The sequence below is a fragment of the Serinus canaria genome, chromosome 2, assembly GCF_022539315.1.
Source record: "Serinus canaria isolate serCan28SL12 chromosome 2, serCan2020, whole genome shotgun sequence".
Taxonomy (NCBI): Eukaryota; Metazoa; Chordata; class Aves; order Passeriformes; family Fringillidae; genus Serinus; species Serinus canaria.
The window spans coordinates 16500219-16603853 of record NC_066315.1 but is presented as its reverse complement, the minus strand read 5'-3'; the positions used below and the strand labels follow the sequence as shown (position 1 = coordinate 16603853).

Genomic DNA, 103635 nt, shown 5'->3' with positions numbered 1-103635 from the left:
TGTTTCCAGTACTGACTTCTTGTTTCCAGCTGTATATTAATACAAGACAAAATTGATTTCTCTATTCACTTTGGCTGCAAATTGCTTAACACCCATTGGCTTGAATGAGTAATTGCCTACAGATCACAGACTGGCTTCATGGAAGCTGTTAACATCCTCAAATGTAGCACAATTGTTGTTGGCTCTTCTTAAAATGTTACAGCTGCCCCCCTAAAAGAAGTGACAGATGTGTGGGGCCTTGCCCATCCACTTTTTTCAGTACGAGAAGAATGAGTGGCGCGTGTTTTGCTAAATGTATTGTGCTTCACTTCGGTGAGCAGGCTTGTCCTGCAAGGCCATGGCAGGAGCACTGGGGGCTCCCAGGGGATGCATCCACCTCGCCCAGTGGAGCAGTGGCTCCAGGAGGGCTTGCAGCCTCGTGCCCTGCTGCAACCTGAAAGGCCTTGCACAAACCCCGCCAAGTGTACTTCAAAATGTTCTCACAACTCAAGAAGTCCTTGGAGGAGCACATCAAAGGTCGCCACCTTGTGACAGCTGCGTTGAGGCTCTTCTGCAGCTGCCGTGGCACGGCCGGGCATTGTCCACATGCCCGCGGGTTAGACCTGGGGTAGATAACCAAACCAGGGTCACTCCTGCAGGACCTCTCATCTGGGGGCTATACAACCATGACAGTGCTGCTGTGAGGGCCACACAGTGTGAGATGTAGTGGGAACTGTGGTGTGGTTATGCCCAACTGATAAATCAACAGTCCTTACTAGCTTTTGCCCCATGCTAGCCTTCCTTCTTTCTAAAGAACTCTCTGCAGGGTCCCTTGAGTGTCTTTGCAGGGTGTTCCTTGTGTCTGAGGCTCCTGGATGGTGCATTGACTCAGGTACAGTAGATCGAAGCTGGCTCCATGAGTCTGCATGCTCTGTAGACCGAGTGATTCTAAAGCACCTGAAAGAGTGCAAGTCTAGCAGAACCAGTGCTGAGCCACAATCAATAAACCTTGGGCTTGAGCTGACATTTGCTGAAGATCCTAGTGTGTATCTAAACTGCATTCACTGGGGTTTCTTTTTAGAAACTGTTTTATTTTGTTGTTCTTTTCATTTTGGTTTATTTTGTTGGGTTTGGGCTTTTTTGCTCTGTCACACTTTCTCATTGCACCAGGCAATAAACTGCTGATTAGAAAAAAAAAAAAAATTACCTAACTTACACAAGATACTTCAAGTGTGCAAAATAGCTGGGAATTAAAATTTTCCTGGCTTGGGCTGCTGGACTGGCAGAGGAAAACATGTAATTATGTCCATCAATCTCCACCTAAACAATCACCCAAATGAGATCCTATCCAGAGTAAAATGTGCTTATATATCTCTCAATGTCTCAACTTTACATCTGAGATTTTCTCCTCAGTGGGGCATGAGAACTCCAGGGGCAATCCTGTCTTTCTGGGACAATAGGCCATTTTTGGCTGGGAAAGAAAAATGTGACTATATTCTAAGTGCTGTTTAGAGCAGCAGCAAAGTAGCAGTATCACAGCAACTTCTCCTGCACTGTAATTTGTGTAGCTCTGTAACTGTCTGTTCCCTTTCCTTGGCCATAGATTGGCATGTGTCTTTGTTTTTCCCTTGGGAACGAACAGTACTTGCTTCAGTAGTGTTGATTGGAAAATAACCTTTTATTTTTTGTTGGACCATTTCTCAGCTGGATTGATTCCTGTTTCGGTTGTTTAGCTGCACAAGCACTTCTGACAGTGCCATGGAAAGGGAGATGAGGGATCTGAGGGGGCAGCTGGAAGCACAGAGGACACAGGGCTGTTCAGATCAGCCACATCAGCTCTGCTGCCAAATGCCAAGTCTCATTTTCTTGTAAGAAAATTTTTGTTGATTGTAATGATATGTACACAAGTATGGCTGTACTATGATGAGCCTTTGTGAATACTTAATACTCCTAACAGGTTTTTTTCAGTATTTTCTCCACCTGTTTAGTAGCTGCCCAAGAAGGTGCATAGCAGCATTGGGTTGCTTTCCTTTGCTTTAGCACAGAGCCTTATTTAAGAACCAGAATAATAACCCATATTGATATTTCGGTTGTCCTCACAGATTGTTTGAGTATTGCAGAGATGAATGGGGCTGTTCCTGCCTTTTGGAGACAATTTGTCATGCACTCTGCACTTTTGTGGTCACCTCCATATGCCCTTTTTCCCAATTAATATTTTTAAGGTTTTCATCAAAGCTGTTAACAGCTGGAGATGCTGCTCCTGGCTTGCCAGGGTAGCAGGGGTGTTTGGGGCAGGACTGCATCCCTGAGCTGGTCAGAGACCCCAGCACAGCCCCCTGGCAGTTGCTAGGCAGCCACGAGCTCTGTGCAGCACAGCCAGGCATTGCTAGGCAGCCTGAGCTGCTGGGGAGCACAGAAGTAATAAGATTCAAAATTGCAGCTTCAAGAATGCACAAGATAAGAGTGGCAAAAAATAAATAGTTTTACTGTATTTTGACATGACCTTTCTCCTCTAATATATTTTCACTTGCAGGATTTGCCTTCTGTCTCGACTTCATTTTTCATAAAACTCTCTCCTCTTCATCCCTCCTGCATGCTTATCTTTGCTCCTCAGCAGTACTCTGCTGTCAGCAATTCTCCTTTTCCATCACCTCCGCTACCCTTTTCTCCATCCGTCATCTCAATTGTTCTCCTCCTGTGTTCCACTGGATCCCCTGTTCCTTTGGCCTCTTTAATTTTGTTTTTCATTCTTGCATATTTGTCAGCTCAGCCTTTGGCCACCAGGTTGTCTCCTGATGTTTCCTTTCCCCTTTCACTGCATCAAGGAATTCCTCTCCTATTTTCCATTCCCAACTCCCAATCTAGGTCCCTTCTGCTTCTGTCATTTCCAGCTGCCCAAGGTAGGCTTATCTTCTTAATCCCTCAAAATACTAAGGCATCCACTGCCTTAAGAACATGGGGAAAATGGGGGACCTAGACCCTAGGAGTGCAGCCAGAAACGTGCAGAATCTCAGACAGCCCATTTCCTTCGACCTACCTGGGAACATGGCTAATGTGTGACAAATGCTAAGATGACTTGTGTCTTCCACAAATGGAGCTAAACTGTTTTGTTATAAGAGCATTTTGAGTAAGGGCTGACTTTAGAGCAGCCACTTAAAGCAGGAGGTGGGCTTCTGGCAGTAATCCTTTTTATTAGCATTTTTTTTCATTCTTTTATTTTATGGCTTTGGAAAGGTAATTTGAATATGAAAAGAACCATCTTATTGCAAGGGGTAGGCATGGAGTGAAAGTCAGCTTTTTGAATAGACCCATGCAGGTTTGGCATACTCATTAGAGGGTATGTTGGGATTTCCTGAGTTAATAGGTGTTTGCTGGAGGATGGCAATCCTTTAAAATGGAAGAATTTCTTTGATATGTACATATGAAATAAAAATTTTCCTGGGAAAGGTTTTTCACCCTACATGGAGCTTCTGGTCAAAAGCAGACAGACACCTTGCCCAGGAAAAAGTAATATTTGCATAATTAGCAGAGAAAGGGAATATAACATACCCAAAGACAAGTTTCCTGTGACTCTAAATTGAAAGCTGGCACTGAAAGGGTAGATGGCCCATATCATCATTCCTACTTGCTCAGCTCTTTGGAGTGAGCATCCCTGAGAGGAAGAAAAACACTGCTTAAGGTCTTGGAAAATGTTTTGAAGTCTGAGAACACCTTTAGCACCATTTTTGTTCTGTTTTGCACTGCTTGATAAAGGCTATGAAAATAGCACAACCAAGAATGTTCCTGGGAGAATGCATATAGAGCCAACCCAGACTTAATGAGACTCACAGGCTCAGACATGGTTTGCAGAGCTGTAACTGCTTCCTTGACAAGTAGAGCCTAGGATGGCTTTGCAAATTCATGCAACACTGCAAACAATGCCTTGAGACCACTGCCTAGTGCTGAACACAGAGTTAATAAGCTCTTCTGGACTACATTACCATACACAGAACTGAAGTGTCTCTGGTGTTCCTTGGCGCAGCTCCACTACCTGTGTTTTTCTCTTCTCCATCAGCTCCCAGTCTCCTATGATCCCAGATAACTGAGGTGATTGTACTATGCTTTCATCTAGTTTATCTACACCTCAGAATTGATTACTTCACACTCCTGGCTATACCTAACTTACCCTATATATTCCCAGACTAATTTATTTCTTATCCTCAGTACTTAGTTTCTGTGTTTGATACAGTGGATGAATAAAAACCAGAAAACAGTAAACATTTGTGTTTCAGAGCCAACATTTGAGCTATCTCTGTGGATTTTTTCTTAACAATTAAAATTATAAAATAAATAAATTAAAGGCTTATCAAAACGTGCTTAGCATAATGCAAAACTTTAAAAGAATTTATTATTGTGAAGATAATCTAATTGCACAATTGCAATTTTTCATTGAATTTGAGGAAATCTGAGCATGGATAGGAATTACTTTTATGTTCCTTCTATTTAAAAGATTGGTGATTTTCTAAGCGCCACCGTTTTTTTGATGCAGATTAAAAGCATTCGTATTCTGTACTGATTAATTGGTGTGCCTCTTTTGCATTTAAATATATACTTCATTGAATTGCAGTTTTCCATCACAAAGCAGAAAAGAAAAAATAATTAAATGATAACATCATGCTACTACAGAAGAAGCACTATTTCCCCAATAAAAATAAATATTTGACAGCAATTTTGCAGTGATAGTATTACCAAGCACAGTATTTGGATGGCAAAATAAGGGACAACATAATAGGGTTTTTTTCAGCAAGTGAAAACACATTACAGTTCTTGGGTCTGTTCCAGCTCCCAGTGAAACAGTAAAGCTTCAACTAGAAGCAATGCTGAGTCTTTAGGGTTGAGTGGTGTTTGAAAAAGACCATCTTCAATAGCACTGAAGGCAAAAGGGATTCTACTGGATGCACAGCAACCTTCAGGTGCAGTTGTATACTAGAAAATCACTTCCACACTAAGATAACATTGACATTCTCCTTGGTATTGTCTCAGTCAGAGCTCAAACACAGACTGTGCAGAAATGAGGGTAAAAAGTCATTACACATAGACTGAGGCTATTCTCTATTGGGAACATTTAAAAAGAAATCAGGCCACCTAGTGCATTCCAACAAAATTTAAAGGATAAGCTTTGGGTATTCAAAAACAAAAAACAAATGGGGGGGGGTTCCTGCTACTTTTCATTACATAACAGGAATAATCTCTTATGCCTCTGAGACTGATTGCATCTCAAACTTAGTTTAGATATTAATCAATCTCAGCAACCACTTCTTGTTTCCTGTAGAATAATGTGGTAAAAATTGTCCTTTAATTGCCAGTGATGAAAGTTACCTGCAGTGAAAATGAATATATGCCACTGGAAAATGACTTGGTTCAGAGGACAGCGAATGCAAATACGCACAATCTTAATGATGCATAAGCACAATTAGAAGTGAATATGTAAATTACTGATGACAGCGTCCTGCTGTGCTCAACTATTTGCTGTCACCATTAGCTATGAATGTTTTAATTTATTTGGTCATAACCATAATAACTCCACAGTATTTTTCTGGCCGGTGTGTTTCCTAAAGGGTTGGGGACTTTTTAAACGGTGTCATTTAATAAATACATACTTACTCAGTATTAAAAATGTTTCTAACATTCTTTAAAAAAATTCTGAATGTGAGGTGGATAATTATGTGTGCCATCACTTCCCTTTAAATGTCTGACTCTTCATTCTGTATCTGACATGTTTGTACTTCTCAAAATTTCTTCAAAATGAAAGTTAGAGCCTATCTGTGTTTTTACATCAATTGAAAGATGTCTCACAACTAAATATCTTTTCTTACATACTAAGAAAAAAAAAAAAAGACTCATGCTGTTCTGACTGAAAAGGAGACCAAGATGTTTTTTTACATGGAAGATGTATTATAGAGTCCTCAGTATATTGTGTGTGAAAGTTGCAGTTGTTTTCCCTTGTAATGCTTTGCTTTGAGTTGCTCAAACCTTTTTCAGTTTTAATTTATCCCAAGTAGCACATATTTTTATTTCAGACTTTATTTTTCCCTTCCAAGGAATTTGTGAGACAGGAAAAAAAGAAAAGCTTTCTGTAGCACCATTACAAAGATTTCAGCCAAGAGGTTTCACCCCCAGGAGCTCTGTTTTGAATGAGGAAGGTAGTTAGCAGAACGTAGTTTCAGGGCCATACCTCCTGCTCTTCCTGAAAAACCTGACAACATTTGGTGAATTCCTGAAGTTTTAGAACTAATATATTTGCATTCTCTCAATAGAGTTTATAAGAGCTAGAATTTATCCACAGAGGAACTTGGCTGTGCTGATAATGTTCCACTGGGCACTGCAAGGGTCAAGGGATTTTCTCTGCACTTTTTTTGGTTTTTCATACAATATCACTGTGATGGATAATGACACAGAGGGATTGTATTCCCTGGCATCTGGAATGTAACAGTATGATGAATTCTGAGAGAAGAAATAGTGGAGGCACTTGCAAGGGCCAGATAGAAGGGGCATGTACAGGTGTGAAAGGGGAGAAGAGGAAGAAAAGGTAAAGAGGAAATATGGTGAGATTGAAGATTATTTAGATATGTGGCGTCTGATCATAGCACAGAACAGATGGGCTGTGGAAAGCTCTAAAAAGCTACAAACACTTCCCACACAGGATATAGGCTTGGACTCAGGACCTTATATTCTCTTGTTTTCTCACAATAGCCAAAAAAATGCACAGGAATCTATGGACTACAGTCTACAATCATTGTCAATTACTCCCGCTGTGTAAAGGCCATTTGCCGTATATCTGAAAAATCAAATCTTGTAGTTGGTACTTACCTTGGCCACACACCAAACTCTTAACAAGTTAAAACAATGTATCAGTCAATCACCTAGGAGTGCCATCATCTCTTACAATCTAATGGATGTCATACTTGGATGGGTATTATCATAAAGACTACTAAAGGGGGCAGGTCCTTTTTATCCTAAAAGCTTGTTGAAACAGGCTCTCTCTTTCCAGTGAAAGAAAAAATAATGTTTTTTAAAAAAAGTTGGGCTAAATATCTCTTCTCAAGTGGCTAATACATATAATTTTAAATTATTTTTATTGTGTGGCCAAAAGGTTCCTTATCTCATTTCAGAGAATCGAATTCAGTATTCAAATCCTTTCTTGTTCTGCATTAGGAAAAGAGCAGCAAATATGACATACAGTGCCTTATTCAAAGATATTATACCTTTATAACTGAAAAAGCCTCACTTCAGTAACCTCTTTAAGTATTATTTACAATAGCATACTGCTATAACAGTCTATTAGAACAATAAAATTGCTATAAAGTGATTTCCCATTGCCGTTCTGTGGTGGATAGAAACTGCATGAACCTGTAACCCAAGCCTGCCACTGACGCTGTTCCATTGCTGCGGTTCAGCTGAAAGCCAGGAGGTGTTGGCTCCAGCAGCAGCGAGCCAGTCCCAACCCTGCCACCTTCCAGCAGGGTCAGCACTGGCCCTCACACTCCAGGGTTAGGCTGGAGGCTGGCAGCTGCCAGCCATTCCCTTGGTCCATGGCAGAGCTGTATTTTCTGGATCGGAGGATCACTTGTTTTTCTACTCAAGCAATATTAGTAAGAGCTAGCAAAGGACCATGTGAATATTGTGTATTATCAGTGCATAACTAGGATACTAATAGGAGGTTATCCAGTACATATGTTGAATATGGCAAAATTGTCCTCTGTACTTTATAGCCAGCTTTTTATACTCTCTAGTTTTAAATGTACCTACTGAAAACAGCCTCGAGCTTCCAATCCATCAGCTGTCAGGCTGTTCCACAGTCTGCTATGGTACCAGACAACTTGTGCCATGCCGTATAACACTGTCATATAACTTTTCACAGATTTGCATAGAAATGTACTTTTCAAAGGTTTAGTGAAGCCACAGGGGAATATATTTATTTATAAGTGCCTAGGAATAAGGGTCACAGCAACAATCTAACAATTTATGTATAATCCATTGCTAGTGCTTATTCATAAAATAGACTGTATAAATTATGCTATCTAATGCATAACCATTTTTGTATAAAAGGTTTTAATCAAATAAAAGAAAATGCCCAGAGAAGGTTAACAAAGCTGGTGAAAGGGCTGGAGAACAAGTCTTACAAGGAGCAGCTGAGGGAGCTGGGGGGTTGTTTAGCCTGGAGAAAAGGAGGCTCAGGGGAGACCTTGCAGCTCTCTACAATTGCCTGAAAGGAGGTTGTAGCCAAGCGGGAATTGGTCTCTTCTTCCACGTAAAAAGATGAGAAAAGATGGCCTCAGGTTGCACCAGGAGATGTTTAGATTGGATATTAGGAAAAAAATATCTTCACTGAAAGGGTGGTTAAGCACTGAAAAAGGCTGCCCAGGGAACTGGTGGAATCACTGTCATTAGAAGTGTTGAAAAAACATGTGGATGGGGCACTTCAGTGGGGAACATGGTAGTTTTGGTTTATTGGTTGGACTTGATGATATTAGAAGTCTTTTGCAACCTTGACAGTTCTAGGATTCTAAGTAATTTTTATTCATATGCAGAGTAATACCAAAACTATTATATCAGTTTCAAATTCTTGCCTTAATTTATGTCCAAAATCTCACAATAGCAGGCTGGATTTTGTGTGTTCCTCCCCCTCCTTCCCTTGCCAAGCAGATTTCTCCTATCATTTATTTTCTGAATTTGAGTAAGAAACTTCAAAGTAATGATGGGATATGTTTTGCCCTCAGCTGGCATGTATTGTTATATATTAAAGCAATATACCACTATTTGACATATATCATATTTCTTATCCTTCTCTGTTGGTTAGTAGGAAGAGATTTAGTCACAAGAGGGTTTATTTTCATATGGATCAGTAATCTGAAAGCTAAAATCAGGACACAGAAGCAATAAGTCTCTGATTTTAGCTGGAGGGTTGGTATTAATTTCTTCCTTCTCACTATTCCTGACATTTTGATTTTCTGGTTTGATATTTGATTATATTACTCAATAATTAATCCAGAATAATTTAGCACATCTTCTACCACTTAAAGTTATTTGGTTTTGCTCAATCATTTCTCAATATCATCCTTGTAGAAAGGAAAGGACAGAAATCTGAACACTATAAAGCATTCTGCCACATCTATTATGCAGGGAGGGCTGTGTTATGTGATGAAAGAATTAATCCTGTCTATCTGCTTATTACAGATGTTTAGGACACACCTGACTTTTGTGCAGGGGTGTATGGATAAATGTGTCTACCTCCCTCATAAATAGCCTGCTCCAGCAGGATAGAAATACCTGTTACTGTATTGCCAAAGTGCTTCAGCTCAGTTGTGGGAGCCTGGTTCTTCAGGGCAGTGTAACTAATCCCTGGCACAATCCCAGCTGTGCCGTGACCATGGAAGTTTGCTCAGACATCTGCATCCGTGCAAGAGGCTTGTGCTGGAATGGTTTTGTGGCCAAGATTTGGCCATCCTCACACTGCCCCACCAGCTCAAATCTGTAACAGGGCCTTCCTTGGCCAGTGCCTTTAAACTGTTTGACTGAACCTCCTTTACTCTGTCTGGAAGAAGAAGAGGAGCATTAAGGAGGGCAGTTTCAGAGGCAGATCAGGGGGGCGACAATCAGCAGCTGTAAACATGCAGGAGATCCTCACCTCAGCCTCTTTGAAGTAGCTAGCAAGGAATGTGTGAATGCACCTTGAAATTGTGGAAAGAGGTTTTAAAAATTATTTACTTTATTCTAATGTAATTTGCCTCTGTCAGTTAAAATGGGGTAAAGCTTGAAAATTAGTAATTTGTTCTCTTTGTTTCTCATTCCCAGCCTTGGATTGGAGGGGGAGTTCAGTTACACTGCAGGGTGAGTTGACACCCTTGTTCTGGCACCATCCTGCTCTTTTGAATAGTGCCTGATCTGTGAGCTAATCTGATAAATGAGGACATTTTGTGCACACATGGTGTGCATTTTAAAGAGCTTCAGTGTGTTAACAAACTGCTCTGAATATGGTGGGCCCCACCAGAAAGCACATAATTTGAGCCACATGAGAAAGAGATGCAGACCTGAGGAAGTAAAGAAGGGTCATTTGGAATGACTGAACCACCACCACAGAGCTGCTTTCCAGGATGGGCATGAGCTTTCACTTGCTTTTACTGCAACTATTTAAAATGTGTTTTCTCAAGTCATTCCCAATCACTTTTCAATACCTCTTTTCAGTAATGTAAAATATCCAGAACCATTGATTTGGGGGCTTAACTTGTTTCTTTGTACCTTCAAATTTCCCATTTCAATAAATGTAAGATAGCTTAATATTTTCAATATCTGTGCTCAGAAATCTAATAATTTTATAATTTTTGTGCATATTTATTCTGTTATTGTTGATTCCCTATACCAGCCATGCCACACATTCTTTAATGAAATATATTGCCATGATGCTTTGGTCATGCAGATGACAGCATCCAGCAACCATGAATCTCTCTCACAATGATTTAGAAAATATCCATCTGTAAGTCTACTGTGAGTGCAAATCTGAGTCAAGAAATAAGGGGAATGGCAGGTGGCAGGAAAATAAACCACAATGCCAGAATTCCTGACGGCCAAGGGCTTATAAATGTACATAGGACTTTATTTTATTATTACAAAATCAGTGGGATGCTCTGGATGTTGAGCTTGAATGTGTGCATAAGTCAACACAACTGCTATTTTGTCTTCAAAGGACGTGTTTGGGCTGTGGTTACAGTGGTTTGGTCTTTGATTTGTGAATGTCTTTTGTTCCTTCCTCTGTCCAGTGCAAAATTTTGGATTTATTTATGAAGAATAAAGGGGGAGCTGTGGTGGGAGTGGGGTCAGAAGGTTTGTGCAGCCGTGTGAGCTACAGCACAAGACACCTCAGCCATGGGAGGACCCTGTGGCAGTACTGCATCCTCTGGGGTCCTGACTGCAGGAAAGACATGGACCTATTAGAGCAGGTCTGGAGGAGGCCACAAAAAATGATCAGAGAGAGGGAATAACTCTCCTGCAAGGAAAGGCTGAGAGAGTTGGGGTTGCTCAGCCTGGAGAAGAGAAGGCTCCAGGAAGCCCTTGTTGTAGCCTTTCAGTACTTAAAAGGGACAAACATTTTATCAGGGCCTGTTGCAATAGGACAAGGGGTAGTTTTTAAACAAAAAGGCAGTAGATTTGGACTAGATACATGGAAGACATTTTTTACAATGAGAATGGTGAAACATGGGAACAGGCTGCCCTGAGAGCTGGTAGCTGCTCCAATGGTGAAAATATTGAAGTTCAGGTGGGATGGGGCTCTGAGCAACCTGATCTAGTTGCAGATGTGCCAGCTTATTGCAGTGGGTTTGGACAAGATGACATTTAAAGGTCTCTTAAAACCAAAACTATTCTATGATTCTATGATTTTACCAATAGCTCATAATGTACTTATCAATTTTATATAGTGCATCACTATTTTATACTCTATCATGTATGTACAAATATACATGTATCTAGTTGGTCATTGCACTGTTCCTTCTATTATAAACCATAAATATATTCTCCAAATATTTAACTATTTTAAATCTTTTTGAAAAAGAAAGTGAGTAAATAATGTCTGCAGTACATTTATCCTGACAGACTCTGGAATAGAGAACATAACTAATCAAAAGCTTTAATCTCAGTGTTTAAAACTCATATTTTTATTTACATTAAAATGAAAAACAAGGGAGATCTAGTTATCTGCATCTTCTAAAATTAGATCTTCTTAAATAAGCACATACAGTGTAATCACATCCAGGAATTTTAAATGAGCCAGCAAAGAGTGTTATGGACTGTTAATATTCATTTTCAGACAGTTTTCAAACACTGGAGAAGTTCCAGAGCACTGAAAGAAAGCATGGGTTGTGCCAATATTGAAAAGAGATATAGAGGTATTATAGTCCTATCAACTTAACATTGATCTCAAGTATATGGCAGAATGACTAACAGGAGATTCCACTGAGAAAAAATTAAAGAAGAACAATTTAATTACTGCAAATCAATAGGAATGTATAGAGAAGTATACATAGTTTCAGGATAACTCAATATCCTTTGGTGTGAGAATACAAATTGAATAGATAAATGCATTGTAGAAATGTATTTATCTTCTGTAACATATCTAACTTAATAAAACTTTGAGAAACTACAATTTAAAATTTAAAATAAATAATTATTTGCATAGAAAATCATTATGGTGCATATTAAATTTAAAAAATGCTGACAGACTTCAAAAGTGGTCATTAAGGGTACATTGATCTTGACTTCTTGTTGGAGTTAGCTTATTTTGGTTAAGTTATTTTGATTAGCCTCCAAGAAAACAATAAAATCATTGCTGATAAAATTCCCACAGAGACAAATAATTAAAATAACAGACTGGCATGATAGAACAATCTGATAAGCTAGTTTCACAAAAGTGATTGCAACCCAGTCTTGTTCTCTCCACTCCAAACAACAGCTTTAAGAGTACACACATAGAACGGGGGTCCTCGACTACAAGTAGGGTAAGGAGATCCTGTGCTTTGGGGCCTTCACCCACCTCTATATCCAAAAGGGCCAATGAATTCTGGATGTAAGAGTGAGAATATTGAGCTTGGAGGAGGCAATATTTCAGTCTTCTATTGCCTCTGACATGAATACAAGTACTCAGTAGTAGTATCAATGATTCACAAAAGATGTTAAAGTATTGGAAAGACATAGCAGTGAAAGAATGAATTCACTGGAGTGCAAACATTGTTGAATTAATTCTAAATAAAAGGAATCCAGCAGCTGCTTGATTTTTATGTATACAGGTTCGTAGCATTGTTGGAGAGCCCTTCAGGAGGATAATAGGAAGCTTTGTAATCTAGAAGACATGGCTGCATAAGGATTAAAAACTGATATTTTTAATATTTTGCATGGCATTTTAATATTATGCAGGGCATATTTTACTGTTCTGTTTCTTTTGCTTGGCAAAAGAAACAGAAATGTAGTACTAATATTTGATTTCAGGATGTGTTAAAGTATTCTCCATGACACTGAAGACTTGGGCTCTTAACAGGTACATCTTTGGTTGAAGACTTATAATGCCTGCCAAAACTGCCCTCTGCCCTCTGTTAGATAACTCAGTGTGATAGATTCCAATGTAATTGTTGTCACAGTGATGTGGCCACCCAGCTCCCCTCTTTACTTCATGGCTGCATTTGTGCCTTTATCTGCAGGAGACCTTTAAACACCTTTCTTCAGGTGCCTTCAAAGATTTCTGTGGATTCAAAGATAATTTTCATTTTGTGTAGCTGAATTGTCTCCATTTCTTGGATTATTTTTAAAAACCAACAGTAATTTACTTGGAAATCTATTCAGCAAGTTCTTTGATTTTTTCTAGTTTTTCAGAAACAAAAACTAGACAGCTATCTTTCATCATTAACCCATCATTTACAGAAGCTTTGATATTAAGTTTCTCATGCTGAACATATTTTATAGTGATTAGAATACTTTAGTGAAAAGAAAAGGAAAAAAACACTTAAGACACATGATTTCCTCACTTTTCCCCATCTACGTGAACTGGACAGGTCTTATCATCCCAAAACTGTGAAGCAAAGACAATGCCTTTATTTCAGTTGAGCAGAAATGATCTAACAGTATAAACTGAAATAGCTCCTGAATGTCAAACTTCATTCTCAATAAAGCTTCCCAGATAAATTTTGTTAGAAATGTCTTGCTGCAAACGTGATCTGAATATGAGAGTGAAAAATCCGTGGTTCATAACTGGGACTAGCTGGCACTGATTTCTACAGAAGTCTGATCTTTACTGTGACTGGTACAGGAAAAAGATGGGTGTTTATGGGGCTTGCAATGAAGTGGGGGTCCAGTGCTGAGACACCCAATTAAACTCAGTCTTAAATCCTTCTGAGAGCTTGTTGGAGGACTCACTCCAGTAATTCACCTATCTGTTGAATTAGGTTGTTGAAAGCCATTGACCAAAATCACAGTGGTTTATTTTCTGCTGGATAAATATCCACAATGATGAAAACAGGTCTGAAAGTACTTGAGATGTTTGCCAGTTGTATTCCAGGCTCTGCATACTGATAAATGTGTTCTTCGAACAATGTCATTAAAATCATCAAATTTTCACAAAGTCATTTTTCAGACTTGCAAGAAAGAATAATAAAATTATTTTGCTAGAATTTTAAAAGAACATGCATAAAATAAGGGTGTTTTATTTTTTCCCCTTTCCAGATATTGAAAAGAAAATATCACAAGAGCTGTCTGGCTATAAATATGCCATTGCATAAGCACATTAATATGATACGGTCACAGTATTTTGTTTGCTATTCCCAAGAGGCAAATTACACAGGGATAGGCTGCTAAAACTTTAGCAGGAGTAGCTGTGAAGACAAGAAGCACAAATGTCAAAACAGGAAAAATATATCAGACACAGTTCGATTTTTCAGAGTCAAATTCTTACTCATTTACATTATGAAAATGTGTAATGCCATAAATATTCCCAAATCAATCAAATAATTCCAAATTTATATCACTGTAAATGACAGCACAATTTGACCTCCAGAAATTCTGTATTTTACTGAAGGGAAAGGATAAAGTATTTATTATAAGCTGTCTTCTGATGTTTATAATAAGACACAGTTTGTCATTGCTGCAAGATGAAACTACATACTTTTCAAAGCTCAGTTTATGGCTCTGTAAGGGAGTGGGATTTTTAGAATGTTCTTTCTAGAACATGCAAAATCTGAACAATTCTGTTATAACTATCTGCTCTCTCTACGTGAATAATACCTTGAGGCAGTAAGGAAAACTGAACTTTATTAAAAATTTCATCAAAGAGATGAATAGTAGCCTTGGAGAAAAAAAAGTAGGGGTTTAAGACACAATATGACACTGCATTATGCTTTAGAACCTACAACAATATAAACCTGTAAAGGGCTTTGACTTCACAAGTGTTGAACACATCAATGCAAAGTCAAATGCTGCTGAATATTTTTTGGAAGTATGATCATATTTTGTTCTTCAAAGAGCATTTTATGAAACAGATCTAAGCTTATACTCTTGTTACTCCATCTACTTTTTTGAAATATGTGTGAAGTAGAAGAACACAGAGGAAAACAAAAACACAGGTTCCTATTGCCAAAACCACAAATTTTTCTATTGATAATTTTTTTTTCTATTGATCAAATTTTTCTATTGATTCTATTTTCTATTTCTAACAAAACCACAATATTTCTATTTATCACTGAAAGACCTGGGATACCTGAATTGAATAGCTTAAAAAAGACTTGAAATGGGATCTGTTACCTAATCCTTAGGCTGAGAAGCTGCTGTTAATAATAGTTAAAAATAATTCCATTACTTAATCCCCAACTGTGAAATGAATGGGTATTTGTAGTTGAGTTATTAAGGGGTGTAACTGAACCTCACAAGGAACTTCTGTCCCCAAAAGCATTGTTGTTTGTGTCAAACTAGTACTTTGCCCAAAGGGCTACTGCTGAGGAACAGGGATAGGCCTACATAAGTGAAGAAATTTCAGCCGCTGTTTTTGCCATATTCATGGTAAGCAAATAATTCTCTTTCTCCAGAGCTGTTGATTTTGACACAAATATCCTTCATAATTTCATTAAAAAAATCCTCTCAGTAAATGTTATTTGAAACATTAGCCTTTCTACTGTAAACAGTGTAGAAAGTTGCTCCTCACAAAAAACTCTTCCCTTCTTAGACGACATCTTTCCATTCTTCATCAGCATGTAAATTTGACTGAGAAATTGTAATGCTAATTTCGTTCTTCATAATTATGACTATTAGGTTTTAAATAATTCATTTTTCCTCCCTGCTGGATTACATACTTCAAAAAGTAAGCCTTGCTAAAATTACATGCTCTTGGATCTGGTAGCTTACAGAACTTGCTCATAATGCATATGAGACTATGGTCCACTTTCTTGAGAACCATTTTAAAAGTATTCTGTAAAATACACTGCTGTGATTCAGACTCTTGAGGGAGCAATAGGCATAATTGGTTCCAGTTTCAGCTTTTCACTTGCATAATTTAACTGACTCCTTTGTCCCTCAAGTAAAATGAAGGTGTTCTTCAAGCTGGGCTGGGGTATAGCTCAGCACTGGAAGCAACTGCTAGAAAACTAATGCAGTAGGATACAAATGAGAGTGATACAAAGGGACAGCAGCAGCTCACAAATGGTACAAAATGAGGATTGTAAGGTAGGTCCCCACATCAGACTTTGATATACTGTCCTGTGGCATAGCAGCACTGAACTCAATAACCATCCCTAATGCACTTGTGAAGGATAAGTCCTGGGTTACACTCAAAAGCATGCTTGTCTGCCTTTTATTCAGAGATCCCCTAAATATATTTCTTTAGCAGCTACAATAGCATGCTTCTATACAAGATTTTATTGTCTCAACGCTGCCAGGAGTGCCTCATATTAGTGATTCACAGGCTCTCCATAAGTAGTTTGTGAAAGACCAAGTGAAGAGGAGCGTGAGGATTGCAGATCACTCAGACATGTCAAGTGTCACACATTGCACTTGCTGCCAAATCACACTGGTAGCAGAGCCAGCCATGGTCTGTCCTCTCTTGCATCCCAGCTGATGGGCATCATTGGTTACTCTTTCTGTCACGGTTCCCAAAGTTTGTCTTCTCATACACTGGATCATAAAAAAATAAGAGCAAGTCATACTTACGATTACTTTGGAAACTGCTGTTGTGGAACAATAGAAACACAGCCCAGTTTAACACATACAGCATAATTAGATTTTTCAAGCATGTAATGTAATTGTGTTCCCTAAAGAATGGAGCCTAGGTCCTCCTTGAGATAAAGCTGCAGATCCATTCCTGGCTGTCTGTGAGAGATGAGAGGGTCTCCTTAATTGCCTGTACTCCACATTTATTGTTATTATTGTTAACTCTTCATGGAAGTCACAGCACCAAGGATGCAAAATATACTTAAAGACATCTATTAACAATGCTAATTAATATTAAATATGATCATTAAAATTAACTAGTCATTTGTGATATGTTCTCACAAAATGTTTGTTGTGCTCAAAATTTGCCTCTCATTTACTATTTCATGCTTGTGTCAGAGCATGATGCTACTGATTATTTTGGGTTACTTCAATTACCTTATTCTGAATCGGCAGATCTTATACCCTCATATATCTTCAGTTCAAAGAGGGCAGCTTCTGTTTCTGCACACAGCCATTAAATAGGTTGTCATTTGCATCTCTTCTAAAGCCTACTTCCAGTGAAAGTCTGGGAACATTCATTATAAAAATGCAGGCTGCATTTCTCTTAAATCAATTAAAAGGCAAACATCATTATAGATTGTCTCGCATATACAGAATTTACACATCAGCTGGCTTCACAAAAGGCTCCTAATTTTTGTATTACTTTTGAAATTAACTCCTTGCGTGCTCAAAGAATACAGAGACCCATTTATCTTCAAAAAGCACTTCCCTTTGATCTGAGCTTCTGTCATTCCTACCTTCATGATAAAAAAGATGATAGATCTTAGTATCAAGCTCACAAGTACTTTAGAAATCTAACACTCAAAATGAAAAATGCAGAGAAATTATTCTGTAACATTCAGGAGTGGAGCAGTGCTCAAAACACGGGTTCATAATTTGCCCAGTGTGGGGAATCCTATCTGAACACCTCTGGAACTGTCAGCTTCTCTCCAGCAAAGCTCTCCCTAGGCCAGCTGGCTGCTGACCTTGTAGAATGTACTAGCTCAGCAGAGCTGGGGCTCATCTGCTCTAATTCCCTCTCTCTGGAGCCTTTCTTTCCCACCAGAGGGCATACACTGTGAGCACACAAGTGCCTTCAGAGGAATTTAAAATGTATATTGTGTACTAGATAAATGAACTGACTGAAATGCCAAGTTTTTGGGCTCGGTTCCATTCAATGGGGCTGTTAATTCATCCTGTTGCTCACTGGGTAAATTATTCCATTTGCTACAAAAGCAGTTGGTTTAGCATACTTTTGTTTGACTTTGCAGAGTGCTGGATGCGCAGCGCTTTTGAATAAGGCCATTCATTTATTAGCTACGGAGCTAACTGGTAGAGCTGTGCTGGTATTCACCCACAGCTATACCAGTGGGTATTCACCCATTTCTGGATACCATGGAAATAGTAGCTCCCTGGCTTGTAGGCATGCCTAAAATTTTAATGTAAATAGGAGTCATTAAAACTATTTCAAAAAATGTGTCTACAGTGGTAATTTAAGTGAATTGTGTGTGACTAGGTGCGGGTATGAGGACGGCTGTGAGGAGCGGAGGCAGCAGCACAGCAGGCTGTCAGGTGGTAGGCGAACTGAAGATAACTGAGGTCCGTAAAGCGGATGGAATATGGCAATGGCACGTTTTCAAATTTTCCCCTGTTGCAGCAATACAGGCAGGGGGGAGGAAGAGGAAGGAGAGACAAAGAAACTACGTTTCCCGGCGTGCCCCCGCGGCCTCGGGGCGGTGCGGGAGGAGGGAAGGGCAGGGAGCCGCTGTGGGAGACGCAACATGGGCGCCTGAGGCCGGGGCGGAGGTCGGGGTGGGCTGAGCGCGGGGCCGGGCGGAGGTGCGGGGCGAGGCCGGTCCGAGGTGCTGGGCGGGCTGTCCCGGCCCCGCCGGAGGGGAGGACGCGGGGGCGGGGGCGGGGGCCGGGGCCGGGGCCGAGGCCGAGGCCGGGAACGGGGCTACTGGGGCTGAGTACGGCCCGGCTCCTCCCGGCGCCGCTCCCGAGCAGGCGGCTGCGGCGGAGGCGCTGAGCCGAGCCGAGCCTGTCCCGCCGGACGCGGCCCGGCAGCCGAGCAGGAGGCGGTGACGAGTCGGGGCCATGGCCGAGACCGGCTCTCTGCACGCCACCAGGTTCGAGGCAGCCGTGAAGGTGATCCAGAGCCTGCCCAAAAATGGTGAGTGCGACGGCGGAATGGTGCAGCGGCGCCATCGGTGCCGGGCGGGCACCGGGAGCGGGCAGGGCCCGGCGGGCGGCGGGGCTCGGCCGCGGCGGGGTCGGGGCAGCCGGGCCGCCCCGGCAACGGCTGGAGAACCGCTGGAAAGCTCGGCATTAGTTCTGCTCTCCGCCTCTCGGGGGGAGCGCCGGCTCGGGGGCCTTCTGAGCTCTGCCAGGAGCTCCTCAGTCGGGCGCCCGGGGACCTGTCAGCTGCCCACGATTTCAGCCTCCCTGAAATCACGAAGTTGCTTTAACAAAGCTGTTACCGTGAGTTCCCCTCTGCTGAAAGAGTTAACAAAACGAAAAAGAAACGAAACGCCAGAACTTATCTTTTGATAAGAGTTGTGATAATTTTAAAAACATTTATTTATTACGTACGTCATTAATTCTGGTGTGAAGTAAAATCGGATGTTTTTGAAGTTTTGAGGTAAATGTCACTGTAAACTTCTAGTGATTAGAATCCAACCTCAAGCTACTTGATTTAATGGATTGGTTATGAATCTTCCCTGCTAGCTGTTAGAGTGTTATATTTACATTTTTTACCTCTACAAAAATGTGTTCCACAAAGGAAGAAGAGAAAACCAAATCGGGAGGTACGGTGAAACTTTTACTGAAAGTGTTGTCAAATACCTAAGGTAAACAAAAACACTGCAGAAGGCCGTGTTTGGGGTTAATTGTGTTTGTTAGGATTTTTTTTTATAATTTTATTGGTTTTAATTCCAGAGACTCGCAGTAAGTTACCGTTTGTTAACAGTAAAGTGAATTGCACGATACTTTGTTTACTTAGAGCTAAGCCTGTCCCTTTAAACTGAGTGAAAGGACATCAGCTTGATGTTACTTATTACCTTTTTTATTTTAATTGTGGAGTTTGACCTTAGCAATAGAAAAGGTTATAGTCTTTTAAACTCCATCTGAAACTAGATTTGCTGTTTGTACAGTAAATATTTTCAGTGGTGCTGGTTCTCGGTAGATTAAGTTCTCTGTTGGCTTATATTGTACTGCTGTAACAGGCTGCAGGCTGTTTTCTCACAGAACCATTAGGCTTGTAAAATACTCACTAATATTCTCGATGACAATTTAATTGTATTTTAAAATGTTTTCACTAGGCTCATTCCAGCCAACGAATGAAATGATGCTCAAGTTCTATAGCTTTTATAAGCAAGCGACCCAAGGACCCTGTAACATTCCTCGACCTGGATTTTGGGATCCAATTGGTAGATACAAATGGTAACTTTTCATGAGTTGTTGTTTTGGGGATTTTTTTTTTTAATTTTATGTTTGGAGTGGAGTTGTTTAGAAGAGTAGCACTTGGAGAAAGAAACTCTCTAAATGCTTTATTTTTAAAATAAAAATAACATTTACAACCTTTGATGCTTGAATTAGTTTTCTGGTATATTCCAACTTTCTAACTCAGATAATTGATCACTTCTCAGAGTTGCAGGTGGAAACACTCCCTTGGATTATGCAGGTGGGCAGGTTTTTCTTGGGCAACCACTATCATGGTACCTCTGCAGTGTTTATCCCATGTTGTAAAATCAAGTCTTAGGTGCTCTGAAGAATAAGTGATGTGGAGGAGTGTCTGGAGCTCTTCCTTCTTGAGTTTTCTTGTGTGATGTGAGCCTGAAGTAAATAAGTGCTCACTGTCAGCCACTGATACAGCTTTGAGCTCTTGGTGGGGAGGTTGGGTTTATGTCTTTCTGGTTTGTCTGCTCAGTGGCAGGTCTTCCCACTATCTGTGTTTGCCTTGGCCTGGGAAGACTTCTGATTCACCAAATTGCCAAGTTCTCTTTGAAAAGCCAATGTGAATGTTTTGCTTATAATATTTTAATGATGATTTGTCCTGAAGAACAAATATTATTGCCGTCTTTGTGGTCATGGTGTTCTTGGGAATCTGTTAAATAATTCCTAGGACTTTTTTTTTCCTCTTTCCTTCCTCCTCAGCCTCCCCAAGCCAGAGTGCAGGGGATAGACTAGGGCTGGGAGCTTTCATCCACCTGGCTGGTTGTAGCTGGAATGTGAGCCACCAACCTTGGTGGTTTTCTATGAGTGGGACAAATACTCTGGAATGTCAAATAACGTACAAGACTGAGGGACTGTTTTATTGCAGTCATTGTTCTGACAGATGCCTTGTGCAATACTGATATATTTGGTTAGAGTTTTCTGTGTTGCAGAGTTGGAGAGGGGAAAATTTTATTTAGGTCATAAGTAGCTGCTGTGGTAACTATTTGCCTTCTAGATTGATGTGTCTTTCCCCAGTTGCTAAACTCAAAAAGGAGAGATTTTTCTTGTAGCTTGTTCTACCTCAGTGACAGCTGTTTGTAAGTGCTGGCTGAAGTGTCTGGGTCTGTTTGCTTTATACAGCAGAGGATCTTAAACTCAACTTAGTCAAAAGGGTAATGTGTGTTTCTTTTGTCTGGGCTTATTTACAACTTACTGGGTACATAATCATAGGTAGTCAGTGATGTACTCTTCAGTCCCCAGTCTGTTCAGTTTGTTTCTTCTTCTTCCACTTTGTGATTATCCTAGCAAATTATATATTTGTACTTAAAAAATGTGAATCATTCTTGCATTTGACTCGTATCAGAGAAACTTTGGACATTACATAACTGACCTACTTAAGGCCAAGTTGAAAAAATCCATTACGCCCTGAAGATACTGAAGGTGTATGTGACTTTCTTTCCTAGGGATGCTTGGAGTGCCTTGGGAAACATGTCCAAAGAAGAAGCCATGATAGCCTATGTTGATGAAATGAAAAAGGTATGTTTGCTAATGAAGGGATTTTCTAGAAAAAATGTTCCAGAAATAAAGGAGTATGAGGAGGGTCTTGCTGACTACTGCTGCCGAAGCTCCAAATGACTTATCCCCTATGTGAACTGTTTCATTTCAGTACTGTGCTGTTTGGCCTGTGGGGAAAAGAAAATTACAAAGTTCCTTCAAAACACAGAATTTGTCTTGTTTTCAGTGAAACATGAGAGCTCTAGCTGACTGAAAGCTTAAATGACAGAGCTAAAGAAAGGGAAATACTGAAATAATGGTAAAGGGGATATTAAGGAAAAAAAACTGTACTGCACACTGCCTCAGAGCTGAGAGAGGTAAGTGATCCTTATTCTGGAAAAGAGACTAAAACAACTTTCCAGAAGGACTGTTGGAGAAAAGGTCTCACTCTCATGACTGAAGACATGAATATAATCAAATATGTAAACTTAATAATTTTATATTTTTCAGGAAAAACTCAGCAACCTGAATTTTCTGTACTTGTTACGAAAATATTCCATGAATATTATAGTTGCAGGGAAACTATTAGCATTGAGTAATGTGCTCTGTTTTTAAATAGGTATGTACCTTTTAAGCAGTCACAGTTACCAAATGAAGCAGGAATAGCAGCATTAACTAAAGTAAACAGTTAAAAGTTTCATGTAATTTCATAACTAACCCTTTTCACTGCAGTGTTTTCACTGAAACTGTTAGAGATTACTTTTCCAGTTTAATGATTATTTGCTGTCAATCTGAACAAAAGTATAATTGTAATCTATTATTATAATGAGGTTTGAGTCAAAGGGAAAAAGTTCTACTCCAAATACACTTCTTTTTTCCAAGGCCACTATCTTGACATCAAACTCTGAATCTGTTTAATGGGTGATACAACAAAAATTTTTTACTAGGCAAGGAGCTGGAGTCTGATTTACTGTTCTTTTTCCTGTCGGTAGTTCTAGTAATTTAGTTCCTGCTGCTATTACTATATCTGCTCTGAACTGGAAAATAAGCAGCTCCAGAAAACACAGAAGGCCAAATACTGGTTTTTTGATTAAAAATCCCACTAAATTTTAACAATTCCTTTGAATGTGTGCTACAAGGTTTAGTGCTTCATTTCAAATCTTGAATTCAATATGTGTTCATATTTCAGTAGATTACCTTATGGGTTTTTTTCAGTGCAGTAACTCATTTAGTCAAGACACTAAAACCAAGTGAAACTGCAATGTTTGTTCTAAAAAAACCCTAGTAAGTCTCCTGTGAGGAGGTCTGCTTCCTTGACCCTAATGAACCACAAATATTCTGCTTCTGTGTGGATTATGTGTAGGGATTGGAGAGCAGATGACTTCCTGCCTTGCTCAGCTTGGAAACTGGGGAATCTGTTTACCCTGCTTTGGTGCTGTTTCAGCTCTCACGTTTGGAATACTAGCTTCAGCTTTTCCATCCCAACTGATTCTACTTGCCATGGATCCACTGGGTTGTTCTATCAGCACATACTGCACTAATCCTCGTGGACTTACTGTGGGCAGTCTGTTGTTGCTGTATGGGTATCCATGTCTGAGGGGGCAAAAACCCACTTGTATGCTGATATCCCAGGACTGTGTTTAAGGGTGTATAAGCCTGCCATATTCTCCCAGTCCTGGGGCATTCCCTGGCATTTGCACATTGTGTTTGGGCTATGCACGCATCAGATGACCCTTTCACAAATTCCAAATTTGTCTGGTGTTTTTTTTCCTCCTTAATGTGGTAACCTTGAAAATCACAGCTGAGGAATGTGTCTGGGTGAGCTTTTGATATGCTGATGAGAGATGAGCACAAATGTATTATTTTTAGTTAAAATAAACAAAATGCACCTGAGCTCAGACTCAAGGTTAGTTTGTTTCAGGTAGCATTTCTGAAATTTATTTTGCAATGCTGTTTAAACTAATTTGTTTACATTTCAGATATATTGTTTTCTTATGTATTACAAATAAGTGATATCTTAGCATGAAGTGTTAACACTATGTGGTGTTTCTAATTTAAAACAGGAGTATATGTGAATTGTGTGACATCCAAGGAAAACAGTAAATCAGGATACATAATTTTTCACTTTGAATTTTTGAGATTGCTTATTAAGCCTAGTGGCTATAATAAGCAAGCAGTTACTTTTGCTGGTGAAAGTATTTTCTCTTTTTGTGCTCACCAAAAAGCTAGCAGTTAGAAAAAATTCTAAGTGCTAGAAGTAGCACAGAATATATTGAGGTCTGTTTAGAATACATGAAGAGCAGTAATGTGCAGACGTCACAGAAATGCATGTATGAAACAGTTTACAAAGGTGACTATAGAAATAAAAACAAATACGAGCCTTATTCTAGAAAAGGCTTCTTGTTTCTCTCAATGTTATTGAAATTAAAAAAATCAGCAATCACAAAACTGTTCAATCTCTGTTTCATATCCAGCTCTGTGTATCTGAGTATTTCTCCCTAACAAAGAAAGAATGAATTACGTACACTGAGCAGATCAGAGAAGTGGCAGTGAAACTGCAGGTCAATAGAATTGCTGTCTCTTGGTATCCTTGACTGGTTTGCAGGTGTTGACTTGCTAGGTGCTAGCCTGCCTGGAGCTCCTGCTCTGTGCAATAATGCTGCAGCTTTTGCTCCTACTGCATGCTGGTGTGCTTGGTGCCTTTGAGCAGCATGTTCTGGGGTAGCATGTACCTTCATCTGTTGCTTTCTTGGTGCCCCTCAGGAGGAGGAGGTGCACTGTAGCTGTTAATTTGCTTCAGCCTGTGTTTTTACCTATAGCTATTGCCGCTTTTTAAAATACAACTAAAAATGTAGAGGATGAAAGAGGAACAAAGCTATTGGCAAAAAGCTTGTTTGAAAGGACTTAAACTAGAATGGGATAATAATGCAACTTGCTTTAAAAATAGTATCCAACTATTGAATCTCTTCTGTGTAATTTATTTTAGATTTAAGATTTTGCATTCCTATCATATGATCAAAGATATTGTGTTTGTAACATAAAATGAAGAAATGCTCCAAATGACTTCAAGAGCAGAACTTGGTTCTAGTTTGTTCTTCTTCTAAGTGGGTCTTTGTGCTGTTTCAGTTTTGCTTTATTGTATCCATTTCTTTGTTTGGGCTTAGAAGGAACTAGTAGAGCACTTTTGATCTGCTCCTTACATTCCATTGAGGGCGGCAGGGTTTGACAGTACAAAGAATCCTCTAAGACAAAAAAGTATTTCCATTTTATTTTTTTCTGTGGAAAGACTTGCCTATAAAATAATTATATTGGCTAACAGCAGCCTGTTGAACTTTGAGATAGTTTAGTTCAAAATTGAAGAAATAGTGGATTCCAAGGTCTACTAATAAATACTGTGTCAAGGCTGTGTTTTAGTGTTGGCAAATGTATTAACTCTCATCTCGTCTTCATGTGAAAAAAGTTATTATAAGATTCTTATTCAATAACTTAGTTTTATGTTCTTTCCCTGAAATTAAAAAAAGTAAACAAAAATCAGAATAACTAGTTTAATGACTTAGTGAAATGTTACTGCATTTGCAATAACCAGCAGTTGTAAAATCAGTTGAAATGAATGAATGATTGAAATGCTGTTTCATAAGATGCTTCATGTCTTGAACTTGTGCAGATTCTTGAGAGTATGCCAATGACGGACAAAGTTGAAGAGTTACTCCAAGTAATAGGCCCATTCTATGAAATAGTAGAAGATAAAAAGAACAGAGGATCTGACCTAACATCAGGTTCGGACAAATAACTTTCTTTGTACTAGTAATAATCATAACTCAGTGGTTTTGGGGGCTTGTTTTCTGTAAATGATTTAAAAGCTAAATGTTACATCTCTTTGTTCATTCTCTTTACCATATGGCAGTTCGAATGGAGAAAGTCTCTAAGTATTTGGAAGGTAGGAATAATAAATTATGTGTAAAACCATCATTTCCATTGTTTTGGTGCTGTAGGAACTTCCTGCTAACACTTGTGACTTCTGGGCTTGCCACCTCATTAGGCTGGGTTTTGTTTTATTTTACTTTTGAGATTATTAGGTCCAGGAAGCTGCACGTTTAGTCCTGGTCAACTTTTGAGCTTTTGAGCTGCTGAAGGAAGCCTGAAGAAAGGAGAGTATTTAAAACAAAACAACTCCCCCAAGCAAGTCTAGTTTGTGTCTTTCCATTAAGAAATTGAACAACTAATGTGTATTGATACATTCTGATGTAGATGTGGATTGTCAAAATGAATACAGTTCTGGTAATCCAACTCTGTCATCTAATCTAAACTTTCTAAAAAAATTGACAATCAAACCTCATGCTTTTTAAATCATGGCTTCTCAAGTTTTCTGAGGCTCAAGTTCATGAAGGGAATATTTAAACATTTTAAATTACTGAAAGGTGGCAAACCTAGTGGTATCTCAGCTGCATAAAAATCTGTGTTGATTTTTATTTAGTAATACCATTGTGAGAATGTTTTGATAATACCAATTATTATGTTACAGGTAATGTGTTCATAAGGCTGTTGCGTAAGTCTTACAGTTGTTTAAATCTGGCTTAAAATGACATTTAAAAACTGAAATGCAACAGGGCAAAACTTGAAACTGTTTTTAAAAACAAAATCCATTGCACATATAAATTGGTTAATGTCTTTAAGAAGCATGAGTCAACTGGTTAAATTGCCTTTTGTATGTGTTTTTTTTTTTCTCCCTACCTTAAAGGAATGTGGTTTTATTATCAAGCCTCAAAGAAAGAGAAATTATTTTTTTTTTTTTTTTTTTTTTTTTTTTTTTTTTTTGGGGGGGGGAAAAGTAGTGGTAGAAGTTTTTCATGGCCATTTTGAAAGTGGGTGTGACTTTTTTTCTCAGGTGAAATTGTGTATACTTCATGTGTGGGATGCAATAGGTTTGTCTGACAGCTGGATTGATGGGTGGGTAAGAGTATCAGTAGATTCAGGTCAGTGATCTGTGTAATAAGGATTTACTTGGACTTGGTGTCTGTGGCACAGTGCCAGAAGCCACTTCTTTAAAAAATGACACAGAGAATCATGGAAGTTGAACTGTACCTGTTTCCATAACAAATCCAGCATACTTGTTTTTTAGAGAGCCGGTTTAAGTATAAGGCAGTGTAAGTTAAACAGAATAGCAGATTTCAGCTTTACCTTGTTCTGTCATTGTTGCAATAGTTCTGGTGATATGTCATCATTCATACCGCTTACAGGTGCAACATCTGATTATGCCACAATAAATTAGGACAGATTTTCACAAAGTCCCTTGTATGTTGCAACTTTACCATTGCATTTAAGGTTTTGAAGCCCTTTCTTTGGTACTCTTACCACTTCCCTGATTAAAAGTGAAGGTGGAAATAATTATTGTTGTTTACAGTACAGGTACCAAAATATTCCACAGAAGTACAGAAGCATGATTACCTGCAGTCTTTCAGATACACACTAAAGAATAGAACCAAAGGGCCCAAGTCTGTCTGAGATGATGTAAACACTGGTGACAATACTGTTAAAAATAGACACAGGGTTATATTTTGACTGTGTGACTTTATCCAGTCTTGTTTTCCTCACCCCCAAACCCCTACAGTCTGTAAATTCTGCTGTGGAAGATATGCTTTTCAAGGGCAGGCAGTTGGTATCTTCTGAAATCTGGGACCCTTCTCTTGACTATCTTGCTTCATATTGTACCCCCATCTTCTGGTCCATTCTGTTTGGAGTTTGCCTTCCATTCTTCCATCAAACTTTAATCTGTATGCAGATAATTATCTATTGTTTAGGAATTGTATGCCACTGCCTCAAAATCAAAAGTTTCTTGAATTAGTGAAAGAGAATTGTCTGCAAGCTCAGTGTACATCAGTTATGGCTTGTGTATTGTCTCTAGCAGATTGACCTCAACAGAAAAGTATAGCCTTTTATAATTGCATTTCTAGTTTTTGTGGGTCTTTGAAAATGTTAAATACAAACCATTGAAATACTGCCTTTCTGAATCCATAGAGGCTGTGAGTCCTTAATAAAGAACACAGAAGTCTGACATGCCAGCATTGAAATCAATGACTTGTAATATCTACTAGAAAATGAGGATGAACTTACTGGATCCATGGGTTACAAATATCCAGACTTGAATAAGTTGGTAAAGAAATAAAAATAGAGAATTCACTCCAATAGGCTGAGCAAATCTAAGAATTATTTTGAAAGCGTATAAACTGGGTAGTGTTTGGAAAGGTCACCCTGCAGCTGTGTGAGCAGCTTGACTTCTCTGGAAAGCTGTGTCAGTAGTGTCTTTCTGACAGGTATGAAGTGCTTTTGACAGACAAAGTCATTGACAAATTATTTTTGGGTACATGATATACTGGACATCAAAGAAGAAAGTGGGCTCTTAGCTGACCTAGCACTGTGGAAGGGAAGAGGTAACTCTTGCAGCATTATAGAAAAGACTCTTGTTTGTAGCAGCTGGAAGAGGAGAGTGAGGCATAAGGTGGACAGATGCTTTAGAAGAGTAACATTTTAACTTTTTTGCACTTGCTAGTAAATGCACAAGAAATCTGATGTCTAAGTCAACCTTAAAAAGGCAAAGAAGCTTCAAAACACCATTGCTCAGTAAATGTGAATTTTTTAGAATGGCCATTCAAGTTTTCTTGTTTTATAATAGCTTGAAGAAGCCAGAGGTGGGCTAGGATGGGTACCTAGTGGTCTGATACGGGGTAGAAAATACTGAGAGTTTCAGAACCAATTCATCCTTCAGAAGTTTCCCTGAGAATGTTTGTGAATATTTTCTTTTTTCAGAATGAGAGTAAATCTAAAAGGGGAGCAAGGAAATCCCTATCTGACAGGCTCCCACACTAAGTTAAGGTATCTGAACAACTCAGTAAAGTATCTGGAAATTGTTTGCATGTTGTTCAGTAGCACTTTTCTGTATAATCTTTCTGCTTTGTGAAAAGGTATTTAATCTGTTCTAAAATCATACCAAATAAAGATGACCCTTTGCCTGCATGCTGAGTAGTAGTGGTATTAGTAAACCTTTGTGAAAACCAAATGTTGCCTCCAGTAACAAGAGGTTAGGTAGCCTGCAGAGGCTGTAGGAAGTTTCAGCATTATTTGGCTTCCTAAGGACCATTTTCCTCCTGAAAACTTTTCTCCCAGCTGCATTGCAGTTGCACCGGATGAAGGTCTGCTGAAGCAAGGTGCTGTGTAGTGCTGCATATGCTGGTTTGGGGCCGTGCTGATGGCAGCACAGGCTGTGAAGGAGGAACATGTGCAGGGCACTGCTTGTGTGAATGGCAGAAGCTGGCCCAGCTCACAGGCAGACACAACTGTTTAACAATTTGTTTGGTGTCTTCTTGCATTCAATGTGGGAGCTAGGTTTAAAAGACAATACTCACTGAGGTCTGTGTACTTTTAGAACAAGCAAATACATGTAAACATTTGTATTTCAAAGGCAGTAGTTAGTACAGGATTAGCTTTGAAAAAAGTGTCTGTTCCTAATTACTATTTTCCAGGTAGAAATACTTTTCTTACTCTTAAAATGCAATATATTTTCCAACTGTGTTTCTTTGCGTTGCATATGAGTAGTTTATCTGTTCAAATAGTTTTGTATTCCCAAAGACCTTCTCAGGCTGTTTTCAGTGTCTTTGCTTTCTAGTGGGGCATTTGGTGGCTCTTTCTGCTTGTGTGTGAGCCTTTGCTCTGAAACACCCCCTGTTTGCTTCATAAGCTGACTCTTTCATGGTTCTTTGACTTCAAAGACACTTGCTTAACAGATTTCCTTCCCTTTCCTTCTACCTTTCTTCACTAGGATTTTTACAGAGCTCAGTGTCAGTGAATCTTCTTAGTCATTCATAAGAAGGGGGAAAAGAGCTAAAATCAGTGTTGCGCTGAACTGCAGGGCTTTTTTAGGTTCTGTTAGTGGCTGCACCACAATGAGGAGCTGCATTGAGGCAGGAGGAGTTGCTGGGTATGTGGGTGAGTGAGGTTTTTAAAATCTTATCTTTTAAACTTTTCTCCCCTTCTAGTTTCCAGTTATAAATTAACAGGTATAATCAAGGTTATAAATGATATTCAGAAAGGCTACTGTGAAACTTACTATTCAAATACTTTTTGTTAAAATCTCAGTAGTTTAGCCTTCAGAAGTGTCTAGAACATTCTCTCCAGCATATGCTGCAGGTTGGCATTATTGTAGAAGATTAAGGGCTGGGCCAGCAAGTGCCAGTCAGTGGAGTCTGAGTGAGAAGTGGAATCAGTGACCCAACAAGCCATGGCTTGTCCTGTTGCAATCTATACCTGCTTCATGCTTTACACACCAAATCTCAGCCTCCTTTGTGAACTCGACTTCAAGCTGATGGCTTTAGGTCAGTGATGTCTGACAGTGCTGGAAATCTGGGCACAGCACCAGTGTAGCTCTAAGCCTGAGTATTTCAACAGCTCCTCTCATAACAGAGTGATCAGAAAATATATTGCCACAGGATGAGCAGCAAAGTATCCAAATGGTGGAATGTAAGATTAAAAATTGTTTCTTTTTAAGTGGAAGGAGCTATGAGACATTTTCTTCAATGGAAAGAAAAGCCTGTCTGTATTGTGATTCATGCTGGGTTGAGTCAACAGTAACACTTTTGGTGCATAATTTGTTGTTGAACTTGAATTTTTTCCTTCCAGCCAGACAAGATTTCCCTACAAAAGGGAAAGTAAATGTCAAAAGCTCTTCAGGTTTCATAATTTAGGAGATGTACCCACTTGCCAGATAATTCTGGTATCTTATATTTTAGCTGTCTTATTGTAAAGATTTTGTGACAAAAGAGCTGGAATCTGTATTTCTCAGAGCTGTTCTACAAAGACAAGCTACAAAGCAGTGGATAGGGGTGTGGGAGGCTGGGGAAGGTCAGATATAGGTAGTCGTATCTTGATTGCTGTCAGAAGAGTACCCAGTGGACACAGTCTGGTGTTTTGTATTTAACTTTGTGTAGCAAAAATAATTAATTATAGCCTTTAAGATTAATAGAAGGGCCATTTGTTTTACCTCTGAGACTGCATTTGATATGGGCTTTGTAAAATGCAGTTGAGGTGGTAGGCTTGGTGCAGATGGCAGGAGACTATGACCTTAATGGTATTTCATTTTTGTTTTTTTCTGGTACAGGGCAAAACAATCTTTGATTGCTACAGTTCGAGGCTACAATTTGCAACTCAGCTATGTGGCCTTGTGTTGTTTTCAAGCATAATTCAGTTTTCTTTATAGGGTTCTGAGTTCACTGTTCTCACATTTTGTATTTTCTGGGACAAAACTCAAGAGTGAATAATGCTTCTTCCTAGCTGCCATGCAAAGTAAAAGTTCCAAATGATGACTTTATCTCTTCTGCACAGAGAAGAGCTTAGCAAGTTTTACTCCTCCCAGAGGGAAGTAGTCCCAGGCTTGGGGACATCCTGGATCCTGGAATGATGTTACTGTGCTTTCAAGTTACAGCATCTAAGAAGCAGCTGTTCTTCATGTTCATTCTCACACGTTGGCTGAGGTGCTGACAGAGTGCTGGCAAAGCCTGGCTCGTTGGTCCTGCTGCACACGCGCCGTGTAACCGAGCTGTGTGTGCCTGGTGGCCCTGGACATCTGGGGGCCTTTGTGGAGCTACCTGCCAGTGCTGGGAATGCCTGTGGAGCAGCTGCTCTTCTGCCTGGGCTTCTCTCTGCCAGGAAATCCCAGGCACGTTGTCTCTACTGCAGAAGGCTGAGGAGCATCAGGGAGGAGGGAAATATATCCAAGTCAACCCCAAAACTTGATATCCTTATTTATATGGCACATATTGTAAAAATCCTTGGGAAAAGGTACTGGCAATATGGGGGGAGATGAGAAACTCCTTAGATAGTGGAAAGTGTAAAGGTCTGGGATGAGTAGTCAGTAATCCTAAACACTGTACTTGCAAGTTAATATTAATGTCTGAGAAGCTGCTGTATTCTGTGTTTCTTCTTATCCACAGACTATTGTTTTAATGTTGATCAATGGTAAATAAAAATGTGAGTCTTGTTGATTAATTTTTTTTTATTAAATAGAGTCATCTCTTGGAGTGTGACAGCTTGAAAGGCACATAAGCAGAGAGAGGAATGCTGACAAAACAAGGCTGTAGTGTTTTGGAGTATATAAAAAGAAAAATACAAATGAGGAGAGGCTTTTTTTGTTATAGTAAAGTTTAGGAAGACTAAACCACCAAAAAAAAGGAAAACTATATAGAGGAAGATGTGGCTGCCCCAATATGTGTGCTTAGGGTGTACATTCATCAGAGAACTTGCACCTAACACACTTAAATTTAAAAGAAATAAAACCATGGTAGTTAAAGTTACGATTTTTAGATTTTTCAGTCTGTATTTCTGACAGACTTCTAAAATCTCTTCTTATTTGTGATGGCTGCTTGTTTGAGTAGTGCAGAACAGACGTTGCAGAGCAGGCTGGGCTCTCGGAAATTTTCTTTGTAAAGAAGAAAATATCTTTTTAATATAGTGATATAGATATCTTTTAATATAGTGTCCTATATTAAAAAGAATGCAAGGAAATGAGGGAATAGAAACTCTTGTTCTAGCTGAAGAGCTTATTGCTCCCAGATGCTTGCATGTACCACTCGTGCCTCATGCAGACCCAGCTCCTTGCAGTATTTGTTAACATCAGTTTCAAAATGAGGTGGGGATTTGTGTAATCAAGTGTATTGGAAACAGCAGAACATAGTTACACAAACTTGGAATTGAAGTAGGGAGCCTGCTTGGATCAGTAACAAGCATGAAACATCAAGGGGTGATGCCTAGAAAATAATTACAGTTACCTGATGATGAAAACAACTTTGTACAGCATATAGACTCCTTGAGAATTAACATAAGCACAGGTGTGCAGGGAGATCCCTACACGAAGTGATACAAGTGTAGGTCATGCAAATAATCTTCTTAGTGGTTAAGATTTTGCTGCTATTGAGCAGATATTATGGTATTTAATGAAAACATGTAATTTTTATTAAACACTGAGGGTGTACACAGCTAGCTAAATGTTTTAGCAGGTCTTTCATGCGCTGGTTCAGACTGGTTCCTGATCACTGGTAGTTTCAATGCATGTGAGAGGCTGTGGAACTTGTGTGAGGATGATACTGTGGTGTACTGGGCTAACCATCAGTACAGCTCCAGCAGTGCATGTTAATTTCGTATAAGAATTACATTCCTGTTCATAAAACAAAAATACAAGGCATTGGAGAAAAACCTGCTAGGCAAGGTTCTCTTTGTCAAATGACCTTCAAGCTGGGGCAGATGTACAGAGGCATTTAAGTTCTGAACTCCCATCTGGGTAACAAAAACAGCCTTGAAACATGTGAAGAATTAAAAATCACATACTTACTTTTGAGAAACTAAGCCCCATTATACAGGCCATTGAGAAGAATTGTAGTGGTGCCTTTAAAGAAATATTTTTAGTAATGGCTTGTAGGAAATCCCTTAATAGAGCTGATACTAGAAAATAAACATCTGGTGAAAGCTTGTAGAGAAGTTGCATGCTTGTTCTTCACATCCTTTCCATCTTGTTTTTTGTTTTTGGTTTTTTTTTTGGGGTTTTTTTGTTTTTTTTTCAAATCTTTCTTTCTATTTCAAGTTGTTACTGTTATACAGCTCCTATTATTTAGCATTAAAAACCCCAAACCCACAGTCCAGGCTTTTACTGAATAGAACTCCTTCTGTGGCTGAAAGACAGTACAGCTTTGATTAAAAAAATTGTCACAAATCTTGCATTTTGATGTTGTGTGTAGTGAGATGAAAATAATAAACCAAAAGGAATTCTACAGTATCCAAAGTAGGGCAAAAGAAAAAGCTTCTAACATTTTGCATGCAGTTGAAGTGGGTAGATGAAATAAAGGGTTGAGGGGTGGTTGGATGGGATTAGCACAAGCCAAGCAAGGTTTTAAAAGCTTGCTTAACTTGTGTCACTCACACTTATATTCCCTGAGAATATACATTGCTCAGGGAACAGCCATTAACCTACTGGCAGGAGATGTAGAAGTCACTGCTAGTTGGCTCTGCTTAGTCTTTAAACCTGTCACCCCAGGATTAAACTGATGATTGACCATCATGTCTGGTTCCTTAGCAGATACTGAGAGCAGTGAGAAAGGCACCCAGCTGTGGGTTTACTATGTAGTAAAAGCTATTGGGGATGGAGCTGATGAGGATAGCAGGGTAAGGGTTCTGAGGTAAAGCACACAATTAGGCCTGGCATTTCAGGTGGCCAAACTCTGTACAGGGTTGTGTTCTTCGAGTCTGCATCAAAGCAATGCCTCTTTATGGTCTTTGGGAGCACTGTTGCTAAGAATGACTTATTGAATGACTTATTGTTGCTAAGAATGACTCAGGAAGAAATATGATCCTGATGGATTTCAGTTATTCAGGTGTCCTGTGATGTGCTACCATAAATCTGTAACTGTTGATACATTCTACAAGTTCCTCCTCTTGTTTTAAATGTAATAAATCACTTAGAAGTTTCCCCAAGTGAATAATCTCCTTACTGCAAGTAAGTGAAGAAAGAACATGCTTGAACGTTCAAAAACATTCCTTTCAAAAAGAAAATAAGGAAATCTTAGGAAAAGCCTTATGGTGTAGCGGAGGCTTTTTGCAGTATCTTTGGTAGGGTGAGGAGCTTTACAGTTTTAATTCCCCTTCACAGCTCAATGTTCCTCCTGGTCTTGTCTTTCCTGTTTACTCCCACGGCTGGGTAGGACACATGGGTGATTATGTCCCCACCCCCACGGTGTTAAAGGGAAGGGTGATCTATGCCTTACAGTGCCAAGGGGGTTGTGTCTGTGCCTAATGCTCGTGCTGTGAGGACATAACTGCTGCCTTATCCTTCTTGTGCTGCTGCTTTTCAGAAAAACATCTTGAGAACTGGGGTTTGCAATTCATGAAACACACTTGTGAGAAAAAAATGGGACTATGTTGGGATTTCTCTTTTGTGAAGCAAATTTCTGTGCAAATAAGTAGTGACCTATGAGGAGAAAATGAGCAGGTGCTTATATTCTTGTGGTGTACAAGATAGACAATTGCTTTTCCAATTCTCATTTTACAATAAAGTAGGGTTTTTTTAATCTTGAGATAAGAGATGGATTAAATCAATTCAGAGCAGTGATGCAGGGTGCCCAGAGAAACATTACCTTGCAATAAAACTAAGTTGAACTTAATATTTAACATATTCATTGTTACTGTACAATAAGTTATTTTACCTTTTTTTCTCTTTTCAAAGTGCTGTAGATAAGCTTGGAAACTAGAGAAATGTGGGAAGGCTCTTCACTGGATGGTTAAAGTAGAAAAAAGCCTTAGCTTTAAATTACCATGCAGCAGAGAAAGTAGTGAAGCTGGTTTGGCAACTCCAATGTAATTGGATATTATTTTGCAGTTTAATGTTAAGCCTAAATGTGAGAATAAATATTTTAAGGTTCTGACAAGGGAACGTAGATACTATGCAGATGAAATGCTGGGGTGACAATTAAAACAGTCAGATTTCAGCCTTGGAGCCAACATGTAATCTATTCAAGTGTCTCACAGAAACTGTCCCTTCTTTGGACCTTTGCACTCTGTCCTAACATAGGAGGCTTAAATGATCATCAGAAAGTATTTGACCGTAACTTTTTTTACAGGAGATGGTAGAATTGTCCTTGATATACTTCATCTTTTTAATGAATGTTTACCTTTCAATTTTTTTGTACAGTTACAGTAAAGTGTGATCCTTGGAGTGATCAAACATGTGGAAAACAAGGATGTGGTAGTTACTTTGTCTATTACAATATTTGTTTCTTTAAATATTTATGAAAAAAATGCTCAATGTGTATATTAATTTCATCAAGTTTTTCACTGAATTCAGGGAATTTACTTCAATGTATCATTTGTTAGGTAAATATCTGTATAAACCTGAGTCATCTTACCATATTTTGTATCTGCCTAAATTACAGCAGATGTGTGGAATATTGTATTTACCTTATTCAGAATTCTGTTCTTCACATAATTGAATATAATGTTTCAAGATTTGCCTCTGAACTGTGAGGAGGTTTGAAGCATTTCAGCCCAAAAGAGAAGTTCTGTTAAAACAGTGATTTCTGGGTTTAAAAGAACATTGGCCACATCAGTCCCAGCTGCAGCTGAAACCTAAATACCGTAACAGGCTTGGTCTGAGACTCCTTCTGAAAGTGGCTGCAGTCACTTCCCTGGAGGCTGCACAGAGTCATTGAGAATATCTGCACCAGCAGTCAAGCACTCAGTGATGGGTTACAAAAGAAAAACATTAAACCAATTAATAAAGAGCTTGCAGAAATAAGTTGCTATTATTTGGTTGATCTTCTAATATGGACATACTTCTGTAGAACTGTGACTGATAGTTTTGGGAGTGGTAGTGGTGGTGTGTGTTTGTTTTCTTTAAAATATTTTTTTTTCTTTGCTTTTCTCTCAGACCTTAGTAATGTTATGAATTCCTCTCCAAATATAAAAGCTGTAAATGGAAAAGCTGAAAGCAGCGATAGTGGAGCAGAATCAGAAGACGATGGGCTTCGTGAAGAGGAAGAAAAAGAAGTGCAGATAAATGGAAAAGGTAAGTTTTCTGGATCAGTGTGTGCCCCAGAGTTCTCAGCCACCTAAGTGGCAGAAAATACCAAAGTATCATGAATGCTTTTTCAAGGGAATTAGATGGAAATATATTTGAATGCATATGTGAAAGATGTCTGTGTTTCAACCTAGGCCGTAAGAATTAAAACTAGTACAAATTTGCAAGCTATGCCATATGATTTTTGACTTGCCTAGCAAGTTCTGTCAAAAGGTTATCTAAATATCTATACCCTGCATTGCTTTGGGTTTTGTTGCCAGTGGTTTTTTGTAAGAGCTATGAATGGCCTGTAAGAGTAGAATTGAAAATTACTATTTTTTTTTCAGAGACAATAAAACAGAACTTTCAGTGAGATTAATTTAGAGGGTCCATAAAGAACTGGATGCTGAAATAACAGCATCTAGTGAATACGAAATGCACTGTTATATTTAGAATTCTATACATATGTCCTCCAAGGACATTTTGATTATTTTTTAGTTTAGAAGAAATACCTACTTCAGATTTACTCACTTATGTTTTAAGTATTTGCTTTTTATGCTTTTTACAAGAACAGTACAATCTACAGAAATGCAAATATAGGGGCATTTACATGTTTTGTTCTGCAGATACGTTGCACATACAGTCTATTAGTAAGGTAGCTGCTTGAAGAGATATGGTTGGAGCTATTAGGTATAGAGCTTTCTCTTTGCAAAGTTTTCTTTTCTTTTACAGATTATAAGAATGTGAAACCCGAATCAGCAGCTGCTAAGGATTTGGAAGGCATTGTTAGTAATGGCTGTTACAAGGACAGCTTTATCCCAGATATGCAGAATGGCATCCAGACCAAATCTGCCTTGAATGGCTTGAGCCCAGAGGAAGAAACAAATAAAATGGAGCCAAGCCTAGAAATAGCTCAGAATGCTGCTCACAAAGGTATTGTCCTTCCAAGACTGTGTTTTCATTTGCACATGTTTTTCATGAAAAATATTCTTTTTATGGAAGCTTAATCTCAGGATTCAGAGACTAGCAATGGTGTCTTTCAGTTGCAGAAATCTGAAGACAGAATACTAAAACAATTAATTCTAGTTAAAAATAAAGCTTTCTTTTAGTATCTCTTATAGAAATAGAGGGGAATTCAGAGAGGCCTAAATCCACAGAAATAGAAGTGTTTTCTTGTAATATCATTATGCTACCTATGCAAATACTATTTGCCTTTGAAAGTGAATTTGTAGTAAAACAAAAGTCATCTATATCTGGTTTATCATTCTGAAAAGCTGAACATTTTATAAATGCCAGTTTGTTGAAACTGGGATCTGAATATGTGTTTTTAATACTAAAGTAACTTTAGGCAAGACTGCTTTATACTGAGCTTAGGAAGGAGAGGGTAATGAAAAAGGCAGAATTAAAATTTATAATGCAGAAATGCCAATATGAAGTATAGTTTTCCCACTAGCAAAAGTTTTCTGTAATTCCTAAACTGATTGAACATCTTTATTCAGAATCCATGTTTAAGATGACAGTTGTAGATAGAAGAATCATGAATTGATGCTCACCTACACATTTTACCTCATTGCTCTAGTCTTTGCCAGGGTTGGCTCAACTGGCTCACGTTTACAAACCATGTGTGCTATCCCTCTTTCCCTGCAGGTGCAAGTGAAGAGAGTACTGAAGAGATCTCAGCAGCTCAGCACTTAACCAGTGATTCAGACAGTGAAGTTTATTGTGACTCTATGGAGCAGCTTGGACTAGAAGAGGTAGGGGTTTAGTATTAGTGGGTGCATTTTGAAGCTGGTACGCTGCTTATTTTTTAATAGGTTCCTCTCAATCAAGTGCACATGGGCATGCAGAGATGAATGATGTGGCTCATGTATGCTGTCCTTCTGTTGGAACTAGAGGGGTTTGTTCCTTTCATTGCCAGCATTTTACTACTTGGTCACTGCTAATCTAAAAGCCTTGAAGCCTTCAGAGAATTTATGTGAGGAGAAGGCTTGAAAAACAACAGTACAAAGAAACAATTGTCAAAAAAGGAAGATCAGTATAAAGAAATAAGGTCTGTGTCCACAAATTAATGTAGGGTCTCATAATATGTGGGGACCAGAATTCAGCCATTTTTACAAATGGGAAGTATCTTTTTAACAATTCACTTTTTGCTTGTCATTTTTCTGGCTTGATGACTTCTGCATTTGTTTCTTAGAATAAATAAAGAAATAAGTGTTAGCAGGTGGCCTGTAGGCCAGTGCCTGCAAGTGGCCTAGGTCTAAAGAAGTGGGGGATTACAAGGATTTCTGTGGTCTCTTGTATTCTCTTCAGTCATAATGTACACCTCTGACTTCCCTATGAAACGTGAGCACTACCTGTGCTGCCATAGTCTTGACTGGATTTGTGCTCCTGCTGATTACTACTCATAACTGTATTCTTTGTTGGCTTTCTGGCCTAAACCTCCTTCAGAGGCCCAGGTTAAGTGTGGGCTTTGTAGGTTGTACTCAGAAACCTAATTTCCTGATTCTGGAGAGAAATGTGTGAATGGTGCCTGGGATCAGAAAGGCCAGAAGCACTCAAATATTGCATCATTCTCTTGTCTGGCTCTTTCCTGAGTATGTAGGGAGTTCATTTTAACAAATCAAAATTCTGCCCAGTAATAAAGCATGTTGGGAAATGTAATTTGATAGAAGTACTGCAAGCTGTCTTATCTAGCTGATTTCCCAACCTTGTGTGTCGTTCAAGCTTGTTTGCAATTCTTTAATTGAAGCGGGTGGATAATTTGTCAGAGTTTCCCAACCTGCATGAGGAAAGTTCCAGTTTTGCACAAAATAACTAATGTTCAGGTATACATAAAGAAATACACAGGTAGAACTACAGGTCAGTCAGTTCAAACTAGAAGAGGTTCACTGAAAGAAGTAAATACAGCTGTTTCTTGGAAAAGATGTAGCCAGCACTCTGCCCTTCAGTTCTGATGATCCAGAACTGCTATTTTACAAATTTTGGCAGCAGTTTCCATTTCACTGCCCCTCCTTTTGGTTATGTTGACTTCTCCATGAAGTTTTTTTTCAGCTAACTGCGGTCCCAAAGCTGCTCCAGCATATCCTTGTGCAAGGGCTTGTCCTTGCCCTGTGCCAGGGGCTGCTTGAACCACCCACCAAGACGGCCCCAATGCAGAACCTGAACAGCACTTGTCATCCTTTTTACTGTCTTCCTGCAGTACCCCCCAGTTTTGAGTGAGAAGTCAATAGAATACTCTGCCTTTCCTTTGTTTGCTGTGAGGTGCAGGTGCAGCCAAGCTGTTTGGAGCAGGCTGATGATAAGCTGTGTTCTCTCTTTGCTGTGAGAGCAAACACTGCCCAGAGCTGCTGACAGCATGGGCCTTCTGACCGTGCCTCCCAAATTCAAGGGAAGAGGACGTTTCACTGTCTAGGAAGCAAAGCCAGTTTTACAGGGGAAAATTGAATGATAGAATGGTTTTAGACATTAATGTTCTAGTTTAGTAATTACAGATTATTAATGTATGTTGGAAATGTATAAAGAAATTCCTGTGGTATCACTGTTGTGAGATTTCCCTGAAATGCCTTCTAAATCTGGAAATAACATTTAGACAATAGTAAGTATATTCTACAGGAAAACAACTGCTCCCCTTAAAAGAAATCTTAATTCTGAGCAAAGTATTTTCTTAATGTGAAAGTAAAGATGATATTTTTTTCTTTTTAATGTTTAACTGTCATATTTTACAGAATTTAATTACTTGCTAATGTTAATTTGTAGCCCTTGGAGACCATCACATCTGCTAAAGGATCTTTAAAGCATTCATCCCATTTCTTGGATGTAGATCACAGTTCTCTGTTAGAAAATACGGATTTTCCAAGGCGAACTTGCATGACTTATGGGAATCTCCAGCCTGGAAATACTGGAGAGGGAGTAGCTGAAGAACAAGGTGAAGTCAAATGTGGAGGAGAAGATGGCAAAGCCAGTAATGGGGGTCCTCACAAGGAGAAAAAAGGTGGAGAAAAAGCAGATTTCTACAGTGTCAGAAGAGGGAGAGGTACTGTGGTCCTGCATTTGTGTTCCCCACTCTCCTCACTGCCATAAATTATTGGTGTCTGAGAAGCACCTGTCAGGACTGTCCAGTGGGACAGTCATGTGTATAGTGCTTCTGCTCTTCACAATAAAAATAGATAACAAAATACCTATTACAGTGGGTAACATACTCCAGCTGCTGCTTATGGCACTTGGGTTTTTGGAAATTTAATCCTCAAAACCAGTCTGTACCTGAGAGGAGTTTCTTTAGAAGTTACATACTTATTGTTAAAATACATATGCATTTGTATCACTATGGTGGTTTGTTTGAAACCATGGAATGCCGTGGAAAGATACCAGTGACATATTGTTTTGTAATTGGAATGTTAGCCACACCTTTGAGTGATTCTGATACTATCCATTAGGATTCTTAAAACTTAATGATTCTTAATCAGGTAATAGCCCAGATGTTCAGTTTATGTTGGACCTCTGCACTTTTTAATTCCATAACACTTCTAATAGTGTCACCTAAAAGCAGCACCATATTCCAGCGATATGATTGGTAAAGTCAAGGATAGAATCAGTTTTTCTTGTAAAACCAAAAAAGGCAGAAAGTATTTTATTTATATATAGGATGCCTTTTTGTATAGCACCTATAAGTAATCAAATGGAAAAATTAAAAAGAAAATCCAAATAAAACATTTCTGTTGAAAACTATTATGAATAACATACTATAGTTAACTATCTTCTCTCTCTTGTTTTATTGAAGTTTGCTACTTACAGGTAGAAACATGACAGTGTTATGTTAGTTAGTTAGTTAGTTAGTTAGTTAGTTAGTTAGTTAGTTAGTTAGTTAGTTAGTTAGTTAGTTAGTTAGTTAGTTAGTTAGTTAGTTAGTTAGTTAGTGGTAGTTGTATCTTGTTTAAGGGAGTATTGCCGATTTCAAATAATTATCTTTTCTTCTCACTGTATTCCAGTGATCTTTGTTTTCCAGCTGGAGTCTTTGCCAAACTTAAAACACATACTAAGACAGATCTTGCTTTTTATTAGGGCAGAATTTACTGCTGAACTTGATCGGTTGTGTTAATAGCTTTTTGTAAATGTTCTTGTAGTTCTAGGAATTTGAATGATACTGTCACACTAAGGCTGTAGGTAAACATCTCAGATGACATTTCAGTGACCTCGCAGTGCTGCTGAACTGTCTGAATATAGCCTGTGACGAGGAGTACCACACTCCTGGGTGAAAACTGAGGTAGAAAACTGAACTGTTAAACATTTTCAGTAGAGCTGTAGCCCAATCTGTGTTTTGTGTTTCTGTTTTTCCTCCCTCCCAATAGGGCATAGACTTCAGCCTTTAGGAGATGGTTCCCAGGGTGGCCAGATGGGCAGTGGAGGGGACGGCGAGCGCTGGGGCTCCGACAGAGGCCCCCAGGGCAGCCTCAATGAGCAGATTGCAGTGGTGCTGATGCGGCTGCAGGAGGACATGCAGAATGTCCTGCAGAGGCTGCATATGCTGGAGGCTGTTGCAGCATCACAGGTACTATTCTTTGGAGTTATTTCATCACCTTTTATTAAATGTCCTTGGATATTTTTGCGGTTTTTCATTAAAATTTTGGACAATATTTTCTTAAACTGTAAAGACATTTCAGTTACATTCTGTAGTTGAATCCAACTTCAAATTTCCTATTGGTACCTACTCTTAGGAGCACAATTCGTAACTCTGGTACGTGTAAGCAAAACCATGCATTTTTTACCTAGAAATTAACCATATGTGATTTCACTGATTTCTGACCAGACTGATCTTAGCCATAGTTATTGATACACATTACATGGGCTCTCTATGGACACTCTACAGTTAATGTTGTTAGTGCATGATCCCACAGAATTCAAAGCATTTTCAAAGAAAGTGAGAAATTATCTTAATCTCTCAGATGGTAAATGTTCACAGGCAGAACTTCAGATTCCATTTTTCAGATGGCAAAGACTTGATTGTTCATAGCTATCTTTCCTTGTGAAGTAATCCAGCTTTATTGGACTTGTACATCATGTCCTCATCCAGCCAATAGAACTCTTAAGCAAGTGTAGATATTATTGATACAGTGTTTCTTTTTTCTTTCTGTTTCAATAGAACATGTTGCGAATATAGTTGAACCAGAAACCTGAAAATGTTTGGTTTTATTTGACTTGCTGATACATTTTGATCTGCATGAGAATGAGCAAGCTGTACAAGCAATATCCTATGGGATGCACATACTCCAAATCTAAGGCAGACACAGAAAATTATTTATTAAAACTATAATTTTGCTGCATCACAGATATTCAAGAATCTAATGTTTGGTTAAATACAGATTTGCTTTCTATCTTTGTCTGAGCAATATAAGTAGTAAAAGATTCATCCCCAACAGTTCATGCTGTGCTTGCTATCCATCCCTAAGGAGAAACAGAAGCTTCTGTTTCATGTTTATGTATATTAAGAAAGACCTAGAAAACCAGCTGCTTTGCTTTTTTGAAAGCACCACAATAGTGTATGGGAATAGTGTTGAAAAGATTCTGATACTTCCATTTTCAGGATTGCCTGGAAGACATGGAACAGAGTATTCTCTTTCCTTTATGGTGATAGACATGCCTGTAGCTGTAGCCCAGGCAAACTAAAGGAGTGGTTTTGACTTTAATATAGACTGGTGTTGAGACATGCAAGCAGGCATATTAAGCTGCTGCAGTTTCTGCTCTGGGCTGGAACTGGGACTAGACCAGAGCTGAGAAAGCTGCAATGACAAGTTGAGCAGGGGAGCCTTAAAACTGTAAAGAGGTCCAGTAAGTGACACTGATTCATTTTCTAAGACACAGAGAAGTGATAAAATTACTATAAAGAGTAGTGGAAACATGAGAGGCAAGTTAGCAGCTATGTGGGATCACATGGGGGTGGTTCTGTGCATTAAACTGTGATATATACAGATTGCAAAGCTATCACAAGATGAAAAACCTCATATTCTTGTTTTGTGAAGAAAAATTTTAATTGCAGTTTCCTTATTTTATACTTAAAAGCTTTTGTTTGTATTTAAAGGCAAAATCTGCAACACTACAGTCAAATTACCAGCCTGCCTCCTCTGTCAAGGTAAAATACTGTTTTTATGATGTGTAAAAAGTGTGAACTGTGAAAAAGGATTAATTTGAATATTTTATCTCTAGCTCTTGGTATGTGCTTTTTGTATTGTCTCTTCCTTGACTAGGAGATAAAAAATAATCAGTCTGAGGAAATTACTTCATAGATTAATCTTTTCTTGCAGTCTTACTATTATTTTCTTTGGTACTGTAGCATTTGAAGTGATGAGAAGTATACAGGTGGTATTCAATATGTGCACACATATTGCTCACTGGAATTTTTTTCTGTTTTCCTTAGAAACCATCATGGTGGCCCTTTGAAATTTCTCCTGGTATTCTAGCTTTTGCTATTGTTTGGCCATTTATTGCCCAGTGGTTGGTACATGTGTATCACCAAAGAAAGCGAAGGTAAAGATGTGCATTCAATTGAACACATTCAGTGTGTGTCACCTGTTTAAGCCAATAGGTAATATTATCATGTTATTTAGACAGGACAGAAAATTATTTGCCTTGAACGTTTGTCAGTATGAGAAAGTATTGGTTAATTTGACTTTATATGTAGTATGCTTTATATGTGGCAATTTATGTTAAATCTATAAAATGTGATGCAGGATAAATAATTTTGAGCATACACAAGTGGGTGAGGCTGGATAGCTTGGAAGTGTTTCCATAACATTCTTTGATCCTCCCACTCCTCATATTTACTTGAGCAATTTTCACTGCTTTTAGACTCCCTAGTCCCGTTGTGCCATGAGAATTTTATTTCCTATCATATCCTTTATAGATGTGCCTATCATATCCTTTATAGAGTGCCATCTGTCACCTATATTTAACATTTACTAGCACCTTACTATGATATTTTTGTAACATCTACCTTGACTTCCTTCAGCTGAAGGGCAGCTGAACTCTGATTTTGCCTTTTCTCAACTCTCTAAGCATCAGATCAAGTGAGTGTTCTCTAGTTACTGCCTGCTTACTTCAGCCTCACACCTGGTTCTGTTAGCTTAGTATGCTCTTGGCTTTTACATCTTTTTCCTCTGTCAGACTGCAGAGTTTGCATGTGTGTGGATCTTAGAAGAATTAGCTGAATTTGCTCTAGCTTTTTAATGTTTGTTAGTTTTCATGGCATAGTTTTCTCTCCCTTGGTAAATCACAGAAACGCAGAGTGGCTGAGGTTGAAGGAAGGCTCTGCAGGTCATCTGGTCCAACATCCTTGCTCAGCCAGGGACACTTTGAAGCTGGCTGCCCAGGACTGTGTACAGGCAGCTTTTGATTGTCTCCAAGGAGGGAAACTCCACCACCTCCCTGGGCAACCTGTGCCAGTGTTTCCTCAGAAATGCTCCAGACCTATAATCATCTTTGTGGCCCTTTGCTGGACTCTCTCCAGGTTGTCCACGTCTCTCATGTAGCCAGAAGCGGACAGAGCACTCCCGGTGTGGCCTCTCCAGTGCTGAATAGAGAGGAAGAATCACCTTGCTCCCCTCCAAAGGGATAAAGCTGGAAGTGATAATGTTAGAAGGGAAGCCTGTAACACCACTGGCCTTTGTTGCAAGGGCATGTTCCTGGCTCATGTTCAACGTGGTGTCCACCAGGATGCCCAGATCCTTTTCTGCCAAGCTGCCTCCCAGCTGGCTGGACTAAGCACTTCTCCCTGTTGTATTTCATAAGGTTCCTGTCAGCCAATTTTTCCAGCCAGCTGTAGTCCCTCTGGATGGCAGCACCACCCTCTGGCATATCAGCCACTCCCAGTTTTGTGTAATTTGCAGCTTTGCTGAGGGTGCACTCTGCACTCTGTCTGTCATCCAGGCCATTGCTAAAGGTGTTAAACAGGATTGGCCCCAGTATCGACCCCTGGCATTCACCACTAATTACTGGCCTCCAAGTATACTCTTGTCACTGATCATTGCTCTTTGGGCCCAGCCCCTGGCTTTGTAAACAATACAGCACCACAAAGGCTGCCAGGGAGCTCCCCTGGCTCAGAGCTGTCAGCAGCAGCATCGGTGTTGCTGCACTGTCTGATGAAACCAGAGATTGCAGTACTGAGGCTTTCAGGCAGTTATGCACATTTTGCTCATTCTTTGCACCATCAAATAGAAATTTCCCCTTGTCAGCAAGGACAAAGTTGGGGTGTTTTATATCAAAACTATTTATTTGAAGTATTTTACTTGAAGCTTCTATGAACTTCAGTGTTCTGCTAATTGCTCTTGCATGGCTGTGTTTCTCCCTCTCTCTGAACAGTGTGCTGTTCTTGAAAATCTTTTTTGATCATCTGTTCTGACCTCTGTAGCACCCTCAATCCAGCCAGATTCAGACAGAAATCAGTTTTTAGAAAAGCACCCTTTCCAGCAATTTTTCTACTATATTGTCCTAGTAATTCAGTGCTTTGATTGAATAAACACATGGTACATTAGTTTGGATTTGACCAGCTTCACTTTGCATCCATTGGATTTTCCTGTATCTTTATGCAATTGACAAAGGGCCTGTAATGTGTTTTCCATGGTTACGTTTTGCTGTCACCAGGTCATCTCATAATCTCTTGCTTAAACAAAGTAAATAAAGCAACTGGAACCTCATTTTAAAAATGTTTTCCAGTCTTAGAATGATTCTTGTGGTTCATTGCCAAATGCTTCAGTTTTTCAACATTCTTTTTGAGGTTTGGACACCAGGATTTGTACCAGTGGTAATACCAGTGTCGGTGTGAAACACAGAGATAGCATAGCCCCATGTTTTGTTTACTCCTTCATGTATTGTTTTGAGATGAACTTCAATAACAGAAGCAACTCAAGAATTGTCTGTGTTCTTGAGCTTTTCTCTCCGTTTCTGAAGTCTACTCATAGGCATAAGGAGTATGTGCTGCAGCACATTTCTATCTGGAGTTCTATCTCCTTTAACAATGTGTAGGAAGCTGATCAAGTACACTCAGTGAGAAAACAGAATTACAAAATGAGTCCTTTTCTCTTGTCCTGTGGCCAGTTTCAGCTTGTGCTCTTAGGCAAGGTGTGTGAGCTCTTAGGCAATAGCTGTTCACAGTGTCTGCATTGACCCTGTCTGTGTACTTTTAGTTTTGAATTACATGAACTGTCCCTGCAGCAGAAACCACGAGTCTCTGCTACCATGCAAAATTCTCTTGTGCTGCAGCTGTGGAGCCTTGACTTCTAAATTATTCTGCACAGTGTAGCAAATTCCATGTACCTGGTGGAGGGACAGCCTTCTATAACCAAGAGCTTTGTGTTTAGCTCTAGTCCCTGGGCAGGGGTAGCTCAGCACCTCTTAACCTGTCCCCTGTTCCTTTATGGGGAACTTAATGCTGAAAATCTGGGTACTCGTACTGGAGCCTTTACCAAGAAGGCTTGAAAACCTGAATCCTAGGGATTCTATCCTAAGATAGAAATATATTTTCATAATAGTAAAAGTTGTCTATGTTCAGCTCATGATTTTAGAACCTTCTAATTATAAGTTTTATGGAGTCATGGGGAAAACAGGCTCTTAAGTGTTGCTCTGCTGAGCCAGCACGCCACTGACCCAGGGTCAGGGACTTATGTGTGGAATTCCATCTGCAGTTCCAAATTCTTAGTGAATTTTCTACTCCTTGGTGTAAGAGGACAAATTTTTGGGTGTCTTGAAGCCTGTTGTGTTTTATTGGAATGGAAATCTTTCACATGTAACCTTAATTGATTTGTTTGTTCAGACAAATGAAAAATCATCTCATATGTGAAGGTACATTAAACCAATTTATTTGTTTCCTCTTCTAGAAAACTGAACTGAGAATTCATGACTATGTTTAAGGACTTCTAGGAGAAGATGGCCCTGGAAAGCAAAGGAAGTCTTGAATTCTCACAGAATCTCAGAATTTGGGATGATCTTCCTTATATTACAGTAATATTTTGTACTACCTTTGAGCTAAATGTTTAAGGACTAATATTACTGAAACTTGAATACAGCTCCTAGGTAACAAATCAATTGAATAATTCAATCCTCAACACCATATGAACAATAATTATTTTGGAATGTGCTTGTGGATGGGCCTTCAGTAATTACTGGCCTGCTAATGTCAATTGATGAAGAGAATAAAATCTCTATAAAAGAATAAATGAAAAATATCTAAAACTGTCACTTTAACATTGAAATAATTTTACAATCTCAAGATCCCTGCCTGTTTTTCCACAGCATTAGGTATTACAAGGTGAAAAATCTAAAAAAAGTATAAATTCAATACATTGTAATCTGTTGGAAAAATACAATATAGCTCCGAGGAATTCAATTTGTTATTTTTGCTGCTAAACTAGAGTGGGGCAATTTCCATACAAATTGTTCAGAAATTAAGTTGAATGCTTCACTTTTTCTGTAAAATTGTAAAGAAGATTTTGTAATTTGTATATATCCTGAAAGTTAGAGCCATTAATAACAGGGGGACCGTCAAATACAAGTTTGGAAACAGCATGTGGTACAAGGGATCCATGTAAAGAGGCTGCACCTTATCTTTTTACTTTCATAACTGTATTCTTGCTGACAACAGCTTATTTTAACTGAAATGCATAGTTTAGGCACAAGGTGCTTTAAAATGAGATGAGAACTAGCTCAGTAAGTCTAGCTTTAAGCTTTTAAAAAGCTCAGTGCACTGTAAGTTTTCTGTTGGCAGTTAAAGTAAGATTTATTGTATTGTGGATTTTCCCCAAGTTACATCATGAAACATATCACTTCTGGTATGTCTTTCTTATCCTTCTACTTCCTGTCAGAAAAAACCTTTTCAGCTGATTTTGGAGCTGATATTTTTCTTTTCCCCACAGAATATTTATTAACCCATATAGAGATAGAGGTACAACCTTGTGAAGTTGGCTTGACAAAAGCATGCTTTACACTTAATTTTAAAATAAATTAATATATAAGTTGTATAAATCTCTGGAAAATGCAAATGCACTAAAATTAGATTTGACAGAAAACTTACAGTCTGCTATGAAAAATCATATCACAACATAATCCATGATTAAGTTCTAAATCTTCAAAATTTTCACCATTATTAATGTGCTTTCATTTTCCACCGGGATTACATCCTACAAATAATTTTTAAGGAAAGTTTTTTTTTGGTCCTTCCTGAAAATATTTTATAGTTTGGAAAACATTTTTCATATAAGCTATACTGTATAAAAATGTAATCACAGAATTTAATGTTGGTTTTACCAGAGAAATTTTAATCTTGTTTTTTAGTTATGTGAAAAAAAATTTTAGTTACTTTTCCCCTCTTCTGATTTTCTTATTGTAAAGCTGAATTAAAAAAATAAAATAGCTGTAACCTCTTTGAAGACTGCTGTAACAAGCAGATGGTTTCATGTGCCAGACATGAGTTTTGGCATGAGATGTATTGAAAACTCAGGTTTGAACAAAGCTTATCCTGGAAGTTCTGCTGGGACCTGAAGCCATTGTGCCTGAGCTTAAAATTCCTAAAGTGACTGATTTCTTATCATAAGGGATAGAAATTATACAGGAAGGACACTCAAGCTTGAAGGTCACATGAAACCCCAGCCTCCTGAAGCAGCATGTCTTCTGCCAGGACAAACCACCCTGGAGTGCCTCCCACAGCTCGTGTCACCTGTAGGGGTCGAGCTCTTAGAGATGGGACAGACATTCCCAAAGGTACTTAATTGTTAACTTCTCCCTGAAATAAATGTAGGCTTGTACTATCCTTGTTATTTATTCCTATTTCAATAAATCGATCCCTTAATATTTTGTATTTTATCTTGGACTTAATATTTCCTAAATGCTGTACACCAGATGCTGTGTATACAAGAGCCTGCTGGCTGTATCATGAAGAATCAGTCACAACCTGAAAGTTATAATACAAAACAACATCACTTGAGTAACAATTCACTTGTAACTCAGAACTGGGCCTATCTCAAACTCACCATAATTTGAACACGTTCCTAGTTGGTAGGTATTTCAGCTTAAAGGTAAGGAAAACTGGTTGTTTTATTTTTTTTATCATTTTCCCAGGTGCAGAGACACAGCTTTGATGTGGAGGCAGTAGCATAAGCAGATGGCTGGAGCTCAGACCTGGGATACACAGCTTCAGCCTGTGCTCTCTGCAGGAGGGCTAATCAGTTCTGCGTAGCACTGGAAAGGGCCAGACCCAGCACCAAACTGCACTTGTGAAGCAAACATCAGTCTGGTTTTCTACAGCAAATCAGGCTTCACCTGAAAGGCAGAAGCTTGCTCTGTATCAAAGCAGATTAGACACTCCATCCCCTCAGAGCTGCTCAGCTGAGAGCACTGAAGCAGAGCCAGGTCTAAGTGTGTGCCTGGTGCAGCTGTTCCATCCTCAGGGCTCTGCTGCTTCTGTTCTGGTGCTGTGGCAGCACAGCAGGTGCTGAGGAGATGGAGCCACCATCCTTTCTTGACTCATGTGAGTTATGCAGAGGAGGAGACTCACACCGTGCAGGAGTTACCACTCAGGACTTGGCTCTCCTGCCATTTCAGTACACAAATGTAGCTGGCACTAAAGCTTCCAGGCAGGACCTAGCAAGTTATGAGCTAACTGAAGGGCATACAGACCTGTACTGAAAGTAATAGGTATTTTCTTATTGCCTTTGCTGAGGTAGTGGGAAGCACTAAGGGTTTCTTTGTGTAAAAATCTATCTGCCACACTCCCAGCAGAGGAGAAAGTAGCACAATAAAAGAAAAACAAAATGCAGAAGCAGCAGCACAACTGCACTATTTTATTTTATATATTTACACAAAAGTAAAGTGAATTTTTGAATTAAGTGCAAAGTGAACTTTTGGAGAACGAAGTAGAGAGGAAAACAATGCATTTTATTGCCAGAGTGAGCATGTGGTAAACCCAATCATGCTGAAACTGGAATCTCTGAGCTCAACAACACAAGGGAACACTTCAGCACCTTGGCCCCCAGACATTGCCCCATATGTAGGTGTGTCCAACAGCACATAAGGACTGGGAATAACCATCCAAAACTGCTGCTTCTGTGTAACCAAGTACAACACTTATCCCTCCAGTAGTTTTCAGATGTAATGGCTGATAAACTGTCTCCCAAGATAACCTGGAAGCTACTGAGTTTATGTGTAATGCACATAAAGTTTAGGCCTTCAGGGAGCACCATGTAACAGCTGGAGGACTTGCCACGTGGTACTCTACAGCTTCTAAGGATCAGAAACTTTTGCCAGCCTACACTGTTATTTGTAGATCTTTACTAATAACACTAGATATCTTCCAGCTACTACATTATACCTTTTAAACTTTTACCTGTAGTATTTCAAGTCAAGCAACAAGTGGGACAAAACCAGTGGGATCGAGTTGACAAGGAATTCCAAGTTGGATTCACCTTTTTACAAAAGATCAAAGCCCCACTAACCAAAACACCCCACAACAAACGAAACCACATCACAAATCTCAACAATCAATATCTGACATTCAACTCCATGTTTGCTATAACCAAGATAAATACAAGATATTTAAGAGAACAGGATATTGCAATATTTTTGGGGCTAATTGTGTGAAATCTAAATTTTGAACAGCAGTGTAGTGATAACTTTATATTAAACATTCAGATTTGTCAATTGGCCAGTATACTGTTCTACAGATTCTATGTTTTTGTACTAATCAGCTGGTTTTGTATTAACTCTTATGTTTTTGCATTAATCAACTGGTAGAAACGCCACCATTTTCTTTTAGGATAAGATTTTTATAGAAGCTTACTTGACCCTTGTAGATGATTAAGAACTGTTTCGAAGGGTTAAAGAAGATTATACCAGTGCAACAAGTATTTTCCACCTTCATGGGAATGTGTTACACTGACAAATGGGGACAGGTGTAACCACTTGTAAAGCACTGAAGACAAAGCGCTGTTGTGATGTTCAGTTTCTTATTTCTTTGACATGTAATCATAGTTAATTCTTTTAAGATTTGCTTTCTTCAACTAGAAATGGAAGAATAAATTGCATAAAATACCAGTGATTAAGGTACCCTCCTACCCCAGTATATATATTCTAACAGTACACAGGAAAACCACTAAAGAACTTCTCATCACTTTCAGAGAATGTTGTTTATGAATACTGCTTCAGTAGTGCATTCATTTGTTTGCACCTTTTCCATCATGTAACAATTGCAGTGTGACAATTTAAAAGTTCTCTGAAAATGCAGTCCTTAGCAAAGGGAGTGAAATTCACTGTATGTTTTGCAACTCGCCAAAATTCTGTTTCACAAAATTGAGTTTTCACAAGAGCTGGGATTGGTCATTCTGAGCTATTAAAAAATCAGCTCTCTTTAGGTCTTTCTAGGAAACTTCATTTTTCTTCGCATTCCCATTCCTTTCCCAGCAACCTGAGGGGACAGCAGAAAGCCTGGCAGACTATTTGCTCAGAATTCCATCAATAAATCTTGTCTTGCAGGAAGCAAGGTAATAAAGGGACAACTCACTACTGCCACAAAAAGAGTCAGTTCATTAAATCAAAATGCACTTGGCAAAAATCACTGGCAAAATGCTTGGCTTCTGGCACATGGCCCTTAGCTGGTAACACCATCTAGCACAAATGATCTTTATCTAAAGTGTATGAACCTGAAACATTAAAATCTTCGTTAAGTTAGAGATACATATGCCAGAAAAATACTGAAGACTATTTAAGCAGAATTATCTACAAATAAACCTCTAAAACCTAGCAGACACAAGATTTGTATTGCATTTAAAGATAAATTTAAATATACTTCCCCTTAATTTAGGTTTATACAGAACATACACTTCTGTTTTATATTCTAGTCAAAATCCAAGCTCTGGCTGTGAGTTTACAAAACAGTCTGTTAGCCTACAATATATTATAGTCTTTAATACTTGGCAGCTTCAGTATGAATACTACTTGTTAGAAAACAAAAAATCACCTGTCACTTGTTATCTGACACAAGAGAACAGACACACATACTGGGCATTTTCTATAAAAAACCAGTAACTGCTAAAGTGTATGTTCAGTCCAGCTTCCTACAGCCCAAAGAACAACTTAAGCAGAGCATTTGTTTAACAGACTTGCCCCAAGTATCCTCTCCCTGTCCCATTTCTCTAGGACAGGGTAGTCTCCTGCCCATCTCATGTGTCACTTGTAGCCAAATTAACTTGGAATACGGTTGTATCTTCCCATCCCTTCTTGGGAATAGGACAAACAGAACACAAGACATTGCAATGCTGCATTGAGATCTCAATTTTCCACCTTGAATAGAAATGACCAGTTTTGCACTGAGGATATATATTCACACTGCTCAGACAGGACTGCTCCCAAACCAGCTTGCCACCACACTGAACCACCAATAGGTAAGTTATTAATTAGATACAATTCCTTTATATCCTTTCCCTATTATGTTTAGCTGGGAAATAATGCCACAGTTCCTAACTGGAATAATTAATTATTATTAAAAAGCCCCATTATTGCCAAGAGTTATTAGGTCCAAGAAACACAATGCTCTGGCCTCTTAGTAAGGTGCAAGAGATAACAAGTAGCACGAAGGCACTTGATACCAGTTTCATACAGTAGTTTCACTTTAGAATGAAGAAGGCTATATAAAAATAGGCTGGTAACTTGGAACACTAAATTCAGCAAGAAGCTTAGTCAAGACCAAACTAGGGTTACAAGACAACCTGTAAGTGTGCAAAACCATGGAGAATGTCCACTTATCTTGATGCTATAAGCTAAATCCAGACACAGTCAGGTGCTGAGCATTGTTTCTAGCATCAAAGTAAGAGGTGTCAGTCTCATCATCTGGCTGAGGTATAAATGGCATCGTCTGGTTCTGGAGATTATCCCAGTCTACCCCGTGAAAGAGGGGGTGATGCTTCAGTTCTGAAACAGAAGGTCATATAAGCATTAGAAACTTCCTTATGCCCAAGCCCCATAGTCACTTTGTTCCCTCATCTACAACTGTCAGTAGATTTGCTCTATATTCCTTTTCTACACGATCATAGAAGTGCAAATTGCAATTGAGCTTTGATTACCCCCAACTTTAGTAGGATCAAACTGTCGGCAGGACAAGTAGCTGCCACCCCTATCCAGGGAACCTGTTCCATACAGTTCCACTGAGCCAAAAAGCAGCTTGAAAGCTGCTCTTACCCAGAAAGATTGAATTTAGAAAAGCACAGCACTATAACAACATAACTGGGATTTCCCAGTACCAAAGGCTTCATGCTATAGTGATAAAAGGGAGAGCACAAATTTGGGTGAGGGGAGAGAAGATGACAGTGATGGAAACTTAGGTACAACAAGAAAAACTTAATGGTTGTCCTGAAAACTACTCATCCAACTTCACTTCTATAAATTGGACAAAGAGGCCAGATACAGTTGTAAATCTTGACAAAGAATGAATTTCAAAGAAGCTCAGATAGGAAGACACCATTATGTCATCTGTTTTAAAATTCTGCCCTTGACAGGCAATTTATATTTCACTCTAAAATCCAGAAATAAAGACAGTAACTTGTGTTTAACTAAAACACTTTCAAATTGCTTTTTGGGAACTATCAAAGCCACAGAATTGTCTGTTGACATAATAATCTACATACATAATCTTGTGCCTTCTCTATTTTAATTTGGCTTGATTTCAGCTTCTAGCATTTAGTCTCTTTATGTGAAAGCCTTTCCACAGTAATTTCCTTCTCTAGTGATTTCCTGAACAGTTCTCATTAGAGTTCTCTCTCTTTTTCCAAAATATCTCACTCTAATTTTTTTCCCATTATCAGCTTTTTTTTTTTTTAAAAAGGATAGTCACTATTAACAATAGGAGATGTTTAAGCCCTTGTACAAGGGGAAAAAAAGTAGACTTTGTACAGTATATATTGTCCAACTTTGTATTCTCCTATGCATTCAACAAAGCCAGACTGATCCCTAAGAAAAAACTGCTTTCTCTGAATTAGCTATTTGTTGTAGGAGGCTTCTCTCCCGAAGTAGCATCTTTTTAATCAAGGCTCTCAATGTCATTTAGGTTAAAAATTCCAAATACCCATTAGATAAGAGAGAACTTTGGCACATCAGATGTCCAACACTAAAAATGCATAGCAGAACAGCAGTAAAGCAAAACAGAAGTTCAATTAAACAATTTAAAATGAACAAAACAATCCAGCCCCAGAATTACCTTGTTCAGAAAGGAAAAACCCCACAAGAAATACAGAAAATACCACAACTTGTTAAGTGGTATGGTACTATATGTGGAACCTAGTGAGGCACTGAAGTTTATCAGCCTAAGTTTCAGGAGGAGGAGGAGGTCACCACTTAAAAATCTGCAATAAGTTGCAAAGAACAATTTTAATACTAACCCTTCAGTCCAGCTCTCTTAGTAGTGTCAATTGTTAGAAGAAGATCTATTGCATTCTGGGCATTATCAGACAGCTTTTCTTCACCCTCAGGCCAGGGAATATCTACAGACAAAGATAAGAGTTGAGTTGGTAACTCAAACTATAAAACAAATATTGGAAATACATACTTGCCCTGATTACTGAAACAGATTACCTCTTTTCAAAATATTTTGGAAGACCTGTGTTGGTGTTTCATCATTAAAAGGTGGAATTCCAGTTAGAAACTCAAATAGACAAACTCCAAGGGCCCACCAGTCTACAGCAGAACCTGGTAAAATAAATCCACATAATTACACTACAGAAATGATACTTACAAAGACTTTGAGATTAGCAAAAGCTGGGGAGTGTTTAAATTCTGCAAGTTTCTTGAAAATTATGAAGAGACTAGTTTTGTTTAATACTCATGCAGATTAAAAATATTTAAAAAGTTTTTATAGCCACTCTGCTCCTTAATTCATTATAGGTAACACTGGGGCTTACTGATAAAACCAAGGAGGCTCTTAGTAACAATCTAATTATCAACTCCCATCACAGAGAATCCAGGAGCTAACTTCTCCAAGAGATTGTTTTGTGATAAGAAATAGATGCCTCAGGACTAGAGCCTGGATGAGTGCTCCATGTTGCCATCTGTGCCCTTCTCTCAGTTCTTTAAAAGTCTCCAAAACTTCAGAATACTGAACTTCATTTTTGTCTGTCTAAATTATGATGAATGTCATGAAGACAGCTTGCAGAAACGAGCCAGCACACATGAAGCTGCCATGACCTTCCATTACACTGAACTGACTGGGGCAATGTGCAGTTACTAGCACTCTCTGCTTTGTTATTAGATAGTTCTGGTTTTCCACATTCCAGGGTTGTGTCTTTTTGCCAATCTCTCCTATTAATGTACATTGAAACCAGCAGGCAAAGCAATCCCAGACACCACTGCATGCATCCTAAGCTCCCTGCATCTTCAAGCCATGCCGACTGCACCATATAAAGAATAGATGCCACAGTTGCTTTAAAAACAAAAACAAAACAAACTCTGAAGGATAAAAAATTGTTCTTGGCTTTTTTTGGCATGTAAAAAAACCCTAAGACACCTCCAAGCAAATGAATGTTTTGAGCCATTTCACAAAGACTACTGTGAAGTTTAGAAATGCTGAAAACCAGAGTGTTTAACCAGTAATCTAATACACTTTTAGCAGCTCCTAACAGCGGTAAGAGTGCCCACCAAGCTAAGCACATCAAAGCAGTGAGTTCACATCCACTGTTGTTAAGAGTATCTGGATGGTCAGTAAAATACTCCCAGCTCCAGTCAAAGTCTAATAAGATCACAACCTGAACAGTGTAATAACCAGGTTTCAGCAGCAATTTTTCCCACACAAAGTCTAACTAAAATTAGACCAACACCTACCATATCCCTGCTAAACAGGACCTAAGGACAGCATGAAGCTGTGCTGGGGAGGTGGGATATTAAGAAAAGTTTTTTCACCCAGAGGGTGGCTGAACAGGCTCCCCAGGGAAGTGGTCACAGCAGCAAGCCTGGCAAGGAACTCAAGAAGCATTTGCACATTGCTCTCAGGGACATGCTATGACTCTTGGGTGTGTCCTGGGCAGGGACATGAGTTGGACCCAATGATACTTGTGGGTCTCTTCCAACTTGGGATATTCTATGATTCTGTGATTTGAAGCAAGAAGCAGTAACTCAAGGTCTAGAGCACCTGAACCTTCTTCACCCGTAGCCAAAGTAAATCAGACTGACTGCAATAAAGTGAAAGACAGCAATAAGAAAGTGTCTCTGGCTTTACCTCGTGTTAAACAATTTAGGAATGCTGACTTTCCTTCTGAACTACATGTTTACATGTGTGATTTCTGATAGCTTAGCCACACTGATATGATGTTTCCTGATTCTGTGAGCACCACACATTTTTATGTGGAGGCATATTGGACATGTCTTTCTGTATAGAAATACTGTTCACCTAATGTTCTCAGAAACTGTGATCTGGTTATACTTTGACTGTTCAGTTATGCTGAACACTTCGGTTCTGCACAGAATATAGAAAACTCACCAGAGATCAGAGTCCCTGCATATGAAAAGACAATGAAGTAAAAATATTACAATTATTGCAAAAAAAGCCCCCAATATGTAACAAATACAAACATTAAATATCAAGCATGATTCTCCAAAGGCATAGGAATGATTCTTTTTTCCCCTAAGGTGGTATTACACAATAAGGAAAGATAGCAATGTTAAATCTAAGTTAGAAATGAAAATAAAATAATTTTGTTACATGATTAATTTAGGATTAAGACTACATTTACAAGCAGTTCAACATGTGAAATATTTAGTGAGGGAAAATTTGAAGCTCCAAAAACCCTGGCTTCACTGAAGGTAATGGGAGACTTGTAATTTCCTGACACAAACCCAAGACTCTGCAAGTTTTCACCAAAGTCCTAAAAACCCAGTAACCACAGAGAATTCCCCTGTGACCAAGTTTCACATTGTCTAAGTAGCCCTGATTACATTTCCAAAATATTATTCAGTTTTAACACCTGCCAGATATCCAGAAATTCTAAATGGAAGGGCAAAACAACAAGTACATATGTTTAGCATTTTCAGTTTTTACCGCTAAATTGTGAAATCTCTATTCATAGAGTTTTAGTTAATTTATATTAGCAGAATTTTATTGCTCCACAGGACAGTAATAACTACCTCTCAATTAAGGTCTCTCTCTCATGTTATTTTCCCAAGACTTGTAGCTCTACAAAATAGTAGTATACTTTTGGGGTGGAAATAAAATGCAGTTATACATCAACAACTGTATTAGAGATAGATACATTGCATTTAATTTTTGTTAATGCTTCTTGCAATTTAGCAGAAAACTATTTCAGACTTTTTGTTAATCTCAGTGGATCTCAGAATCTGAGACAAATAAATTTATGCCCTTTAAAATTGTGCTATTTTAGTATAGTATTTTGAAAACAAACAAACCAACCCAAAAAACCAACCTCCAAAAATGTGACGGCTATTACTGCACTTTTATACAGAAGATCCTGTCAGATGTCTGGAGTGTTTCATGAGGTCACTCAACTCAATAAATGATTTTAAGGCAACTTCATACAATTATCTGGCTTCACATAACATTTAATAATCAATAAATACAGAAGACATTCGAAAAATAATTGAAGTCTTAAGCATTTCACTCTCAAGTTTCACTAAATTTCCCCCTTCCCAAAGAATCTTTAAGGGCACTCAGGATAACCAAGTTGTTAATCATAAGCCACATACAAGTCTCAGGCTGCCGATCAGACTGTCCATCACAGCCTTGCTTGATTGGCAGCAAGCAAGATTGTGATGGACAACCAAAACCTCTGGTTATGAGAAAGCAGTAAAGGAATGGAAGGAGCAGCTGAAGCAAACACAGCCACCCATGACAGCAGAAGCTTAGCACTAGCTATTTTTGAAGAATTCCCAATCTTATTGTTTGAAGGGTTTACAGTTCTACCAACATTTAGAAATATAAAGTGCCACCTTTCAAGTACTGACAGATGGCTGCTTTGCCTTACCATGAGACTGTGTCAAAAGCAGCTCAGGTGCCAGGTAGTCTGGGGTCCCCAGGATGCGTTCACCTTCTACGGGGGCAGCTCCTCTTCGAACACTCTTTGGAGTCCTGTACGGTGTGCCGGCATCCCCTTGATAAGGGGTCTGAAAAGATGGGACAAGGACTCAGATGTCAAACAAAACCAGCTCAGAAACTCCCAGCTCCAGGTTTAGTCACAGATGTAGTAATTAATACTTAAGTTCAAGCCAAGAACAAGTCACAAAACATTCCCTGAAAAGCAAGTGTGAAATGTGCTTACATTGCTTTATTTCAAGAGTCTTGAAGCATAAAGATGCCTACTCTTTGAGAAACTTTCCTTAAGTTCTTCCTCCAGTGTCACATCAGCAGCTATCACTGTTCACATCAATCTTTGTATAGGCTTGTAACTGGCACTTGACAGAATACATTACACCCTCACTTTTAACAGGATTTAAAAAAAAAGTAGCTGGTACAATGGCAGTTACCAGCAGCTGAACAGCATTCACACTGTCTTGGGAAAAGTGCAGGATAACAAAAAAAACCACCAAAAAACAAGGACTTCCCATTACATTAGGAAACCTATAACTGCTCATGGAAAATACACTGCAAGACAAAATAGCACAGGCTTTTTTTAATCAATTCACTGTAACAGCAAAGATTTCTCAGCGATGGACAGGCAATGCATGTTGAGCCAAAGGCAAACCAGTGAACATAAAGATACTGCTAAATTCTTACAGGTATTATAATTTTGGCCACACAAGTGCAGCAAGTGAAACCCTGTCAATAGAGGTCATTTTGACAGACTACCTCAAACTACTCAAGTTTTCCCTAAATTTACCAGTGAAATAATTTCAGGTCCCTAATGTCCAATGCATGTACAAAGTTTCTATCTGCATCCTTACCTACCTGATAGACCTGATATGATCTTCCTTTCTGTAATGGAGTGATAGCTGTTGGGTAAGAGCCACTGCAAGCAGGCGAAAGATCCATTATATCTAAGGAAGCCATGCTGCATGGCTCAGATATATTGGATAGATTGATTGGACTATTATAACTCCGGAAAACAACAGCATTTTTTTTAAAGAGACTCAGTGCTTCCTTCATTTTTTCTGAAGGAGAAGGTACTGTGTCAAGGTAAGTTTCTTCCAGTTTCTTGTGTTGCTGGTCATTATCCTTTTTCTGATGTAATGGCTTGCAGTCCTGGACTGTAGGCACCTCCTCCCCATACTGTGAGGCATCTCGGGACTCTGGTGATGTTATTAGCACACCTTCAGGTCTTGGTTCCTCAAAGGAGAGGTCTTTAACACTTCTGTCCAAATCTAAAAGCTGTTTTTCTAGGTGGCTTTCTGTAACAGACACTTCAGGAAGTAAGTCAGAATCTGCACTGAAGACATCTAAAGGTTTTTCATCATCAGTGACTAAAAAGCTTGAGTTCATGTACTCCTTTTCATCATCCTTTCCGCAGTCTGCATCCAGATCACACATAAGATTTTTAGCTATAGTTGGAGTAAGGGATCTTTCTACTGTTTCCTGGTTACTAATAAAAATCTTAACTTCTTCCTTGCTTTCACAGGCATCACATAGGCATCCATCATTGCAAAGCATTAAGGATTGAATTTCTGTTGTCAAACCTGTCCCTTTGTTTGCTGGAAATTCTGAGATCTGACAGCCACGTTTATATTCTGCATTGCTTTTTTTAACATAGTTAAGTTCCTGACAAGGACTAGTGTCAACTGATTCAAAGCTTCTTTTTACACCTGGCTTTTCAAACACTACTTCCTCTTTGACAGGCTCATTCTGCCTTGAAAATGACTGCTGTAATCTGGAAGTCTCCACTGTTTCATAAGTCACATCTCTTTTATTTACAAAGACTTTTTGTTTCCAAATCTTGTTTTCAGAAATACACTTTCTTACTACGCCTTTCACATCCAGAGTGCTCACAGGAGTATCTGTTATATCCAAACGTTCACTTCCCAGCTTCTGCCTACTGCCAGACTCATTGCTGGCAATGGGAGAAACGGCAGACTCAAGTTCTTTCCTCTTTAAAACTTCAACACCTTTGCTATTTGGCAACATAGCATTTGAAAGGACAGCTGACCCACTGTTACTGGTTTTGCATGTTGTACGAAGAGGTTCATCTTCACTTTGCTGCAAAAAAGCACATTAAGTTTTGAGTATCAAGAAAAATATGATTACAGCATTACAGAAACATTTAATTTGAAATACTTTATTACAGCCTCCATAATGAAATGCAGATTTGCAAGCGTTACTCATTTTAACTACTACTAGTGAAAAACCATACTTCAAAATATAAAAAACCCCAAAACCAAATAAGGCATAAAAGAAGTCAAATTACCAAGTTAAGAACATACAATAAGCTTACTATAATACAATAGAAAATGACATATTTTTAAATGCCAAAGGATGAAAAAATAGAGCAATTGATGTTGTATTTGCGATTTTATTTTAAGAAGTTAAACTACAGAAGTTTTCAGTTTCCAAGAAAGTTCAAAGGAAAGAACCCCCATTACAGTACCCTGTGGTATATTACACTTCAGAGATGACAAAAGAAAAATCTGATATTCCTAATGCTTTGATAACACAATACGAAAACCAAGGCCTAAGAAACAGACAGGTACAGAATAATGTATTGTTTTAAATGTAAGGTGTTCTGTATGCTCTAAATAGGAATCATGGCAAGGAACTACATAGTACAGCATTTTCTTTTATGTTTGTGTGGAATTTCATTAACACATTAAAATAGGATAAAATATTTTAGGATAAAATATTACCAGCTATAATTACTGGTGTTAGGTTAGTTGATTCAAAACCCTTCAGTAATAAAAAGCCTTAAACTTTTCAGTCAAAGAGCTACTAGAAGTTTGAAGTGGATTTTATTGTTTTCCCAAGTTCTGTATTTTAAATAAATTCTTTTGCCCACAATACTGAGCAAATAAAGCTACAGGGACAAGGTCAGCTTCCAAAAAGCCAGTGCTCCCAGCAGTGCCCACCTTGTTCAGGATAGGGCTAAACCAGTGATGGTCAGTGAAGCCTTCTCTTTCACTCCTTTGCTGCAGGCTCAATAGCATTTGCTTCTCCTGTTATATTGCAAAGGACTAATATTTGTTTGAATGAAAAAGTTATATCGGTTTGACCCAAAATCCTACTCAACATAAATTACAATCCCTGCTCCTTCTACTGTAGGAAAGTTTCTCAACACTTGAAATAACTGAGGCAAGTAAATACAAGACATTTGCATACACAAGTACAAACTAATTTTTATTTAGAGTGGGAAGATGGAACAATCCTGACCTCTACATCTTTCCCGCACCTGGGGCTGCTCCAGGTTTCTGATTCCACACTGGAGAGGTGTGTGTGAGACTGACTACTGACACTGGAGGTACCAAATCTGTTTCTTGACTGAAGCAGAGTAGGAGTTAAACTCCTTGCTGGCATCACAGGTGTTAATTGAGAATTATCCAGATCTTAAGAGAAAAAGAAATTCAAATGTTGATACAAACAGGCAACATATACTGACTGACTTCACAGTATGTTAAGTTTTCACATCAAAGGAAGATAAGGAAAGCTATGCTGACAACAATTTCTCGAGTCATCTTTCCTGATGGTCAATTTACACATTTTTTGAATTACGAACTTGCCAAGCAAAAAAGTCATGTAAAAGCAGTACAAACATATGCAGCATAGTTGCCTTCTTTCTCATTTCAGGTTAGAAATGAGAAAGCAGCAAGAGAAGACAATTTAAATGAAAGCATACATTGCTATATTTAACAATTTCCACTGAAAGTATGTAAAAAACTGACACTATTTCCATAAAATGTTAAAGGGTGATTTTGACTTCAGGGGTCATGATTTGAAAAAACCCAATCAAACAAAACCACTTTAGAAGATGACATAAGTAGTCAAGGTGAAAACATGTCACATGTAAAGCACTGGAGAAATGGTGGAGAGCAAGACACCAACAAAATCACACCTTTTCTGAAGTGGGTCCAAACTACTCACATAAAATTAAAAGACCACAACCTCACAGCCAGAGTATTCCTCAGCACAAGGCCTGGTATACTCACGTGTTTTGAACAATTTAGTTGAAAGAGGGGTATTTTCCTTCTGGGCCATAGGTACAGGAGAAACCGCTCCATGCGGACTGTCAGATGTTGGACTCGATTTGTGCCCTGGCACTTTCATTCCTACAGCAGGAGGGGTATACTAACAAGCAGAAAGAAGGACAGTTAAAACTTAATGGAGTCTGAACAAATTCTCAATCCAGGATTGAGAGTATAACTTCACCCATTCTTTATGTTTGCATTGGAGCTTAGCCATGCCTATTAAAAAGTCAGCAATTCAAAAGTCCAAGATAATCACACCACAATTTTAAAGTACTCTAAATATATCACAAGTCATTCTACCAGAAGAGATGCAAGAATAGCCTTATCATGCCAACTATTGAATTTAAGATAGCAAATAAACTAAAATTAAATACTTCAAAGACAGTGAAAATTTACTTACAAAGCCCAGAGAACTGATAAGAGACAACAATTGTCCTGGAGTACGTGAATAGTCCTGTTTTGGCTTTGCCATTGATGGGGTAGTAAGGATATCTATCATATTTATCTCTACAGAAGAAAAGTAAACCCAAAATCAAATAGATCAGGTTTTCATTTTGATAGTAAACAAAGGCAAAGTTGCAGACATTTACTTAAGTTTCACGAAGCCAAAGAAAAAATTGAGTCACATACTCAACAAATATACAAATGAAGCCACCGAGACCAATTGAAGACTTATCTGTACATTCTTACTTACCACAGGGCGTTTTGTCCTATGCATTTATACATACAGAAGTTGTAGAAGCCAAATTTCTTTTCCAACACACTATGTAAAAAGCACTACATTTCCTAATTTGATATCAGCTTTGGTTTTTAGGCTTGGCAGTTCCAGCTTATGGCTTGTGGAATAGGATATTAAATTTGATTCCAAACCTGCCATTGCTCCAAAAGACATCTCAAAAAAGCTACACAAGAATTTTTCATAGGTGAAAACTCAACCTTTTTTTTTTTTGCTCACTAGCAGTAAGTAGCTTTAAAGCTTTCATATAATGTTCAACTAGACACAATAACCTGTCCCATTAGAACATCAGTTAAAGCAGTATATCATAACAAATACAGAATACCTAGGATTTTATTTTGTATTCTTAAAACCACGAATCAAACTCCATAGACAGCTCTGAATTTCAACATTCCTTTAACTATATAAAAAGGATGTACCCTCCAGCAGCTGTGTCAAAAACCTGAACTGGTGCTGTGCAGCATAAGTTTGGATGATCTGGCTAAGGAGGTACAAACCAGCTCAGAAATAGGCTATTCACCTTAAGATCTGCAGCCTGTGCCAGACAGTCATGACTATTCAGCTATATTTTCTGCTTGAAAAGAGAACATTCACATGCCAATGATCTTGGGCATGTGAATGCCCAAGGGTTAAGGGGAGCTGATCTTCCCCTTAACCCTCAAACTAATGTCTGGAATGTTCCTGTTAATTTATTGGAAATTAATTTATACAGGACTGAGAGACATGAACTGAAGGCCAGAAGTAGTCAGAGAAACAGAAACAAGCCAGAATTATTTATTCACCCATTGCATTCTCCTAGCAGACTACAGAAAACTTTGAAATCCAGATCCCTCCAAAGAAAGGGCTCCAGATCATATTTCATACAGCCTCGTCCCAAAGAATTAATATTTTACCTTCTGCTGAGAGCAGACCCCCTACTACTATGTAGCTAATCAGTACTTGCCTATTAGAAATCAGGTATTACTGCAACACTTGCACTTATTTAATTGAAAGGTGCCCTTGACAGGGATGTGAAGTATTCAAGAATATGGAAATGTGATGCAGAAATACATTTTAATACAACCAAAAGGATAGAAACAACTCTTACCTCTGTTCAGAGTAACTCTGGAAAGCCCAAAGTCTGTCAACTTTATATGTCCCTGATTAGAAATGAGCATATTGTCTGGTTTCAAATCCCTGAAAATATGAATACATCTGAAGTCAGCAAAAAAAGCACTGAGCAGCACCAAGGAAGTTCACTGGCTAGAAACACTCAATACAAAACATTGGTTAGAGCTGTTTAATAGTAACATCTCCCAGCCAGCAGAAGATTCCAGTTTGAGGAACACATCAAATGATTCAAAGATATTTAGCATTAAATAAGGCACAAACATATCAGGCTTTGTAAAAATCAGCATGCATGTCAAGAGTTGCATATTTTGCATTTCAACAGGCTTGACAAGCGTCCTTCACAAGTAGCAGCATCATAACATTCACCAATGTGTAGCTCCTACGGGTGACAAGCAAACCTTCAGCAGGAGTTTTCATGTGTGTTCTCTGTAGCATTGCTGAATGCAAAAAGAACTCTCACTCTGGGGGAGCATCAGGGTAGCCAGTGTCCCTTTGTCCTCCAGGCAAGCCCACCTGTGCAGTACCCAGAGGGCTCCTGAACCATCACAGCTAATCCAGCAATGGAGTGGGAAAGAGCTGGCAGGGGAAAGCTGTGTTTGTGTGCTCAGCACACACTCACAGATTTGATTTTAGCCATTGTTTCACAGCATTGCTGCAGCGCACACCTGCAAAAAGAGCTTCCAGGAGCTCTAGCAAATGAAGTGCCTGTGGAAGCTGCCACAATGAAACAGCGATGGTTTATATGTTAGAGTGAAAAAATAAAAAAACCCAAGCTACCAAATACTTATTTGAAGGAAAAAAAAAATTCACCTGTGGATTATTCCATGCCTATGAAGATAGTCAAGAGCCAATGCAGCTTCAGAAATATACTTAACAGCCATTTCTTCATCAAAATATCCATAAATATGGAGAAGAGATTTGACATCTCCACCAATAAGGTACTCCATCACCTGTCATTCAAGGATTTTGAATTTAAAACACATTTCAAAATTGGAGGTACAATACAAAATAACTTTCACCCCTAGAAAAATATGATTTCAAGGAGCAGAAGCAGATAGAAGCCCCTTTGTGCAAACCTCATTTCCCACACAATACTTTTCACCTGGATAAAATAATCAAAGTTTCATGTAACAGCAGACATGAAACATTTTTTTTCTGTAGACCATTTACTTATTTTATTTGCCTAAATTACTTTTAGAAGCTCACTAAAAAGCTAACTACAGCTTTTGAGAGTTAACTACAGAAAATTTTCTATATTATAAATGTTATATATTTCTATGTTGAATATTATGTCTTTTAACCTGTATTTATATTCCTATATTAATCTATATTTAGCTTAATATTGTATATTTCCATAGCATAGAAAATGAAGTGCAAAGCATTCCTGTGAAACTCAAGGCCTGAAGCCAAATACCAGCTGTTCTATAAAAATCAAAGTATCTCAATACTTTATCTTGCAATAATTTATACACAATATTAAATTAAGACCTGAGCTTTGTGAAATAAGTACAAACTATCAAAAATGCAGTGAGAGTTACTGTGCATTTAAGACACATGAAAAAGAGTGAAAAAAAAAATAGACACACCCAGTAGACATTTATGCAGACACATTATGATGGCCCATGTCATACTCAAAATAAAATAGAAGTCAGTAAGGTTTCTCAAACTTACTCTTTGATGTCAAGAAGGCATTTATGGGGTTTTGGTCAGGAAATCTGACCAGTACTTACATTCCAATATACAATATTCTTCTACATATATATACATATATATATATATATACACACACACATCCAGACATGATTTTAGCATTTCCTTTAAAAATCCTTCACCTTGAAGTCGTCTACTCTATGGAGCAGTTCAGAGACTCCAGAAAAAGAAGCCTCTGTTTACACTCAAAATGCATTGTAGGAGTGCATAGCAACCTTGTCTCAGAATTTCTTCAAGCTGTTCCCTGGGTGTGCTTACAACAGCCCACACAAATTGTGCCAGACCCTCTGCAGACAGTCTGAATCCTTACGTGGAAGCAGTATATAAACCCATGCACAAGTCCTGCTGTGCTCCACAATGATCTGTGTGGACCAGCATTTAGTTTTGCCACTCAGTTATCACCTTATCATGTAGGCCAACAACTGTAACAAAATTTGAGCACTGGCAATAAGTAAAATAGATTTCCTTTAAGTGAGCCACGGAATATCTTTCAGTCACTTGGCTTCTGCTTGAATAGAATGATTTATTGTTTTCCCTAAGATTTCTACATATTTCTAAGACAGAGCAGTTGTTAGACTTTCTAAGTTCTCTTGTAAGAGGGGAACATGAGGAGAAAGAGCCCAAAGACACCAGAGGAAGAGAAATATTTTACTTATTCAACCATTCTGAGAAAAATGTAGAAGTGACTAAGGAATACCATTACAAAAATGTTTTGAGATATCACTACAGTTCACGCTCAATTTTCACGCTCAATTTTTTTTAGTTCACGCTCAAGACTACCATAAAGTGCCAGAGTCATTTTTTACTCACTAAATAGATGTTGTTTGCTGACTGAAGTGAGTAGTATAAGTGCACAATGAAAGGACTTTTACTGAGAGCCAATGCATCCCTCTCTGCCTGCACCTGGTGAACCATATTTTTGTTGATCATGTCTGCTTTTTTCATCACCTGAAAAACAAAACAGAGCACACAAATGATTTAACTTAAAAATGCTCATAATAAAATTGCATAGAGATATACAGCTCTGCAGAGGGACACCTATTTTGTATGACTGTTTTTATGTTTCCTATTCTTTGTGTATTATGTAGATTGTCATAATCCTTTTAATCACAAAGTCAAGTTTGCACAAATAATTGGTAAGCTTCTTACTAACAACAAGACTAGATTTTAGCCCTTTGTACAAAGACATAGAAAACGCATCAGGTTTTTGTTGAGTTTTCTTAAAATACTTACTCAGCAAGAATGTTTTTATAATTTATTCTCGTCTTGTCTCTCAGAGACAGTGCTTTACCCCCTGGCAGGCGCAGCAGCTGAGGGAGCTCAGCTACAGCAACTGTTTACATGCGAGAAGCCAACAGCGCTCTGGCGCTTGGCAAGGTTTTTGCCGTTATTTCCCCTTATTTAAAGTACTTACGAAAGCAGCTGTCGTTATCAGAGGTGCCCAGACCAAACCCTCCAGGACTTCAGCGAGGTGAGAGAGGTGCACGGCCAGCGCGTCCCGGAGCACCGGCCGCTCCCCGGGAAGGGCCCGGGGCTCACACCGGGGCCCGCCCTCCCCGCCCCCTCGGGACGCCCCTCTCCCGCACAGGGCCGCTCGGCAGCAGCGCTGCCACCCCGGCGGCGACGCCTCACCTTTACGGCATAGAGCCGGCCTGCCTTGCGGCCCAGGTACACCTTCCCGAAGGCGCCGCGGCTGATGGGCTTCACGATGGTGAACTCCTCAATGGAGGGGGGCCGTGGGACCTCGACGCGCGTCGAGCCGGCGGCAGTGGCGGCGCTGGGGCTGGCAGCATCGCCCCGCTCCCCCGCGGGCCGCTCGGGTGCCATGGCGCGCCCGGCCCAGGGCCCGCCGCGATTCAAAGCGGCCCCGCCCCGCTCGCGCCGTCACCAACGGCAACGGAAGATCTCGCGAGACGTCGCGGGAGGCGCCGACCGTGGCGCTGCTGCCATCCTGTGCCGCCCTCAGAACATGCTCGTGACAAACCACCGCCCGTCTGGGCTGGCTGATCGCTAGGGTGGGAATCTAGGTTTTCCTACTTGGCTCTAGGTTGTAACTTGCTGTGAGCAGGTACTGTCCTCCCATTCCCATGGGAGGTTTGAAGGTGTCCTTTGCAGGGATAGGAGTTGGACTCGATGGTCCTGATGGGTCCCTTCCAACTCAAGGATATTCTGGTTTTGTATAATTTTCTCACACTTGCATACTTGGTAGCTCCAAGACCTGTGTCCAAAATGGCACAGCCAGGAGGGCTTGTCTGCCAGAGAACGCGCCCTGTCCAGTGCTCACGACTGCCATTCGTGCCTCGCAGTCTCTCTGCATTTTCTGGGCTAGCGATGGCAAACCGCTCCCTGGGCGGGTCTGTGCTGATCAGGAGTTAGATTAATGTAGTGAGTTGCTTCCCACCAATTCTTGATTACTTCATCTGCTATTTATCTTAGACGGTTGTTCTACAGTTTGTTTCCTTATTTTGGGTATCTCCATGGCTACATTCTGCCTCCCTCTTGTGACAGCAGGGGCAGGGATGGCATTTACAGTGTGCTCTGACCTGGCTGCCATCCTCCTGTTCCCAGAGCACAGGCCTTCTGCTCTGTTTACACTGCACAGCCCACAGTGTTTACCAGTCTTACTGCTCTCAGCTGTGTTCTAGGTCACTTTTTTAACCCTTGCCTTACTGATTTTATGTTGGTCTCACATGTACATGGCTGTTCATGTTTCATTCACTCCGATCATAATTGTACTGTTGCAGTCTGTGCATCAGCAAAGAGCTGTTGCTGCAGAGGTCAGTGCACAACAGCAGGTCTCCTTTCACACAGCAGATTAGTTACTAGGCCCTTGTTTTGCTCCAAGATACACCACTTACAACCTGACCTTGCTCAGAGAGACCTTGCTTGTGACTTGTGAAGGCGAGCTCCTATCCCACAGATCCCAACAATACCTGCAATTTAATAAGCAAATGCAGAAAACACGTTTTAAATTAGCTTTTTGTAATGGTATTAAAATACAATTTATCCTTATCTGTGTGTCATTCAACTCTGCAACATTAGTTTAGGTGTGTCTCATGGGCTGCAATGCCAGTGGAAAAATCCAGCTAAGAGAAGCAGGGAGTTGCTTCTTGTGCTGGCACCCTGGGCAGACATCAGGGTATGCCGGCAATGATAGTGCATCAGGAGCATGTATCCCACTACAGCCTGAGCTCACTGGAGAGAGGGCAACACCTCTCTCTCTTCCCTCGAGGCAGTGTGAGCCATTATATAGCTAAGTGGAAAGCTGCTTCATGGAGTGGATCACCTTTTAGATTTTTTTTTTTACTGTTCTCAGGTGAGGTTTCTGCCAAATCAGCAAGCTGAGCTACATGAGTTTGATCAGGAGGGTGCTAGTGGAAAACAGAAGAAATGTACACAAAAGCAGGGGGAGGCAGCAGTGGGGCTGTGCTCATCCAGAGCAGTGTAAGTTGGTGAGGGGTAGCACTTTCAGTTAAGAGCAGTGGTCAGGTGAAAGAAATAAAACGCTAATAAACCCCCACAAAAACTGGCTTTATGGAAGTCCAGATAAATGACATCCGTAGCCCTTCCCTTATCCACTGATACAGTTACTCCATTATAGAAGGCCACTATGTTGGTCAGAGAGAATTTTCCCTTGGTGGAGCTGTGCCGCCTGTCTCGAATCACCTCCCTATCCTCCATTGCTTTGGAAACATCATACACTTGGCTAATGTTTTCTTTTTACGGAAAAGAAAAGACAATCCCAAGACAAATGGGCTGTCGTCTGGACAAGAGCCACCAGGATTGAAGTCAGGACTGAGCAGTAACTGGGTAAGGGTAATTCTGGCAGTGGGAGACCCTGGCCACCTACTCAATATGGACCCCAGACTCAAATGGAAGGAAGAACTGCACCTACACATTGATTGGCATGAGAAGGGAGATATATAGCCAACAAATACGGGGTTGAAGTCCAATTAACAAAAGACTTATGTAATTTGTAACCAATAGCTGTTGATGTCGTTGTTAAAATGTATAGTGTCAAGTTTTATGATTAGTAAGCCAGCCTTTCGTGGGTCACCACCTATGTCCCTACGTTGTGCAAATTAGAATAAAAATTAGAAATATCTCGCCTGGGTGTGTGAATTGGCGCTGCGCGCCGGTTAACGACCCGCGTTCCGGACAGCACCCGGGGGCGATGACACCGAGCAGGGGCAGGACCCTCTGGCAGCTGCACCGCCGCCGGCTGAGAGCAGGTCCCCCGCGGGGCCCTGGCCGCCCCCCTGCCCGGGCACCCCCGGCCCCTGCTGCCCCCGCTCCCTTCTTCCGCCTCCGCCTCGAGGCGGCGGCTGCGCGGGGCAACGGCGGCGGCCCGGAAGCTCTTTGGGCCGCCGCTTCCGGGGCGGCTCGGCCCGGTCGGCGCGGCCGCGGGGCGGACATTTCCCGAAGCGGAGCCGCGGCGCCTCCTCAGCCGCCGGCGGCCACAGCGGGCGGGCTCCTGCGGCTGGGCTGCGAGGCGGAAGAGGCGCCTGCGGCCGCCGCCGGCCCTGCCGGCAGGATGTTTTCCTTCTCCACCGTGCAGCCCCAGGTGAGGGGGCTGGCGGGGCGTTCCGGGCGTTCCGGCGCCCGCCGCGCCCCGGGCCCGCTCTCCGGCGGGGGCTCGCTCCGTGTCCGGGCGGAGGCGCTCGGAAGGCCCGGCGGTTGCGGGCAGCGGCGGGAGGAGCCGAGTTCCTGCCTGCCACGTTCCCGGGGCTTTGGGCGTCGGCGGAGCCGCAGCTGGGAGAGGAACGGGTGGGGGCTACGGCGGTGTGCGGATTGCATCGAGGAAAAAGATACATAAATGGGGGAGAAAGGGAGGTACAGTAAAAGCTTGTAAAGAGTAAAAGCATTCTGAAATGACGAAATATCCTTAGATGGCGCTTTTTAGTGTCTGTTGTTATAGCAGAAGCAAAGGGTGGTGACGTGTTACTACAGTTAAACTATGCTGTTAATTTTAACGGGTTCTTGTGAAAGCCAAGAGGAAATTACTTGGAAGACTTAGTGGAGGGAAAACCGTCGGTAGTTTGTTACACAAAACAGTCCGAACGCAATCGGGAAGGCACCTTTAATTAGGCAATGAGTCTGATGGGACTGGTGAGTTTTATGGACTTTGATCTAAACCAGTGGTTTCGGTTTTATTTTGAAGTTTTGTATTAGTCTGTGATAGACTATAGGATTTGGTTGTTCTTTCCATGCGTGGAGAATGTGTGTAAAGCTTTCATTAGAGTAGTGAAATGGAAGAGTTTGTATGTTTCTAGGGAGGTGTCATTTCACCAGAGAGGGAAATGCAGATGGGAAAGTTTGGTTAGTGGTTGGGATGTTGGGTTGGACCTCTAGAGGCTTTATGGCTTTACCACAAACTCTGAGTCAAATTATAGTTTTGTACAATTAATTATGAAGCAGTTTTAATGTCTCACAGCATTGTCTCTTTTAATCTGCTGTCTAGTCAACAGAGAGATGGTAGTCCTTGCAGGAGGATATTCATAGACATACCTAATTGTGCTTCAGTCAGGAATTGCAATCGGGGATCATTCCAGTAGCCAGGGTTGTACCCCAGCTTCATCCTAGTGGTGTGTACAGAGTTTGAGGAGGTTCAGAACTGCTGGGCTTGTGTATCCTATGTGTTCACAAGAGATGGAGTCATGTCAAGAGGAGGAGCCCTGATACATGATGTACCTGGGCTTCTGTACTGATTCATGAGGTGGAGTTGGCTGAATGCTGCTGAACTGCAGATTTCACTGTGTGCTTTGTGGAGTTTCAATTTGATCCTTAAGCTGAAAGTGTGATCCTAAGGAAGAAAACATAAAGACAGCATTTGGCAATGGCTAATAATAATGCAAGAAAAAGTACAGATAATTCAAGTTATAAAAGTATTGCTTTAGAGATGAAAATACGAGTTTCTAATCTGTCATATATACTTAAACTTTCTCTTTTTTTCTCTTTATAAAGAGGTATCCACTAACACTGTGATGTTGAACATCATGTGGTTTATAATTAAGTCCTCATTTAAAAGGCAGTGTACAATATATGCTATCATAAGTTAGAGTTTGGAACAGAAGTATATTTAAGTAGTTTAAACAAGCTTAAGTCCTTATCTATTTTTTTTTTCCAGGCTACTGTTCCTCTGAGTCACCTTATCAATGCCTTTCATTCACCAAAAAGCTCCGCAACTTCTGCCAGCAAAGCATCCATACAGCCTGTCCAGAGGGACATCTCCCCAGAGCATGATCCTCAGAAGAGTGAGGTACAAAAAACCTTTTGAAAAAGTGATGGTTTAACTGATATTAAATCTGAATAATATGAGTTTAATTGAATGTAATATTTGACTGGTCTATAAAATACATGACAAATTTAGTAATTAGTAATTTTAGTAATTACATAAAGTAATATGACTTAACAAACAAGGATGTTAACATGTAGAATGTATCCTTTTGGCAGAGCTGCAGTCAGTCAGTGTTTTACCAGTAAGGATTCTACAAAAATACAGTAATTCATTAAAAAAAAAGCTGGTATTTGTCTCAGTAGTACTTTGCAAGCGAGGAAGGGATTTGTTTTCATTTCCAGAACCATTAATGGTTCTTTCTGTAAAGTAACAAGTTTTCTGTTAATAAACCCTATATTACCTTTTTATTCTGAGCCCTAGCAAAGTTTGTGTTATTATTGCTTGTGAGAAAATGGGGACTGTAACTTAAGATGTGTTGAAGGGTTTTGAGAGATTAAGTAGCATGGTTTCATGTTCAGTTTTATTTTCTGTTAAAATATCTTTCATTATCATTGGGTACCTCTTGCTTTTGACGTTGCAAATTAAAACAGTGCCAAGTTGTATTAGATATTGCCACTTCTCTTTCAACTCACTTCTTATGAGTTTTGTAAGTAAGCACTTTTTTGGGAGGAAAACCATGGAATTTCTCAGTAACTGCAGAACCATGGAAATCAGCATGAGTTGTACTGCTCACCACTGTGTTATGATTCCATTGTTGGGTTTTTGTGGGATTTTTTGGTTTGGTTGGCTTGGTTTTTTCAGTCTGTATTTGCTTCTGGGACTACTGGGAAATTTTTTCTCTAGGGTAATCTTATGTAAATTTTTAACATTTATTTCTATTTTTCAGTCTGTCTTTAGAAATTTAAGAGATCTGGGATTGTCTGATTTGAAAGCTAACCAGTTCAGAGAGTTGGTGAACAGGCTGCTTCCTGGTTACTGTACAGAAAGCAAAGTCTCCTCGCAGTGGCACATGTCGTATGTCTCTGCTCAGTCCTTCTTTGAAAACAAACATGGTATGTTTGAGTGAGGTGTTTGTGAGAGTTAAATTATAAAGGTGAATACAGTTATTCTTCAGTTTAATCTCTTGTGCTGTAGTTAATTTGTAGTTAAATGTATTTAATAAAGAGTATTAATGTATTTTTTGTTGTACATAGCTTGTCTCTGTAAACTTGAGAAATTTAGAAAATTCAACTAATTGTTTCTTTGGATTTCAATTTGGGTGCTGTTAAATTTTTCTGAACTCAGCTCTATCTCTTATGGTGAGCCTGAGCTGTGCATATTTCCACCAGTTTGTTTCAGCAAGTCGTTAGATTTTGCTAGTCTACTTATGTCACAGAAATCCCCGGTTTACATTTTTATCAATTTTTTGCTTGAAGGAGTGTGACACAGAGATATAAATTAGAAAGGAATTCAAGGCAGCAAGCTGTTAAAGCTCCATGTAGAGTATTTCATTGCTGAAATAAACAAGAGTAGTTCTTTGCAGGTGAATATGTTTTGTTGGAATTAGTCTAAAATGATGGAAGACCATTGCAGATGCTTAAGAATTTATTAGAAAAAGAAGTATATAGCTGGCCTTTGACATACTGTCTATATAGTACTACATTAGAAAGAAGGAGTGTAAGGAATAATATTGCAGGGCTGCCATTAGAGAAAAGATTTTAAATTGCATTGCGTTGTGAGATGATACAAAAAAAAGACCCCATAAACTCAGTGACAATTGCCTGAAAGCAGATAAATACTTGGAAATGCTTGAAAGCTTTGACAGATGTTCTGGTAATTTGTTTAATTAAAGATGCCTGGAGTACTATAGTAAAATAGAATTAATATTTTAAAAACTAAAAAACCAAACTCTTCAAGAAGTAATGTTGAGTTGCCGTTTAAGACAGGGTATATTTACACTTTGTTGTATCTTTTTGCAGGTTTTGTGGATGTTTTCAGTGCTTTACGTTCATCTTGTTTGTATGGACAACATCCTCATCCCTTCCAAAATTTCTGTTCAGATGTTCGGTGTTGGCCAGGTATAAAGCATTAAACTACGCTGGTTTTAATCTCTACAGAATTTGTCTGTTCTGGAAAAGTATTTTTGGATTGGTTGTAGAGGCATCACTCAGGAAATACCAGTAAGCTTCCAGGAGAAATTTAGGTCAATATTAACACTTTAAATCAAGAAGTTATTTTTTGCACTTGAGTAGTGTATTTCCAGAATTTAGTAATCACCATGTTGTTCCAAGATGTCAGTATTTGTGGATCATAATCTCAAAAGACCACAGATGAACTGACTATTTTTGAATCAGTAAATATGTTGAATTTAGTACTCATCCAGTTGAATTATCTGAGGGGTTTGGTGACTGGTGACAATAGTGAAAACATAATGAACAGTTCAAGAAGTTCAGGTATTGTCCTAAATTCAGTTCTGATTCCACTTGTAGGTATATCTATGTTTGTATCCTGTGACAAAGAGAAATGCTGACTATATGGAGATAGCCCAGTAATGAGTCACAAGGAAGGGTACAGATTTTTAAGCATTTATACAGGGGGGAAGCTGAAGAATCTGAGGTTTTAGTTAGCAGAATAAAAGGCAGGGAGTGATCCAATTGCTATTGGAGCAATATCAGTTACCCTTCTCACATATACCTTAAAGAAGAGGCAACAATCCCAAGTAAAAGCAAATGTAGTAGAACCTGTTTGATAGTTTTCACATTGAGAATGGCTGAGTTCTGAAACAGATTGTCTGGAGAAGTTTGGTTATCTTAATCCTTGGAGGTTTTCAAAACTGAGCTGGACAAGGTCCAGCACTACCTGATCAAATGTTAGACCTTTTTTGAGCAGGGCTCAAGGGTTAGCTACAGAAATTCTTTTTATCTGGTGCTTTTCTAGAACAACAAAAAGCTGAGTGAAACCAATCTAATTGACTGGTGTTGGTGTTTATTTTAAAATATAGCAGTAAAAGAAGAAAAACGTCGTTCACTTGTGTAAAATATCCCTAACAAGGTTTCTGAATTGGTAGGAGAGAACGTAGAGTGTCATTAGCTCAGTGTCATTAAATGGTCTCATTTGTTTTGTCACTAACGAAGTTAACAGTACACTGAGGCCATTCCGGTTCTCCTCAGGGCATTATTCCCATCCTTCTGCAATTGCTTCTCAATGTTCATCTTTGTCAGCCTGCCTGAATTTATTTGCCTGAATGTCTCCTCTTCCCTGAACTGGCCAATTAGCTATAATTTACAACATGAACCCATATTATTTTAACATGAAAATTTATGGGAAACAGAAGTTTGCTTGCAAGGTCAGATGACAAAGAGTTCATGATTACATAACTACCCATTTACAGTACAGTGGATATGTTGGGAAGATATAGTCCATATTCTTTCATATAATAGTTTCAGAAATTTCTTAATACTTTTTTTTGTAGCAGTAGTAATGACTAGGTTTTAACTTCTGTTTATTCTTACTACATAAAGTTTACATACAGACACGGAACTTTAAGACTTTGAGATCAAGAGCAAGACGTCTGCAGTCAACATCCGATCAATTCACAGAAACAAAAAGTTCACTTTCTTCAATTTTGAAGGTAAATATAAGTAACATTAAATTGTTTTGGGCTTACTCAAACCATCTCTTTCTCTTGACTAAACATTCAAAATTTACCAGAGGTGTTTTCTTTTGCTAGCGTGAAAATATTTCTTAATTCTAAAACTTGAGCTAATGGCAGTGTGTTGTTTTTTCTTATTAATGCATATATTTGTTCCATATATCACCAATAATGAGGTTATTTGAATTTTTAGGAGAGCAGTTTCAGCATGTAACTATGGCTTTAACTCTATAAATTAAATACTTTATTTTCTGTTTCTAAAACAGAATATAAACTAAAAATAGCTTCAAGTCAAATGATTAATTTCTTTAAGCAGAAATGCAGCTAGTTTAACATACAAGAATATGTGTTTTCAAGTCAGCAGATAATTATCCAAAGCAGTAACAAAACCAAGTTAACCTGGGTACTCTTTGCTTCTAATTGCTGATTCTACAGAAGTTAGGCTAACTAAGGCTTTTCATTTAACTGTGTGTGTAAATTATCTTTGAACTCTTCCCTTCTTTTAGGCAAATGTGGTTTATTTCATCTGTGTAGGACTAGGTGTACTGTGGATGAAGATAAAACCAGAGCTATCTCTGTGCTTTGCTGCTCTGATATTTGACAGGGCATATGAGATGTATTTGCTTAAGCTCCATCAAAACGATACTTGCAAAGATATTTTGCAATTGGAAATAAAGCAAGAAGCTTAAGCTGATAAGTCCCTCTGAATGCAGTGAACAAAGCTGGTTGTGTACAGATCTGTCTTAGGCTGTGTTTTCAGTTTGGAACTTGGGTCCAGGAGGGCTCCAAAACTGATTTGCTCAGCAAAAATGGGAATGCCCATGCTCAGACCATGGGGATTCCACACTCGAGCTACTGGCTTGTACCCTCTAACTAACCCAGTAGCACATGAATTATATGTTGTTGTAATTTTATTTTTTTCCCATCACCCATGTTAGCCAGGTGGTAAGTTAACTATTTATGAAAACTTGGTGTATACTAACACTCCTTTGGAAAACATTGCAGGGTTTTATCCTGAGAAAGCGACGTATCGATGTTGAAAACCTGGACACACTAATGAAAACAAAAAACATCCCAGAGGCACACCAGGATGCTTTTAAAACTGGTTTTGCCGAAGGCTTTTTGAAAGCACAGGTATTCCTGCAAAAAACACTTGGTAAGTTGTTTTAATTCACATATCTTGTCTTTGCAATTAGAAAGTAGTTTATTTTAGCCCATGTTAAATATGTTTTTATTTTCTTTTACAGATTCCTTAAGAAGATCACGTTTGCTTTCTTTCTTTCTCTTCGTTCTTTGTTTTTATCTTGCTATATATTCATCATTTTTACCTGGGAAAGGTTCCTTTTCTGATGCTGGTTAGTTAATGTTTTTTCCACACTGTTTCACTTGTGTTGTTTCTTCCAGCAGGTTTAGCATAAATTAAATTTGTTTTGACATTGTGATTGGTTTTTATTAGTACACTGAAAAGTTATCCTAAGAGTTATTTTCTGCTTCTGGCTACAGCCTTTCAGGTGACAGTGTAACAAAACATTTATGAAGACAAAAATGTTCTCTGTCAGTATAATTACTTTATTTCTTTTGGTGAAGCAGTTATGTGGAACCAGAGAAGTCAGACTGGCCAGCAGTTAGGTATTTGACTTTCAGTTTAGATGATGTGTTATCTAGATCAGCTGTAGCAAGATGGTTTGAATTTTCAGTCTGTAATCACAGCCTAGTTTATAGCAACTAGAAACTTGCATTGCTAAATTGCCATCTTGAGAAATCTGTTACGTAACTGATAACTTGATGCTGTTATCACCTGGGTCTCAAGAAATTTAGGATATATATAGAAACATTGAAGGAGAAGTTCTGGCTTTGTGTACATGCTTCTGGATGAGAAACTTTCTGTACTACATGTGACTAAAAAGCATATCTCTGAATTAATTGCAAATATTTTAAAGATTTTTTTTTTGAAACATAAATCTTATTCCTGCTGGACAGTTGTAAATGAACACATGCCCTATCAAAAGGGCAGGTGTAAGGTCAGTGTCTTACTGGCGTGTGTTCAGATGCAGCACTCAGTCTTGCAATGAAATGACTTTGTGTGTAAATTTGTTGTTCGTCATCTGCTGTTTGCTCTTAGTACGCTTTCGAACATCAAGTATCTTTGATGCAGCAGTTGATCCAATCCAGTTGAAAAATGTCACCTTCGAACATGTTAAAGGGGTAAGATCAAAAGTAAAATGTGTGCGAGTTCTTGTTTTAAGTAATCATTGTGAGTCTGATGTTTACTAATCATTATGAATGTCTTAGTCTGTTCAAGAAATTTCTTTGTATGAAGTGAAGCTTTATGTGCATTGACCACTCCAAGGTGAAGGAAGGTTTTAACCACTCTTTTTCTGCTTCGTTTTTGTGGAATGTAATACCTTATAAAAGGTGCACTCTACTTGTTGAATAACATTTTTAAATACTGTAATAGCAAATGGCAGGCCATAAATATCAATATTAATCTACCTTTTGCAGAAGTTTATTGGCATATGAAGATGATAATGCCGTTTGATCATTTGTCTCTTAGTACCATCTCTTTCAGGCAGTATTATTGGGACAGGAGATATGGAGATTCCCAGAAAGAAGTGGGCATGTCACTGCTGATGGAATACCTCTATTTTTTCTGTTCAGTTGTTCTTTGGCTATTATTGGCAAAATGAGGACCTCCCTCTTTCCTTCCCCTTGGACAAATATATAGAATTAATCTCTTTTTAATTAAGAAGACTAATATCTTGATCTGGAATTTTTGATTTCGTTTTTATTTCTTTGGTCACACCTGGTCTTGAACTGTTTGGTTGTTCCTCCAGTGTTACTAAGTTTAATGTTTGCTCAGTCCTGCAAACAGTCTTAGGATAAGTTGAATCTAATACTGATATCCACACATATTCTGTGGTACACTTTAATCTTTTTCTCTTTGTATTTTTGATCAATACACAATTAGGAACTTAACCTCTAATACGAAACTTTCATACAAAAACATGCAGTGTTTTATAAATGTTTAGTTATATTTCTGGCATGTTTTTCATGTATAGGTTGAAGAAGCTAAGCAGGAATTGCAAGAAGTTGTGGAATTTCTGAAAAACCCCCACAAATTTACTGTATTAGGAGGTAAACTTCCAAAAGGTAAGATTAATTGCTCAGCAGAAGATAAAAACCTATGTAGCCATAGCTGTGAGGCATGTTCTGTACCGAGTGACTACTTTACAGCCTAGTTTCTTACTATTTCTTCATGTATTATGTAAACTAAAATTTTGGGGTTAGACAAAATTTTACTGTGCCTTCTTCAGGTATCGAACTAATATACAGTAGTATTTTGTCCTGTAAAGAAGGAGGGTTTATTAGCTGAACTCTTAAAAGGCCTTTATTTCTTCCTTATGGCTTTTAGCACCTTTAGTGCCTAACTGCTTTAGATAGTTCAGAAACAAATGTTTGTAAGTAAAAGGATGATTGAGATCATAGTAGAAATCCCCATAAATCTGAAATACATAAACCTGAGAAATCTGTTTCCTGTTAGTGCTCTACACTGTTTAAAGACAGTTACTTGGAAGGATTTAATTAAAAAAAAAAAAAAAACTCCACAGAAACAGTCAGGAAAATGTCAGTTTGAAGCAAGCACTATTAGGAATTCAGCTGCTAAATTCAACAGTAAATCTGCAGAATACTTCAGACATCTATTTTGATGGTCTTACAAGTCTTTGTGGTTGTTTAAATATGGGTCAAATTGTATCTGGATTTGTTCCAGGAAGCTCCTTCAGACTGGCAGTAATGAGCAGTACCTGAAATGGGATCTTAACGGCTTTTGGGAGTCAAGTGTACATTATTTCTTCTAATGCATGGAAGAAACTACTCATATAAGAAGACTGTGTGGATGTGGTGGTTTTCTTGGGTGTTTTGTTTGTCTTCTAGGCATTTTGTTGGTTGGACCACCTGGTACTGGCAAGACGCTCCTTGCACGGGCTGTGGCTGGTGAAGCTGATGTTCCATTCTATTACGCGTCCGGCTCCGAGTTCGATGAGATGTTTGTTGGTGTGGGAGCCAGTCGCATCCGAAGCCTCTTCAGTAAGTTAAATAGTCTGGGTTTGAAATCTTTTCACATGTAAGATCAAGTATTCAGTGTTGTTTACATGGCTTGATTAGTTATGATTCTGGTTACAGGAAAGTAGTTGTGTATGAGACTAATAAATAATGCTTTAATTGTGTAGGTAAATGTCACAATTCTGTGAGCATCAGTTAACTGCAGCATCTTCCTAACCATCACATGAAATTATAGCTGAACTTGTAACTGATTTTAAAATGGTCCCAGAAACCATTTAATGTTCTATAGACTAAATTGAATATTTGAAATTATAAGTTATTTAGTCATATATAAATTGTAGTAAATTTTAATTGTAAATGTAAAATAAAAAATTGTGTTAACCTTCTCAATTACTGCCCTCATATTTAGATTTGTTTTACTCTGAATTAAAGCTTTATGGTATCATGGCATGGTAATAAGCTGAGATTTCCTTTCTCAGGCCCATCAACAGGCTTAGAATAAAGGGCAGAATAACAAAACTTTCAAAACTAATTTTTAGCTTTATGGCTTTCACAGAAGAGGCTTCCTATTTTAAGTGTGAAAATATTATTGGGGAAGAGAAAATCCAGCTTCCCTCTTAAATGGAAGATTGATAGGGTCAAATATATACACTGTACAAAATAGTTTGCATTTGTAGAAAAAATGTGAATTTACATGGATGGGATGCAACATATAGTTGCACACAGAACCTTAAAAATTTCCTTCTGTTGACTACAGAAGTGTAGATGCCTGACTGGTATATTAATATTCATGTTACAGATATGTCTGGGGGGATGAAATTAATTGCATCCTGGTACCAGGCATGTACCAGTTGGTCTACACATTTATTACAGCATTTTTATTTAGTGTTTTAATACCTGTAAACTTGAGTGTGAACCCTTCTCTGTAAAATAGCAAGCAAGTTCTATTAAAATAAGTTAGTGTTGAGACCCATCACATTTCATATTGGTTTTTTTTAATAGGCAAATATTCTCTACCCAAGCCTGTAAATAAACTCTTGTAAGAAGTTCATACAAAATACAACAATTTCATAGTTTATTTTACTAGTGATTTCTTGTAGCCTGATAAGAATAAGCTGATGAGGAAATATATTTTTGAAATGGTAAGATAAAGAGAATCAAGATTCTATTTCCTTTTTTTTAGGCTAAAAGCAAGACAGTTTTTGTTATGTCTCATAGAACACTTTATAATCCAGGAACAACAGAAACAATAGAATCCTGAACTACCTGATAGACTGTCTGTTATTTTTTGTGGTTCAAGGTTGCTTCTGCTATTTTCCTTTTGTCAGGGGAAGCAAAAGCAAATGCACCTTGTGTTATTTTCATTGATGAATTGGACTCTGTTGGTGGGAAAAGAATTGAATCTCCAATGCACCCCTATTCAAGACAGACCATTAATCAACTCCTTGCTGAAATGGATGGGTAAATATATGAATTCTGACGGCACAGAAGGTGCTTGACTGACTGGTATTTTGATATGTGCGTGAACTTCTTGACAGCTTTGAAGTTTTGTCTATTTTTTTTGTAATGCTTTAAAGGATATGTATTTAATATGCTTTTATGGCTATTTTCTAGTACTGCCAACAGTAGCATTAATGGACTTATTGTAAAGAATATAGAAGCTTTTGAGTTGTATTTGCACAACAGTGGCCATTTATTTTAAATAATTTTAAAGGTTTTTAGCCTGGTTATATATCTAAAGGAAGTAGCTCAACACAGAGATTAGACCATGTTTTTAACCAGTTGCTAAATTAAACATGGTTATTCTTGGATCACATGTTGTAGTGTGAAAGCATGTGGCCAGTGAGGTCAGTAACAGTAGTTATTGACAAAATTGTAAAATCTGTCCAGAAAAAAATAATTCACACCTTGTTTTCCACGCAGCTTTAAACCAAATGAAGGTGTTGTTATTATTGGTGCCACAAACTTCCCTGAAGCATTAGACAAGTGAGTATAATTCATTGCTTGTTTTACAGACCATGTAGTAAAAAAACCCTGCAATAAAACCAAAGTTGCTTATGATAATCTTCAAGTACTGCAGTGTCATAGCTGGAGTTTTCCCTCATAAAAATGATGTGTATTGACTGGTATTTGGCATTTAATAGGTTGCAGAGTTAAATATGGAGAAATCATTAATATGTGTCTAAACATTTGAAATTTCTGGAAGTTTTTAAGCTAAATTGATAAGCTGCCTTCCTTGTTCACAGTGCAACATTTTAAAATGCAAAAAAACCTTTAGAATTAGTTGTCAATGAGTACCTTTAATCTGTCTTTTTACAAGCAGATAAGAAAAATGTACTCTTCATATGTGTGTAGATATCTTTAGAACCAGCAATGGATTTTTGTTCCTTGATATATAACAGTAAGTTTACTGGAGCATTTTTGAGTCAATGTACTGAATTGTCATTTCCCTTAGTGCTCTAATACGTCCTGGTCGCTTTGATATGCAAGTTACTGTTCCCAAGCCTGATGTAAGAGGTCGCACAGAAATTCTGAAGTGGTACCTTAATAAAATCAAGTATGATCCATGTAAGTAAATATTTTACTGTAATATCTTTTTATGTAACAGATTTTATACTGGATCTGCCCCCTCATGTTAGTCCTTTGTTCCATCAGCAATTGTGGCTTTCCTGCATCAATAAAGAACACAAAAATTGTCTCATATGTCGTGTTTCTCTCTAGTCCCTAAGAGTTCATAGTGTCTTGAGAATTAGGCTTAATTTCTTTTAAAACTGATTTGGTTGTTATTTTTGTTTGTTTTGTTTAATGCGTAGAATATGATTCTTGCTTAAAATTTCAGGAGAAATATGGACTCTAATAAACAAAATGGTCTTGCTTTGGTTTTTTTTCTTCCCCTACAGCTGTTGATCCAGAAATAATTGCACGAGGCACAGTAGGATTTTCTGGAGCAGAGCTTGAAAATCTTGTAAATCAAGCTGCCTTAAAGGCAGCTGTTGATGGAAAAGATATGGTAACCATGAAAGAGCTAGAATTCTCCAAGGACAAAATTCTAATGGGTAGGATTTTATACAACAGACATTAATGTGTATTACAATACACAGAGCTTTTCTTGCGTGATAAGGACTTTCACAGGGGAATTGAGAAGTTTTTATGGTGTTGTTTTTCAGATTGTTGCACTGTGGCTTTTTTTTTTGTTGTTGCTTTCTTTTTTTGTTTTTGTTTGGTTGGGCTTATAGTGGGGTTGGGGGGGATTTCTTTGTTTGGATTTTTTTTAACAAATAAAGTTTCCTATTAGTTATTTCTGAATAGAACCTTCTGAGACCAGAGAGTAGTATGTAAACTCTAGTGTGAAATACATTCTTTAAAATTTCATACAATTTTTAAAGTTAAAAATGCTGCATGTCATACTTCACCCTGGAGGGAGACACAGGCTTGATTTATCTTTCCCCTATGACCAGAAACCTGGAGTTCCGGTTTAACTTCTCACATGGTAGCACAAATGTTAAACATCTTAGACATAATCACTATAAATCTAGTTTATTCATTCTTGAGAGAAGAAATGGAGTTTTCTCAGATGCTTAGACTGCATTTTAAAAACTCTACTACTTTAAAAGCAGCTTGTCTGTAGAATATGTTTGGGTCCATTTTTTAGACGTTAAAATCTGACTCGTAAACATTTTGCACTTAAGTGTTGGTTCCCTTTGTTCCTTGGCTGCTTTCTGCCCTGTTTATGTAGGGTGTGGATTGTGGTGGCCAGCTGTACAAAAAGGTTAATTTAATGTTCCTCTGTTTAAGGACCTGAGCGTAGAAGTGTAGAAATTGATGAGAAGAACAAAACCATCACAGCTTACCATGAGTCTGGACATGCTATCATTGCCTATTACACCAAGGATGCGATGCCGATCAACAAGGCCACAATCATGACACGAGGAACAACACTGGGACATGTGAGTGTTTCTTCATGTTTTAGTATTTTTAAATTTTATTTGGTTTATTAATACTTCTTTATTTAGTTTCATTTTTATCTTGGTTTGGTGATGCAGAAGAATTTGTAACGATGCTGTGTGCTGAATAATGAATATGAATGAATTAATGAATATTGTAGTCTGTGGAAATACTCAGTTATTGAGCAGTCTCTTGGAAAACACAGGGTCGTCTTTTCTGTGTGATAAAAAGCTTTCTTTCTTAATTTTCTAATAAATTACTGTGCTCTGGTATAACAGTTCACATGTACAAGGAAAGAGAAATACAAGTAAGTTTGATTCTGCTGCAGTTGAAATAACACCCAACAGCAAAATTTTGAAGAACACCTGAAGGACCCCTAGGTAGAAGCTCAACTGTACTTTTAACACAGAATCCTTTATCAGGCTGTTCTTTGTACAGTTTGGCTTTTTAAAGCTTCATTGGTTACCTGCCTTGTTTTTTGCATAGGTATCCATAAGTTTTTCTGTTTTGCCTGTAGCTACCAAGCATTTGAACAGAAAAATAATTATATTATGTCTCTTCCTGTTGAACTTTTTCAAGTTAGTGTGTTCAGTTAATGAAAACCATTGTTCTGAATCCTCTGGGCAAGATGATTTGTTCTGTTTCTTCTGGTGTAGATGTAAGTTGCTCACATTGATGGTGTGCTCAGGGTCTGAGGAGGCTGTTTCAGTAGTTCCACTGAGCACCTCCAAGCAGTCCTGATAAATGCATATGCTAGAGGCAGGCCAGAGCATGCAGAGTGTTACATAAAATATTTATCTGCTTCAGATATAAACAAGAATATTTTTGAGATTTCTTCAGTTTTTGTTAGCTGACCGCAGTTCTGCATCTTACAGGTATCTTTGCTCCCGGAAAATGACAGATGGAGTGAAACCAGATCCCAGTTGCTCGCACAGATGGATGTCTGTATGGGAGGAAGAGTAGCAGAAGAGCTCATATTTGGAAGTGATCACATCACAACAGGTCAGCTAATTGGTAGTTAAGAGTTTTTGATCAAGGGTGTGGACTGGCGTGTTTAACATGGTTTCTGTAATGTAACTGAGATCTCTTTGCTCTCTAGGTGCTTCCAGTGATTTTGACAATGCTACCAAAATTGCAAAACTGATGGTGACTCGATTTGGAATGAGTGAGAAGGTAGTATCATCAATCCTTTAATATTTATATGGAGTAAAACCAAGTTCTGTTCTCTAGCTAAAGCCTATTTGTCTGTTAGTAATCTCTGAGATTTAGGGTAAGTAGTTATCACAAAAAGAGTAAGCCTTATGACCTGGTCTGCTATAGAGAGCTCAACTAGAAAACCTGTATATTGGCAGCTTAAAAAATTACCTCGCAGGATTTTCACTTCAAAAATGCCTTGAAAATCACAAATATCTTCAGGAAATAGTTGTAATAAAGCCAGACATTTTGGAATTGAGGATAATTCTGAGTCTGGGAATGCAGAGAGGGTAACAACAATGAGTTTTCTAGTCTTTCTTTAGAAGCTTCTTTAGTCATGTCGATTGTCTATCAAGTATTAGTAGTCTAGGCATTTTGATTTGGTTTTTATGTAAGAAAGCATCCAATTAGTTTTGGTTTTTATGTAAGAAAGGACCTAATGAGGATCTGTACTGTGACCTATAAAAATACAATTTTGCAGTATCTACATTGTTGACGGATAGGCTTGTTTTGCTTCTGCTTAGAGCGCTACAGCAGGCATTTGACTCATGGTTTTGTTTGCATGGAGAAGCATTATGTGTATGACTGCAACAGTAGCAAGATAAAGATATTTTTGTTGTTGTTTAGCTGGGTGTTATGACCTACACTGATACTGGTAAAGTCAGCCCAGAAACCCAGTCTGCAATTGAACAGGAAGTGAGGACACTTCTACGGGTAAGAAAGAGCCTCTCCCCCTTCACTCTGATACTTCTGAGATCAATTGAACACTTGCTTGATTACTTCATTTAAGTCATGTATATTGGTGAAAATACACCAGTGGATGGAAGTATTCCCAAGTATTTAAATGTAGCTGCAACTTTGAATCTCTGCATATCAAAACTTACTGGTGATTGTCATGCATAAGTAGTGTAAATCAAGTTGGTGGTGTTGGGCTCTCTTTAACACTTATACTTGGTCAGGATTCCTATTCAATTCACAGGAAAAGTAGGGCTACAAATTTTTTTAGAACACATGTGGGTATTTTATGTTACTTTCACATTTCATAATTCCCAAGATAAGTAATTTTGTATAAAATCACAGGAATGGCCATATCAGATCAGAGTGTTGCCTCCAGTATCCTGTTCCTCACAGTGATCAGTGTCAGATGCTTGGGGAAATTTGTTACATTTGATAATCACTGAACTTCCTGATCACTGTTGGGGTAATCTGATTTAGTTTGATACCGGCAGGAGAATTACTTGTATTGTAACATTTAAACGAGTAATACTTTTGCTGTAGTTGTTTTTGAACTGCCTTGGCCTTGTGAGAACTACCAGGGTAGAACTAAAAGTTGAAGCTGGTAATGCTGGCAGTGCACATCTACTTGCAGCAGCTGGTGGCTTAGTGTAGCTGGTAGCTTTCACCTTTCTAAAACTACATAGTGTTTTGAGTTTTATAAATATTTTAAAATGCTTGTCTTTGAGGAAAAATTTGTGAATGCTGTAGCTTTGCAAAATGCTAAATGCTAATGCAAAAAAAATTGTTATAAAAATCAGGAAATTTTCAAATCTAATAAGTCTTTTCTAAGTCATATGTAACAGTATTAATGTTTATCTCAGGACTTTGTTTTTAGCCTTACTTGTGCAAAATGCACAGGTGGCATGAAGTGGTTGGTTGCTTTTCATTAATTATGCCAGCTGTATTTTAAAGTTTTGTGAATCAGGAGCCATGCTAGCTTTGAAATGTAAGGCACAACTTTAAATGTTTGTCTCAAGCTGTAAATGTTTGTCTCAAGCTGTATTTACCTGGAAACAATTTTTAAAGTGGAATCTTGCTGTTATTTTTGTTGTAAAGTCTTAAAATCTCTTTCTACATGTTCTTCAAATTAGGACTCCTATGAGCGAGCGAAGAACATCCTGAAGACTCATGCAAAAGAACACAAGAATTTAGCAGAAGCTTTACTGAAATATGAGACTTTGGATGCCAAAGAAATCCAAATTGTTCTAGAGGGGAAAAAGCTAGAAGTAAGATGATAACTTCTGGGATATCTAACTGATAATTTGAAGAATGTACATCTAGCAATGCAGTAGTCTTACGCAGCATAGCCTTTTTTTCTCTTCCTGATGTGTGTATGGCATTAGTGTCACTTTAATATTAGTCTGTCTCTTGTGAGCTTCTGTTACTCATCTATTTGTTGTGTCTCATCAGAATAAGACACAAAATAAAGCAAGTTCCTCATCCTCTGCTCCTTATACTCTTCGCACAAGAAGTTATTCAGAAGGATAAATCTCAGGGTTGAATTCAGCATTTTGATTCAATCAAATCTGTTGAAGCTGAGTAGAAAAACATGCAGATCCACTGGTCTGTGTTGGCACAGCTTCCTGAGCCATGCTGCTACATGTGTGTTTGAAGTGATACCTCACAATATGTGCTCTGGATGTTATGGAGAGTGACAGACTGAGATGTAAAGCAATAGTATGTCGTGTATGAGCTATTGTTCATACTCTGTTTGAGGTTAGAGACCACTATTGAAGACTTCTTATTTAGAAATGTAACAAAACATCTCAAAGAATGAACAAGATACATGCTAGACAAAAATGTTAGTGGTCGTGTTTCCAGTACTCTTGGGGTTAAAATACACATATGTATGGCTGGGAGAGAAATTGCAAAAACAACAGGCTAAATGTGTCTAAGCCTCTTTGGACCATGTTTTGGGTAGAACCATAGCAGGGATAAGAGAAATACCTGTGACCTCTGATGTGCTGCTGACAAGTTTCTTAAAATTTTTATTACTGCAGTAGGCAGATGACAGTGCTTTGATGACAGTGCTTTTACACTGCTGGAGATTCTACAGAACTAGTTTCTATTAATACTGTGTATGGCGTTTGATAATCCAACAGATAATCTCTTTGAAGGGGACAACTGAAAAGTAATTCAGAAAATGTTTGAAGCATGTGTTGTTTCAAATAACATTCCTAGTTCTGTTCTATGGTAGGAGTAGGGATATAAAATCTTTTCTTTCAACCCTAACAGAAACCTTGGGAAATTTTAAGAAAATACAGAAAAAGGTTTTGAAAACAAGACTAGTTTCCAATCAAGTGGAAGTGATGGCTAGCAATTATATGCCAGTATTGCTCTGATCTCATGGAACTGGATTTTAGGAATAACACATCTTGATCATAATCCTTCTGCACAATCAGTTGTAGTGTTAAGGGATTGCAAGCTTCTGTTGCAGAGAGGACATGTATTAGCATAGTAATGTTGAGGGTTACCATATTTGGACATTAAAATAGTTGGGCTGGTGCTAAGAAATGTGAATGGAAACTGGTAGCTACACCTAAAACTAGAAGTAACATAGTATTTTAGAATTTTCTGAGTGTAATGCTTGATTATAACCTAGTTTTTTTAGTAAGAGCACATGCTTTTTTTTTTTCCCCTTTCAAAACAAGATCAACTTTCCTTTTTGCCTCTTTTTGTCAACTTACTATAGTGGCATCCCGCTCAACATGGGAGACTTTCCAAATATAAAATGGTATAGGAAATGTCTAGGCTGACTAGTTACAGTTGTACATGTATTTTGGAAATATGCCAATAGAAACAGAAGTATACTGCATATTTGACATCTGTTTTTGGAGTAATAAAGGTTAATTTTAATTATGCACATTGGTTTTCTTCTTATTCACTGTAAATTGCTATAAAATGTAATACCAAGTTCCCTAGTATGTAAATTGAGGTGTATAAAACATTTAAAACTGTAAATAAATTTAAGAATTATGGCAAAATTGCACTCATCTCTAAGTGAGATTTCTAGGGAATGTTCTCCCTAGAAATTCACACCTTTTTTCAATTGCTGCTTCAGTAGTGGGACTTGGAAGGGATCTTTTCCAGCTAAATAATGTGAATTTGCATTTAAGAGAAGCAAAAAAACTTTTTCTTGTTTGAAGTTACTGAAATCTGTATTGAATGATCTTGTTTATGGGGGTAAGTTCTTGAAGTCCAACTTTTCTTATTTAAAAGTTTCTTGCTATATGCATAGGATACTGTCAAAAAAAAAAAAAGTGATGTATCATTGGGTCATGAAAGATTATTACAAGACTAGCCATAAAGTGTAAAGAGTATCTTTGCTTTCTGGCCAACTTAACAGCACAAGTATTGCTGAAGAGTTTACTGCCATTCCTAGTTGGTTCTGCATGTGTAACACGTGTAATACATTCCAAGAAGCTTGTCTGTTGAGGCATTGGATTTGATGGCTGGTGCTCTTGGGAGCACCTAGGAGCTAGAATTTCTCTTTTCATATTATGGGCAGAGATAGGAGAGCTCTGGGTTGTGTTTGTGTGGCATGGTTTTTGTAATGAGGAGGCTACATGGGAGAAGATGCCAGAAGCTTCCCTGTGTCCAGTAGAGCACTGCCAGACTGCTCTAGGAGGACCTGCTCCTGTCCAAGGCTGAGCCCATCAGCTCCAGTGGTAAAGCCTCTGGGACAACATGCTTAAAGAAGGGGAAGAAGCTCTGCCCAAGAGCAATTGCAGCCAGAAAGAGAGAGAGGAGTGAGTAGGTGAGAGAAACAGCTCTGCAGACATCGAGGTCAGTGAAGGAGAGGGAGCAGGGTTAGAGTAGGACTCTTCCTCACCCCAAGGAGGGAGGAACAGCAGAGGTGACCTGTGATGGACTGACCGCAACCCCAGTTCCTGTCCTGCCCCCACCCTGCTCTTTCCACTTGTGGGGGAGGAGGTAGAGAAAAGAGGAAGTGAAAATGAAAACAGGAAAGAAGAGGGGTAGGGGAAGAGGTGGTGTTAAAATTTGGTTTTATTTCTGATTTGATTGGCAACTAAACTCATTTTACTGACTCAAAACTCTTTTGCCCGTGATGGTAATTCATGAGTGTTCTCTCCCTGCCTTCATCTCAACCCACAGAACTTTTGCTGTGTTTTGTCTTCCCTGTCCAGCTAAGGAGGGGAGTGATAGAGTGGCTTTGGTGGGCTCCTGCTGTCCAGCCAGGGTCAACACATCACAACCACAAAAGCAGCTTCCAGAAGTCAGAGAGGTGTTCCTTTAAGTAGAACAGCCTCCTGCCGTTGAAAATGGGGTAGAGCTAAGTGCTTAGATACACTGTTTGCTTTTTAAATACCTCTAAAGTGGTCACAAGCAGGGTGGCACATAAAAATAAGAAATTAAAACTTGGACATAATTCTGAATTTTCTGTATTCCTGAGGCTGGCATGACCAAATTCTACCAGCAAACTTAACATAAAATGCAAAGTTCCACTTAAAGTTGTGGCCTTCGCCTTTCGGCTGCTTCTTACTCTGTGATGACCTGAGTCAGCTGAAATGTCAGAAGAGTGTTCTTAATCTTAATCCTTTAAACTGGCCATGAAGATAGAACAATCAAGCTATTCCTAACTTTCTGCTGTATAGATCTGCTTGGAAACTTGGGCTAGAAGCAAGGAAAGCTATTTTTACTTCTAAAACATGGCCAAACAACACGATGAGAGGTGAGAGCACACACTTTAAATAGGCTGCTCTCTCTACTTCCATGAGAAGTAGATTTCCCTTTTTCCAAACCCATTGCTCACACTTGTTTATTAAGAGGCCTTCCTATGGCATTGGTCAACATGAGAGCATCATCTGCTCTCATTTATGCACAGCATCATCAGTGCATAAATGGCTGCAACATTTGCCATTTTAGCACTAGTATGGATCGCGAAACATTTAATGGGACTAGTGGGCGCTCTAGTGCATTTGTTTTTTTCACAAATCTAGCTCTGTGTTTAGTGCCCTGTCCTGGAAACTTAATGCTGCTAGCTGTAATTCTGAGATTCAGCATGGAGTTTTGACTTTGAGTTCAGGAGCAGATTTCTTCTAAGATTTATATGAGTTTCAGTCTTTCAATACTCTTTCAAAAACTCTTCTGGAGGAAACAGAAGGATCCTGTCCCGTCTACTGGGTCTCATGAAATGGGCCCAAAATCACAGGAAACAGAGGCAGACCCTGTCACACTTGCTCAGTCAGAAGAAATCCTCCATGGCAGCAGATTTGGACTGAATGGTTTAATAAATTCTACACCAATTTTTCCAGAATTACATCAGTTACCATCATTCACTTTATTTCCAATGGGTCATTCATGATATTGGCAACAAATTATGAATTTACTTTTATCTTCCATCTTGTCCCTACAAGTTAGAAGGCCACTTCTCATATATTCTTAGCTCTTATTCAGTGAAAGCTCCTCAGGATGAACAGAATGGAATTTATGGGTTTACAGTTTTAGGACTGATCTGCTTAAACCTGAGTTGCCTTTTCACTTTGTCTCAAATCAGGCTGATTCTGTCTAGAGAATCCTTGCCCTGTCATACTCAGGAGGTCCATGCAAGTTCAATAACCTACAGCACATCCTTTGCAAACTGCAAGCAACAGAAGCTACACACAAACTTCTTAAGGGTACCAGGTGTTCAACCTTAGCTAGAAAACAGGACACCAAGGAAAGGCTTTGAATAGAATTTGGGAGTCAGCTTGGGGTGAGTCTTCCCCAAGGTTTTTTGTGCTGCATTAGGAACCTAAAGAACATTTTGTCTCCTGAAAGTTTATGAGTTATTGCAGTCTGAGACAGTTCTGACTTCTTGTAATTTTGCTGTAAAACATCCAGATTTGAGCCTCTTGGGCAAAAAACTGTCTTCCAGCTCAGTGTTGGGATGAGTTACCCCATCAAGGCAAACAGGTGGAAAATGCAGTCCAGTGGAAGTTACTCTTCCCCACTGTGCACGTGTCCTGACAAACATGCAATGTAGTCCATTACGCTGACACAGTGGTCAGTGTCTATAATAACTTTAATGCATTCAGGAAAACACAAAAAAATACAACATTAACATGTTAACACAAAAATGAAAAATGCAAATGCAGTCTCTTAAGTTTTAATTTATTATTTTTTCTTGCCTGGCTTTTCTGAAGCCTTTTCTTCCCTGTTATTTTTTTTTTTTTGTCTTTCATTTTCTTCATATCTTATATTCCCTGACAGTCATTACAATTGAATCCACATATAATAAATACAAATTATAACACATAAAACTTAGTCACAAACAAACTTTATAATTTCTCAAGTTCAAGTTTTTTAGATTTGGTATTGGGTGATCTGCCAAAGTTTCCAAAAAATGTTAAAAACACTGGAATAAAAACAAGACCATGAAGAGCCCCAAACAAAATAACAAGGAACATGATCTTGAAGAATGTCCTAAAGATGTAGGTGTTCGCTGCAGCCAGTACAACTATGCCCAGTATGGTAGAAACTGCACCTTGTAGAACTGGGTAACCTAGCAGGGACAGAGCTTCAATTGCCCTTTTATTGGCTGATGACTCTCCACTCGTAACAAAGGCATAGGAAATATGAGCAGAAAAATCTACTGAAAACCCAATGCAAATGACCAGGTTGATCATGGATATGGAATCGAGGTTGACGTTCCAGAACGTCATGAAACCAGCAACGCCAACTATGACAGAGGCTATAGCAAAGGTCACCCACAAGCAGCACAAGGGGTTGGGAATGAGCAGAAGGGAGACAATGAGCATGGCCCCGGCAGCAACGACAACATTCTGAACAGTGTTCTGCACTATGACCAGGTACTGGTCGTAGTAGATGAAGGCTGGGTGATACACCTTCAGTGGAATGCTGCACTGCTTGGCTGCTTCTCTTAATTCATTGAGGAGATTCTTCTCATCCACGGCTGATGTCACATTCACTGTCTGGATGAAGAAACGTGAAGCCTCTATTTCATCTTGAGTCTTGTTTATGTCCCATTCAAAACTGGGACGAACTCTGAACAGTACAGTCAAGTTATTTAAGAAGTCAGTCTTACTGTTTATATTTATCAAACCCCTTTTGTCAAGTTCTGTGTATACTCTCAGCCATGACTCTGAGAGGTTCTTATCTACATAGGAAATGTTCTCTAAATTCTGTGTGCAGCTCTCAATGCCAAGACGCACTGACTCGTTCCAGTAATCCACACTCTCAGTAATGACAACCATGACCCTGGGTCCGTATGTGAAGTATTTGTCATCATCATCATAGTATGGAATAACGTAGGAGGCATCATTTGCCAGATTTCGGAGATCGATGCCTTCCCTGATCTGAGTACACCCATAAATGCTGCCACCCAAATATGCTCCATAGAGCAACACCATGAGCACCTTGATCCATTTATTTGTAACAAAAGGGCCATAATACTTTTTAAAGAATACATTCATTGGATGCTCACCTTCTGGCTGAGATGGCTGCCTAGAACAGCTGCCAATACAGCAAGCATTGTACAAGCAGGAGTTCTCAGCCTGATCTTTATCTACATCCACACGCATACAAGTCAGCCAGTGTCGGTTCCCTTGCTCCCTTTTGTGATTTAATACCAGAACTGCCCCAAAGAAGGTCATGGTATATACATAGCAGAAGACAAAAGCTGTCCCTGTATAGAGGCAGAAAGACCTCACAGAGGGAAAAGCAGTCCAGCTGCCAATGAAGAAGGCCAAAACATCCGTCAGAGTGGTGATGGTCACAGAAAGTGCTGCCTCTGCATAAGTCTCAGCCAGCAGAGACTTAATACTGGATTTCTCTTTTTTCCTTGAACTTTGTTCCCAGGAAGCAATCATGATGAACATGTCATCAACACCAACCCCTGCAAGAGGAGAGACTGTTAACGCTGCACTGCAAACAGAAGCTTCTACCAACACCCAACCAAACTACAACATTATCACATTTCATTCTGCATAAAATCTGGAAAAGGAAGTGGGGTGACTAACACTGCTCGAGCGCTGATGCCAGTTACAAGAGAACCTGGAAACACATCCTTGGTGTGTGGCTGAATGTATTACCTTTCAGCACCTCCTGGTGACCTGATGGGCTTTTGATCCCTCAGTGACTCTGCTGAAGGACTGAGCACACCTGCTGCACCTCTAAGTGTCTTGTAGCTGATGTCCATGATGCAGATGACACAGATTTCAAAGCATCACATATTCTGATGCTCAACTTTTCTTACCACTGGAAGCATCCCCCATTATCTCTGGAATCGCTTCTTCAGCACTGCAGCAACTTAGACCAATAATGTCTTATTCTGCCTTCAGAAGGCAGGAAGAGCAGTTGCTACCACATGGGAGAAGAGTGATACCAGTTTTCCAGTGCCTTACTTTTTTTATGCTCTTTGCCCTCCACTTCTCTCCAGTTTATTTTCCAGCACTTATTCTCGATTTATTACTCATTTTTGCTCACCTCTGTACTGATATGCTCACAAATATTACCTGACTGGTGCCTGGGAAAACCTGCCAGGAAGACTGGATCCTGGGTTTGGGTTTTTGCTAAGATGCCAGAGTAAATGAGCTGAAGTTCAAAAATGAAGATCCAATGGGCTTCTGTCACCTCTGCTAACTCTCAAGATTATTATCTCACACCTTTCAGTATTTTGTCATGTTGTCAAGGGTCTTCTATTCACTGAAAATTAGTCACACAGAAGGGAAAGCAAGGCTGCACAAATAGCGGAGTGAGATTTAGCCAAGCACAGAAGAAGAGATGAAATCATTCACTGCTATCTGAACAGGCAATTGCCAGTAAACATGCAAAGATGAATTAAGCAGCACATCAAAAGGCACTACTGGGTGGCAGTGAGCCATGTTGCTTCAGAAAACAAGCAGCACTCAAAGCAAATCCTCTGATGTACTGAGAATTTGTCTGCTTTAATGCAAGGAAGACAAAAGTCTGCACGTTATTTCTGAAGATCTGAAGAGACTGGCTTAAGCCCTTTCCCAGGTATACAAAAGGGGTTTTTTGGTAATCAGAGCAATTGATGAGCAAGCAAAAGTAAATAAAAATTGCATTAGAATTACACAGGAAATAAAGAAACAATGCCTGCCCAAAGGAGCATTTGCATTGGACATCTTAGGATGATGCACAGCCTCCGTCAACCTGGGAGCTCCATGTGTCTTCCTCAGCACGAGACAAAGCCCAAGAAAACATCAGATGAATGGATGATACAGGAGACCAGTAAGGATTTTAAAAGCAGTAATTTGTTTGTAGCAACATTATGTAGTTGGAAACATTATCTAATTGCAGCAACACTATCAGTACTTGGAAAGTTCAGCACTGGCCGTTAACAAGTCTGTGTAACAAGGATGCAATGATACAACTTCCTTGGGTTTTTGGGGGGAGCTGCTTGCCCAAATGGTGCATCACTTCAGTTGTGAGCTGACTGAGACTGGTTTGTACATAGATGTTATACTGCAGAGGATTAATCATCCTGGCTACACTTCCAGGGAAACTAGAACAATGCCAGAAGTGCTAACCTTACCACTCTCCCATTTACAGCCTTCCTGCTCTAGCAGTGGATCTAGATCAGGCCTTATCTTCTGGGCAAAGCTGCCCTTGCACCAGAACCCATCTCCAGTCCCACAGTGGGCACACAAGCTGAGCTGAGGGGCTGGCCCCCCTCTGTAGGTGCTCTGAGGGGGCTGCAGCGCTGAAGTAGCTCCTAACTCACTTCAGGAGAAAATGTTGTATTATCTGTCATTCACATCATAAAAGACTGACACCATTAGATTGTTTTAACTTCACTCTGGTCTTTGTATCTGAATACAACTCACTTTTTCTACTTACCCAGAATGAGGAATGGTGCATTTGCTACAGTGATCACAAAGGGCACTCCACAGAAGAGCATCAATCCAAAGCTGCTTAATACAGCTAAGCCAGAAGACAGCACTCCACAGCTTGCAAGCCAGATATTATTTCTTATACAGCTCAGTCTGAAAATATTTCAAGGAATATCTTAGTTATGTGTCAAATATTTCACCAAGGTGTTTGGCATGAAAAGTGCTCACATACCAGTGATACCCTCTCTCAGTATAACTCCTGACTTTCCTGCTAGGAAAGTTCCCAGGTGTCAGCATTACACAAAATAATTTTTCTAGGAGGTGTTATACACATTAGTACCACTGCCCAACATTCAGGGAGTAAGGATGTTTATTGAGCTTTACATCAATAACAAGAGATGGCAAAATAAGGGTACATAAGCTCTACTAGAGGCGCAACTTTGGGTGACCTAAAAAAATGATGAATTTCTAGGAGGTCTTTGATTTTACATGAGCTCTTGCTGTAGCATATCAGTGGAAGCACCTTTCAGGCAGTACGTGCCGTGTAGAGAAACTTTCTCAGCAGTCAGGTTGGCTACCAGCCTTTTGCCAAGATGCCCTGGAGGGCTGGCTCAAACATTCCACAAGAAATGCTCTAATAGGTATGATCCTTGATGGAAGCACTAAACCAGCCCACTCACCCTACAAGTCCAATTTTTGGAAGTAAAGGACACAGACACTGCTGTACAGCTGTTGAGTGTGCAAGAGTTCACTTTCCATCAGCACAAAAAAAGGGCAGGTAAGTTCTCTGTGGACAGCAGGTAAGGCTCTGACTCTACTAGCAAGCAAAACAACTAAGGCTGAACCCAGACTTGCAGGAATCTATGAAGCCACTGCTCATCCACCTGAACCTTAATTAAGTACTGAACACTCGTTCAAGTTTTCATCTACCATCGAAGCAGCTGGGAGATACACATAGGTAGACAATAAAAGGCAAAGAAATACATTTTGCTTATAAATGTCATTGAAATTCTGCATCTTCAAGAATCCCTTCACTTGAGAAGAGCAGAAACCAACTGAGGGAGGTAAAGAACAGCAGAGATCACTGCTCATTGAGCCATGGCTTAGAGACATTTTACCTTAGGCAAGAGACGATTGCAAAGCTTATTGTCAAGAAATACGTCACGGAGAAGAGCGGAATCACACTCTTGGCATTTCCTTCAAACTCCTGTTGTCTTGACAATGAGGTAAAGTAAGTCACCTGCCATTAAAACAACAAGAAACGTTGAAGCACTTTTCCTCTTCTTTGGCTTTCTGCACAAGCACAAGCAAGGCCAAACACCAAGTTGGCAGAGGAGCATTGGCCTGGCCCTCGCAGCTCACCTGCCTTCTCCTGCCACCGTCCCTTTCCCTTTCCCTTTCCCTTTCCCTTTCCCTTTCCCTTTCCCTTTCCCTTTCCCTTTCCCTTCCGCGCCGGGGCTGCCCGGACATTTCGGGCTCGGCGGCTCCGCACGGCCGTACCCGGCCCCTGCGTTACCTGAATGGAGCCGAGGCGCATCTCCGCCACTTTGGACGGGATGTTCTGCAGGAAGCTCTCCAGCCACTGCCGGCTGTCCTGAGCCTCGGGGCCGTCCTCCCGCAGGTAATACACCAGCTTCAGGGCCCGCGCCCCGAGCACCCGCCCGCCGTCTGTCTCCACGCCGCCCAGCGCGGCCCCCAGGAAGACGCTGTCGTTGACGGGGAAGCGGAGGCTCCCCGGGGCGGGCGGTCCCGCATCGCCCCGCCGCGACAGCAGCTCGTTGGGGCTGGCACAGCCGCCAGGGGTGCGGGCGCAGAGCCGCTCGTACTCGGCGTCGTGCACGGTCGCGTTGAGCCGCAGCACCTCTGCCCACGCCGCCGCGTCCAGGACCGAGGTCCCGTTCGTCGCCACGGCGATGAGGGCGGCGTAGGCGCCCTCGGTGGGCAGCCGCAGGGCGGAGAAGCGCTCCGAGTCGTTGGTGGGGAAGTGCCGCCGCACGAAGTCGCGCTCGGCCTTGGCGGGCCCCCAGGTCGGCGTGAACTGCCCCTCGATGTCGTTCGCCTGCCGCTGCGGTAGGAAGACGAAGCCGGCGCCCAGCCCGCCCGACAGCAGCAGCGGCACCAGCACGAAGGGCCAGGGGCGGGCTGCCACGCCGCTCGCCAGCCCTTCGAAGAGCCGGCGCAGCGGCCGCTCCACGCAGTTGGTGTTGCGGCAGGAGCAGCGCCCCGTTGGGTCCCGCGGCCCCGCCATGGGCGAGGCAGGCACGGGCTGCCGGCCGCGGCTCCTCGCCGCGGGAGCGTCCCACGCCGGGGCCCGACGGTGCTGTCTGTGCGGGCGGCGGAGGACAGGAGAGAGAGAGGAGAGAAAGAGGGAGAGGAGTTCGGAGCCGCCTTCTGCCCGGCAGAACCTCGGACTGTATTTTTCAGAGGGTGGAACCGCCCCCGCTGTGACTCAGCGGGGTTTCCACCGCCTCCCTGAGACTGACAGTGGGAGCCGGGCGGGCAGACCAGGGTCCCCCCGCCGCACCCCTCCCCGCTTCCTTGTGTCCCCCCTGCCCTCCGTGTCCCCCCTGCCCTCCGTATCCCCCCTGGCTCTTGGCTCCGCGAGTTCCAGTCCGTTTGCATCGCCCGCCGTGCTGAACCGCTGCCCGGATCCCGGCTTTGGCTCCGTGATGACCCGGCCGCTTCCCGTCAAGGCCCCGCGCTTTCCTTTCAGCCTCTAGACGTCATCGGCTTTTTTAGTGTTTTCCCCGAAGCTGCTGCAGTCGCTACTTCACAGCTGTGCATTTTTCTTCCGTCTGAGAGCAAAACACAGACAGTGGTGATGTGTATCTCTCGGTGTACCGTTTTAGAAAACAGAAAAGTGACAGCAGAAGAAATAAAAGACTTTGAAACAAGGGTTAGCAATTCCAATTGGCAAGTCACAAGATTATCACTAGTGATATGCCAGAGCTTTATGCAGTAGCAGTCATAGAAAGAATCTTTCCAAGTCCAAAAACCGTCCTGCAGCCTGGTGTTCTTGATGCTGGTGTCAGTGATTTGAGTGGTTTCAGGCTGAGAACATTAAGCTAAGATGTAACATTACTAGGGAGGTGTCCAGACAGTATGTCACAGGCATGCACTTCTCCTTGCCTTTGAGAGAAGTGACTCTCTCCTCTCCTGCCAATACTTGGTAGTAGGTATTTCTTCTCTCCCATCGAGGGAAGACAGGCTTGGCACCTGTGAGGATAAAAGAGCCAACGAGGCTCTGAGCAAGGTTATATATCTCCTGCTGCACTCAGCACTTGGGACAGGTTGGATCCTTTTCCATGCACAGGTTTTCTGAGACAGGTATGTCAGACAGACAATTAAAAGCTATTTCCTTTAGCTCCTAACTTGTTGAAACCTAGGAACTGGCCTGGTGGCAGTAGCTACCCAGTCAGGGTACCCAATGGGCACAGGCCAGTGCCTTTAGGTAAACTTAGATGGCTCCACCACCTCTCAGTTCAGAGTGGTTCAAGCAGGTAGTGCATGCCAGTCTTCTCCCAGAATCTGAATGCTTTTTCCCTGGCCTATTCATGCACTTTATATAAAGTTCTAATAAGATAAAATATTCTCCTTGGGGCAGGGCCAGAAGCTGGTCATAGGACTTCCAGCAAGTCAAAGTTTCTGGTATTTTTTGGATGAAGGCACAATCTCTCTTTGTTGTTATGTTGCATTTGCTGGAAGTTTCAAAATGAGATTCCAATTCCTTCCTTCCTTCCTTCCTTCCTTCCTTCCTTCCTTCCTTCCTTCCTTCCTTCCTTCCTTCCTTCCTTCCTTTCCTTCCTTCCTTCCTTCCTTCCTTCCTTCCTTCCTTCCTTCCTTCCTTCCTTCCTTCCTTCCTTCCTTCCTTCCTTCCTTCCTTCCTTCCTTCCTTCCTTCCTCCTTCCTTCCTTCCTTCCTTCCTTCCTTCCTTCCTTCCTTCCTTCCTTCCTTCCTTCCTTCCTTCCGCCACTTCCTTCCGCCACTTCCTTCCTTCCTTCCTTCGAGGTACTTGTATAGTACCTCAAGGACTAATCCTCAACTTTCTATGCCAAGTGTATAATAAAATTTAGTGAGTTTTTGTGTACCTTCTAATTTTTGTAGTTCCTTTCAACCATGAGCATTTACGAATCTTGGCTGTTCGCTTCACATTAAGGGTGTGCCATCCCTTTTTTGGTGCCATGGACAGGATGCCATACCCTTGAAGTCCAGACAGGTAGTGATGGGAAGAATATAAGGTGTGCCCAACTCCCCCAGGCACAGTATGTGCAAATTCGAATAGCCCTGAGGCAGGGCTTAAATGGATAAATGTGGTGTTAAGTGAACAAAAGGTATGGAAGGGGTAAGGTAAAGCAGTTTTATCTGCTATTTTTTTTCCCAGAAGGAGAGGTATGCCAACAAACAGGCAGGGGGAGAAATTATTGGATCTCAGCAGGGTTTGGTGAAAGGACTGCAGGATCAGTTAAATGAGAGGAGAAATAGGCTTTGGTAGCAAGTGTTGCTTGCTGTCGAGTGCGATAGTGAAAGGGAGAGGAGGCTGCAGGCTGCTCGCGGCTGAGCACCGGCAGGAAAAGGAACAGAGGCTGCCGGCGGAGGCGTTGCTTGGAGCGCCCCAAGAGGCTGCAGGCACAGGGGCTGCTCGCAGCTCAGCAGGGTCGGGAAAGGGACAGTGAGCACAGGCGGAGGCAATGCTTGCGGAGCGCGATCGGGAAAAACAAAAGAGGAGGAGGTATTGAGAAGCGGATGTCAGCTTCTCACTCTGCAACTAAAATTCATATTGAAAACATTCTGGGTTTTGATATTCCATGCCTTTAACTGCTGCTGAGCTAAATTTTGCAAAACTGGTAAGGCAAATTCAGAGAGCATCCCACTTACTGACGGTACCTGTAATCACAGGAGCCGTCCACCAAAAAGGTGGAGGAAGCAGAAACGGTAGTATGGCAAAACTTAATGAATTGAAAGTTGAGATTCTACCTGAGGAATCTCAAGGCCAAACTATCCCTGACAGACCAAAACGATCTTTACCATTCAGCTCAGCTGCATTTAAAGACACAGAACAGAGATAACCTGAGTGGGGAAAAAGGACTTTTGTCACTAGCCCGAGCTGTTCAACAACTTGAGTCACTGTCTGGACTAACCCCTCCAGGACTCGTATTGTTTTCTCTTCCCAGGAATGATACTGGTAATGATGCCATGCATCTGCACTGAAGATCAAGCTAATCATCGAAGGACTGGTTATCCTTCTTGCAGGAGCAATCATTGCCAGCATGAACTAAATTTGATTCACACATAAACAAACTCGACCCACAAGGTGGAGGCCCTTTGTGAGGAGCCAGTTCAGTTTTGCTATGTCTCACCAATAGTTCTCAGGGGCACATGGGGGAGGGGTGCATGCATGCCATGTCCAGGAGGCAGCCAGGAGAAGATGGAGCAAAGCCTTGTTTCTGGGGAGACTTTGCCTGGCAACCATGGTCATGTCTCATATGGGACAGGCAGTCAGCAGGGGAACACTGAAGACGCTCCGGAGACTGAAGTACTGAAGTACTCCGGAGACACTCTCCAGTCAGATGGCAAAAGGTCTCTACTAATGGACTGCAGTGGGACATTGGACTGAGCCAGTGGTGTCCCGTCACCATGCGGTCTTTGGGAGGAGCCAGGGCCATAAAAATAACTGCAGCACAAGCTTTGGGTGCTCTTTGAGCACTGTTGTGTCCTTTGGTTTTTGATGCTCTTTGGGAGCTTTTTGAACTTGCTTTTGGAGTCCTGCCTTTTGTCTCTTCTGCCCTAGCTGGCTCTTGCTCGCCCTCGCCTCTGCCCTGCCTCCCTGTGTCCCTGACCGACGCTCTGCCTGCTTCGTCTCTGCGTCCCTGCCTGAGCCCCCTGCTTCCAACCTTGCCTGCCTCCGAGCCTGCCCCACCACCGTGATCCTCGTCGCGACCCTGTCCAGGCTTCTGGACCTCCTGCCTGACCGCTCCGCACCTCGTGTCTGGTCGCCCATCGCCGCGGGGGCTGTCCCCAGGCAGGCAGCGTGCGCAGCCCCCGCCTTTTGCATGTCGACGGCGCTCCCCGACCTCCGGTGGTAATGCCGTCTTTTTCCCTCCCTCTCCCTCTCCCTCTCCCTCTCCCTCTCCCTCTCCCTCTCCCTCTCCCTCTCCCTCTCCCTCTCCCTCTCCCTCTCCCTCTCCCTCTCCCTCTCCCTCTCCCTCTCCCTCTCCCTCCCTCTCCCTCTCCCTCTCCCTCTCCCTCTCCTCTCCCTCTCCCTCTCCCTCTCCCTCTCCCTCTCCCTCTCCCTCTCCCTCCCATTTTTCTTTCTCCTGCTGTGTCTTCTTAGCCCTCTTTAGTAGAGTAACTCCTTTTTATTTTCTCCTCTTTCATTATCAACAAACGGTTCTCAGATACATGTTTGCCTCATTTGGCTTAATTTTGCTCCTGACCATCTGTTTTTAAAAGAATTCCTTGCAGTTTCCCACATTGGAATGCAACACTGTCCTTCTTTATTTGTGCTAATCAATATGGCAACTCTAATATATTCTGCACCACACCTGCTTCTCAGTTTTGGGTGCAATTTACTGAGGCAGAAATTATAAAGGAGATGAAAGCAATTTGTCCACTGAAGTTCAAAAGGTAACTTGACATAATGCAAGTAGATTTATAAAGGAATTCCACTCTTGGTGTTACCTAGTTAATTCCATTTATAACCCAACCAGCAGTGAAGACACAGTTTTTGTTTTAACAATGGGCAATGTTATGGTATATACACTATATACCCAATCATTGTGTCAGAATTAAATCACAACAGAACTGCAGCCTACCCCCTGGAGAACAGAGTATGGGAGGGAATACTCTGAGGGAATGGATGTGCCTGTTTGAGAACCTATTGTGACTTTGTACTTGTAGACAACCTTACAATAGATTTAAGTAATCACCATTATATTTGTGTGTGTAACTTTGTTGAAATTATAATATGTGATTTTAGTATTCAGCTCCTGTTGTATCTTATTTATTGTTATGATTTAATTATGCACTTATCATTATGATTTAATTATATATAAGATCTAGAGCCTACCCCTATTGGAATCAATCTCACCTTGATGAGAAAGCTCCTATTGAAGCAAGTACAAGAGAAAAGACAAAAGACTTCAATTACTGCTCATCATTGTGTGGAAAAAATCCAGTGAATGATGGTGCAAGTGAAGAGAGATGGGGACCTCCATTGTTGGGACATTTTATTTGAATGGTCAAACAAGCTGATAGATACTTGACATGCCTAAGAAGAGAGCTGACAGGGATAGCTGGTGCCCCACAATTAAGCGGGTTGTATTTTCCTCTTTTCAAGATCTGTGGGGATCCAGCCCTATAATAAATTAGTTTCTAATATTCCTAGTGGCCTTATCTCTAGGTGTTGTCAGACTATGCCTGACACTGTCCACTTGAAGTCCACATAAACCAGTCAAGAACAGCTGTAACAAAAAACCTAAAAAGCAAAAGAACAAGCAGATTGTTCACCATTCAGGTGACTGAGTTGTGTCTCTGTTGCACAGCACTCAAGGTCAGATCATTTCTCAGGACAGCAGAAGACCCAGGCTCAACCCCACTCCAAAACTGCAGGACCAGAACCTTCTCTCTTCCACAGCAGGTTCCACTGTCTGTATCTGGGGCATTTTTACCCTGCCAAGAGACAAGAAGCAAGAAGAATAATTTAGCCCAGGTGTCTTTCAGGAACAGCCCAGGCTGCAAAAGCAGACATGACTTTGGTTGTGGCCTAAGTGTCACAATGGCTCCAGGGCTGAGCCAGCTGAAGAGACATGAGGTTAGGGAGAGCAAATGCAGTTTCTTGCATATGTGACCTTCTGCTCAGTGTTTGAAATTAAAAATCAACATGTGCCTCGTTGGTGAAACTCCCTGCTTCACAGTCTTTATTTTTTTGTGTTTGAAAACTTTTCTTCAGTTTGCCCCTTCAGCCTCCATTTCCCTCTACTTGGAGCTGTCTCGCCTCCTGCTCTGCCCATGGCTGCCTGTTGTCTCTGCTCA

The 103635-nt window shown here is 39.8% G+C and overlaps 4 protein-coding genes across 8 annotated transcripts; 2 read left to right on the top strand and 2 right to left on the bottom strand.

Moving 5' to 3' along the window:
• Positions 1-18672: 18672 nt before the first annotated feature.
• ACBD5 (acyl-CoA binding domain containing 5) lies at positions 18673-49096 on the top strand. 4 transcript variants are annotated; one of them, XM_050970519.1, is made up of 13 exons: positions 18673-18910; positions 20058-20178; positions 21636-21708; positions 25331-25442; positions 25571-25603; positions 36125-36262; positions 36986-37186; positions 37901-38007; positions 40010-40286; positions 41599-41798; positions 43326-43376; positions 43662-43771; positions 44751-45945. In XM_050970519.1, the coding sequence occupies exons 1-13, from the start codon at positions 18835-18837 to the stop codon at positions 44770-44772; spliced, it is 1521 nt and encodes a 506-aa protein (XP_050826476.1). In that variant the 5' UTR covers positions 18673-18834; the 3' UTR covers positions 44773-45945. The 4 variants fall into 4 exon arrangements, with proteins under 4 accessions (XP_050826476.1, XP_030091817.2, XP_050826477.1 ...); XM_030235957.2 differs by lacking the exon at positions 44751-45945 and adding an exon at positions 47116-49096 and having other exon boundaries at positions 18674-18910; XM_050970520.1 differs by lacking the exons at positions 43662-43771; positions 44751-45945 and adding an exon at positions 47116-49096 and having other exon boundaries at positions 18674-18910.
• Positions 49097-50044: 948 nt separating this feature from the next.
• On the bottom strand, positions 50045-67772 carry MASTL (microtubule associated serine/threonine kinase like). The gene is made up of 12 exons (XM_050970512.1): positions 67572-67772; positions 66750-66887; positions 65040-65179; positions 64207-64295; positions 62784-62890; positions 62345-62483; positions 61572-61744; positions 59166-60407; positions 58246-58384; positions 54851-54964; positions 54658-54759; positions 50045-53194 (listed from the first exon to the last, which is right to left on the bottom strand). Exons 1-12 carry the CDS (start codon positions 67764-67766, stop codon positions 53037-53039), a joined length of 2736 nt encoding a protein of 911 aa, XP_050826469.1. The 5' UTR covers positions 67767-67772; the 3' UTR covers positions 50045-53036.
• Positions 67773-70301: 2529 nt separating this feature from the next.
• On the top strand, positions 70302-88649 carry YME1L1 (YME1 like 1 ATPase). 2 transcript variants are annotated; one of them, XM_030230975.2, is made up of 19 exons: positions 70302-70503; positions 72067-72198; positions 73064-73229; positions 74136-74234; positions 75678-75787; positions 76814-76964; positions 77056-77163; positions 77931-78013; positions 78868-78958; positions 79742-79894; positions 81199-81331; positions 81794-81856; positions 82326-82438; positions 82771-82926; positions 83666-83817; positions 84691-84817; positions 84915-84988; positions 85637-85723; positions 86878-88649. In XM_030230975.2, exons 1-19 carry the CDS (start codon positions 70474-70476, stop codon positions 87019-87021), a joined length of 2172 nt encoding a protein of 723 aa, XP_030086835.1. In that variant the 5' UTR covers positions 70302-70473; the 3' UTR covers positions 87022-88649. The 2 variants fall into 2 exon arrangements, with proteins under 2 accessions (XP_030086835.1, XP_018764833.1); XM_018909288.3 differs by lacking the exon at positions 70302-70503 and adding an exon at positions 71016-71048.
• A 3123-nt stretch (positions 88650-91772) lies between these two features.
• PTCHD3 (patched domain containing 3) lies at positions 91773-98104 on the bottom strand. Its single transcript, XM_030239530.2, has 4 exons — positions 97121-98104; positions 96723-96844; positions 95612-95757; positions 91773-93644 (listed from the first exon to the last, which is right to left on the bottom strand). Exons 1-4 carry the CDS (start codon positions 97850-97852, stop codon positions 92068-92070), a joined length of 2577 nt encoding a protein of 858 aa, XP_030095390.2. The 5' UTR covers positions 97853-98104; the 3' UTR covers positions 91773-92067.
• Between the last annotated feature and the right edge of the window lie 5531 nt (positions 98105-103635).

Bases quoted from the DNA above. Each gene is read 5' to 3' on its own strand.
- MASTL (XM_050970512.1), bottom strand. From the start codon at position 67,766: ATGGCACCCGAGCGGCCCGCGGGGGAGCGGGGCGATGCTGCCAGCCCC. The intron at 60,408-61,571 runs GTCAGGATTGTT...GCTTTTTTGCAG, and splicing joins GGTGCGGGAAAGATGTAGAG to CAAAGTGAAGATGAACCTCT. The intron at 53,195-54,657 runs GTTAGTATTAAA...CTTCTGTTTCAG, and splicing joins TAAGAGAGCTGGACTGAAGG to AACTGAAGCATCACCCCCTC.
- PTCHD3 (XM_030239530.2), bottom strand. From the start codon at position 97,852: ATGGCGGGGCCGCGGGACCCAACGGGGCGCTGCTCCTGCCGCAACACC. The intron at 96,845-97,120 runs GTAACGCAGGGG...TTTTAATGGCAG, and splicing joins TGCGCCTCGGCTCCATTCAG to GTGACTTACTTTACCTCATT. The intron at 95,758-96,722 runs GTAAAATGTCTC...AAATATTTTCAG, and splicing joins GCAATCGTCTCTTGCCTAAG to ACTGAGCTGTATAAGAAATA.
- ACBD5 (XM_050970519.1), top strand. From the start codon at position 18,835: ATGGCCGAGACCGGCTCTCTGCACGCCACCAGGTTCGAGGCAGCCGTG. The intron at 37,187-37,900 runs GTATTGTCCTTC...CTTTCCCTGCAG, and splicing joins TCAGAATGCTGCTCACAAAG to GTGCAAGTGAAGAGAGTACT. The intron at 41,799-43,325 runs GTACTATTCTTT...TTGTATTTAAAG, and splicing joins AGGCTGTTGCAGCATCACAG to GCAAAATCTGCAACACTACA.
- YME1L1 (XM_030230975.2), top strand. From the start codon at position 70,474: ATGTTTTCCTTCTCCACCGTGCAGCCCCAG. The intron at 78,014-78,867 runs GTAAGATCAAAA...TTTCATGTATAG, and splicing joins CCTTCGAACATGTTAAAGGG to GTTGAAGAAGCTAAGCAGGA. The intron at 78,959-79,741 runs GTAAGATTAATT...TTTGTCTTCTAG, and splicing joins AGGAGGTAAACTTCCAAAAG to GCATTTTGTTGGTTGGACCA.